General features: G+C 41.0%; 7 protein-coding genes across 16 annotated transcripts in view; 6 read left to right on the forward strand and 1 right to left on the reverse strand.

Annotated features, from left to right (window-relative positions):
- The first annotated feature begins 2184 nt into the window (after positions 1-2184).
- Positions 2185-16463, forward strand: LOC306887722 (tripartite motif-containing protein 16-like). The gene is made up of 6 exons (XM_079445709.1): positions 2185-2838; positions 7456-7551; positions 7632-7868; positions 13471-13630; positions 13771-13818; positions 14040-16463. The coding sequence occupies exons 1-6, from the start codon at positions 2194-2196 to the stop codon at positions 14579-14581; spliced, it is 1728 nt and encodes a 575-aa protein (XP_079301835.1). The 5' UTR covers positions 2185-2193; the 3' UTR covers positions 14582-16463.
- Positions 16464-17970: 1507 nt separating this feature from the next.
- LOC306887858 (uncharacterized protein) lies at positions 17971-19546 on the forward strand (the record flags this gene model as incomplete). Its single annotated transcript, XM_079445859.1, has 3 exons — positions 17971-18030; positions 18479-18712; positions 19301-19546. The coding sequence occupies 3 exons, from the start codon at positions 17971-17973 to the stop codon at positions 19544-19546; spliced, it is 540 nt and encodes a 179-aa protein (XP_079301985.1).
- A 199-nt stretch (positions 19547-19745) lies between these two features.
- On the forward strand, positions 19746-20423 carry LOC306887859 (stonustoxin subunit beta-like; the record flags this gene model as incomplete). Its single annotated transcript, XM_079445860.1, has 2 exons — positions 19746-19773; positions 19873-20423. 2 exons carry the CDS (start codon positions 19746-19748, stop codon positions 20421-20423), a joined length of 579 nt encoding a protein of 192 aa, XP_079301986.1.
- A 6408-nt stretch (positions 20424-26831) lies between these two features.
- On the forward strand, positions 26832-30264 carry LOC306887733 (tripartite motif-containing protein 16-like). The gene is made up of 6 exons (XM_079445724.1): positions 26832-27413; positions 27743-27838; positions 27919-28152; positions 29051-29210; positions 29351-29398; positions 29598-30264. Exons 1-6 carry the CDS (start codon positions 26841-26843, stop codon positions 30137-30139), a joined length of 1653 nt encoding a protein of 550 aa, XP_079301850.1. The 5' UTR covers positions 26832-26840; the 3' UTR covers positions 30140-30264.
- Positions 30265-48966: 18702 nt separating this feature from the next.
- Positions 48967-63204, forward strand: LOC306887720 (tripartite motif-containing protein 16-like). 7 transcript variants are annotated; one of them, XM_079445707.1, is made up of 8 exons: positions 48978-49615; positions 51540-51635; positions 58113-58570; positions 58891-58986; positions 59067-59300; positions 60174-60333; positions 61845-61892; positions 62106-63196. In XM_079445707.1, the coding sequence occupies exons 3-8, from the start codon at positions 58136-58138 to the stop codon at positions 62627-62629; spliced, it is 1497 nt and encodes a 498-aa protein (XP_079301833.1). In that variant the 5' UTR covers positions 48978-49615; positions 51540-51635; positions 58113-58135; the 3' UTR covers positions 62630-63196. The 7 variants fall into 7 exon arrangements, with proteins under 7 accessions (XP_079301827.1, XP_079301833.1, XP_079301828.1 ...); XM_079445703.1 differs by having other exon boundaries at positions 49027-50220; XM_079445706.1 differs by lacking the exon at positions 48978-49615 and adding an exon at positions 50180-50220 and having other exon boundaries at positions 57991-58570.
- Positions 63205-79473: 16269 nt separating this feature from the next.
- Positions 79474-107239, forward strand: LOC306887724 (tripartite motif-containing protein 16-like). 3 transcript variants are annotated; one of them, XM_079445711.1, is made up of 6 exons: positions 79474-80136; positions 81083-81178; positions 81259-81492; positions 92478-92637; positions 92778-92825; positions 98174-101144. In XM_079445711.1, exons 1-6 carry the CDS (start codon positions 79564-79566, stop codon positions 98692-98694), a joined length of 1632 nt encoding a protein of 543 aa, XP_079301837.1. In that variant the 5' UTR covers positions 79474-79563; the 3' UTR covers positions 98695-101144. The 3 variants fall into 3 exon arrangements, with proteins under 3 accessions (XP_079301837.1, XP_079301838.1, XP_079301839.1); XM_079445712.1 differs by lacking the exon at positions 98174-101144 and adding an exon at positions 104848-107239 and having other exon boundaries at positions 79493-80136; XM_079445713.1 differs by lacking the exon at positions 98174-101144 and adding an exon at positions 104878-107239 and having other exon boundaries at positions 79506-80136.
- Positions 107240-127705: 20466 nt separating this feature from the next.
- LOC306887712 (DENN domain-containing protein 4B-like) overlaps positions 127706-144179 on the reverse strand; it is a 45120-nt gene continuing 28646 nt past the window's right edge. For both annotated transcript variants that reach the window (XM_079445683.1, XM_079445684.1), the window contains exons 17-28: positions 144176-144179; positions 143026-143170; positions 142803-142946; positions 141739-141949; positions 140111-140387; positions 138632-138736; positions 137185-137360; positions 136040-136427; positions 135586-135685; positions 133559-133724; positions 133419-133477; positions 127706-130096 (exon numbers count right to left, since the gene is read on the reverse strand). The exon at positions 144176-144179 is cut by the window's right edge and continues 125 nt beyond it. In XM_079445683.1, coding sequence (XP_079301809.1) covers positions 129951-130096; positions 133419-133477; positions 133559-133724; positions 135586-135685; positions 136040-136427; positions 137185-137360; positions 138632-138736; positions 140111-140387; positions 141739-141949; positions 142803-142946; positions 143026-143170; positions 144176-144179 — 1921 coding nt within the window. In that variant the 3' untranslated portion in view covers positions 127706-129950. The remainder of the gene's footprint in view (positions 130097-133418; positions 133478-133558; positions 133725-135585; positions 135686-136039; positions 136428-137184; positions 137361-138631; positions 138737-140110; positions 140388-141738; positions 141950-142802; positions 142947-143025; positions 143171-144175) is intronic.

Below are 144179 nucleotides of genomic sequence, written 5' to 3' on the forward strand. Positions count from 1 at the left end.
CTGTCCATCATCACCACCCCGTCCCGTATTCGCCGCCCTTCACCAGGCTCCCGACGGGAGTGGGTGTGTGAGAGAGGAGGGGCGCTGAACACGCAGGGCTGGCGGCGTGTGATGAGGCGCACCTGACGTGAATAGAGCCTCATCACCGCCGCCGTTTAAACACCAAGCGCGCCTCTCCTCGGGAGACCGGTCTCTTCCCCGTGCATGCACGCTGGTGTCCTCGTGGGTCCAGGAAGGGAGCGTCGAGGAGGACTGCCGCACCCGTTAGGCGGCTGACGGGCCAGGATGCCGGGTCGAGTCCCCCAGAAGCGCCGGGAACCAAGGAGTAGGAAGGAGCCGCGCACGAGACGCCGCCGCCACTCGCTCCTGGCCCCGAGAGGGGAGCGCGTGCGGCCACCGGACTCCACCCCTTCCCTGGACCCTTCCCTGATGAACACTACCCTCCTTCACTAGCCCCGCGGCACAACGAGGACACCAGATTCCCCGTTTATTTGGACACTTTTTCCCCTTTGGACACGTTATTTTACCCCTTATTGTTTAATAAAAAACCTCTCCGAGGCTTGACGCCACGCCCACTGTGTCTGTCGTTGGCTCCTCCCGCCACAGTACGCACTCTTTTACTGGAGTGAACGAAATAGGGAAGCAAACAGAATGATTTTAAAGTCTGTTTTACATTTGACATACATATTTAGATTAAATATGACACTCTCAGTAATGAAGTTAAGCATTGAAATTTCATGAAATTATTATCCAGAAATTACAACAGTTTTTTTATGAATTCAAACTGAAATATTTGCAGTGGATGTGCTGCTTTCAAAGTATTTTTCTGTGGTATGTGATTTAATGTTTTAATCACAGCGAGCATTGCTTGGTACATGACAATTCAGCTTTAAATTGTGTTCTAAATAGCAAAACTCATGTTCTGAGAAAATATTTTAGCGCGTCAAATAATGATCATTGATGTGAACCTGACTTCGTCTGATGGCTTTGGAACATAGATAGTAATAACAGACATAAGGACGCGCTCGTTGATCAGTCAGCCCATTGGCTGGTTTGAATATGTTTGATGACAGTACTGTAGAGCCTCTGTTCACAAGTGTCGTGCACAGACAGTAGCCTAATGATAACCCCTTTCATGCTCTTTCCAATATTGTGACAAAACCCATATTTAAAAGATAGAATTTGAAGGAAACTCTAAGATATGCACGTTTTATTTTCAAAATGTTTTGTTGAGTCAGTTATTTACACTGCAAAATAAAATATAATAAGGCCTATCTCTTTCCATTAAAATATAGGCTATAAACTTTCTAAAATATATTTTTACCTTACAGGCAAAATTGCATAAATTTGAATAGCAATGTGATATCTCAAAAAGCACTTATAGTCCATATCTCATATTTTCCTAATCTTGTACCATTAACTGCGTTAAACATGGTGCCACGTGGATGGGAATATGCATGGAAATTATATGCAGATGAGTTATGCATAGTAAAACTAGTGCAGTGATGTATCCCCAAAAGGGGCATTTACTGAGTGACAATATTGAACGTGGTGTAGGTGCTCCAAGGTGCCAGAGAGACAGAACATCAGCCGTGAGGAGTGTAGAAGTGAAGGTGTAGGAACCTGTCAGAACCTTGTGGTGTGGTCTCTTAGTAATTACTGGAGCCTACGGGAGAAAAGAACCAGAGACAATGTTAGCCTGGTCTTGGGACATCTCGACTCCCCAATGCTTGTTTCTGCTCTGTTTATATCCCCTTCGCCTGATGGCTCTCAGGTGGCTCCTGTTCACCGACTCCGCCTCCTGGCAATTAGATCCTCTCCCTCTCCATGACAATACTAATGAGTACATGGGTAGCTCGCCACTGTACGCAAAATCTAGCTTTTGTGTGTACGCATACATTTAGGCAGAAATCTACGTAACATTTTATACATGAGGCCCCAGATAATAATACTATGATATTTCCTGTTGTAAATGGGTGTTTCTTCATCTTTAAATCATCTTCAGCTTTTTTTGTTTTTTTATTAAATAGGTTAGTTTTCCACATTTTCCTTTTATAATATAAAACATAAGAAAAAAGTGGAAACCACTAAATAATCATAAAGTCTGCATATATATAATGAGGAACAGGATCCTGCTTTACAGATTTATTTTACACACGTCACTCAAACACAGAACCAGGAAACAGGAAACACATGTTCAGGGAAAGAGAAACTGAAGTGCAGGTGAGCTGTTGTGCATTTGTGTCTCCGTATTCATGCAGTAAAATGGCAAGAGCCAGAATTTTTCAGGATGAGTTCATGTGTCCAGTATGTCAGGATCTTCTGAAGGATCCAGTGACCATCCAGTGTGGACACAGTTACTGTAAAAGCTGTATTACAGTCTGCTGGGATCAGGAGGATCAGATGAGAGTCTACAGCTGCCCTCAGTGCAGACAGACCTTCAGTACAAGACCTGCTTTAGCTGGAAACACCATGCTGGCTGAAGTGGTGGAGAAACTGAAGAAGAGGAAACGTCCTGCTGACTGTGATGCTAGAGATGAAGATGTGCAGTGTGACGTCTGTACTGGAAGAAAATACAAAGCCGCCAAGTCCTGTCTGATGTGTCTGAACTCTTACTGTCAGAATCACCTTGAACAACATGAGAGTTGGTTTAAAGGAAAGAGACACAGTTTGACTGATGCCACTGGACGACTGCAGGAGATGATCTGCCAGAAACATGAGAAGCTTCTTGAGGTTTTCTGTTGCACTGATCAGAAATGTATATGTGTGCTGTGTACGATGGATGAACATAAAAACCACGACACTGTATCAGCTGCAGCACAGAGGACAGAGAAACAGGTATTTAAAACTAGCGATCAAGTTAATACACAGAGCAGTGTTCCAATAGTCCACATTTGTCAAACTCAAGGCCCGTGGGCCTTTTTCAGCCCACTGCATCATTTTATGTGGCTCACGAGAGCATATGATTGTCTTAAAATAAAAATATATGCTGCTTTATATCGTAAATTATGAAAGTGCTTATCAATACCACAAGTTTCTGTTTCTATTTAGCGTGCTATTTATACGCAATGGTTAGGATTAGGGGTGTGGAGTAGGTGCATGTAAGCCAAAACTGCATTTCATATGCACACCAAGACATTGCGCACAGTGCATGAAGAGGGATGGTATGCAGTTCTTCTATATTTTAGTCTTTAGTGTACCGGCACTTTTTCATGTGTACTGGCACTTCTGACATGTTACCAGTCCTTGCATTCAAAGCGTCAGTGTCTGTGTCTGAGTGATTAGAAATGACACCATATTAACCACACTACCCAGGAGGGGGGGGGGGGGGGGGCACCGGGAATTACCTCTCATCTCGACAAATCACATCAATGAATGCAAGCGGAGTCGGTCTACCAGGGGTTTTCAAAGTGGGGACCACGAGAGCATGTCAGGGGGCGTGTTTTCTCTGCATTAGAGCTGTTTTTATCTTACTGTTCGAATGCGTTCGCTTACTGGAATGCCTGCAGAGTAGAAAAATAATAATTAATTACCGATTTGAATCAGAAAAGTTTGACGAAATCAATACCTTATAAAAATGAAAAGAAGCAGATTTTTGTAATCAGATCAACCGGTAAATTCCTGGAAAGTACAAGGATCCAGTAAACAAATGCATTCAAACAAAGCTAATGCAGAGAAACACAGCTGATTTCAACAGAGATGGCGGAGATAATAGTATTCACATACAGATGTCAGTAAATTATTATTTTCAGTATGTAGCAATTTGGCTTAAAAGTGCGAGTGTTTTATACTGGATGCTGGCTGAAGATGCTTTAGACTACACAGCAGTCAGTGATTCAGTGATTCTGCATGGATCAGTCAGGTCAAGGTAGCTCGTTTAGTGGTCTTCTGAAATCTCCCTGTGGTCCTGTTTATTATTGCAGCTTGACTTGTGAAAATTGTTTTATTAAAAGTGCTGTAAACTACAAAACGTAATGTAGAAACATTCATTTGAAGCTGCTTTGCAACAATGTGTATCATTAAAAGGGCTATACAAATAAATGTGAATTGAATTGCAAACAATTATATATTTATTGCAATACTATATACATTCATTGCTTTTTTAGTACTTTAGTTTGTTTTTATTTATTTATTTATTTTATTTTTTTTGGGTGGGAGAGTGGGTACAACCACTTCCAGTACTGATTGCGTATCATATGCACACCAAACACGTGCGTATCATATACATGCCAAAGTCAAGAACAAATTGCATGTCAAATACAAACAGAAAATCATGCTATTGATACGCTTTTTCAGGAGACCGGGCTCATTTGTTTTTTTTTAATGGCATATCTATCACACGTTATTAGCAGATCACACTTTTTTGTTGTACCATAGTTCTGCCCCTCTCAAATGTAACAAAAACGTTTTTAACAAAGTTAATGTAGTGAATTGTGGTTGATGATGTTTGTCTTTATTTACTTTGTGTTTTTTTTAACATAGATTATTTTAATTTATCAGGTTAAGAAATCCACAATACTCCGTAAATCAGAGCAATAACATATATTTTTTACATCTATGCAAATGCATATACAATATTTGTAACTTAAAATAGAAATAATAAAATAAAGAGACAGCTATTTAACAATATTTTAAAGAGAAGTAACACTGTCTTACAGTTACATCCGGCCAGGGGTGTGAAGTAGCACCTTACTTTTACTTGAGCACATTTTAAGTGATGTGCTCGGTACTTTGACTCTGCTATTTTCCTCCGTTTGTGGTCCTTACATGCTTATTTAAATTTTATTTTTATCCATCAATGTGATTGGACAGAGAGAAAGTAATCAGTCTCGTGACGTTCATCAAATCAAATTGTGCATAGAAAACTTTAACCCGCCAACTGCTGTTTATCGTGGCTGCTGGAAGTGCATTCTTCAAGCATCAATTCAGTCGACTTATCAGCATCTTCCTCTAAAATGATGAGGTAAATTTCAGATTTCTGCTTACTAAATGTGATCTGTATATATGCTTGCCTACTGTATGTACAGGGCTTGAAATTTGGTGTGAGGTTGCGGGTATTGCGTACAATGTTAATAACTCCCACAAGTGCCACGTTCATAATGCTGTAAATTCCCACTCACTTAAGTACATGAGACGTGCGATCTGCACTGCAGTGTCTCTCCCTTGCGTGCATTCTGCAGCAGTCACTTGGAGAGTTGTTGCTTGACTCTTTATGAGTTTGAGCGCGTAATGCGCGCTGTGAAAAAGTGTGTTGGGAACACTGTAAAATGCTTGAAAATAATATACTGAAAATGAGAACTAATATGCACCTTATTTATGACTCGTAGCGTTAAAATACTGTATGTGTCAGCGCATGATGTAATAAAACTGCAGCTCATAAATAAACGTTTTTTTTTTTTTTATCCATTTTATACAATCCGCCTTAATTTAGCAAGTGCACTCGCACATAAACAATTTTCAAGTTCAACACTTTTGTTCCATTCAGTTGTGGATGCTGCTGATTCACATAGACCGCCGCTGTAACGGAGGAGCAGTCGTGACGACGTGCAAGCTTTATTTCAGAGAATGTAGTCAAAACAGGCAGGGTCAAACACCAGCAAACAGTATAATCCAAGGCACAGGCAAAAGAGTAATCCACAAGACAGGCAATGGTCAGGGCAGACAGCAGTGAATCAAAAACAAGATAACAGTCCAAGAATCAAAACACGAAGGCAAGGAAACATGGAAGAGCTAAACATTCAATCACCAGTAAAGTGTTCAAGTGTGTGTGCATCTTTTAAAGTCCTTCTAATGTGAGATGGCTGTGAACTGATGATGAGATCTGATGAGAGACAGGTGATGTAATTGATGAGTCCGTGCAAAGGATTATGGGAAATGGAGTCCTGGGTAAAGTTGCAAGAGTCTGGAGTGGAGTGTCCTCTAGCAAAGCTCACGGGCACTCCAGCTAGAGATCGTGACAGCTGTGGTTCAGCAAAGAGATATGTGTTTGCGTGTGTATTTTCTTTTGAAAAAGTTTCCCCAGAAATACTTCCCTATTCAATGCATTTTTTTCTTACAAATTTTATTATCAGCATAACAATTTGAGCAAATGTGTAAAAGGTAGGGCATGATGCCATCCTTCTAGAACATTGTGCATTTATGTTAAAATTGTAACATAAATTATCATGTTTAGTTATTCTCATTTCTTTATTGCAAAACACTAAAACTGGCACCGTTTTGAAGAGAAATGTACGGTGGCTGAGAAAGCTCAACACGCTGCAACTTCAGAAAACACATGCAAATAGAAAAAGCACCAGCAAATCAAGAAAACATCATCAGTTTGACAGCAGGTGGTGGTGCAAATGCTCACAACACAAACAAGTAAAGAAGCACACTGCAAATGCTCACAATACAACCAAATAAATTTTATTTGCAGTGCATTTCTTTGTTTGGTTGTGTTGTGAGCATTTGCAGTGTGTATGTTGTAAAATTGAGGAAATTGTTTTCTTATTTTGCAGGTGTTTTTTCTATTTGCAGCGTGTTGAGCTCTCTCGGCCACCATAGGAAATTGGCTCTTTTTAATTTCTCATGTTAACCCATCTCACGGTGTTTAGTGGATTTTGTATTCTATGCACTATTCTAATGAATATTTTATTCATATTTTGTGCGCAACAACAGCATGCTGTCTTAGTGACCTTACACATGATTTTAAATCAATTTTTTCAAACTTTGATTTAAATGGAGATAATTTTACTGAGAATAACTTTAATCTTTTCTTCAACTGAATACAGTTTCCGTGCTGTTTTGATGTATTTTAAAGAGTTGGCAGTCAAAATTAAAACTGCTGGATAATAGATATCCTTCATTCTTTCTGACAAGATAATGTGAGTTACAGAATGCACAATGTTTTTTACATGTATAAATTACAGTGTACAGTGTTTATTCTAAGGGGGTAGAATGCACAGCTCAGTACTCACTACTCAATAATCATGAGTACTTTTAAATAGGCCAATCTTTTACGTTTTTTGGACAAGTACTTTCACTCTACTCACACTACAATTTTTTTGTAAGGTAATGGCACTTTTACTTGAGTATAATTTTTCAGTACTCTTTCCAGCACTGCAACTGGCCCTTTGAGGGTAGCCATAATGTTGAAGTGGCCCTCAGTGAAAATGAGTTTGACACCCCTGCAATAGTCTGTTTATTTTCTGAGTAGAGCTGCAGCTTAATTACACAGAAACACTGTCAGTGTGAAGCTCTATGTCTGTGTGAGTTTCACTTTCATGAAACTTGCACTTGCAGTGAAACAGGCCTTAATATTCATCAATAATTAATGTTTGATGATTGTAACCGATCATCAATTCTGGAGTTTGAACCTACAGCCAATGGTTTATTAGCTCCACTTTTCCTGGATTCATTGATGATTTAGTGCCAGTAATTTTCTGTGAGATTCACTATCATCTGTTTGTGCTGCAGAATCAGCTGAAGGAGACGCAGAAGACGTTCCAGCAGAGAATCCAGCAGAGAGAGAAAGATCTTCAGCAGCTGAGAGAGAAGGTGGAGTCTCATAAGGTGAGTCTGGAGAAGAAGAGAAGTTTGTCTCAGTCTCAGTTCAGACTCACTGAATCCTGAATAACTGTGTGTCCTAACAGCGCTCTGCACCGACAGCAGTGGAGGACAGTGAGAGGATCTTTACTGAGCTCATCCGCTCATCCATTGAGAGAAGCTGCTCTGAGCTGATACGGCTGATCAGAGATCAGGAAAAGCAAGCAGTGAGTCGAGCTGAAGGACGACTGGAGCGACTGGAGCAGGAGATCAATGATCTGAGGAGGAGAGACACTGAGCTGGAGCAGCTTTCACACACACAGGATCACATCCAGTTCCTGCAGGTAACACAGATCTAGAAGAACAGGATCATAGAGGACTTGAGCAAATCCTGCTGTGACAGGAGACTCACAGAGAAACATTTCATGAGTGTCTTATTATATAATCATCAGTCAGACTCTCATTTGATCATCTTCATTTGAAAGTGTTGTCGCTTACAAATGGCTATAAAAATCTCTTAGGAATCATTTTTCTGAGCTCTTTCTTCTGGAAGATATACACTGCTCAAAAAATTAAAGGAAGACTTTTTAATCAGAGTATAGCATCAAGTCAATTAGGCCCCGCCCACACAGAGATGCGTTTAGCTTTATACGCATACATTTTGTATCGTATAGGCGTTTTGTCCAGACAGATCCGGTGTTTTATTATTTATAAAAAATATTTTTTTCCAACCGGGTCCCAGAGTGGATAAATCTGAAAACGCCACCCTTGCGTTTTCATGTGGACAGCGAATCCGTATATTTTGTCAAATGATGATGTCGTCAGACACAGCTACGTCACGTAACAGCAACAAAAACATGAACGAACACTAATTGATTGTCTTTTTATTAACTAACATTAACACAGATTAATAAATGTATTGTTCCATGTTCGTTTGTGTACCACGTGCAAGGTTTATGCAAATAGTCCTAGTCGTCTTCTCCGGTTTTAGTGTATCTTTGTGGCAGAATTTCAGCGCCACATGCTGGTCTGGCATGTATACTACATCGTTTTGTGTCGGTTTCGTGGTTTTGTGTGGATGCAGATATTTCTTGAGGGGAAAAAAAAGATTGGATAAGGAAAGCTGGCTTCGTGTGGACGTAGCCTTAAACACCTGGGATATTGATCTGGTCAGTTAATTAGCAGAGGGGGTTGTTCAATTTCATCTCCTTTGGTTTTAATGGAATTAACAACAGGTACACTAGATGGGCAACAATGAGACGACCCCCAAAACAGGAATGGTGGAGGCCACTTACATTTTTTTTTCCTACTCATCTTTTCTGATGGTTTTTCACTAGTTTTGCATTTGGCTGGGGTCAGTGTCATTACTGGTAGCATGAGGCAATACCTGGACCCTACAGAGGTTGCACAGGCTGTCCAACTCCTCCAGGATGGCACATCAATACGTGCCATTGCCAGAAGGTTTGTTGTGTCTCCCAGCACAGTCTCAAGAGCATGGAGGAGATTCCAGGCAGTTACTCTGGGAGAGCTGGACAGGGCTGTAGAAGGTCCTTAACCCATCAGCAGGACCGGTATCTGCTCCTTTGTGCAAGGAGGAACAGGATGAGCACCGCCAGAGCCCTACAAAATTACCTCCAGCAGGCCACTGGTGTGAATGTCTCTGACCAAACAATCAGATACAGACTTCATGAGGGTGGCCTGAGGGCCGTACGTCCTCTAGTGGGCCCTGTGGTCACTGCCTGGCACCGTGGAGCTTGATTGCCATTTGCCATTGAACACCAGAATTGGCAGGCCCACTGCTGGCACCCTGTGCTTTTCACAGATGAGAGCAGATTCACCCTGAGCACATGTGACAGACGTGAAATGGTCTGGAGAAGCTGTGGAGAACGTTATGCTGCCTGTAACATCGTTCAGCATGACCGGTTTGGTGGTGGGTCAGTGAAGGGGACGCACAGACGCACAGATCTCTACATGCTAGACAATGGCACCCTAACTGCCATTAGGTATCGGGATGAAATCCTTGGATCCATTGTCAGACCCTACGCTGGTGCAGTGAGTGCTGAGTTCCTCCTGGTGCACGGCAATGCCCAGCCTCATGTGGCGAGAGAATGCAGGTAGTTCCTGGAGGATGAAGGAATTGATACCATTGAATGGCCCCCATGCTCGGCTCACCTAAGTGCAATAGAACACTTCTGGCACATTATGTTGCGGTCCATCCGACGCTGCCAGGTTTCACCTCAGACTGTCCAGGAGCTCAGTGATGCCCTGGTCCAGATCTGGGAGGAAATACCCCAGGAAATTTGTACAAATTTTTGCTTATGATTCATTATATTACAGTGAAATCAGTGAACGTAATAGTACTAATTCTGAGTAACGTTCATCAAAATCTTAAAATGAGGGGGTCGCTCTATATTACATGTAGGCTATAATGTCAATATTAAATGTGCTTGTTTCCAAGTGTTTGTGCAGCGTGTGGAAGCTGAATAGCAGCGGGCTTATTTTGCATGACAGTTAAAGCCTGGTTTATACTCATGTCGGCACAAGCACGCGGCTCAATTTACTGCCAAAGGAATACTCAAACTGATTTTATTTTATTTTTAATATTATTTTGTTTATTTTTTCATTATATTTATTGTGATTAACCGCCCCTTCTTGTTCACAGTATAATGACATTCAATCATTGCACGCAATCACGGAGAATATAACTCAATTAAGATGATCAAACTTATTTTTAATTATCGTCTATGGGCTGGAAATAGGCTATTTATTTATTTAAATAATAAAGTCAGTGCATGAAAAATGTGAGCATTATATTTAATACAACAAGTTTGCCCTAAACCTTTAGTTAAATCCTTCTATACAGCCTTCAGTCGTAAATAATGTTTTAAGCTTTGGCTAATTGTAATACTTTTTAATGTGATATGTTGTTTGTATAGTTTTCTCGCTGTTCTGTAATGAAATAAGGTGATCAGACAGTGAAGAATACACATACAGTATGGTTCGCACGCTTCTGTTTAAGTTACGAAATACGCATCGGGATACCTTGACAAATGTTCCTTGGTTTCATAATACTCAATTAATTGGTGAGATTGGTGTCTTTAGAAGACTTATCTGTGCTGAATTCTACATTAATAATCCACAACAATGCCTTGCTATGGGCACAGCCATAGATAGAGTCTGCAGCGGAAGTTCTTTTCGCATCTTTTGCGCTCTCAAGTCTGTTATTTCAAATGAACACACGGCAGTAAGTAAAAGTAAAAAGAAAGAAGGGGTCATGTGACAAGAACTAACCAATCAGCTTCATCCTTTCCCCTAACAACATTGAAAGCTCAGCCGAGATGGAGGAACAGCTGATCATAGCTGTACAGGGATAGACATTTTCAATTAATTTAGTAGCAGAGCGAGTAGTTATTGTTGCAGTCTGGAAACCTGCAAGTGGGAGGAGTTTTTGCCGCAAGTAGACGGGATTTCATCTTAGTTTAAAAAAATATATATAAATAACACATTTTCATAGTATTTTAAATTGAAATTTATACAGTTGTCATTATTGTGTATACAATATCATTCACTGTAAACATTAAAATCACATCTTTACAACTTGCCATTGTCTTGATGGTGTCATTTTAAATCCTTTAACTGTAATGCAATTCAAGCATATTATTACATACCTTCCCCAGTCTAGGGATGGGAAGGAGCAATAAAGAAAATGGTGGAGGAATGGAGGGAGTTTTTGCCTTCTACTGACTCACACGCAACACCATAATTGATACAAAACAATATAAGATATATTCAACACAAGGAAGCAAACAAAACTTCAGGAGGGGTCAAGGCCAACATAACAAACAGAACATACTAACTCTCAAAAGAAACTTACCTAATCTAACAAACAAAAAAAGTACCAAATGCTACCCTACCTCCCTTACTATCCTTAAACAGGAGAAAAAAAATATAAACAAAATAAATGGCAACCACCTCCCTACAGCTTCCCACAAAGAAAAAAAAAAAAGAAACAAAACAAATCTTGGTCTTAATAAAAGTACAATACTCACATGTTTGGGCTAAATGAAACCTCCCACAAGAGGATTAAAAAGCTTTCAATACTTTTATCAACAATACATTAACCACAAAAGAAACCGCCAGCAAAAGGGACTCTTGCTCCAAGCCTCCACACATCTCAGCCTTTTATCTCCCAAACATTTCCTCTGACAGACAGAGAGAGACAGACAGAGAGAGACAGACACAGAGAGAGAGAGACAGACAGACAGACAGACAGACAGACAGACAGACAGAGAGAGAGAGAGAGAGAGAGAGAGAGAGAGAGAGAGAGAGAAAAGAGCAAAACAAACAGAGCACATACACAAAAAGGGACACTCCCACTTATACAAGTCCTGGGATGTCACAATGTTTTTGGATATTACATTTTAGTTCTACATTTCTTCTACAGTAGCCTACCAAGGAACATATTAAAGTGAGATGCAGTTGCACACGGGAGGTAAATGCGTGATAAAGAAAGCTGTTACCATCCACTGGACTGCACTTTTTTTTTTGCATAGTTTTTTAAATCAAATTACAGCAAATGACAGACTAATGTTCTTCAGAACATGTTACACAAATCCATAAATTAATTTGAAATCTCAGGGTGGGTAAATGATTTTATTTCTGATTAATCAAATTATGTACAAACATTCATTCAGCACAATAGACTTGCATGCAGTGGTAAATTCCATGCAGCTCACGTCGCTTGTCCTTCCCGACATAACCTGGAGTGCACAAGAAGCACAATGAGCATTAGGGTTGACCCAAATTTAAAACTCTCTTCCCATTCCATCCAAGATATGCATAACTTTATTTCCCTTGTTGAACATGTACAAACATTTCAAGGATAATTCCTCAGCTCTGTAGGTCTATGTTATGCAAGTAAATGGTGTCCAGAACATTTAAGCCCCAAGGGATGACATGAGGCCAAGTAAATTAGACTTTATTACTATTTTTAGACAAAGTATTTCTTTTGAAAACCACAACTAGACAAAAAAGTGATCCTATAACATATTTCATATTTATTCATATTCATATATATATATATTATTTAAACTATGTTTGAATTATGTTACATTGTGAATTAGGAGGTTTTAGGAGATATGAATGTGTTCTAATACTTTTGAAAATGTAAACAACTGCCCTTATTCTTTAGAAAACTATTTACAAACGTTTAAGACATTTACACTTTATAAATAAGTGCAGTCAAAAACGTTAAAAATTACATTACCTGCTTATGGTCTCTGGTATCCATAACCTGCAGAGCAAATTGTAGTTGTTTGTAGAAAAAATTATATTGTCAGGCACATTGTAAGCTGTGTGTAACAGTACTAAGAAAATGTTGTACAAAACAAACAAAAAAATTACAACACACTTACCTTTTCCACTCATCTACCATTATGCTGAAAGTCGTCTTCTTAATTTTTTTGACGGATCACATCAAAAGTCGCCCACTACTGCCACCAGGAGCATGAACCGATACTACAACCCAAATGACATTAAACAAACCAATCAAATTCTGTTGGTTTGTACAGCCCACTTGCAGCTTATGTCCCACCCATTTGAAGCTGGCTCCGACCCCCGTTTATACCCATCTCTCATGGAGAGCACGGGTCTTGGTTGCTTAGCACAAGCTACAGAGCACTTTGAAAGAAGGAGAAAGCGATGCACCTAGCGTTTTCCACGCGTTTTTAGGCGCAACATGTGAACGGCCCCGCGCTACTATTTGAATCTTCCGCTTTTCGAACGCGGAAGTGTGATAAAGGCTTAAAAGGTTTTTTAGGCCATCAGAAATCTGAGGGTTAGGGTTAACCCCTCGGGGCTATGCCACTGTACTAGAGATCAGTCAAATCTGATGTTGGTGCAGGTTATTGGGTGAAGCTGATGAGTTTTGATTTCTGTTTTCTGTAGAGTTTCCAGTCTCTCTCAGCACCTCCTGAAACTACAGATGGAAATGACAATCCCTTCAGTTCTCTCTTCTCTTCTGATGATCTGAGAGAATCTGTCTGTCAGCTGAGAGACAAACTAGAGGATTTCTTCAAAGAGGAGCTCAAGAAGATCTCAGACAGAGGTAAAGTCCTGGAGATTCATCTGCTCTCAGAAACCAGTCCATCATCATCTCATATCATGGAGAACATCATATTAGAAATGTCTTAGGAATGAATGCAGGATCATGAGAATCACACTGTTCATGTCTGTTCATTTCCACAGTCACATTCACCAACATTGTTCCCAGGACCAGGAACGACTTCCTACAATGTAAGTCAGTAAGAAAACAAGCAGAAAAACTCACTGAGTGTGTTCATGTTCTTCTGTAGAGGAGGAAAGAAGAGTTATATAATTAATGATGTAGATGATGATTTGCACAGGATATCTGGTCATCTGTACTGAGACACTGATGTGAACATGAAGAGTTCAGCTACATGAAAAGATCAAACAGATTCATAATTCCTGATTCTGATGTGTTTTATCTCCATCAGATTCCTATCAGTTCACTCTGGATCTGAACACAGCGCATAAATACCTCCGTCTGTCTGAGAGCAACAGAGTGATTACTGAGGCTAAAACAGTCCAGTCGTATCCTGATCATCCAGACAGATTTGATGTGTTTCGTCAAGTGTTGTGTAGAGAAAGTGTGTGTGAACGCTGTTACTGGGAGCTGCAGTGGAGTGGAAATAAAGGTGTGCGTATATCAGTGTCATATGAGAGCATTGGCAGGAAGGGACGGGGTAATGAGTGTAGGTTTGGATCTAATGATCAGTCCTGGAGTTTGTTCTGCTCTCCTTCCAGATGCACATTCTGGCACAATAAGATACGGACTGTTCTCTCTGTAGAGTCCATCAGCAGGAGAATAGGAGTGTTTGTGGATCACAGAGCAGGAACTCTGTCCTTCTACAGCGTCTCTGACACAATGAGCCTCATCCACACAGTCCAGACCACATTCACTCAGACCCTCTATCCTGGGTTTAATGTTCATGAAGGATCATCAGTGAAACTCATCAGTTTTGATGAATCAGAATAGACTGATGAGATATTCCACCCAAAATACTTGAGCTGCATGATAAATCAGTAACAGTGAGATGTTATGAATGAATATCTTTATTGTCATTGTACAAGTACAATGAAATTGAATGCAATCCTTTATGTGCATAGTGTAATAAAATAAAATCTAATAAATAAGCAAACAAATGACAATCAGAAACACAACATTACACACAGAAGACGTCTCACATTGAACAGTTGGTTACACAACTCATATTCAACAGTACACAAGATGTTCAGTTAAGTTGTTGCTGTATTCAAAACCAAATAGTTTAAGGAGCACTATTATGCAAAATCCACTTTTACATGGTGTTTGGACATAAATGTGTGTTGGCAGTGTGTGAACACAACCACTTACAATGATAAAAATCCACCCACTCCTCATTTTTTAATCCCCTTTAAACCAAATCAGTCTCACTAGGCCTGCCGTTTTGATTCTCACGCAGTGTGACGTCATATTGTTTAGGGCCGGGCCACCGGGTTTGATTGACAGCCCTGCATTGCTATAGTTTCCACCCTCAGTGGTTGTATGCTGTGCTCTAATTTTCTCTGCGCTCGAGCAGCCGTAATGTCAACAATGTCTCATAAGCAATCCCAATGTCTGTTAGAGAGAGACTGGAAAACTGGGTCGGGCTTTCTGGAATGGCACTCAAATGGTTTAGGTCATACTTAGAAGGGAGAGGTTATTATGTGAGTATAGGAGAGCATAAGTCTAAGTGGACGGCCATGACATGTGGAGTCCCACAAGGCTCAATTCTTGCACCGCTCTTGTTTAACCTGTATATGCTCCCACTAAGTCAGATAATGAGGAAGAACCAAATTGCCTATCACAGCTATGCTGATGATACCCAGATTTACTTAGCCTTATCTCCAAATGACTACAGCCCCATTGACTCCCTCTGCCAATGCATTGATGAAATTAACAGTTGGATGTGCCAGAACTTTCTTCAGTTAAACAAGGAGAAAACTGAAGTCATTGCATTTGGAAACAAAGATGAAGTTCTCAAGGTGAATGCATACCTTGACTCTAGGGGTCAAACAACTAAACATCAAGTCAGAAATTTTGGGGTTATTCTGGAGACAGACCTTAGTTTCAGTAGTCATGTCAAACCAGTAACTAAATCAGCATACTATCATCTCAAAAACATTGCAAGAATTAGATATTTTGTTTCCAGTCAAGACTTGGAGAAACTGGTTCATGCCTTTATCACCAGCAGGGTGGATTACTGTAATGGTCTCCTCACCGGCCTTCCCAAGAAGACCATTAGACAGCTGCAGCTCATCCAGAACGCTGCTGCCAGGATTCTGACTAGAACCAGAAAATCTGAGCATATCACACCAGTCCTCATGTCCTTACACTGGCTTCCAGTTACATTTAGGATTGATTTTAAAGTACTTTTACTCGTTTATAAGTCACTCAATGGCCTAGGACCTAAATATATTGCTGATATGCTCACTGAATATAAACCGAACAGACCACTCAGATCATTAGGATCGAGTCAGTTAGAAACACCAAGGGTTCACACAAAACAAGGGGAGTCTGCTTTTAGCCATTATGCGGCCCGCAGTTGGAACCAGCTTCCAGAAGAGATCAGATGTGCTAAAACATTAGCCACATTTAAATCAAGACTCAAAACCCATCTGTTTAGCTGTGCATTTGTTGAATGAGCACTGTGCTATATGTCCGAACTGACTGCAATGAATTTTATGTATAATCATTTTCTATATCATTTTAAAATTCCTTGTTTTTATTTCCATGTTTTTATTGATTTTTAATGTCTATTTCACTTTCTTTTATGTAAAGCACTTTGAATTACCACTGTATGAAATGTGCTATATAAATAAACTTGCCTTGCCTAGTGAGACGTGGGTATCAATACAAAGATACACTTTATTATAAGAGCGTCAATAAAATCCTCTCTCCCAAGAAACGCGCCACAAGATTATTAAAGTAATGCTCCAGTGCCAGGCTTAGCGGGAACAGGGCAGGCCGGCTGCAGCTCGGGAGGTCATCTGAACCCACCTAAATTCACACCACAAACACCTCACACACACACACACACACACACACACTGTAAAGGAGATCGTACCAACACACACGGCACCCTGTGACACACGCCACCAAATGAAAGCGGCTAGCCTCCTCTGCTCCACACAGAGTCCTCACTGGCTCTTGGAAAAAGAAATAAGAAGCGCATCAACCAAAAGTAACAAAAGAAAATTACAATGAATAATAAAGAATGATCCGACTAAGTTTACAGACAGACACTAGATGAAGTGATTCCAGTACTAAGGTCTCCTAACAGCACAAGATGCAGCAGAAGCGGATAGCAGTGCCTGAATGGCACCAGAATAACAAAGCAGTAAAATTCTCTTGACAATAGCACATAGTAGATTACACAAAACAAAGACGAACGAAGACCAACACAAAGCTATATGGCTATTCCAACAAGTGATTACTTCAACAAGTGTCATAACTCAATGTACCGGATAGCACTCACGCACCCGCTTTTGGTCGCCATTACTGCGAGCAACACACAATAAATACCACCACCACAAACAATTGAAAATTTTAATACAATCACCAAGCATACCTGTAAGCAAACTCCACCACAAACTTGCCACAATGCCGACGACACCAGCCCCACTCTAATCAGACTATAAATAGCATAGATTAGCTTCAAGCCATTCACAGACAATGGAGTCTTCGCCTACCTGAACAGAACAGAGAACTCCAGGAAGAGGAGAACCCAGAATCAACAGGACACCAGCACACCCCTCAAAATAAGAGTCCTTAAATAATATGGCTGCTTACACCTCATTGGTTCACCAATCACATCCCAACCGGGGCCAAAAGCAGATAGAATACTTGCCTTGCCACACACACATACCTCCAGTGTTGGTAACGTTACTTTGGAAATGTACTAGATTACATATTGCAAGTTACCCTATAAGTACTGTAACTATTTCAATTGCTCTATTAAAGTAATGTAACTGATTACATTGATTACTTTTAGATTACTTCTAAATTTGTAATGTTTTCAACTGTTAATCTTTTACAAACCTTTAAACCGTAGTCCATATGTGGGTGTGTTTGTGTGTGTGAAAAAAATCTGATGTAACCCCATTAGTAATCGTTAACATTTTCATAAGTAACTGTAATTTATTTACACATTTTTTCTTAGTAACTGTAACTAATTACAATTACATTTATTTTGTATTTAAATTATGTAATTCTGTTACATGTAACTAACTACTCTCCAACACTGAGTACCTCAAACACAGAACCAGAAAACAGGAAACACATGTGTTCAGTGATCCTTGAGGTTTTCTGTTGCACTGACCAAATGTATATGTGTGCTGTGTATGATGGATGAACATAAAAACCACGACACTGTATCAGTTGCAACACAGAGGACAGAGAAACAGGTACTTAACACTAGCGATCAAGTTTAATTACACAGTAACACTGTCAATGTAAAGTTCTATGTCTGTTTCAATTTCAGTTTTATGATACTTGCTTGCAGTGTAAAACAGTCCTTAATATTCATTAAAATTCATGTTAGATGATTGTAAATGATCATCACTTCTGGAGCTTGGACCTACAGCCATTAGCTATCAGTTCTACTTTTCTTTTATTCATTAGTGATTTAGTTCCAGTTGTTTTATGTGAGATTTGCTATCATCTGTTTGTCCTGCAGAATCAGCTGAATGAGACACAGAAGACATTCCAGCAGAGAATCCAGCAGAGAGAGAAAGATCTCCAGCAGCTGAGAGAGGCTGTGGAGTCTCAGAAGGTGAGTCTGGAGAAGAAGAGAAGTTTATCTCAGTCTCAGTTCAGACTCACTGAATCCTGAATCACTGTGTGTTCTAACAGCGCTCTGCACAGACAGCAGTGGAGGACAGTGAGAGGATCTTTACTGAGCTCATGCGCTCCATTATGAGAAGCCACTCTGAGCTGATACGGCTGATCAGAGATCAGGAAAAGCAAGCAGTGAGTCCAGCTAAAGGACGACTGGAGCGACTGGAGCAGGAGATCAATGATCTGAGGAGGAGAGACGCTGAGCTGGAGCAGCTTTCACACACACAGGATCACATCCAGTTCCTGCAGGTAACACAGATCTAGAAGAACAGCATCATAGTGGACTTGAGCAGATCCTGTTGTGACACGACACTCACAGAGAAACATTTTATGAGTGTCTTTTATTATATAATTATCAGTCAGACTCTCATCTGATCGTCTTCTCTTGAAAGAGACACCGCTTACAAATGGCTTTCAGCTCTGGAAATCTCTTAGGAATCATTTCTCTGAGCTCTTTCTTCTGGAACATATATTTAGCTGTCAAACAACACTAGCGCCACCAACAGTTCAAAACTTTTTTCCACATTTTTTCTTCTGATTCATTACATTATGGTGAAAACAGTGAATTCGATAGTACTGATTCTGAGTAACGTTCATCAAAATTGAATCAGGTGATCTTCAAACCTGATAATATAATGTAAGTGGCAAATACTAGAATCTGTAGCTCTAATGTTATGTAATGCATATGAGAAGAATGAAGCAAATGCTGTGAAAGTGTTGGATTGAGGTCAGTTACTAAAGATCAGTGAAGCCAACAAGAGCCGCACAAATCTGATGTTGGTGCAGGTTATTGGGTGAAGTGTGGAGCTGATGAGTTTTGATTTCTGTTTTCTGTAGAGTTTCCAGTCTCTCTCAGCACCTCCTGAATCTACAGACATAAATGAAGATCCCTTCAGTTCTCTCTTCTCTTCTGATGATCTGAGAGAATCTGTCCATCAGCTGAGAGACAAACTGGAAGATTTCTATAAAGAGGAGCTCAAGAAGTTCCCAGACAGAGGTAAAGTCCTGGAGATTAATCTGCTCTCAGAAACGAGTCCATCATCATCTCATATCATGGAGAACATCATATTAGAAATGTCTTAGGAATGAATGCAGGATCATGAGAATCACACTGTTCATGTCTGTTGATTTCCACAGTCACATTCACCAACATTTTTCTCTGGACCAGGACCGACTTCCTACAATGTAAGTCAGTAAGAAAACAAGCAGAAAAACTCACTGAGTGTGTTCATGTTCTTCTGTAGAAGGTGAAAGAAGAGTTTCATAATTGCTGATGTAGATGATGATTTGCACAGGATATCTGGTCATCTGTACTGAGACACTGATGATACACTGAACATGAAGATTTCAGCTACATAAAAAGATCAAATAGGATCATAATTCCTGATTCTGTGTTTTATCTTCATCAGATTCCCATCAGTTCACTCTGGATCTGAACACAGCACATAAACGCCTCCGTCTGTCTGAGAGCAACAGAGTGATTACTCAAACTGGAAAAAAGCAGCAGTATCCTGATCATCCAGACAGATTTGATTATTGGCGTCAGGTGTTGTGTAGAGAGAGTGTGTGTGGACGCTGTTACTGGGAGCTGGAGTGGAGTGGAGATAAAGGTGTGCGTATATCAGTGTCATATAAGAGCATCAGCAGGAAGGGACGGGGTAAAGAGTGTATGTTTGGATATAATGATCAGTCCTGGAGTTTGTTCTGCACTCCCTCCAGTAACTCATTCATACACAATAATAGAAAGACTGATCTCCCTGTAAATTCCATCAGCAGTAGAACAGTAGAGTATGTGGATCACAGGAGAATAGGAGTGTTTGTGGATCACAGTGCAGGAACTCTGTCCTTCTACAGCGTCTCTGACACAACGAGCCTCATCCACACAGTCCAGACCACATTCACTCAGACCCTCTATCCTGGGTTTGGATTTGGATCTGGATCATCAGTGAAACTGTGTTGATGAATCAGATGAATGAAACGAGAGATTCTACCCATAATGCTTTGAGCTGCATGATGAATCAGTAACAGTGAGCTGTTATAGAGTCTCTTCTTTTCTCTTCATGACATTAATACTGCTGCTGAACTTCTGCAAGTGAAATGACATTTCAGAATAAATGTGTGTAATAAAACCTCATATAGACAGTAAGATCAGTGTGTGTGTATGTGTGTTTGTGTGAGTCTTGAGTGACCATGTGTTTCTGTGCTTTTATCAACCTCTGTGTTGATTTAGTTTTTAATGTAGTGTCACATCCAGTGTCACATCCACTTAATTTGTGCTGGAACAAGCTTGGATCCGGATCCGGCATCTCATTTTGGTGTATCCCCCTCCTCACATGCCAATGAAATACATTCGTGGTGACCTATAACATGCATATGTTTCAAGAAAATTTTCTATTATGAGCATTCTTGCCGCACATGTACATTTGAAATAAAGAAGTTGAGCATGCAAAATACATAACATGTGAACGGCCCCTTATGCTGCTCTCACGAGACCAAATGCACAGATTCAATACTAATACACGTGTTTTCTTTCTCAACTGTCTACATTTACTAAAACCGACTGTGCTTACAAGGATACTCGCCATGATGGCCATTTGGACATCATTTTGTGGGTATTTGGCCAGTTAAGCTCAACAACAAACTATGAAAAATAACTCAATATGATACTAGTGTGGCGGCTTTGGATGTGACTGTGAGCGCTCAGCCTCTGAAGCGAGCGATTACAAATTGGCTTAAAAAGACGTACAAATTAGGCAAGTGATAGTTTTGTCAACTGTCCGAAATGCGAGGGAAAGTCTTGGATCAGCATGCAGCAGCTTGCTTGTAGTGCAAATGAGATGCGCTAATGTGAAACAGCTTTGAGAGAGTGAAAGAGAGAAGACTCTGAACAGCTAAACTCATGCTGTTTTCAAATGACTGATTTAATCTGATAGTTTGTGAGGATTTATTTACTCATCTAACCTACATGCTGTATCGAATAAATGTTTGCAGGAATTTCCCTTATTATAAACTTGAAAGCGGTGGGGATGAAATTCAGGACATGATTAAAAATAACTCTATTATACAGAGATTTGTGAAATAAAATTCCATGAATTTTCCAAAACCTTCACAGGCCTGGAAACTGCTGTCACAATTTCAAGCCTTTTCCAGGTTTTTCATGACCGTACAGACCCTAATAAAAGCAATTTATGCACACTGTTAATCACTTAAGCTGGTCCACCAATGTGTTTGCGCGAATGCTCCGTTACCTCCCGTCCTCTAATCACATGGCGGATCAGTTACCCCAGTTTGTTCCAGGACCTCAAAATTTACAAATTAAGCGCTGGTCACATCAATCATTTTATTATTACTATCATAATTACCTTTCAATTCAAATGATCACAGTCAATAAATCATTTTCCTTATTCAACTTATGGCGCTCCGGCCCTTTCCAGTGTTTTGTGTTCTTGTGTCTTCCGGTGTCACAAGTCGCTGTTTTTATTACCACACATTTAATTATTAACTGTGGAATTTGTTGTCATTTTTAGGTTACAGCTTGTTAATAATGTATTCTATTATAGAACAGAGATTAAAACTTTATATATATATATATAGTTTATATAATGTATAAAATACATTTCTGACATTGTGTAGTATTAAAAATAGTAAATGATGTTAATCTGAAAGTGTAAGAATGCAAACAGGTTTTCTGTAAGGGGTAGGTTTAGGGTTATGGTTGGGTTAGGGGATAGAAAATATCTATCGTCGTTTGGTAAGTGTAAAAACAATAGAAGTCTTTGGAAAGTCCCCACAACTCACAAAAACAAACATTAGAGTGTGTGTGTGTGTGTTTTTGTTTTTATATACCGGTGGGGACTTAAACCTGAATGCACACAGACTCATGGGGACTTGTGTCACGGTGGTGAAGTTTTTTGAAAATCTAAAAATGCAAAAAGTCTCCTGTGAGGGCTAAGTTTAGGTGTAGGGTTGGTGTAGGGCAATAGAATATACGGTCTGCACAGTAGAAAAACCATTACGCCTATGGAAATCCCCACAAGGATAGTGAAACAAGTGTATGTGTACTTGTTTATGCTACATTGTGGGTAAATGATGTGTATCTGAAAGTGTAACAATGCGAACAGGTTTTCTGTAAGGGGTAGGTTCAGGGTTAGGGGAGAGAAAATGTCGTTTATTCAGTATAAAAACAATATAAGTCTATGGAAAGTCCCCACAATTTACAGTGTGTGATAGAGTGTGTTCTTGTTTATGTTACATTGTGGAGACCAAATGCCCCCAAAAAGGAAAATTTTTTGAGGGGAAAAAAATATAAAAAATTCTAAATGATGTCTATGGAAAGTCCCCACAATTCACAGAAACAAACGTGTGTGTGTGTATCTGTGTGTCTGTGTGTATATATATATATATATTGTGACGAGTCGGCTGCCTCCCCCCTAATATCATCACCACCCCGTCCTTTATTCGCCGCCCTTCACCAGGCTCCCGACAGGAGTGGGTGTTTGAGAGAGGAGGGGCGCTGAAGATGGACAGGTTTGGCGGCGTGTGATGAGGCACACCTGAATCGAATAGGGCCTCATCACCGCCGCCGTTTAAATGCCGAGCGCGCCTCTCCTCGGGAGACTGGTCTCTTCCCCGTGCATGCACGCTGGTATCCTCGTGGGTCCAGGAAGGGAGCGTTGAGGGATTCCCGGACCACCGGAGACGTGAGCTGCCGGATCCGCAGTCCGGTTGATTCTGCACCCGTGGTACGGCCATCGGGCCAGGATGCCGGGCCGTGGAATACCATCGAGCTTCCGAGGATTAGGAGGTAGACGCAGCCGCTAGAGAAGCCGCCGTCCCCCGCGCCCCGGACCTCCAGACGGGAGCGCGTGCGGCCACCGGACTCCACCCCTTTCCTGGACCCTTCCTTCTCGAACACTGCCCCTCCTTCACGATCCCCGCACGAGGACACCAGATTCCCCGTTTATTTTGGACACTTTTTCCCCTTGGACACTTTTGATATTTTTGTTTAATAAAAGCCTCTCCGAGGCCTGACGCCACACCCACTGTGTCTGTCGTTTGCTCCTCCCGCCACTATATATATATATATATATTTATATATATATGAATGAGTGTGTGTGTGTGTGTGTGTGTGTGTCTGTGTGTGTGTGTGTGTGTGTCTGTGTGTATATGAGTGCGTGTTACTGTGAATCCTCCAGAGCATGTAGAGCTGCTTGTATCAGGGGTCAGTGTGTTCCACAGCAGCTTCACGCGCACCGCAGCGACTCTGAATCATTCAGCCAATAGAGAATGATTCTGTATTCAAAGACAATGTTTGTATTTTATAATTGAAATAATAAAGAAATTATATATAAATCAGTACTGCAGCAACTAATACATAAATATCAATAAAGGAAAATTGATAATGAAAAATATACAGTGGATATAAAAAGTCTACACACCCCTGTTAAAATGCTAGGTTTCTGTGGTGTAAAAAAAATGAGACCAAGATAAATAATTTCAGAACTTTTTCCACCTTTAATGTTAACTATAACCTGCACAACTCAATTAAAAACAAACAGGAAAGGGGGAGTAAAAATAAAAAACTAAAATAATGTGGTTGCATAAGTGTGCACACCCTCTTATAACTAAGGATGTGGCTGTGTTCAGAATTAAGCAATCACAGTCAAACTCATGTTAAATAGGAATCAGTACACACCTGCCATCATTTAAAGTGCCTCTGATTAAACCCAAATAAAGTATAGCTGTTCTAGTAGGCTTTTCCTGACATTTTCTTAGTCGCATCTTACAGCGAAAGCCATGGTCCGCAGAGAGCTTCCAAAGCATCAGAGATATCTCATTGTTAAAAGTTATCAGTCAGGAGAAGGCGTACAAAAGAATTTCCAAGGCATTAGATATACCATGGAACACAGTGAAGAAAGTCATCATCAAGTGGAGAAAATATGGCACAACAGTGATATTACCAAGCACTGGATGTCCCTCCTAAATTGATGATAAAATGAGAAAAAAACTGGTCAGGGAGGCTGCCAAGAGGCCTACAGCAACATTAAAGGAGCTGCAGGAATTTCTGGCAAGTACTGGCTGTGTAGTATATGTGACAACAATCTCCCATGGTTCTGAGGCCCCCAACTGCATTGGCACATCAAGTTCCTCGAGTTGCTGGCAGTACATCTTGCTTTGGGCTGCCTGAAAGCGCAGCTATGTGGCAAGCACGTACTGATCCGTATGGAAAACACTGTGACCATTGCTTACATTAACCAGCAAGGTGGTCTATGCTTCCGTCGCATGTCGCAACTCACCCGCAATCTCCTCTGGAGTCGAAAGCATCTGACGTTGCTTCGTACCATTCATATTCTGGGTTTGCTTAACTGTGCACGACACACACTTACACAGTGAAGTGGATTCTGTTCTTTGAGTCGTGTTTTTCTCACCGAGAGGACCCCCGAAGGTGCTCAATCAGAGCCGTGCGTTCCTTTCTGCAGCAGGGGTTGGATTGAAGGCTGTCTCCCTCCACCCTTTAAGTATACGTTGCTGCTATATCCGCAAACCACAACCCCGCAGATGGTAAGACAGTAGGGACGCATGACTTGGTCAACAGTTTCCTTAGGGGGCTCACTTTTGCTTCCATCATGAGGGTAGGGGACCTGCAGGCATTTTCAGTCAATAAATTGTGCCTAGAGTTTGGGCCAGCTGACTCCCATGTAACTCTGACACCTCCGCCTGGCTACATGCCCCAAGTTCCTACCCCACCCTTCAGCAGTCAGGTGGTGAACCTGCAAGCACTGCCCCTGAAGGAGGCAGACCCAGCCCTAGCTTTGCTCTGTCCCATCCATGTTTTAAGATTGTACATGAACCGGACTCAAAGCTTCAGGACCTCAGAGCAGCTCTTTGTCTGTTACGGAGGTCGGCAGAAGAGGAAAGCCATTTCCAAGCAGAGGATGGCCCACTGGATAGTGGATGCTGTCACTTTGGCTTATCAAGCACAAAGCGTGTCATACCCGCTCAGGTTCTGAGCTCACTCCACCAGGAGTCTTGTATCCCCCTGGGGGCTGGCGCATGGTGCCTCGCTGACAGATATTGGTAGAGCTGTAGGCTGGGTGACTCCCAAGACATTCGCTAGATTCTATAGCTTTCGTCCAGTGTTCTCACCTCAGACAGGTAAAGACACTGAGAGGCCACGGTCTAGTGTCGGCTTGCTATGTCACAAATTCTGGTATTTTGCTACAGAAAATGTATTTGTTGGGCAAACCCTATCGAGTTCCTCAATCACCCTCTATCAAGCCAGGTCTGAACTCAATGTATTCTTGAAAACTGTGGGTAGGCTGGGTGCCCATATGCAGTGACCCTGATGGGATAACATATGTGTATTCTTCCATGGGATAGCTTTAAGTCCTGCGAGCGCTGCGAGCATAAATGGGAAGCTGGATGCAATTATAATATGCCAATATGCATTGGCTCGTTTAGTTACACTGTTAAGTAGATTGGTCTCTCTGGCAAGATTCCCAATTCATCAGTCACCTCCACTGTTGGGAAAGTAATGTTGGAAATGCAATAGGTTACATATTAAAAGTTAACCTGTTTAAAATTGAACAAGTAGTGTAACTATTTCAACTGCTTTATAAATGTAACTCATTACATTTGATTACTTTTTGATTATCTAAATTTTCAATATTTTCACCTGTCAATCATTTTCAAACATTTAAACCAGAGAGGGTTAACCTTACAGCAGTACTCAACAGAGTACTGTCAGACTGTCAAAAGCCTTCATCACTTCAATTAAGATGATACAAATTTTAAGGCACAGCCACCAAAAAAATCAGACTTTATCACTTCTTTTCACTTTGAGATCATTCTGAGGTTAAGATTTAAAATCATAACAAGAAATAGTTTAATAGCTATGATACTGTTTTTGAAATCAAATCTTCGCATATCTATGATAGAAAACACTGATATGAAATATGATAAAACCAGATAGGAAATAAAACAGTTATTGAATAAGCGTGTCCTATTCTGTGTCCTAAACTCCTGAAACACCGGTGTCTCATATTTTTAGAGCAGTCAATGAAGTTTATAATACAAATTAAATCTGTATAGGGGTGTGTATGTGAAAATAATCAGATGTAACCCACTTTGTAATAGTTAACATTTTCATAAGTAACTGTAATTTAATGACACATTGTTTTCTCAGTAACTGTAAGTAATTACAATTAAACTTATTTTGTAATTAAATTACATAATTCCGTTACATGTAACTAGTTACTCCCCAACACTGTGTACCTCAAACACAGAACCAGGAAAAAGGAAACACGTGTTCAGAGAAAGAGAAACTAAAGTGCAGTTGAGCTGTTGTGTGTTTGTGTCTCCGTATTCAAGCAGTAAAATGGCAGAATCCAGAGTTTTTCAGGATGAGTTCATGTGTCCAGTGTGTCAGGATCACCTGAAGGATCCAGTGACCATCCAGTGTGGACACAGTTACTGTAAGAGCTGTATTACAGTCTGCTGGGATCAGGAGGATCAGATGAGAGTCTACAGCTGCCCTCAGTGCAGACAGACCTTCAGTCCAAGACCTGCTTTAGCTGGAAACACCATGCTGACTGAAGTGTTGGAGAAACTGAAGAAGAGGAAACGTCCTGCTGACTGTGAAGCTGGAGATGGAGAAGTGCAGTGTGACGTCTGTACTGGAAGAAAATATAAAGCCATCAAGTCCTGTCTGATGTGTCTGAACTCTTACTGTCAGCATCACCTTGAACAACATGAGAGTTGGTTTAAAGGAAAGAGACACAATTTGACTGATGCCACTGGACGACTGCAGGAGATGATCTGCCAGAAACATGAGAAGCTCCTTGAGGTTTTCTGTTGCACTGATCAGAAATGTATATGTGTGCTGTGTACGATGGATGAACATAAAAACCACGACACTGTATCAGCTGCAGCACAGAGGACAGAGAAACAGGTATTTTTAAACTAGCGATCAAGTTAATACTCAGTGTAGTGATCCAATAATCTGTTTATTTTCTGTGTAGAGCTGCAGCTTAATTATACAGAAACACTGTCAGTGTGAAGCTCTACGTCTGTGTCACTTTTACTTTCATGATACCCTTGCAGTGTGAAACAGGTCTTAATATCATATCTCAATATTATAATTTGCGTTAGATTATTGTAACGATCATCATTTCTGGAGTTTGAACCTACAGCCATTAGTTATCAGCTCCACTTTTACTGGATTAATCTGTTCACATGGTAGTTTTCTGTGGGATTCACTATCATCTGTTTGTCCTGCAGAAGCAGCTGAAGGAGACGCAGGAGACGCTCCAGCAGAGAATCCAGCAGAGAGAGAAAGATCTCCAGCAGCTGAGAGAGGCTGTGGAGTCTCAGAAGGTGAGTCTGGAGAAGAAGAGAAGTTTATCTCAGTCTCAGTTCAGACTCACTGAATCCTGAATCACTGTGTGTCCTAACAGCGCTCTGCACAGACAGCAGTGGAGGACAGTGAGAGGATCTTTACTGAGCTCATCCGCTCATCCATTGAGAGAAGCTGCTCTGAGCTGATACGGCTGATCAGAGATCAGGAAAAGCAAGCAGTGAGTCAAGCTGAAGGACTGGAGCGACTGGAGCAGGAGATCAATGATCTGAGGAGGAGAGACACTGAGCTGGAGCAGCTTTCACACACACAGGATCACATCCAGTTCCTGCAGGTAACACAGATCTAGAAGAACAGCATCATAGTGGACTTGAGCAGATCCTGCTGTGACAGGAGACTCACAGAGAAACATTTCATGAGAGTCTTATTATATAATCATCAGTCAGACTCTCATCTGATCGTCTTCTTTTAAAAGAGATGCCGCTTACAAATGGCTATCAGCTCTGGAAATTTCTCAGGAATAATTTCTCTCAGCTTTTTCTTCTAGAAAATATATTTAGCTGTCAAACACCACTAGCGCCACCAGCAGTTCAAAATTTCACTAACATTTCAACTTTTTACCACATTTTTCTTCCGATTCATCACGTCACAATGAAATCGGTGAACTCGATAGTACAGATTCTGAGTAACAATAAATATTGGATCAGATGATCCTCAAACCTGATATTTATTGATTTTTATTGGTCTGTAACACATTGTTGAATTTGATCATGAAGACCCCAAACATGAAGTGATGCTGTATATTAGCAATGTTTCAGCGTATAGAAACCAAACCAAACCTGAGTGTGTCTTGGAGGTTCTTGTGAAGTTTCAGTGTCTCTTACCACTCTAAAGTTATAAATAATGGTCAGTCTAATCGTAGCATTTGAGCTGCTTTTCCTGAGCAAATGAGACTCCATTGATGTGCTTGAGCTGTTGGATGGATGTTTAAATTCTTAGCAGATGTTTTATCATTAAAATTATTTCCTAGAAAGTTCACATATTGTGTAAGTGGCAAATACTATAATCTGTAGCTCTAATGTGATATAATGAATATGAGAAGAATAAAGCTGATGCTGTGAAAGTCCTGGATTGAGGTCAGTTACTAAAGATCAGTCAAGTAAAATCTGACGTTGATGCAGGTTATTGGGTGAAGAGTGGAGCTGATGAGTTTTGATTTCTGTATTCTGTAGAGTTTCCAGTCTCTCTCAGCACCTCCTGAATCTACAGATGGAAATGATGATCTCTTCATTTCTCTCTTCTCTTCTGATGATCTGAGAGAATCTGTCCATCAGCTGAGAGACAAACTGGAGGATTTCTGCAAAGAGGAGCTCAAGAAGATCTCAGACAGAGGTAAAGTCCTGGAGATTCATCTGCTCTCAGAAACGAGTCCATCATCATCTCATATCATGGAGAACATCATATTAGAAATGTGTTAGGAATGAATGCAGGATCATGAGAATCACACTGTTCATGTCTGTTCATTTCCACAGTCACATTCACCAACACTGTTCCCAGGACCAGGAACCACTTCCTACAATGTAAGTCAGTAAGAAAACAAGCAGAAAAACTCACTGAGTGTGTTCATGTTCTTCCTGTAGAAGGTGAAAGAAGAGTTATAATTGATGATGTAGATGATGATTTGCACAGGATATCTGGTCTGAGACAATGATGATACACTAAATGAAGAGTTCAGCTTCATAAAAAGATCAAACAGATTCTGTGTTTTATCTCCATCAGATTCCCATCAGTTCACTCTGGATCCGAACACAGCTCATAAATACCTCCGTCTGTCTGAGAACAACAGAGAGATTACTGTCGCTGGCAAAGATCAGCCGTATCCTGATCATCCAGACAGATTTAATTATCGGCGTCAGGTGTTGTGTAGAGAGAGTGTGTGTGGACGCTGTTACTGGGAGCTGGAGTGGAGTGGAAATAGAGGTGTGGTTATATCAGTGTCATATAAGAGCATCAGCAGGAAGGGACGGGGTAAAGAGTGTCGGTTTGGATATAATGATCAGTCCTGGAGTTTATTCTGCTCTCCCTCCAGTTACTCATTCAGACACAATAACATACGGACTGATCTCTCTGTAGAGTCCATCATCAGTAGAATAGGAGTGTTTGTGGATCACAGAGCAGGAACTCTGTCCTTCTACAGCGTCTCTGACACAATGAGCCTCATCCACACAGTCCAGACCACATTCACTCAGCCGCTCTATCCTGGGTTTACTGTTCATGAAGGATCACCAGTGAAACTCATCAGTTTTGATGAATCAGAATAGATTGATGAGAGATTCTACCCATAATGCTTTAAGCTGCATGATAAATCCGTTACAGTGAGATATTATAGTCTCTTCATGACATTAATACTGCAGCTCAACTTCAGACAGTGAAATAGCATGTCAGCATAAATGTGTGTAATACATCCTCATATAGACATTAAGATCAGTGTGTGAGAGTCCTGAGCAGAGGTGGGTAGTAACGAGTTACAATTACTTCGTTACATTTACTTGAGTAAATTTTTGGGGTAACTAATACTTTTAGAGTATATTTAAAAATGGGTGCTTTTACTCTTACTCAAGTATATTTTTAGTGAAAAAACTGTACTTTTACTTCTTTACTGTGGGCGACGCTCCTCTAGTTACTCATTTATTCCAAAAGCGCGTCTACTTTTCTCTGGGTAATGAGCGATGCCCATTCGCGAATGATTCATTCTTTTGAGTCAATTCTGTTCGAAGGCTTGATCAAACCAGTGAATCGGTTTGCGAATCAGTTTGAATTCGCTGAGTCGTCTGAAGCGGTTCTCACTCAGAGTTGTAACAGAAAGTTTAAGAACATCAAGAGCGTTGAGCGCAGCGGCTCCTGTTCCAGGAGGAATGCCTTTGCCTTGGCACAATTAATATTGATATTTTCACAATATTTACACTTGCAGAAATATAGGCTACATTTGTTTACATTTTGCAGAACAGACGGAAGAAGATCCGTCAATGTGCGTTTGTTTCGTTATGTTCAGATGTTCAGTAGCGGTCATGTGAGGAGTTTCACTCTTCTCCGTGTCAGAAGTTATATACATATATAATACATAATTAATAGGCCTATACCTTGAAATATAATTTAATTCAGTGATGCAAATCAGAATTTTCGGGTACACTTTATTTCGATAGTCCACTTTAGACACTCTACTAACTGTAAGTATCTTTATAACTACATGTCAACTAATTCTCATTAATTAGGTTTAGGGTTAGTAGAATAAGTTGAAATATCTTTGCAAAGTTTCTCATAGTCAGTATGTTGTATGTTGTGGACCCATCAAAATAAAGTGTTAGAAGATATTAATCAGTCTACTAATACTCTAATGACTGCTAGTTGACAGTTACTCACTGTTAGTAGAATGTCTAAAGTGGACAAAATAAAGTGTTACCGAATTTTCATCAGCTGTTACTCCAGTTTCATGTGATCCATCTAAAATCATTCTATTATATTGATTTATTACCAGTGTTGGAAACAGTTTTGCTGCTTAATATTTTTTGGAACCTGTGACATTATGTTCAGGATTCTTTGATGAATAGAAAGCTAAAAAGAACAGCATTGATAATAAATCAACATACTGGAATGATTTCTGAAGGGTTATGTGACACTGACTGGAGACTCGCGTAAAGGCTGATGAAAATTCTGATATGCATCACTGAAATAAACTACATAAAAAAAAAACATTACAAATCTTTTGAACGACATTGTGTGTGTGTGTATATATATGTATAGATAGATAGCAACTACTTATAGGTACTACTACTATAGGTAGTAACTAACTACTTTTTTATCCGATACTTTTTTACTCTTACTCAAGTAACTATTCAGACTTTTAATTTTACTTGAGTAAATATTTTTAGAAGTACTTTTACTTTTACTTGAGTACAGTGTTTGGGTACTCTTGTTGTTGAAACCTCATCTTAATACATATACAACTAGATCATCAAATTATATTTCCTTGGCTATTCCTAGAAAGAAAACTATTTATGGTCGTTCCGCTTTTGAATTTGCTGCCCCAAATGATTGGAATATGCTACAAATGTTATTGAAATTAGAGACAAATATTCCAGTATGTGCATTTAAAAAATTACTAGTGAGTGCTTTGACCTCGACCTGTAAATGTTTTAAGGTTTTTTTAGTTTTTTGTGAATTATGTATTGTGATATATGTTTGTATATCTCAGGAGATATTAATTATCCTGCCAGGCTGTTATTGTAAATAAAACTTGTTCTTAATTAACTTGTCTGTTTAAATAAAGGTTAAAGAAAAGAAAAAAGAAAATCTCTACTCACCTCTGGTCCTGAGTGACCATGTGTTTCTGTCATTTTCTCAAACTCTGTTTGTGTTGATTTAGTTTTTAATGTAGTGTCAAATCTATCATGTTATTATTACTAATATCACACCTCTGGACTTTTTTGTTATGTTTTCTTCCCTCATGTGCTCTGTGACCTAGTTTTCCCCTGTGTTTGATTATGTCATGATGTTCAGGTGTGTCTTGTCAATTATCTTCTAGTAAAAACACCTTTAAGTTTTTAATGCACCCTGCTATGGCCCTCCCTCTAAGACCATCCGTGCCAGGTGCTTTTATGGGGGTTTACCCTAGCAAGACAACCAGCTATCTCCTCCTCTGTAAGAGTCATGGTGTTCCAAACATGGCTTCACACTTGGTCAGCCCTAACTGCATGTGTGGTTTTGTCAAAGCTACTGTAAAACTGATTTAATTCATTCGCAAATGAACCAATATTTGTGGGTAGGCTATTACTTTGAGAAAAAGCAGCCCCTTTCTCACTTACATATTTCTTCATTTCATGTGAAACCCAAACCTTATTATTAGGGTATATTTTAACAGTTTTTGTTGGTACATTATTCTCACAGAAAATAATATAAGATGTTATTGTTTCTGTTAACTCATTTGCATTTGCAGTTATCAAAGAAACTGTCCCAGTTCGTATCATCAGAGCAGTCTCTCAGTCTCTTTTTACAGACCTCAAACCACAACGTCACTTCTCTCACAGTAGGCTTCTCGTTTAAGTTTAGCTTTTTATGTGGGCAGCAGATGAATAACGTTATGGTCTGACTTACCCAGTGGTGGGTGGTGCACTGTATAAGCATTCGGTATGTTACCATAACACTGATCCAGAGTCCGCGAAAGCCATGTGGGACAGTCTATATATTGCTGTAGCGTTGGTAAATGACTGTAAAGTTCACAGTTATTTAAATCCTCAAGTATGAAGACTGGCTGGTCCACAGAGCATGAGAGTGCGTTGTTAAAACTCTCATGGTCCCGGTAAATAAACCAGAATGATGGTAATCTGTCCAAATTCCCTTGGAAGATAGAACGGTCTAAATGATACAGAAAGCAACTCATACTCGGGGGTGCACTCTTTCTCATGAATGCGCAGTTGTGTTGCCCATTTACTGTCCACAAAGATACACATACCTCCCCCGATCAATTTGTTTGATTGATGTTTGTCCCAGTCAGCTCTTATCGCAATGTACCCAGGAAGCGCAACTTCAGTCTCGTCTTTAAAATGAGTAACCTGATCTGTCTAACAGAGACATGCTTAAAATCATTCTTGACTTTTACCCTGGCCATCAGTTCATCCATTTTATTATAAAGCGACCGCACATTTGACAGCGTTATCATGGGAAGAGGGAATCGCGCACCTCGCTTCCGAAGCCTGGCCCGAATACCCCCTCTTGCACCCCTTTTCTTCAACTTCTTTGCTTTAAAGTTAGGTTTCTGTGCGATTTCGGGGCAATCGTGCGTTAATAATTCAAAATCCACATGTCCTGCATGTCTTTGTAGAGACATCAGGTACTCTCTGGAGTAGGTCACATCTTGCCTTGGCCCAGACAAGGACTTGTTGATGGAAAACAATGAAAATAAGGTGTTCAGAATTAGCCATGTCCTAGTTATCTCCATAATCCAAAGTGCAGGAAGATCAACCACACAATCACAACAAAACAGTAACACATAGCGAGGGAAAAAAAACTATAAACAAACAACGATTAGCGTGGAGATCTGGGTCAGCCGCCGAGCAGCGCCCCAGAAGTATATACATATACAGACATATGACTTCATATTTTGAAGGAGAACAACAGACAATGCACATTCAGTAAAATGCATTTAATCTGATTACAGTTTTTCTTGATTGCTAACACACTATAACTGATTCATTTGGCCCAATTTTCCAAACTATTCATTCAGTTTTTGAAACAGACATGTTTCTGCAAACATGTAACATTTCACCTATTTTCACACACGTTCCAATTTTCTCAGTGTTTTCTACTAAAATATACACAAAAAATGCCCTCATTTTGCACAGGTTTCCCAATTGTCTCATTCAGAAAACACAAACACACAATATAATTACCTGGAGAATCACAACATGAGCTCAAATAGCACACATTTATCCATGTGTGAACATAAGTAGCACATAGCAAAACTGATCAGAATCTCAGGATGATATAAAAAGGAGCCCAGGTGATTATGTGCTTTGGAAAACGAATCCTACTTGTGGGAGACAAAGAAGAAAAGGAGGGAAAAGAAAAATGAAGGGGACGATATTGTTCCTGATGATATACACAGCACTATTGTTGACCATGTTCTTGTGGATGAGGAAAGCTAGCCTACAGGCTCATCTACAGGGTTTTAGTACTACTTACACACAGAATTATTACAATACATAGTAGCAGTACATTAGATAAAAATAACTTTTACTCTTCTATGTAGAGTACAGTAAATACTATAGGTGCGAACTGTAGTTTCTATTTGAGCAAGTGCCCTGCTATAGGCTATTGGCTGTGCTAATTAGCCACAGCTGTTTTCACTTTAGTCTCTTAAGCCCGATTCGGATGGTAATTGTTTCTCATATGGACGTCTGTAAAAAATGAAATTATATATCACCTCAGTGATAAAACTCATGGATTCGGACGGCGATTTATTCACAGTGGAGGAGCGAGTTCTGTGATGCTGTGAACCCGAGAACGCGCTGCTGACATGGCCAGTCGCGTGATTGTGTGCTGTAAATAAAATGAACTTTATTTACAAATTTATTCTTATTATTGTGTAAAATGTATTTTAAAATACTTATGTAAAATATATTCTTATTATTCCAAGCATATTTTATAATGTATAATCCTATTTATTATTTGATTATTTAAATCTCCTGTTTAAAATTAGGAAAATATGTGCTATAGTTGTATATAATTATACGCGATATATATCCATTTATAATGCACATTTTAAAATTGTATTGCATACCTGCTGCTGCCATAATAAAGACCCATTTCGAATATTTACGTGCTTTTCTTCTCTTTGAGCAGTTATGAAGTATTGTTCTTTTAAATACTTTCCAGTATTTCAGAAATAAATATGTATGCAAATTAAACCGAAGTACAACAGTTACCGTACAGCGTTCGGGAGTGTTCAAAAAGGGTTTAAACACTGAATTTTGAATTGATTTCTTCTCGTAAACTCAGAGATGTGGATTCGGACGGAAATTAAATTTCCACATGACCTTGGTGTTCGTCAAAAAACAGTAGGTAATTCGGCCGGGGATTTTCATGGGGGTGGTGAGAGAAAAACACAGACGTCCAGGATTCGGAGGGAAATTAAATCACCAACTACCCCCTGTATATGGTGAAAATCACTTACGTCCCCCTGAGAAACAATTACCATCCGAATCGTGGTTTAGACTGTGTATTTACTGCGTTCAGCCTTCGTGTGAAGACTGAGTGTAAAGACTTGCGACTTTACCTGTGCGACTTCATTGAGCAACGAATCCGGCAACATACTTAAGTACTATTTTTTACTACTATCTTCCCTTCACACACTCTCCTTTTCTGTCCTCTCTTTTTCCCCTCTATCATGTGTTTCCAAAACATTCTGGTTGTCTCTCAACAATGTTCTAACATCCCACGCAGACGGCAACACAATCTTGCTAACCTTCATCCTATCTCTACATCTTCTACTGCACCTCTTTCTTTCTCTGTGGGTCTCTGGAATTGTCAGTTATCTGTTAACAAAGCAGGACTTCATTTCTGCTTTTTCTTTGCAATCCACACTCAGCATTTTGGGCTTGACTGAGACCTGGATTCGTCCAAAAGATTCAGCAAACCCAGCTGCTCTCCCTAACAATTTCTCTTTCTCTCACACACCCCGTCAGGTTGGCCAGGGTGGGGGCACTGGTCTGCTCATCTCAAACAATTGGAAATATTCAACTCACTCTCCCCTATGCAATTATAACTCATTTGAATCTCATGCAAAAACTGTAACAGCTCCTATAAAACTCCAGGTTGTGGTAATTTATCGCCCTCCTGGGCAAATTCTAGGCACCTTCCTAGAGGAGCTGGATGGGCTGCTGTCCTCATTCCCGGAGGATGAACAATGGCAATTTTCACCTGAGATTCAGAGCTAAATTACAGGAGATTAAAAATGACTTCAGAAAGATTCTGTCACGGTGCACACACGAGGGAGGAACCAGGAACACGCAGACGAGGATAGAAACTCAAATAACATACTTTACTGAACATCAAGGCAGGGCAAGGCAAGGCAAGGTAAGACACAGACATCCAACACCGGGGATAACGAGTAGACCAGACGAAATCTAACTGAACTGACAGGACTATAAATACACAGGTAAATCATAGATAATGAGACGAACATGGCTGGACAAGAATTAACTGATGATTACATTTAACAAGGACAGGAAACAAACCAAATATGGACACAAGGGGCAGGAAACACATGACACACACGACAGTTCCCTGACATAACTCCCCCCTCCCAAAAGGCTCGTCCCGAGCCTTAACAGTTCCATCGGGGAGGGGGGGTGGGCGCTCTGGAGGCCTCTCAGGACAGACACGGACCACAGGACGGGGACCTCCAGAGCGGAACAGACAGATAGGACCCATGGCGGAGCAAGGAGCTCAGGAGGCCATGGCAGGTGGTAACTGTGGCCATGGCATCCTTCTTCGGCCCACCCACTTCACCCAGAGCTCTACTACCCCCCCCCCCCAAATTTCCATGGGGAATCCAGGGGGTATCAGGAGCCCTCCGGGGCTAGACAGACAAAACAGTACTTGAGACGACAGGAAACCCTCCAGGGTCAGACAAACACGACAAGACATCCCACAGGAACCAGAAGCCCTCCTGGGCTGGCTAGGAAGCTGAGGCTTCCTCTGGGCATGACGAGGAGTCAGGAGCCCTCACAGGGTCCCTCAGCAACCTCCTCCACTTCTGCGACAGGGGGGGCAAGCGGCTGCGACTGACCACCATGACCACAACTCAAGGAGCCGCCTGCCCCAGACGAGTCTCCATGGACAAGACATGACAAGGTTTTTTTAAAATGTTCCTGTGGGCACAATAAACAAACACGGCTCTCCTGGCCGTGACATGTGGACTTGATCCACGGAGAGGGTATCGGCGGCCGATGGGCATGAGTCAGCGGCAATCCGGCGGGCATTGAGTCAGCGTCAATCCGTCGGGCATTGAGTCAGAGGCTGGCCGGCGGGCATTGAGTCAGAGGCTGGCCGGCAGGCATTGAGTCAGAGGCGGATCGGCGGCGTGCACAGGGAAGCCGCGGACGGCGGCGTGAACAGGGGAGACGCCGACGGTGGGTGGGCTTCCCCCACGGACGGTGACATGATCTCCCGCGAACGGCGGGCTCGGTGTGCCGCGGGTAGAGGCGTGAATAGGGGGAGCCGCCGACGGTGGGTTGGCCTTCCCCACGGACGGCGGACTTGGGTGAACCGCAGGTAGCGGCGTGATCTCCCGCGAATTTTAAGTTTAAGGTTTAGCTAATTTGCTAAGAAATGTGAATCCTCTGGGATACCAAAGAATAACCAGGAGAATTTTAAATGTGCTATTCAAGAAATAGAATTGGATAATCTGCTATTGGGTACCGATAATCAAATTTTAACAAAAAGACTAGAAAATGTTATTAAAGAATATACCTGCAAATTCAGTTATAGAAAGAAAAAAAGCATGGTACCATGGATAAATGTAGATATTATACATTTTATTAAATAAAGGGATCATGCTTTAAGAATCTCATAAAAAGTAAACTAAGTCATGATAAGAAAAAGTAAAGCAGACTTAAGTCTTTCTTCCTTACCATAATAGATGAAGCAAGAGGCAATCCTAGAATTATTTGGAACCAGTTTAAAAAAACTAACAGGACAACATAATGAAGACAGGAAAATTCTAGAACTTAAAGTAAAGGGAGAATCATTAGACAATCCAGCTGAAGTAGCAGAAATTTGTAATCATCATTTTATTGACTCCGTAGATACCATTACATGTTGCTTTTTGCCTGCGTATACTAATGTCTGTCCAGTTACAACAGTGGAGCCCGTTTTTAGTATAAGACCTGTTAGTGATTTGGATGTTATAAGAACAATTAGATCTCTTAAACCATAAGACCTGTTAGTGATTTGGATGTTATAAGAACAATTAGATCTCTTAAACCATAAAGAGCAAAATACAAATATGGTATGGATTTTATTATGCTCAAAGAGTCTAGCTGGACACTAATCAAACCTATTACTGGAATTATTAACCTTTCAGTTTCTCGGGGTAAATTTCCAAGTGTTTGGAAGTCGGTTGTTATTGTTCCAATATTTAAAGATGGAGATCCCTTTTCTATTGACAAGTATAGGCCAATCAGTATCTTACCCACTGTTTCTAAGGTTATGGAGAAACTAGTTGCAGAGCAAATTAGTCATCACTTGAGTAGTAGTTTCTTTTCCTTGCATCAAATGCAGTTTGGTTTTAGAGCAAAGTATTCAACAGAGACAGCTAATTTTTTTTTATATAGAAAATATTAAAACTCTTTTTAAAAGGTGGTGTAGTTTGAGTCGTGTTCCTTGATCTGAAGAAAGCATTAGACATAAGAATTCTATAATTAACAGTGTCAAAGTTATCTAGTTTAATTTTTTCTTTGCATACACTCAATTGGATAGAATCATATCTGTCAGATCGACTTCAGTGTGTTAGAGTACAAAATCACCAATCAACTGATATAGGTACTTCTACTGGGGTTCCTCAAGGATCTATTTTGGGTCCACTGTTCTTTGCTCTATATATAAATGATCTTCATTTGGCATGTCCTGGCATTAATCTGTTTTAATCATTCTCGGGGACTTTAATAAAGCAAATCTCTCACGCGAACTGCCAAAATACAGACAGCACATCACATGTCCCACCAGAGACAGTAATATATTAGATCACTGTTATACAACAATAAAGGACGCATATCACTCGGTTCCACGAGCAGCTTTAGGACTCTCTGATCACTGTTTGGTTCATCTTATTCCGACCTACAGGCAGAAACTTAAATCTGCAAAGCCTGTATTAAGATCTATTAAAAGATGGACTAATGAAACAGAGCGGGATCTACAAGCCTGTTTCTGATTGGTCTGTTTTTGAAGCCGCTGCCATTGATCTGGACGAGCTCACAGAAACTGTAACATCTTATATCAGTTTCTGTGAGGATATGTGCATTCCTAACATGACTCATCTAATCTACAACAAAGACAAACCATGGTTCACTGCAAAACTCAGACAGCTCCGTCAGACCAAAGAAGATGCTTACAGAAAAGGGCATAAAGTCTTGTACAAACAGGTCAAATACACACTGGAAAAGGAGATCAGAGTGGCAAAGAGGAATTATTCTGACAAGCTAAGAAAAAAAATTCTCCTCCAGTGATCCTGCTTCAGTGTGGAAAGGAATGAAGGATATCACCAGTTACAAGACACCATCCCCCAGCACTCTGAAGAATCAACACCTGGCAGGCGACTTGAACGAGGTTTATTGTCGTTTTGAAAAATCAACCCACACCCGCCCTGAACACCTCTCCACACACCCATTAACACCTCCAGCAACCCTCCTCTCCCCCACACCTACAATTCAAATCAGCGAAGTAGTTGTGTGCCAGGTCTTCAGGAAGAACAAAAGAAGGAAAGCACGAGGCCCAGATGGTGTGTCACCAGCCTGTCTGAAAATCTGTGCTGAACAGCTGGTCCCCATCTTCACACAGATCTTCAACAGATCACTGGAGCTGTATGAAGTCCCCTCATGCTTCAAACGCTCCACCATCATCCCCGTCCCAAAGAAACACAAAATTACTGGACTTAATGACTACAGACCTGTGGCCCTAATGTCTGTAGCCATGAAATCATTTGAAAGACTGATTTTGGCTTATCTGAAGGACATCACTGGACCCTTACTGGACCCCCTGCAGTTTGCCTACAGAACAAACAGGTCTGTGGATGATGCAGTCAACATGGGACTGCACTTCATCCTGCAGCATCTGGACAGACCAGGGACTTATGTGAGGATCCTGTTTGTGGACTTCAGCTCCGCTTTTAACACCATCATCACGGAAACGCTTCAGAATAAACTAACCAGCTCTCCGTCCCCGCCTCTGTCTGTCAGTGGATCAACAGCTTCCTGACAGACAGACAGCAGTTAGTAAAGCTTGGTAAATTCACATCCAGCACTCGTACCATCAGCACTGGAGCTTCTCAGGGCTGTGTACTCTCCCCACTGCTCTTCTCCCTCTACACCAACGACTGCACATCAAAACACCTCTCTGTCAAGCTCCTGAAGTTTGCAGATGACACCACACCGATCGGCCTCATCCAGGACGGTGACGAGTCTGCTTACAGACAGGAGGTTAAGGAGCTGGCTGTCTGGTGCAGTCTTAACAACCTGGAGCTTAACTCGCTCAAAACTGTGGAGATGATTGTGGACTTCAGGAGAAACCCCCCTGCTTTCCCCGCACTCACCATCATGAACAGCACTGTGACTGCAGTGGAGTCATCCAGATTCCTGGGCACCACCATCTCCCAGGACCTGAAGTGGGATATTCACATAGACTCCATTGTCAGAAAGGCCCAGCAGAGGTTGTACTTTCTTCGTCAGCTGAGGAAGTTCAACCTGCCACAGGAGCTGCTGAAACAGTTCTACTCCGCCATCATTGAATCCATCCTCTGCACTTCAATAACAGTCTGGTTCAGCTCAGCTACCAAATCTGACCTCAGAAGACTACGGAGAGTACTCCGGACTGCTGAGCAAATCATTGGTACAACCCCCCCCCCACTCTCCAAGAACTGTACTTATCCAGAGTGAGCAAAAGGGCTGGTAAAATCACTCTGGACCCCTCACATCCAGCACACTCCCTCTTTGAACTGTTACCGGCTGGTCGACGTTACAGAGCTCTGAGCACCAGAACAACCAGACACAGGAACAGTTTCTTCCCTCAGGCAATACATCTCATGAACACTCAACAATAAATGTGGAACACACAACAATAATACATTATCCATTCACCACACTCACTTATTTTATTTTTATTTTCTCATTTCTAATTTGCACATACTTGACCTGTACATACATAGTTGTCTATATTATATATTGTGTTTGTGCTGCTTTGTACATTGCCTATTTTGGATATTTGTATATTATTCTTTTATTATCTGTGTCCTGTCCTGTTACTGTCTTTCTGTTGCACTGTGGAGCTTCTGTCACTACAAAAATTCCTTGTATGTGTAAACATACTTGGCCAATAAAGCTCATTCTGATTCTGATTCTAATATACAAGTGTATGCGGATGATACTGAAATCTATTTACATGGTAATAGTTTCACACAAGTTGCAAATTATCTTACAATTTCCATGGTTAATGTGTCGACATGGCTAAAAGAGAATTCCTGGCAACTAAATGTTTCCAAAACAGTATGTATGTTTTTTCTAAGTCAAACAGTTTTACTAAAGAGCCGGATGTTTACGTGTCAGGGCTGAGGCTGCAGGTAGTGTCCCAATATACCTTGGAATACTGATTGATTCTAAACTTACATTGAAAGCTCAGGTTAAAAAGGTTTGTAAGCAGGTTAAGGTCAATAAAGTTATTCCTCACATGACTTACTGTTCAACGACTTGGTCTCAGGCAAGTTTAATGACTCTAAAACCATTAGAGTCCTTATATAAACGTACACTTAAAGTTCTTGACCAGAAACCAGTACATTTTCATCAGTTCAATATTGAAAAACTATAATCTGCTGAGTTGGGAAAACATGATTAAGTATGCAAATGCATGCTTGATGTATAAGATCATTCATGGTTTAACTTCTCCCCCTCTTAATCAGTTAGTCAATGTTAGAACAACTGTTAATCGTTCTACAAGAGGTGCATTGAAAGAAGACTGTATTCTAGCACTTAGACGGAGTAAGTTTAGTCAGTCCGCATTTTCTGTTAAAGCTGCATGAGAATGGAACACTATTCCGACAACCATAAGAGATCTAGATACATAAGGTATTCAGGGTTCAGTTAAAGAAATGGTTAATTAGTACTCAGTTATGTAAACATTAGAATTATATATTGCTGGCTGTCCTTTTCTCTTTTTTGATTGTGTTTATGTTATTGTTTGTATTATTACATTCCATTGATTGTTTTTATTAATATCGTTACGTTGCCATTCCCCAGTCTACGGTTGGGAGTGGGAGTAACAGGTTAACAAATTTATGAAAGAAGAAATGAATAAAATAAGGAATCACCCCAGTCCTCTGCCCCAGAAATGCAACAACCATTTAACTTGATGAACTTAATTTAGAAAAGCAAGAATCATGGAAACATTATATTTCTTCAGGAGAGGGCCTGGCCAAAACAACAAACAAAACAGCAGTTAACTAACAGGAGGAGTACTAAATAACCTATCCAGGTAAAAAAAAGAAGTCAACAACAAAAGCTTTCCTCAACTGCCTCACTAACCAAAAACAGGGATAAACAGGAGTACAAAATAAAATGGCACCCTATCCCTACAGCTTCCAATCTAACAATAAAGCAAATAAACAAAATAAATTACAATACCTTTTAATATCTTTAACAAAGTAAATTAAAGTGGTCACTTGTAGCTTCAGCACACACTGCTGGTCAACAGGAATCAAAAATTAATACAATTTACACTCAGAAGTTATCATTCAACAGATAACCGCAGAATAAACACCCAACAAATCTGGAGCTGGGGAGAAGTGAACCTCTCCAAGCAGTGTTCACTCTGCTCTTTTGTAGCACATCGTCTGCAGCACACTCTCTGATGAGCACCACCTGTGGGCAATTTGCACTTGCCAAGCAAGTAGAGAGTGAGAGAGGGAGAGGGAGAGAGAGGAAGAGAGAGAGAGAGAGAGAGAGAGAGAGAGAGGGATAGAGAGAGAGAGGGAGAGGGAGGGAGAGAGAGAGAGAGAGAGAGAGAAAGAGAGAGAGAGAGAGAGAGAGAGAGAGAAAGAGCGAGAGAGAGCACACACACATACACGGGGGAAACATAACCACACCCAAAGGGCGGGAAAACACACCAACAATGCATTTTAATACAACAAACATCCTAGGGATGTAACAATATATTATTTTATGGATTGTGCTATGTAATTGTTAAATGTTAAATTGTCAATTGTTATGTATTCTAATCACATCTTTTTAGGGTGACTTGTAACATCTGTCCAGGGACTACAGATGGAAAATAGCCTTTAGCTAATTCTGGTACTTTTACAGAAATTTTTTATTAATGTACAATGTCCCTGTTAACTAAACAAATAAAATAAAAATAAAATAAGAAAAAAATAAGTTGAGGGACATTATCTTTCTCTCAGTAGTCTATTCATAAGATTCTATATTTGAATCAGTTTCAGGGATATTTGGAAGAAGCGATTTTGTTCATTTTAACAGCTTCTGAAGCTACCAAGAGTTCAAACACACAATATTGTAACATGTGTGAATCAAACCTCAAATATTTAAGGTCTCTCACACTTCAAATAATTAACACTGGGTAATTCTAAACCCCAGGTAAATGGAATCCTGAGTAATCTTATTTTACATTTTATGTTCATACTTTACCTAGAGTTAACAATTAATCCTGATTATTACACTGTACATTCCTAAACCCTGGGTTACTGTTGTTATTTGCATTGTCCACAGTGATGACTAGATAAACACAAAACCACATTTGGTGTGAAAATGGGTAGGATCCACAATTTGGAGATGGCACTGCACCAAGATGTATGATTAAAACATACAGGGCCTTAAATACAAATTCCTCATTCCTAGTTTCAACATTACTTATTCTGCAGACATTCTGCTTTAAATAAACTAAGTGACCAACAATATTTCTGGGACTGAACAATGTAGGGCCTTGACAAGATTCCAAAAGAAAAGTTTATTGAGATCTAGAATGTAAAATCATATTGCAATATCTTCAATATTCCTTGAGTTATAGGCATGCAAACTTTGGCAAAAGAATATTTATGGCACTCAGACAGGTATGTTCAATGCAGTTGTTTTGATAGAGGGAAACAAGATACATCTCTAGTTTCAACATTATCTAGTTTCTGACATGTCTCTTTTAAAGAAAAAAAGTATCACATGTTTGCAAATTGACCCACATTTGGTGTTTGACCACTGAAAATATATACATTTGAACAATTTACTCCTAAAGCCATATTAAAATTCCAATATCTCTGGAACCAAACTATATAGGGCCTTAAACTTTCCTTTAAGCATCTTCATTTTTAAGACCCTATATCTAAAAGGGCATCGATATATATTTTATACTTCTTGAGTTACAAGCATGCAAACTTTTGAGAAAAAATTTGAAAAGTGCTGTTTCCCCATTTGTGAACTGTCACCATTGGCTCATAATGAAATGAAGATTGCTAAAGTCAACATTTTACTAACAGGCCTACCAATCTCTGTAAAAAAACTAACATTATGATTTATTAATTTAGCTGACGCTTTTATCCAAAGCGATAGCAATGATGTTGCTATCTTTCTGACGCCATTTTACCCCCTTTTAATTTGGCTGTGAATCTCAGGTGAAAACTTCCACTTTGACACCCTCTACAAAATAATGGATTACTCAGTAAATATTCATCCATGACCAGTGTTGGGGAAAGTTACTTTTAAAAGTATTGCATTACAATATTGTTTTACTCCCTAAAAAAGTAACTAATTATGTTACTTAGCTACTTTTTATAGAATGATACCACCTTCTCTCTTGCAGTTGCTCTGTCCACTGAAACAAGGAGATGTCACCCTGCAGTCTCGTCCTCTTCTGAGAAAATCCAAGGGTCTTCTGAGCAAGCCTCTGTAACCTATATTTTTTTTATTATATTGCCTGTGGTGGCTTTTGCAAGCATTTGCTTCTCTCTCTCTCTCTTCTTGTGTTCTTGTATTTGTTCTTTAGTTCTTCAATGATAGAAGCTTGTAACAGAAGTTTTCTGGGTGTGATAGGATGAAGAGAATTCGTCAAAATTTTGGAAAGTTGTGCACGAGGGGATTGGCCATCACCATTTGTCTTTATCTGACTCTTTTGCCACCTCTTCTTGTATTTCTCTTTTTTTGCTTTTTCTTTAGCAAGGGCCACTTTAAGCTTTTCAATTTTCTTTGGAATCTTTTTTTATTTCTATTTTTCTTGACCTTGACATTGACCTTGCTGTCTTTGCCTAAAATACAACAAATACAACATAATATGTAATTAATATGTTTTGTGCATGAAACAATGGAACTTACTGTAAATTTTTACTACATAACTCCATCCTATACAGATTTCCTGACCTTGAGTACTTTGCTACTGATTTCAATTCAGGAGGTAAAGTAGGTATTGCTGGGGGAGAGCATATAGTTGCCCTGGCCTTTTCTCTGGCTTTCACCTCTCTTTTTCTTTCTCTCCATTTTTTTCGTTGGGCACGCTTTTCACGCTCACTGAGGTCTGGCACTCGTTTCTTTTTCCCTGTCTCGTTGCCATTTCTCTCTCTCTTTCTGCAGATACTTTTCTCTCCTCTCAGAGTCTGCATCTCCCTTTGCCCTGTAGCGACGCTGCAGCTGGAGTACATGGTGGTGCCATTTCCTAAACTAATTAATCGTGATTAAAAACATTGGAGTTTTTCTATATTTTTATAGTGTACTAATTTCATAGTTACTCTCCAAATTAATATAGAAACAAAGACAGTATATTTTAAATATTTGTAATTGCATCATTTTATGAATGAAGGCCAGTATCACTGGTCCTAACAGTGTTGGGGGTAACGCATTACAAGTAACACAAGTTACATATTACTTTTTAGTGACGTAACACATTACATTTTAATTTACAAGAAAATATCTGTGTTACTTGTTTTTCCCCATTTATTGACTGACAGTGTACTGTGTGAACATGCTGTTACTGTAGTCCTATACTAAGCGTGCATGTGCATTAATTCATCCCACTCGCAAAAATACAGATTTAGTATTCATCAAAATGAGTTTCAACAGTGAAATACAAACTCAGAATATGACGCAAACCTGCAATAATTAAATATGTTAAACAACACAAATGTATCTAATCCCATTTTATTAACCGATGTCTTTGCTGCTGACCTTTGATGATCCAGTTTAACCATACTAATAAGCAAAAATGACTTTAGATAAACTAACAATTGTGCTTCATTGTTTTTTTATTGCTGAAGAGTGTTGAACTTCTTCTCCTGGGTTCTACTTTACAGATGTGAATTTACTTTTCCTTCAGCCTGAGGTTTATTCATTACACTTTTTGGTGTGAAAGGGCTTTTACATTTGCTATAATTAGAACTTCCTGTATTAAAAACGATCAAGCCCTGCTCATATTTAAAAAGTAACGGAAGGGTAACGTAAAGCATTACTTTCCATAAAAAGTAGCTAAGTAACGTAATTAGTTACTTTTTCAGGGAGTAATGCAATATTGTAATGCATTACTTTTAAAAGTAACTTTCCCCAACACTGCTCTTCAGCAAGCTTAAGCTTCAGGAATCGTTGTGGAGCTATTCTTTGTCATTGAGAACTGTGTGGAGGCAAAGGTGAAGGAAATGCTGCTGGTAAGTGGTTTTACCACTGTAATTTTGTTTTTAATTTCAACTGTTAAAAGTGCTCTATACTCATCTCAATATAAATGAAAAATTTACCAGAAAAATCACCTGAAAAAAACAAAAAAACAATGAGGAAATCTGAGAAAACGTACCAGGTTACGTATGTAACGTCTTAGGTTACTTTTGTAACCCCAGTTCCTCGAGGGAACGAGACGCTGCGCCAACGACGCTTTGGGGACGCCTACAGCGTAACCGGCTCTGAATACCAATCAAATCTGTACAGAAATGGGAAGGGACGTCATGGGCGAGGTGACGTAATGACCAGCTGCTATAAAAGCACGTGCGGTGAAACCGGCATCAGCTTCTAGAATGAAGCAAGCGCTGGCAGGGATGCCGGAAGTGTGGCCCCGTGACGCAGGAACTGGGGTTACAAAAGTAACCTAAGACGTTCCTCTTCAGGAACTCGATTATAAATTTAAAAAAAATAAATTCTTATGTCTGTCCTCTCTAATTTTGTATTATTTCTCTAGACACCTAAGCAGAGATTAGTTTTGCCACTTGCCATCATGATTGATTGTGATAAGGAACCACATAGCTATTTTTTGTCGCTACCCCAAAGGAAATCTGGATTTCATTTTTTTGTATTGTTTTGAAACAATATTATGTAGGTGCAGTTCCACACATTACAGATGGCAAACCATGTAGGACAATGACAGAAAGCTCATTTGCTGTTAGAACCTGTTAACACTAGTGTTCCACCCTGTTATACTCCGTTCCACCCTGTTAGACAAGTAATTTTAAATAAAAATTTGAAAGCAACATTAAATGTTTGGCCTACCTTTGTCTTATTTTGTGAGGTGAGGAGCATCACCAGCATTTTATATGTTTTTATATTATTTACCATCCTGTTGGCAAAAATGGGCACAAAAAAGTACCCGTTCTTAATAACCAAGACATATTCTATTCATTAATAATTGTTTTGTTTTTGTTTCAAGAAAAAAAATACCATTATGGCATAAGGAACATTTACTATCTTATTATTGCTCATTATTGTTCAACATTTACATTATTAAAATTTTGTGATAACTATGTATCTGTCCCTAACAGGGTGGAATATATTCACAGCAAGTGTCTGAACAATATCCCCATAATTATTATTTTTTAAGTAACTGAGCTTGACTAGTATGAGTTCCATATAGTTAAATATGTCACTATTTTGGTAGAATGCTAAAAACATGTAAAAAAAAAAAAAAAATCCAAAAATTATGAAGCCAAAATGTTACCGGATACCAGGAATGACCCATATATAATGAGGAAGAGGAACTCACAGAAACAGCTGTTACACAGGTACCTCCAGTATTGGGAAGGTTTCAATTGCTTTACTTACATGTTAATTACTTTTCAAAATTGCTAATGTTTTCAACTGTTAATCATTTTCAAACATTTAAAGCAGGCTGGGTTATATTACAGTAGCACTCAACACTGATTACTGTCAAAATTCTTCATCTCTTCAATTAATATTATAATAATTTAATTTAAAGCACAGACACCCCAAAATCAGACTTTAGCACATCTATTTACTTTGAGATCCTTCTGAGTTTAAATACAGATTTAAAATCATAACAAGAAATAGTTTAATAGCTATGAGACTGTTTTTAAAATGTTTGCATAGCTATGACAGGAGACACTGATATCTAACAATGCCTTGGTGTAACGAACAGTCCACTGAATGGCAAGTTGAAGAAGCCAAGTGCAGTTTATTAAAGCAAAGCAGAATCCAAAATCCAAACAAATACAAAACATTACACTTGGGGGGAAAAAACAAAAAAAACAGTTAATCTTAAAAAATAAAGCAAAGGCTATGCATAAACCCAAATAGGAAATAAAACAGTTATCAAATAAGCATGCGTCTTATTCTGTGTCCTAATTTCCTGAAACATTGGTGTCTCATATTTTAGAACAATCACTGCAATTTATGAAAGAAGTCAATTAAATCTTTATATGGGTGTGTAGGTGAAAAAATCAGATGTAACCCCTTTTGCAACCGTTAACATTTTCATAAGTAATTTAAATTTAATAAAAAAACATTCTCAGTAACTGTAACATATTACAGTTACGTTTATTTTTATTAAATTATGAATTCTGTTTCAAGTAACTAGTTACTCCCCAACACTGTGTACCTCAAACACAGAACCAGGAAACAGGAAACACGTGTTCAGAGAAAGAGAAACTGAAGTGCAGTTGAGCTGTGTTTGTGTCTCTGTATTCAAGCAGTAAAATGGCAGAAGCCAGAATTTTTCAGGATGAGTTCTTGTGTCCAGTATGTCAGGATCTTCTGAAGGATCCAGTGACCATCCAGTGTGGACACAGTTACTGTAAGAGCTGTATTACAGTCTGCTGGGATCAGGAGGATCAGATGAGAGTCTACAGCTGCCCTCAGTGCAGACAGACCTTCAGTACAAGACCTGCTTTAGCTGGAAACACCATGCTGGCTGAAGTGGTGGAGAAACTGAAGAAGAGGAAACGTCCTGCTGACTGTGATGCTGGAGATGGAGAAGTGCAGTGTGACGTCTGTACTGGAAGAAAATACAAAGCCGCCAAGTCCTGTCTGGTGTGTCTGAACTCTTACTGTCAGAATCACCTCGAACAACATGAGAGTTGGTTTAAAGGAAAGAGACACAGTTTGACTGATGCCACTGGACGACTGCAGGAGATGATCTGCCAGAAACATGAGAAGCTCCTTGAGGTTTTCTGTTGCACTGATCAGAAATGTATATGTGTGCTGTGTACGATAGATGGACATAAAAACCACGACACTGTATCAGCTGCAGCACAGAGGACAGAGAAGAAGGTATTAAAAACTAGACACTGATGAAATATTGCTGACACTCATATGTTTCATATGTGTTTTTATCGGCACCATATTAACAGCTTACAGCGTTCACACTGCACACAGCAGCGGAAATAACCAGCAGCTGCACCATAAAACCTTAATCAACACAATCTTTCATTTAATAGACTTTGATTAAACAACATGAAATAACAGAGTGAACTATTCACCCGTTCTTTTACTAAAAATATACTTTCATTAGTCAAAATACAAGCTCTTCAACACAGCAGAGACACTGACAGTGTGAAGCTCTATGTCTGTGTCAATTTCACTTTTAGAATACTTACAATTTTAGTTTGAATCACTCTTTAATCTAATCATAATATGTGTTTGATGGTGGTAAATGATAAATAATCTTTTCTGAAGTTTGAACCTACAGCCATTAGTTATCAGTCCTACGTTTACTGGATTCATCTGTTCACATGATGATTTAGTGCCAGTAGTTCTCTTTCATCATCTCATGTTCGAGATCAACCTATGGGAAGGGGATCCGTACTTAACCTCTGCAAAAACATTCAATTTCATCAAGTCTGGCTTGAGAGACAGAAGTGCGCAGCCAATGCTTGGTAAGTCCCACCCTCTTACCAGAGAGCATATATCGCTCCCCCAAGCTGGTCTTGCCCAACAAAATGGATCACTTTTCCGCCTCAGTTCACCAGGCCTTACAAGTCCTCTGCCTTGGCTGTCAGGGCCCTTAATGTTTCCTCCCTCCTCTCTGATTTTGGGATGATTTAGGGCTTATACATTGCAAAAATTGTAGTCAGTAATGTAATCCGTTACATTACACATTTTAGGTAATATAATAATAATAATTTAGATTACTTTTGATTTAACTCATTTATCACACTGGTTTAAATAGCATTATCTTGTACCATAATGATGTAAAAAATGCAAAGCGTAAGAAAACTTGTTCCATTCATTGTAATTTACAACATGAAGTGCATTAAACATTATATTACATCAAGATTTCCCAAACTAGGCTTCGTAAAGGAACTGCAGGGGGGTTGTGAGTTTAATGAAAAGCTGACAATTAATTAAATCATAAAAAAAAGAATTAAATGAAAATAAACCATTTTAAAACAAACTCCCTTTCGAGGAAAGTCTCTTCATTCGGCAGCCATATTTTCAACACCTCCGGGCAGCTGGTACAAGACCTATCTTAATGAATGTGGGAATCCTGAACTCTCAAAAACAGGTCACTGAACTCACAACTAAATTACATATATCAAATCAACAACAAAAATCTGAAATTAATTGCCCCATGAATGTTGTTTCTTATGCTTAAATAGCGTTTAAAAAGATTATTTTTCAGGCTAGACCAGCCAATGCGCATGCGGAGTCCTAACGTACATGTGCATGTGCATTGGCAGGTCTAGTCAGGTTTCTATGGGAAATTTGACTCTTTCATTTAGAAGGTGGGACTATTCCTCCATATTGTACATCGTAGTTTCTCCCATTCATAAGTACAGGAGTGAACCATCTTTGTATTTCTATAGTCTTTGTTTTAAATAAAACACTTACTAAAAAAAAGATTAAATATTTTTATTTACCTGGATGTCATGTGATCATTAATCAACATCATAGAAACCTAATGAACATGTAAATGTGACACTTAATTATTTAAATATTTATTTTAAAATCTCAGGGGTACTTAAGGAGGATTTTACCATTGCATCAACTACTGATGAACACATTCATTTTTATTTGAATTATTACTCTCTAGATTTTTTAACCATGTATTATTAATTATAACTAATTAAAATGCACATATTCACATTATTTCTGAGTTACATGTAATCTTTCCACTCAATGTTTCAGAGAACCGGGGTTATGACAGTAGCCTATTGTTTTCTGTGAAATTCATTATCATCTGTTTGTCCTGCAGAATCAGCTGAAGGAGACGCAGAAGACGCTCCAGCAGAGAATCCAGCAGAGAGAGAAAGATCTTCAGCAGCTGAGAGAGACTGTGGAGTCTCAGAAGGTGAGTCTGGAGAAGAAGAGAAGTTTGTCTCAGTCTCAGTTCAGACTCACTGAAGCCTGAATCAAATGCAAAGCAGCTGTTGGTAATGAATATAGGATTTAATTTGCTTATATCAAGAAAGCACTCTCCTAGCCTTCAGTTAAATCAGAAGATCCAAAAGCTTTACAGACCGTCGCATTGTTTCTTAGAAGCTGCTGAAGTGGTACAGAAGACTTGGAGTTCATGCAGAACTGGTCACAGTCACCAATATGAGAGTCAAGCAACCGAAGCGGATTATATTCTGTCTTATAAAGTTGATCTTTTCCTGTGTGGCTGCTTCTCAAACTGCAAGCATGAAATCAATTAATGTCCATTGTTACAGTAGGGGCATGATGGTGGTGGTGAACCCTTACTCAGCATTACTGGAAGAAAGACTAACATTCTTCTTCAAATGATGAGCCAGGATAAGCCAGTAAAAATTGTAGCAGGATCAGGCCCTTGAATGATACTAGATGAAGATGAGTCTCTGCTTGTTCTAGTTGTATGAGAGATTTGTGCAGATGATTTGAAATCAGTATTCACAGTGGTGGGTTGTTGAACTGCATTACTCTTCTGAGGATACGTGTTACGGGGCTGACGAGACGTGAGACGTGCGGATCTATATGCAAGGCTTTATTACTAAAACATGGTCAGAAAACAGGCAGGGTTAGACAGGGGCAAACAGGTATGGCAAGGGCAAGACAGAGCAATCCGTGGAGCAAGCGTGGGTCAACGATCGGCGAACATTATCCAAAGGGGCAAGGCAGAGAGATAATCCAGAGTCAAGAGCAATAATCCAAACAGGGAGCGAACAGAGTCCAAACGGCAAGGCAAAGGGGTAAATCCAGGAAACAAAGGCAGGGTCAGACACGGGCAAGAAAACAAGGCAAGACTAAGGCTAAGACAGTGGCTCTGTAAAGTGCTATCGCTAGGTGAGTGATAAACGCAACAATTACAGGAACAAAACAGAAACACGGAATGGCACGGTAAAGCAGCTAGCGCTAGGAGAGCACTATACGCAGGTCAATACTCGGCCCTGAGCAAGAGCAAGTCCCAGGCTTATATGGTGTGTTGGTGATTGTGAAATGGTGATCAGGTGTGGGCGAAATAGTGAACAGCTGTGCAAGTCGTCAGTGCAATGGATTGTGGGAAATTGAGTCCAGTGTGCTGTGTAGTGTAAAAGTCCATGTAGTGAGCGGGTGACCCCTGGTGGCGAGTTAATGGAAGAGCATGGCCAGGATTCGTGACATAGCCCCCCCCCAAGGAGTGGCTTCCAGACGCTCTTATATAGTCCAGGAGGGCGGTGGAGCGGAGGCGGAACAGGGGGAGGGACGGAGGGCCAGGTCCATGAGGAAGTGGGAAGACCGGGGACTGAGGCAGAACCGGCAGAGCAGGACACCCAGGCGGAGCAGACGGACCAGGAGCCCACCAGGGCGGAGTAGATGACCACCAGACCCGAGCAGAAGACCCCCACGGCGGAGCAGACGACCACCAGACCCGAGCAAGAGCCCACCATGGCGGAGTAGACAGACCAGGAGCCCACCAGACCGGAGTAGAAGACCACCACGGCGGAGCAGACGACCACCAGACCCGAGCAGAAGACCACCATGGCGGGGCAGAGGACCACCAGACCTGAGCAGAAGACCCTCGCCAGGAAGCAGACTGGGCAGGAAACCATGGCAGAGTCTGAGATCTGGGGGAAACAGAGACAGACAACACAGGGAGAGCAGAGACAGACAATACAGGGAGAGCATTCATGATCTCAGGGGGCGTGGCAGGGCAGGACGAGGATTCATAGACTGCGTTTTTGGCCGTGACAGGACAAGGCGTGAGCTCACAGACGGCATCTTTAGCCGTGACAAGACAGGGCGAGAGCTCACAGACGGCCTCTTTAGCCGTGACAGGACAGGGCGAGAGCTCACAGACGGCCTCTTTAGCCGTGACAGGACAGGGCGAGAGCTCACAGACGGCCTCTTCGGCTGTGACAGGACAGACAGTGAGTTCAGGGGCGGCCTTCATGACCGTGACAGGGCAGACAGTGAGTTCAGAAACGGTCTCCATGGCCGTGACAGGGCAGACAGTGAGTTCAGGAACGGCCTCCATGGCCGTGACAGGGCAGACAGTGAGTTCAGGAACTGCCTCCATGGCCGTGACGGGGCAGACAGTGAGTTCAGGAACGGCCTCCATGGCCGTGACGGGGCAGACAGTGAGTTCAAGAACGGCCTCCGTGGCCGTGACAGGGCAGACCGTTAGTTCAGGAACGGCCTCCATGGCCATGACAGGGCAGACCATGAGGTCAGGAACGGCTTCCGTGGCCGTGACAAGGCAGACAGTGAGTACAGGAACGGCCTCCGTGGCCGTGACAGGGCAAACAGCGAGTTCAGGAACGGGTGCCACCACTTCGGGAGGTTCTGCAGCGGAAGCCGCCACCTCTGGAGGCACTGGAGCAGACTCGTGGACAGGAGAGGCCTCAGGAGCACAGTGTGCAGCCCACACACTCAAAATGGCAACCGCCATAACGGGAAGTACCGAGGTCAGGGGAACAGTCTCTGTAACAGACAGGGTTGAGGCCCTGGGAATGCCAGCTACTCGCACTGACATCAGTGGTGGGTCCATCACACTGGATATCAGAACTCGAAGGACTGACATTGAATCTGTGGTAACAGCCTCTGGCAGTTTGGCGGAGGCGTGAAGAGACTCTGGCTGAGGAGCTGAGGCGTGACGTGACTCTGGCTGGAGCACTGAGACGTGGTGTGACTCTGGCTGGGCAGGCATGACGTGAGCAGACTCTGGCTTGACAGCGGAGACGTGAGCAGACTCTGGCTTGACAGCGGAGACGTGAGCAGACTCTGGCTTGACAGCGGAGACGTGAGCAGACTCTGGCTTGACAGCGGAGACGTGAGCAGACTCTGGCTTGACAGCGGAGACGTGAGCAGACTCTGGCTTGACAGCGGAGACGTGAGCAGACTCTGGCTTGACAGCGGAGACGTGAAGGGGTGCTGTTGCTGCCGCCATTTTGTGAGTGAGTGCGGTGTCGCGTTCCTCCGCGACACCCACAGTGAAAGAAGAGCCCACACACAGCAAAGCATAGTCCATATACTGAGCGAGTGACGTACGGGGACCCTCACGGATTAAACGTGACTTGAGAGGCTGATTAATGCCCTCACAGAAGAAGTCTATGAGTGCACAGTCCGGCAGATCAGAAAAATAGGCGAGGTCTTAGTACTCTTGTACATATACCTCGAGCGGTCGCGAGCCCTGCTCGAGGGTTAATAGCATCCGTGCAATGTCCCTACCTGGCCAATGTCCTCTGGAAAAGCCGCTGAATCCTTGTGTGGCCGAGTATTCTGTTACGGGGCTGACGAGACGTGAGACGTGCGGATCCATATGCAAGGCTTTATTACTAAAACATGGTCAGAAAACAGGCAGGGTTAGACAGGGGCAAACAGGTATGGCAAGGGCAAGACAGAGCAATCCGTGGAGCAAGCGTGGGTCAACGATCGGCGAACATTATCCAAAGGGGCAAGGCAGAGAGATAATCCAGAGTCAAGAGCAATAATCCAAACAGGGAGCGAACAGAGTCCAAACGGCAAGGCAAAGGGGTAAATCCAGGAAACAAAGGCAGGGTCAGACACGGGCAAGAAAACAAGGCAAGACTAAGGCTAAGACAGTGGCTCTGTAAAGTGCTATCGCTAGGTGAGTGATAAACGCAACAATTACAGGAACAAAACAGAAACACGGAATGGCACGGTAAAGCAGCTAGCGCTAGGAGAGCACTATACGCAGGTCAATACTCGGCCCTGAGCAAGAGCAAGTCCCAGGCTTATATGGTGTGTTGGTGATTGTGAAATGGTGATCAGGTGTGGGCGAAATAGTGAACAGCTGTGCAAGTCGTCAGTGCAATGGATTGTGGGAAATTGAGTCCAGTCTACTGTGTAGTGTAAAAGTCCATGTAGTGAGCGGGTGACCCCTGGTGGCGAGTTAATGGAAGAGCATGGCCAGGATTCGTGACAATACGAATGTCTTGCAGTCACTTCTTTCTGTAGACAGGGGTGCACAAACAGTTTCTTTTGGCCTCACTTCATATGTGTTTGTAGCAAATGATGGGGTTTTATTCAACATCTCCTCACAACACAAATTCATGGAATCTTTTGTGACCACTTTGCCATTTGTTACAGAGTTTTCAGCATTCTTCAGATACTCAATTTTAGCTGTGGTGGCTGCAGTTTCTGTGTGAACTTCCCATACCTCATTCATTTTTCTAAGTTCTTCTTTTTCCTTCTCTATGGCATGTATTCGTTGTAGTGCATTGGCTTCTGCAAGCAATGCTGCTGTATGTGCCTCTGCAGAGATACATTCTGAAGTTGAAGTTCTTGAACTTGATCTGCTGGACCTGCCAGATCTAATACTATGCACAGATAAAACCACTGAGGCATTATCTTAATCATTTAGTGGATCAGTCACTTTTATAGCAGAAGACACTTGAGTACTGGCTTGAGAGTCAGGTTCTTTAACAGCAGCCATCCATTCTTCAACAGTAGAAACCAACTTATCAACTTGCTTCATTCTAGGTTTATACCAGGTTTTTAAGTCCTCAGCTTTATCCTCTTCACTTAACACTTGAACATAGGATTCTTGATTAGACTTGAATTCATCAAGCTGTTCACTGAACTTGTGCCATCTTGCCTGCTCTGGAGGCTTTCAAAGGAGCAGCAACCTCATTAAATTGCTTCTGAGCTGAGCTAGGGGACATCCTCCATTTTGCCTCAAACAAGCAAATATCCTCTTTATAAAAGACAAAAAACTTCTTCAACTCTCATTTGATTCTTCTTTAAAAATGACACATATCAAGATCTTTTAATTCTTCCATCAAATTAATTCTTTCATCCATGGTTTGCAGCATCAAACTTGAAAGTCTTTCCAATAACATTCAAATTTAACTCAGCAAATTGAATCCTCAAGCACCTACCTCGTCGAGAAGTTACCTTTGTTTGCTACCTCCAATTCCATGCAGTCTTAATGCCATGTGGTCCCAAACAGTCTATCCTTTCCATTCAAGTACAAAAATAATCCTATTCTCAAACATATTCCATTTTCAAAGCAGAGTCTTTTGACGTTTTGTAGTGGTAAAACAAGCTTCAAATTTCCAATTTTGTCCCTTGTTTCATTGCTACAGCAAAGTAGCATGAATAGACCCAGAAAGGTGTGTTGATGTTCCAAACATTAACTGAAGTTCATTAAACCAAAATGAAAATGAACTGCAAAATGAAACAAACAAACAACTTTAAGGCTGCTTGCAAGCTTGTTGCACCATGCCATCTTAGCTTCACGAGCCCAGTTAAAAGACTGTTTGCTCTCGCACCTGCGCCCCCCTGTCAGGGGTGGCGTATCCTTTTAAACATTTTTTCCCTTCACACCTATAGAGGGCACACACTCCGATAAATAAACAACATTAACAATATAGCAACAAACTGATATTTAAATGAACCTGTAAAACAAAATTAATAAAGTGGTAAGAATTGCTCCTACAAAAGTAATGTAATTGATTACATTTGATTACATTTCTAATGTTTTCAATGATTAATCATTTTCAAGCATTTAAACCAGGCGGGGTTAACCTTACAGTAGTACTCCAGACTGATTACTGTCAGACTTTCAAAAGTCTTCATCACTTGAATTAAGACTATTTATGATAATTATTTAGATAATTTAATTTAAAGCACAGCCACCACAAAATCAGACTTTAACACCTCTATTTACTTTGAGATCATTCTGGGGTTAAATACATATTTAAAATCATAACAAGAAATAGTTCAGTAACTATGATACTGTTTTTGATATCAAATCTTTGCATATCTCTGACAGGAAACACTGATATCTATCAATGCCTTGGAAAAAAAGTTAATCTTAAAAAATAAAGCATATACATCAACCCAGATAGGATATAAAACAGTTATAGAATAAACGTGTCTTATTCTGTGTCCTAAACTCCTGAAACACTGGTGTCTCATATTTTAGAGCAGTCAATGCAATTTATGAAAGTAGCCCATATGTGGGTGTGTGTGGAAAACAATTCAGAAATAAGCCCATTTGTAATCTTTAACATTTTCATAAGTAACTACAATTTAATTAAACTTTTCTTCTTTTTTTTTGTCAGTAATCACAATTACACAATTACACTTATTTTGTAATTAAATTACGTAATTTCATTTCATGTAACTAGTTACTACCCAACACTGCGTACTTCAAACACAGAACCAGGAAACAGGAAACACGTGTGTTCAGAGGAAGACAAACTGAAGTGTGGTTGAGCTGTGTTTGTGTCTCTGTAATCAAGCAGTAAAATGGCAGGAGCCAGAGTTTTTCAGGATGAGTTCAAGTGTGCAGTATGTCTGGATCTCCTGAAGGATCCAGTGACCATTCCCTGTGGACACAGTTACTGTAAGAGCTGTATTACAGTCTGCTGGGATCAGGAGGATCAGATGAGAGTCTACAGCTGCCCTCAGTGCAGACAGACCTTCAGTCCAAGACCTGCTTTAGCTACAAACACCATGCTGGCTGAAGTGGTGGAGAAACTGAAGAAGAGGAAACGTCATGCTGACTGTGATGCTGGAGCTGGAGATGTGCAGTGTGACGTCTGTACTGGAAGAAAAAATAAAGCCGTTAATTCCTGTCTGATGTGTCTGAACTCTTACTGTCAGAATCACCTCGAACAACATGAGAATTTGTTCAAAGGAAAGAGACACAAAGTGACTGATGCCACTGGACGACTGCAGGAGATGATCTGCCAGAAACATGAGAAGCTCCTTGAGGTTTTCTGTTGCACTGATCAGAAATGTATATGTGTGCTGTGTATGATGGATGAACATAAAAACCACGACACTGTATCAGCTGCAGCACAGAGGACAGAGAAACAGGTATTAAAATCTAGTGATAAATACTCAGTGTTTTGATCCAATAATCTATTTATTTTCTGTGTAGAGCTGCAGCTTAATTACACAGAAACACTGTCCGTGTGAAGCTCTGTGTCTGTTTCAGTTTCACTTTCATGATACTTAAGCTTGCAGTGTGAAATAGGCCTTAATATTCATCATAATTCATTTTTCGATGATTGCAACCAATCATCCCTTCTGGAGTTTGAACCTACAACCATTTGTTATCAGCTCCACTTTTACTGGATTAATCTGTTCACATGATAGTTTTTTGTGAGATTCACTATCATCTGTTTGTCCTGCAGAAGCAGCTGAAGGAGACACAGGAGACGCTCCAGCAGAGAATCCAGCAGAGAGAGAAAGATCTTCAGCAGCTGAGAGAGGCTGTGGAGTCTCATAAGGTGAGTCTGGAGAAGAAGAGAAGTTTGTCTCAGTCTCAGTTCAGACTCACTGAATCCTGAATCACTGTGTGTCCTAACAGCCCTCTGCACAGACAGCAGTGGAGGACAGTGAGAGGATCTTAACTAAGCTCTTCCGCTCCATTAAGAGAAGCTGCTCTGAGCTGATACGGCTGATCAGAGATCAGGAAAAGCAAGCAGTGAGTCGAGCTGAAGGACGACTGGAGCGACTGGAGCAGGAGATCAATGATCTGAGGAGGAGAGACACTGAGCTGGAGCAGCTTTCACACACACAGGATCACATCCAGTTCCTGCAGGTAACACAGATCTAGAAGAACAGGATCATAGTGGACTTGAGCCGATCCTGCTGTGACAGGAGACTCACAGAGAAACATTTCATGAGTGTCTTATTATATAATCATCAGTCAGACTGACTGAGAGATGCCGCTTACAAATGGTTCTGGAAATCTCTTAGAAATAATTTCTCTGAGCTCTTTCTTCTGGAAGATATATTTAGCTGTCAAACACCACTAGCGCAACCAACAGTTCAAAACTTCTCTAACATTTCAACTTTTACCTAATTTTTCCCTCTGATTTATTATGTCATGGTGAAATCTGTGAACTTGATAGTGCCAATTCTGAGTAATGTTCATCAAAATTCAGGTGATCCTCAAACCTGATTAAATTTATTTATATTTTACTGAATTTGACCATGAAGAGCCCAAATATGAGGCTGTATATTAGAAATGCTGCAGTTTATTTAAACCAAACCAAATCTGATTGTGTCTTAAGGGTCAGTGTAAGGTAAGTTTCAGTGTCTTTAACTGCTCCAAAATAATGGAGCAATAAATAATGGTCAATCTAATAGCCTTTGAGCTGCTTTTCCTGAGCAAATCTACTCAACTCTACAATGAGACTCCATTGATGTGCTTGAGCTGTTAGATAGACATTTATGTTCTTAGCAGATGTTTTATTATCCAAGCTATTTTGTGGAAAGTTCTCATATAGTGTAAGTGGCAAATATTAAAATCTGTAGCTCTAATGTGATATAATGAATATGAGAAGAATGAAGCTGATGCTGTGAAAGTCCTGGATTGAGGTGAGTTACTAAAGATCAGTCAAATCTAATATTGGTGCAGGTTATTGGGCGAAGTGTGGAGCTGATGAGTTTTGATTTCTGTTTTCTGTAGAGTTTCCAGTCTCTCTCAGCACCTCCTGAATCTACAGATGGAAATGATGATCTCTTCAGCTCTCTCTTCTCTTTTGATGGCCTGAGAGAATCTGTCCTTCAGCTGAGAGACAAATTGGAGGGTTTCTGCAAAGAGGAGCTCAAGAAGATCTCAGACAGAGGTAAAGTCCTGGGCCCGTATTCCTAAAGATTCTAAGAATCTTTTTAGAGAGCTCCTAATATAGCTTAAAAATGTCTAACTTCGTAAAAGTGATTCAGGATCAATCTGAGATTAACTCTGAGTGAGGAAAAGACAAAAACTTTTATCTTAGTGAGGAATGAATGAATGAATGATGCATTTATATAGCGCATTTATTGTGTATTGCCGTACACCCAAAGCGCTTTACAATCATGTGGGGGGGGGGTCTCTCCTCAACCACCACCAGTGTGCAGCATCCACTTGGATGATGCGACGGCAGCCACAGGACAACGGCGCCAGTGCGCTCACCACACACCAGCTACAGGTGGAGAGGAGAGTGTGATAGAGCCAATCAAGTGGATGGGGATTACTAGGAGGCCATGATTGATAAGGGCTAGTGGAGGGAATTTGGCCAGGACACCGGGGTTACACCAGGAGGCGCGGCTGACCCCGTTGCTAGCTATGACACAGTCTTTTGAAGACTGTGATTGGTTGGTTGTCCAAGAAGGAAATAAAAGAGCACTTGTAAGAGTAGGGTTTATTATAAGCCGTCACTTTGAAATTACAGGTGTCATTTTTCCTGTTTTACCGTACTCTCTCTCTCTCTCTCTCTCTCTCACACACACACTCACACATTATATATGTATATATATTCTTTATTTTTTCCTGAGCTTTCCTGTAGCTCAAATAGTAGAGCATGGTGCTAGCAACGCCAAGGTCATGGTTCGATTCCCAGGGAAAGCAAAAGCTGATAAAATGTAAAAACTGTAACTTGAATGCAATGTAAGTCGCTTTGGATAAAAGCGTCTGCTAAATGTAAATGTAATTTTTTTATTTACCATGCTGTCATACTTAACGTATTTTATTGGAAATGAACAGCGACATTATAAGTGCTGTAACAGACCCAAATCATCACTGCTGCATAATTGCATTTTTCCAGTTGCCAAATATGTTAATGTAGTGATTACGTCCATTTCTGGCGCTATGGCATTTCAGCGCGGTGTCGGAGATGTTAGCATGTCTTTAATAAGATCGGTCACAAACATGATCCCTGCACGATCTAATGTGTAGCGTCTTATTAACTCACTGTCATGCATTGTGTGCAACCCATTTCTTCTCCCTCTTCATGTTTCGTCCATTTTCTCCGCTGCTAAATAAACTCTTAAGCCCCTTAAAAGTCCTCGTCCGTACTCCTAACAGTTTTGGACCTTAAGACCTCTTTTAAGGGTTAAGATGCTTTGTGAATTACTTTTTTCTTTACTAGGATCTTTTCTTCAATTTTAAGAGGAAACACCCACATTTCTAAGAATTTTCTTTGAATTTTGTTATTTGGAGCAACTCTTAGCACTTTAGATTTTTCATGAATATGGACCTCTGCTCTCAGAAACGAGTCCATCATCATCTCATATCATGGAGAACGTCATATTAGAAATGTGTTAGGAATGGATGCAGGATCATGAGAATCACACTGTTCATGTCTGTTGATTTCCACAGTCACATTCACCAACATTGTTCCCAGAACCAGGACCGACTTCCTACAATGCAAGTCAGTAAGAAAACAAGTACAAAAACTCACTGAGTGTTCATGTTCTTCTGTAGAAGATGAAAGAAGAGTTTTATAATTGACTATGTAAACAGGATATCTGGTCATCTGTACTGAGACACTGATGATACACTGAACATGAAGAGTTCAGCTACATGAAAAGATCAAACAGATTCATAATTCCTGATTCTGATGTGTTTTATCTCCATCAGATTCCCATCAGCTCACTCTGGATCTGAACACAGCGCATAAATACCTCCGTCTGTCTGAGAGCAACATAATGATTACTAAGACTGACACAGATCATCTGTATCCTGATCATCCAGACAGATTTGATCATTGGTGGCAGGTGTTGTGTAGAGAGAGTGTGTGTGGACGCTGTTACTGGGAGCTGGAGTGGAGTGGGACTCGTGTCTTTATATCAGTGTCATATGAAAGCATCAGAAGGAAGGGACGGGGTGTTGAGTGTGTGTTTGGAAATAATGATCAGTCCTGGAGTTTGTTCTGCACTCCCTCCAGATACTCATTCAGACACAATAACATAGAGACTGCTCTCACTGTGAAGTCCATCAGCAGGAGAATAGGAGTGTTTGTGGATCACAGTGCAGGAACTCTGTCCTTCTACAGCGTCTCTGACTCAATGAGCCTCATCCACACAGTCCAGACCACATTCACTCAGCCGCTCTATCCTGGGTTTAATGTTGTTCATAAAGGATCATCAGTGAAACTGTGTTGATGAATCAGAATAGACTGACGACAGATTCTACACATAATGCTTTGATCTGTATGATGAATCAGAAACAGTGAGATGTTATAGGGTCTCTTTTCTCTTCATGACATTATTACTGCAGCTAAACTAATAAATGTGTGTAATAAATCCTCATATGGACAGTAAGATCTGTATGTCTGTCTGTCTGTCTGTCTGTGTGCGTGCGTGCGTGCGTGCGTGCGTGCGTGCGTGCGTGCGTGCGTGTGTGTGTGTGTGTGTGTGTGAGAGAGAGAGCCCTGCCGAGTGACCATGTGTTTCTGTGCTTTTCTGTTTGTGTTAATTGAAATCGGTCATTTAGTTTTTAATGAAGTGTCACATCAATCATTTTTATTATTATTTTATCATTATATCCTACACAGTCATTCTCATTATTCACCTTATGTTGCTCCGGCCCTTTTCAGTGTTTTGTATTCTTTTGTCACAAGTTGCTTTTTTTATTGTCATGCATTTAATTGTTAACTGTGAAATTTGTTTTCATTTTCATTAAAGATTAGATCAGTGGTTAAAACTTGTAAATTAAATTTTAAACTGTTGAAATAGTGTGTGTGTGTTTGTTTTTATATACCGGTGGGGACTTAAACCTGAATACACACAGACTCATGGTCTAAATTGAGGTCCCCACGGGTAAACAAGCTTAGAAATCACACAAATGAAGTTTTTTTGAAAATCTAAAAATGCAAAAGGTCTCCTGTGAGGGCTAAGTTTAGGTGTAGGGTTGGTATAGGGCAATAGAATATACGGTCTGTACAGTACAAAATCCATTACGCCTATGGAAGTCCCCACAAGGATAGTGAAACAAGTGTGTGTTTGTGTGTGTGTGTGTGTGTGTGTGTGTGCGCGCACGTGTATACGTATATGTGTGTGAAGATTGAACTCCACTCCTTTTAGAAAACTGATCCATCAGTGTGATCATGAATGAACTGTAAATCTGGACAGTTTTTTTGTCTTGTTCAGATTGTCAGTCCTAATCTGATTTTTGTGAATCTGACTGGAGTCTGAATTAAATGACTGACTTTCCACACTGTACATCACAACTGTTCAGGGCTGCGTTTCCCGATAACTGTGTCTCTTAGCGCGCTACGAAGACTCTAAAGGTATACCTTTCCTAGGTGTGTTCCCCGAACTATACCTTAGGACTCAAGGTAAACCTTCTTACGTGCAATGTTAGCAGGTGCTGTCCATGGCGGTGGTGCTGAATAGGTTGATATCGATGGTTCGAGAATCGATTGTTCACTATATACAGGAGCTGCTAGCATTATAGAGTGTGTAAAGTATTGAGAAAGCGATGTTCATTATAAAGAAGCACTTTAGAAATAGTAGAAATTGCATTTATTGGGGCTCACTGCATTAATAAAATAATCCAAATTGTAAACTAAATGCAACCTTGGATATCATATATATATGCTATTGTAATGAGGGGTCAGAAGCATGTGGATCCATTTGCAGATATCTTTAATAATCAAAGTCAGGGTCAAACAGGCAGTGTTCAAAACAGTGGCAGGAATATCAGAGGCAGAACAGGGACATAAACGATACCGGGCTTGAGTCAGGGCAGGCAGCAAAGCAGTCAGAGTTCCAGAAAGCAAGATCACAAGGGCAGGCAAACAATCCAAAGTCATACACAGAAGGGTCACAGAATCACAAGGAAAAGTAAAAATTCAAATTCAAAGAAAGGCAAACGCTTAGAAATGTCAGCCGGGGCAAAACAAGACTTCGCAATGAGAGTGAGAGTGGATGCTGTTTAAGTAGTGTGTGGATAATGGGGAACACCTGTGTAGTTGATTAGTCTCTGAACGGGGTGTATGGGAAATGGAGTGCGGGAAAGTCAATACTCAGGAGAGGGTGCCCTCCGGTGGCCATCGGAGAGAGCCACAGAGGTCTGATTCATGACAGAGCCCCTCCCCTGCGAGGTCTTCCACGAGCACGTTGTGCAGGTTTGTCTGGATGAGCTTGGTGAAATTCCGTGGTAAGTGTGGGATCCAAGATGTCATGGGCGTTGACCCAGGATCTTTCCTCTGGGCCATATCCCTCCCAATCTATCAAATATTGCAGTACTTGCCCACGGCGTCGAGAATCCAGAATCTCTCTGACCCGGTAAGCCTCCTCACCGTCCACGATGATGGGAGGGGTCCTCTCGTCAGCAACCTCTTCCTGGTGCCTCTCTCCTCTGGGACCACTGGCGGGCTTAAGCAGGGAGACATGAAAGGTGGGTGAGATACGATAATTGGCAGGTAAAGCTAAACGATATGAAACTGGAGTGATTTGTCTGAGTATTTTGAATGGACCTACGTACCTGGGACTTAATTTCTTGCTGGGCAGTCGGAGTCGTAGGTCTCTAGTGGAGGGCATATTCTGGTCCCTCCCTTCTCTGGCGATCAGCTTGTTCCCTAGTTCGCCGTACAACTCGTTGTAGATGCACATAGGCTGCGTCCCAAGTGTTCTCGCTCCTTGTAAGCCAGTCCTTGACTGCAGGGAGTTCAGAGGGTTCTCCTGACCAGGGAAACAGAGGCGGCTGGAAGCCGAGAACACACTGGAATGGGGTGAGTCCGGTTGAGGGTTTGCGGAGCGAATTCTGGGCGTACTCGGCCCAGATCAGGAACCGGCTCCAATCATTCTGGTTTTGATGGCAGTAGGATCTTAGAAATTGGGTTATTTCTTGATTGAGTCTTTCTACCTGACCGTTGGATTGTGGATGGTAACCTGAAGTGAGACTGACGTTGATGTTGAGTTGTTGAAAGAAGGATTTCCAAACTTGTGACGTAAATTGTGGACCCCGGTCTGAAACAATGTCCTCGGGGAGTCCATAGAATCAGAAGACCTGCTCTAATAGTACCTCTGCTGTCTCAAAGGCTGTGGGTAGTTTTGGTAAGGGTATGAGTCGGCATGCCTTGGAGAATCGATCGATTACTGTCAGAATGGTTGTGTGATTTCTGGAGTTGGGAAGGTCAGTAATAAAGTCTATGGCAATATGAGACCATGGGCGTTGAGGAACGGGCAGAGGCTGTAACAACCCAGCTACAGGCGGGGTTGATGTGACAATTTGGACATATTACAAGTTGGGCATTGTTGGACGAATGTGATGGTGTCAGCCTGTAGTGATGGCCACCAGAAGCGTTCTGACATCAGTTGAAGTGACGCTGTAATTCCGGGGTGACCAGAGCTGGGTGAGTCGTGTACCAGATGTAGTACCCGTTGTCAGAGGTTCTGAGGAACATAGGTTTGGTCATTGGGGAAATTCGGTGGAGTGGGATCATTGGTTTGAGCCTCGGTGATCTCAGTGAGAATATCCCATTGGACCAGAGCTACGATGAGGGTAGATGGAATGACGGTCTCAGGGATATTTCCCAGAGGTGCTGAAGAGTCGTGTAGTCGTGACAGTTGCAGTTCTTGGACCCGGGTCTGTAGGTGACCTTGGAGTCAAAGCGTGAGAAGAATAGTGACCATCTTGCCTGCCGGGGATTGAGTCTTCTGGCTGAGCGGATATATTCCAGATTGCGGTGATCGGTGAGAACAGTGAAGGGAATTTTGACTCCCTCTAGCCAATGTCGCCACTCCTCAAAAGCTGCCTTTATTGCCAGCAACTCCCGATCTCCAACGTCGTAGTTTCTTTCAGCGGAATTCAATTTGCGTGAATAATAGGCACATGGGAATAGTTTAGGAGGACTGCCCTGACGTTGAGATAGGATGGCTCCAATGCCCGTGTTAAAAGCATCAACTTCTACTATGAATTCTTGCTCTGGATCTGGGTGATGAAGGATAGGAGCAGTGGTGAAGCGATCCTTGAGTTGTTGGAACGCGATCTGAGCTGATGGTGACCAGTTTAAGCGTTGCCTCCCTCCCCTGAGAAGCGGAGCTGCTATGGTGCTGAAGTTACGAATGAACCGCCTGTAGAAGTTGGCAAAGCCCAGGAATCATTGTAACTCCTTCACGGTTGTCGGTTGAGGCCAGTTCAGCACTGATTGAACCTTGTTGTTGTCCATAGCAACCCCGTCGGCACTGATGATGTAACCCAGGAATGACACTCGAGTTTGATGAAACTCACATTTCTCTTTCTTGGCGTACAGCGACGTTTGAGAACTGCCCGGATGTGATGAGTATGTCGTCGATGTAAACTATAACCCAGCGACTGAGCATGTCCCAGAACATCATTGATGTACGCTTGAAAGACGGATGGACTATTGGAGAGGCCGAACGGCATAACGAGATATTCATAGTGCCCAGTGGTCATTGAGAAAGCAGTCTTCCACTCGTCTCCGTTCTGGATACGGATTAGGTTATAGGCGCTGCGGAGGTCAAGCTTGGTAAAGTACTTGGCAGCACGAAGTTGTTCCAGGGTGGCTGGGACCAGAGGCAGTGGGTAACGGAATTTAACAGTTATATCGTTGAGACTTCGGTAATCAATGCATGGTCTGAGACCCCCATCCTTCTTCTTGACAAAGAAGAATCCAGCTGAAGCAGGAGAGGTAGAGGGTCTAATGAAGCCCTTAACCAGTTCTTCCTCAATGTATGCTTCCATTGTTTCAGACTCAGGTTGTGATAGGGGAAATACCTTTGATTTACTGAACGCCTCAGAGAGAGCTTGATATTCTGCGGGAAGGTCTGTTATGATTGGAGTTTCTGATGACGAAGGAGATTCGGAGATGGTGGCATGAAGTTGAAATTGCAGGCATTCCTTTTGACAGGGTTCTGACCATTGTTGAATCTGTTTAGTGGTCCAGGGAATGCGAGGGTTGAGTTTCTCTAGCCAGGGTAAGCCAAGAATTACCGGACTTTGTGGTGAATCAATAGCGAAGAGACGAATGAGTTCGGTGTGGAAGGATCCAACTTTAAGAATGAGGTCTGGGTAGTGAATTTGACAGTCCTGTGCCTAAAGGGCAACCGTCTAGCGCCGCCACTGCCAAGCGGGATGCTCATGGAAGGAGAGAAAGTTTGTGAGAATTAGCAAAGTTGATATCAATGAAGTATGCCCCAGAGTCAATTAAAGCCATCGTCTCAACCGTAACATTCATGTGGGCCATCGGAGAGAGCCACAGAGGTCTGATTCATGACAGCTATGTATGTATAATTTTGCAAGTGTGCGAACCCGCAACCTCCCGGCCAAAAGTAAGCCATTCTGCCTTAACCAGCTACATTAACTGGCTGTTTGGCTTCGCTTGCTTTTGAAAGGGTCATTTATATTATCTTGTTCTTGTGTATTATGAAGGCCTGGTCGAGAGCTGATGGGGTGGCGATGGGGACAAATGTCCCGTCCACAAGGCCAATTACTCGCGGGACACCCACAATGGTATGGAAGCCTTGATGTGCCTCCATCACTTCGTGCCTGGCTAAAGGCATACATATATAAACGGTGGCGTGACGGAGCAGGATGTTTGTGACAGAATGAACACACCACCACACCGAGGTCTTACTCAGCCTATATCCATCCCCAACCACCTCCAGAAAACTCCCAACAGCATAGAAATGGAGAGACGCCAGCAGCTGAATTTCGGGGCTTAGGGGGTAGCTCCGTCAAGTTTGTCTTGACAAAGTTGTACCAACAAGATGCAAAAGCTGCTGAATTTGCTCCCGTGGCAGGCGAATTTTAGTAGCATTTTATCTTCTGATATGGAAGCCAGAGGACTAAAGTTTTCTTTTATGAAATATTGCACATACACTTACTGGCTCCGCGGACGCAGCCGTCTTTAATTTAGGACAACTATTCGCTGTCTCGCTGCCATATAGTTTGACGAAACTCCCCAACGCATTCATTCCCTTTAAATAGACTCCTAATTATGTGCTTCCTAATGGTTTGCCAGCCGATGTGCCTTTGTATATTATAATGGAAAAAAAACAACAACCATCAGTATAATGACATTTTTATTTTTTGCATAAAAACACTTCAATTAATTGAACACTGGGTGTATTACAACTTTAGATTTGTAATATTTATGTGGTTCTGCACTTTGTCTTGCTACAGAATTACAATTGTATCGACTGAAATGTAAAGAAGCTTTTTGCACAGTGGTGGCCACTAGCGGAGTGAACTGTGAACAGCGCTAAGGTATAGCTAAGAGTGGTCCAGACCAACCTTACGAAAGAATGATTTACAGAAGATGATTAGACCAGTTCATTTTACACGTATTAACGATAAGGTACAGCTTAAGGTACAACTTAAGAGCGACGTAGCGTTAAGAAGGTTTCGGGAAATGCAGCCCAGATCTGATTTGTGTGCCATCATGCTCTTTCATTATACTAACCAATATTTCTGTCATGATAACTCTCATTGAGGGATTGGCATTAGGGATGCGCGGCATACTGGTACTGGGAAAATACCGGTATTTATTATGTTTCAAACGGTACGATATAATTTTGCTCAATTCAGTATTTCATATGCTGCAGTTGCTTCCCAAATTGCTGCGCAACCGGTAAATGTCACAACAGAACAACGCGATGGATCAAGCACATGAGACTCTATCAACGCACCTGAAATTAATAAAGAGAACAGTAGAAATAAAATATGGCATTACTTTGCATACAAATCAGATGACAAAGGTGAAGGAACTGACTTTACTGCACCTGAATGCAAGTGTTGCTATAAGTCACCACAGGAGGCAACACATCAAACCGTTTTAAGCATTTGTCGCTTGCTCATCCTGATCTTTTTAGAGAATTAAGAGATCGACAGGTGAGTGTATCATTCATAAATTCAGATTTAATTTTTATTTACAACTGATCAACGCACATACAGATGTGATACAGTAAGCTCAAACATGCATGTGTGACACTCTAGAATAGAACCAGTGAAGTTTTGGTCACGTAATATATGCACTTGCATTTCATACAATCTAATATTAATTGAATTTGAATGAAGCAAGATTTTTGCTATATTAATTTTAGTATCAATAATATGAAGGGAATGTTTCTGCTAATATAAAGCAGCCGAGAGAGCGAGATTTATATTTAATGTTTTTTCTTTGGAGTCTGAAAACAATATGAAAAAGAGAGAGAGAAAAATAATAACTTGATTTTGAATGTTATTACTTTGTTAGGATAACACTTTACAATTAAGCAACATTTGTTGCATTAATTGCGTTACTTCAAGTCAAGTCACCTTTATTTATATAGTGCTTTTAACAATACAAATTGTGTCAAAGCAACTGCACAATATCAAAATAGGATGATGTATAATGACAATGTATAATGACAAGATTTAACACTCAATTTTCAGTTAAAGGCATTTCATTATGGAGTTCAGTGATGGCATCGTCCAGCTCAGTTCAGTTTAAATAGTATCTTTGCAATCATGCAGGCGATGCGCTGGAAATGAAGTGTCCCCAACTATACAGGCCAGAGGCGACAGCGGCAAGGAACCAAAACTCCATCGGTGATAGAATGGAGAAAAAAAACCTTGTGAGAAACCAGGCTCAGTCAGGGGGCCAGTTCTCCTCTGACCAAACGAACCAGCAGTTTGTTCCAACTGCAGCAAAGTTAGATTGTAAGGGCTCAACTGGTTCCTGTGGTCTTGTCCCGATGGCTGTCTAGGTGGCGGGGTCCTCACTGGGGATCTGTATCTGGAGCTCATCTAGGTGTCCTGGTCTCCGCTGACGTTCAGGGCTGTAGAGGTCACCTCTAGGTGCGGATTCACCATCTGATCTGGACACGGACTGCCGTATAAGGTTAAACACTCAATTTTCAGTTAAAGGCATTTCAATATTGAATTCAGAGATATCATTGTCTAGCTCAGTTTAGTTTAAATAGTATCTGTGAAATCAAATTGACGATAATCACTAGAAATCAAGTGTCCCCAACTGAGCAAGCCAGAGGCAACAGCGGCAAGGAACCAAAACTCCCTCTGTGACAGAATGAAGAAAAAAACCTTGGGAAAAACCAGGCTCAGTCGGGGAGCCAGTTCTCCTCTGGCCAGGATATTGTTGTTTATTTATTGTTTACTTGTTTTAATTATGTTACGTTCCCCTCTATAGTCTAGGGGTTTCAGAGCGGAAGTAAAAGTCAGAAGATGTGATTAAATAAGTGAACGACATCTCCTTTTCCTCTATCCCAGCTCTTACCACTTTCACCATTAACACTTCCAATAAAGGTTCACACAAAACCCTATATTAAACTTCATGATACAAAAAAATATCAAATGTCGGAAATAGACATAAATGTTTTATTAAGAGCTTAACAAACCAAAAAGAATGCATATTGAAAATATACAATATCAAAGTAGATAACCAACTTAAATAACCAAGTCGTCAGGAGAGAGCAAATGCCAAAATAACAAACAAAACAGTCTTCTTAAAGGTTATAACAAAATAACTTCCCTAACAAAATAAAAGACAATAATCTTACCTCTCTCCCTGACTAAAGAAAAACAGGAGAAAAGTTTGGAAGAGGATAAACCCAAATAAATCGGCGCCCAACTCCCTACACGGTATCACAAAACTAGACTCACAGAGTCTCAACAGTAACGTTGTTGTAACCACACTTTAAGTTTACAAATCACAGATTGCTCAAGAGCAACTAACCAAACAACGTCTCTGGGATAGCGGATAAGGGACTCCTCCCAAGATGTGTCTCTCTGCTCCTTTATATCCGTTGCACACTGTGTAAAAGGGAAACCACGTTGCCGCTAACTGCAATCAGCTGTGGATGATTTGGAGAGCTGCTTAGCAGAGAGATAGAGAGAAAGAGGGAGGAGAGAAAAACATGTGACCATCTCCCAACATACACAACATTTACGTCATGGGACGTAACAATTAAAATTTTAAATGTATAAATGTATTATATGTTTATCTATGTTTATATTGTTGCAATTTCTAACAATAATAGTATTATGTAGTTAGGTATTTTATTATATTTTTAGTTATTTTCTTTAATTTTTAGTTTCATTTTATTTTTAGTCGAGGTCTTCACTGAGGATATGTCCCTGGGGCTCATTCAGGTGTCTGGCCTCCGCCGACGATCAAGTAGGGCTGTAGTCAAGTCCACCTTTGTCGAGTCCAAGACAAGTCCAAGACCAGGACTATCGAGTCCGAGTCCAAAGAGGTTCGAGTCCAAGTCAAGTCCAAGTCCAAGAGGTTCGAGTCCAAGTCAAGTCCAAGTCCAAATGAGAGTCAAAACAGAGAAAGAAAATAAAAGCATCTTCTTCAAAACCACATACTTAACTATTGATAATTTATGTGACGAGAGACAGCATATCTTCTATTCTAAGATAATCATTTTGCATTATTATTTGTAATGATCTAAAAGTGTCTTGCTCAGGGACACATTGGTGTCTCACACTGGATTCGAACCCGGGTCTCTCACACCAAAGGCATGTGTCTTATCCACTGCGCCATCACCACCCACTAAAGTCACATAAACACATAAACATTTTTATTAAAGTGTAACAATCACATTCTGGGCTGCCAATGGAAAATATTACAAAGAACAAGCAACATAAGTCTAAAAAATAAATCAACATGTTCCCATTCTTGAACTTGTTACTTGTACTAAAGCAGGGTGTCCAAACTCAGTCCTGGAGGGCCGGTGTCCTGCAGAGTTTAGCTCCAACTCAAAACACCTGCCTGAAAGTTTCTAGTATGCTTAGTGTCACGAGTCCGGGTCCTGCACTTCTCCCTGGCGCCACAGGAGGCCGCCATCTCCCGTTCTCCCGGACTCCTCTCCCATATAACACACACCTGCCGCATCATCACACTCCGTACACCCACAGCTGTTCCCCATTAGCCACTGACTATTTAGTCTCCCCTCTCCCACCACTCTGGTGTGGGTTCATTACTTGTCTTGCCATTTTGTGATCTGTCGTGCTTAAGTGTTTGTTGTGCCGTGTTGGCCTTTGTTTGTTTCATTAAAAGCCTTACCTGCATTTGGACCCTGACCTCGTCTTTCCACTCCATTCCTGGGGGCGTACCGTGACAGAATGAACCCACCCCACATGGGTCCAGCAGGGAGGCTCCTCAACATTCGCCAGGGAGTCCGGAGCACGGAGGAGTACGCCAGGGAGTTTTTCGATTTGGCTCGGCGATCGGAGAGGGAGAAGACCTGTCTTATGGTCTTTTTCAGGGGTGGCCTAGCCGAGCCCTTCAAGTCCCTGACGCCATTCTGGGACCCTGAGGAGTCGCTGGAGGAGTACATCAACCTGGTTCTATGGATGAGCGGCTCAACCTTCAGGGTGGAGTTAGCGGCGGTGCCCGCTCACAAGGCTTCCGAGACAGCTGTGATCACTCACGTTCCTCCCGAGACAGCTGTGATCACTTACGTTCCTCCTGAGAGCGCGGCGTTCACTCACGAAGCTCCCGAGACAGCTGTGGTCACTCACGAAGCTCCCGAGACAGCTGTGGTCACTCACGAAGCTCCCGAGACCGCTGTGGTCACTCACGAAGCTCCCGAGACAGCTGTGATCACTCACGTTCCTCCTGAGAGCGCGGCGTTCGCTCACGAAGCTCCCGAGACCGCTGTGGTCACTCACGTTCCTCCTGAGAGCGCGGCGTTCGCTCACGAAGCTCCCGAGACAGCTGTGCTCACTCACGTTCCTCCTGAGAGCGCGGCGTTCGCTCACGAAGCTCCCGAGACAGCTGTGGTCACTCACGAAGCTCCCGAGACAGCTGTGGTCACTCACGAAGCTCCCGAGACCGCTGTGGTCACTCACGAAGCTCCCGAGACAGCTGTGATCACTCACGTTCCTCCTGAGAGCGCGGCGTTCGCTCACGAAGCTCCCGAGACCGCTGTGGTCACTCACGTTCCTCCTGAGAGCGCGGCGTTCGCTCACGAAGCTCCCGAGACAGCTGTGCTCACTCACGAAGCTCCCGAGACAGCTGTGCTCACTCACGTTCCTCCTGAGAGCGCGGCGTTCGCTCACGAAGCTCCCGAGACAGCTGTGGTCACTCACGAAGCTCCCGAGACCGCTGTGGTCACTCACGAAGCTCCCGAGACAGCTGTGATCACTCACGTTCCTCCTGAGAGCGCGGCGTTCGCTCACGAAGCTCCCGAGACAGCTGTGGTCACTCACGTTCCTCCTGAGAGCGCGGCGTTCGCTCACGAAGCTCCCGAGACAGCTGTGATCACTCACGTTCCTCCTGAGAGCGCGGCGTTCGCTCACGAAGCTCCCGAGGTGGCAATGCCCGCTCTCAAGGCTTCCGAAGCGGCGGTACCCGCTCACAGCACTCCCGAGGCGGCGGTGCCCGCCTGGTTTGTCCCTCCGGTCCCACCCTGGCCGTTCGCTGGGGTTCCTGTTCGGCTGGAGTCTCCCTGGTCCAACCCTCCGAATCCGCCCCGGTCTCCTGCTTGGTCTCTGTCTCCAGGCCCTCTGCCTTCACATGGACCTGGCCCGCCATCCCTCCCCCTGTTTCACCATCCCCTGGTTCCACCTCCCTCCAGACTTTTGCGCTTGGTGGAACGTCTGGAAGCCGTTCCTTTAGGGAGGGGTAGTGTCACGAGTCCGGGTCCTGCACTTCTCCCTGGCGCCACAGGAGGCCGCCATCTCCCGTTCTCCCGGACTCCTCTCCCATATAACACACACCTGCCGCATCATCACACTCCGTACACCCACAGCTGTTCCCCATTAGCCACTGACTATTTAGTCTCCCCTCTCCCACCACTCTGGTGTGGGTTCATTACTTGTCTTGCCATTTTGTGATCTGTCGTGCTTAAGTGTTTGTTGTGCCGTGTTGGCCTTTGTTTGTTTCATTAAAAGCCTTACCTGCATTTGGACCCTGACCTCGTCTTTCCACTCCATTCCTGGGGGCGTACCGTGACACTTAGATTAGCTGTTTCAGGTGTGTTTGATAAGGGTTGGAGCTGAATTCTGCAGGACACCAGCCCTCCAGGACCAAGTTTTAAGACCCCTGTCCTAAAGAAACCATAGTTCAATGTAACCCTCCCAAGCAAGGCTGTGTAGCATGTAAACACCTTCAGCTCTGTGTGTCTGTGTGTGGCCGCGCATGCGTTTGTTTGCTGTTTACCTTAGGCCATATAATATAGGTGCAATATATATCCCCCGGGGATAGGGGATATAGACAGAATTACAGGTGTTAAGCTGAGGCCATTTTTAATAGTAGAAATAAAAATAATTTAGTTCAGTTAGAGAACAGACAATTAAAGATTGAAAAATTAAAGAAATTAAAAATTGGAAGGTTTTTTATTTGTTTCTAGGCTGGACCATGTGGCAAAAAAATAAAAAAATGAATTGATTTTCATAGAATATTTGACCAATTCTCGATTTTGTACAATTTTAACTAGTCAACTTAAAATATAACTACAACATGATTCAAGCAACTTTTTTTTATTAAACCTCTAGTTAAAGAAAATTATATTCTAAGTACACCACACACATGAAGTTGTCATCATGACGTAAATGTTAAACAAATCACTAAATATCTTGTACAAACTTTTCTTATGCATATTATATGTTCAGAAATAATACAAGAAAAATGCTTAAAAAATTCTCAAGTAATTCAAATTCAAAATGACTGAAGGTATAACACCTAGAGTGCTATTATTAACTATAAATGCTCTGTAAAAACAATGAACAGTAGTTTTCAGCCTGTCACCCTGATGCAATAGACATACAGTAGTAGTTCTTCACAGGTTTTTTATTTAATTACGCTGCTTTTCCATGTTTTTTTCTGTGTAAACATGGATGCGTTTGACTGTTGTGCTCGAGTCTCTTGCAGTGTCTCGTGCATGAAACAGCTTTCTAAAAACGCGGCGCTCTAGTTATTAAAAGATGTTTAACTCCAATCTTCTTGCATTTTTTCCTATTCCACTGCCCGCATCGCATCTTTGTCAACACAAAAGCACATTCTGTGTGAATGGCATAGAGAGCATCACAAGAGAGCGATGTGCGCTGATATGCGGTGAAAGTAAATTGCGCACAGGCATTTATAGGCTATATAAAAGCAAAGGAAAGTCAGGTGGAAGAGAGGGAAAACTCCAACGAACTTTGTAAAACCAAACTGTATTATGCAACTCGCCGACATTGTGTCTGTTGCCAAAATAAAAATTAAATAAAAATTAAATAAAAATAAAAATTATGCCTCTGCGCAGCGCGTACACTTGGAGCCAGGCATATGACGCAGCCGTGCATTTACCAGGCGACCAATGGCAATGCCCGTTCTAGATGGATTGTAAATTAAACCAATTACATTACCCATTTTCCGAACAAGCGAGCCAGATTAATGGTTTCGTTTTGAAAGAGAAAAAAAAGCATATATAGCTGGACTCGGTCGAGACCAACTACAACATTTGGCGAGTCCAATGACCAAGTCCGAGTCCAAATACCAACGAGTCCAAGACAAGTCCGAGACGACAGAAAAACGTCCAGGCCCCCATGCTCACGTCCCACTTACCCTGTGTGTGTCTGATATACATATATGTGCATATTTGTTTTCCCCGTTTTTTTTTCTTTTTCCTTCTCCCTCCTTCCCTTTTTCCCCTTCCTTTCTTACCTCTTCCCTTGCTTGTTTTATAATAGATGTATGTATATTGTCTAGTGATGTATTAAAAAAAGCAAGGCATGTAGTGATGAACCTGCCAGAGGCAAGAAAACCAGGCCAAAGCTGGGACAGGTTGGAGGTAAAAGGTCCTCGGCCCCACAGCACACCCACCAACCACTAAACCGAGCCAACCGAGGCCCAGAGGCGTGAAAAGAGAAAAGAAAAGAGAGTGAGAGAGAGAGAGAGAGAGGGGAAAAACAACATAAAAAAACACGATGAAAGTGGAGAGAACAGAAAGAAAGGATAGAGAAATTAAAAAAAATAAAAAATTAAACAAGTTTAATCTTTAATTTAAGTTTTAATTTAGTTTCATATTAGCCATTGTTGCTACCTCTTCCTAACCCCCCTCCCCAAATCTTGTGTAGATATTGATGAATGGTGTGTCGTTGAGGATGGCTCCAGACAAGGGGAAGTCGTGGCCTAATGGTTAGAGAGTCGGACTCGTAATCCAAAGGTTGTGGGTTCGAGTCTCGGGCCGGCAGGGATTGTAGGTGGGGGAGTGAATGTCCAGCGCTCTCTCCACCCTCAATACCACGACTGAGGTGCCCTTGAGCAAGACACCGAACCCCCAACTGCTCCCCGGGCGCCACAGCATGGCTGCCCACTGCTCCGGGTGTGTGTTCACGGTGTGTGTGTGTTCACTGCTGTGTGTGTGCACGTTGGATGGGTTAAATGCAGAGCACGAATTCTGAGTATGGGTCACCATACTTGGCGGTATGTCACTTCACTTCAGAGAAAGAGGGTCAACGGATTCATGATTGATGGAAGTTTACTTTTCCATGAAGATGTAGTCTACTAGTAAGTTTTTCCAAGATGTAATATGTATGGTGTTCCTTGATTTCCAATTCATGATGATAGTTTTCTTGGCGATAGTTAGAGCCGAGTAATTTACTATCTGTATCGTTTAAGTTGATAATGGATTTGTCACCTAATATACAGAGGGAGGGAGACAATGGGATGTGACATCCCACAAGGTTGGAGAGGGACTCAGTAACAAATTGTTTAACTGGGGTGCAATGCCACATGGCATGAAGGTGATTTTTATTTCTCTCTGAATTGGCTATGTTTGTGTATCTTGAGTTCAACTGGTGAGATAAGGAAACGCCTCCCCGCTTATAATGTGCATTTGAAAAAACAACACACCCTAAACATCTTCAGATGTTATGATGCGTAATGAGAAGAGTTTCTAAACCTGTTGTCCAGCAAAAGAGAACATTATAACATACTCCACAGCATCAGTTGAAAGTTTGAAATAACATCCTTTTGTGATCTGATGTTGATTAGCAAAGGATTGTAAATATACTTAATCATTCAAGTCATGTTTCCTTGTTCAAAGTGTTTCTATCTTATTTTTATTTAGTTACAGAGATAAAATCGCATTTTAAATCGCAAAAAAATACTCTGATGTGCCAAGCAATCAAAACCAAACCAAAAGCCACGGATAAGAAAATCTAGGTATTTATTGAACCATGGGCTAACTCTATTGTTGCATCCCTACTGTTTACTTTAAAATACTGTATAACAGGAATAACACAAAGGTGTGTATGACTGAGTGCAGACCCTGAGTACTGACCTTTGGAAAATATAGAACATTAAATCTTGCATTTTGTACATTGTGCAATTTTTACATTATCCATCAAACTCCCCAGCCCTGTGTCCCTTCCCGTGACACTGATGGTACTCAACAAATGTTTCCAAGGTTGGCAGGTCCATAAATGGATGTTTCTTCATCTTTGAGTTTATTTTTATTTCTTATTAAATAGGTTGATTTTCCACCTTTTCGTTTTTTAATACAAGATATAAAGAAAAAGTGGAAACCACTAATAATTATAATGTCTGCATAAACAAAGTCTCCAAGACAAAACTGTTTTACACACGTACCTCCAGTATTGGGAAAGTTACTTTGGAAATGTAATAGGTTACAGCTTACAAACATTACCCTGTAATAAGTGTAACTATTTAAATTGCTTTATTAAAGTAATGTAACTGATTACATTTGATTACATTTTGATTACTTTTCTAAATTTCTTATGTTTTCAGCTATTAACCATTTTCAAACATTTAAACCAGGCAGGGTTAACCTTACAGTATTACTCAACACTGATTACTATCAGATTTTAAAAAGCCTTCATCACTTGACTTAAGATTATAATAATTTAATTTAAAGTACGGCCACCACAAAATTAGAATTTAGCACCTCTATTCACTATGAGATCATTCTGAGGTTAAATACAGATATAAAATCATAAGAAATTGTTAAATAGCTATGATACTGTTTTTAAAATCAAATCTTTGCATATCTATAACAGGAAACACTGATATCTAACAATGCCGTGGGAAAAAAAACAGTTAATCTTAAAAAATAAAGCATATAAATCAACCCAAATAGGAAATAAAACGGTTATCGAAAAAAACATGTGTCCTAAACTCCTGAAACATTGGTGTCTCATATTTTAGAGCAGTCAATGCAATATATGAAAGAAGTCTGTATGTGTATGTGTATGAGAATTCAGATGAAACCCCATTTGTAATTGTTAACATTTTAAGTAAAATAATAATAATTCATTACATTTATATAACACTTTTCTACTCAAAGCCCTTTACATGAAAGGGGGGAATCTCCTCAACCACCACCAGTGTGCAGCATCCACCTGGATGACGCGACGGCAGCCATATTGCACCAGAACGCCCACCACACACCAGCTTACTGGTGGAGAGGAGACTCTGTCTCTGTCTGATGAAGCCAATCGGTGTATGGGGATGATTAGGAGGCCATGATGGTCTGACGCCAATGAGGAAATTTGGCCAGGATGCCAGGGTTACACCCCTACTCTTTTTCGAAGGACATCCTTGGATTTTTAATGATCATAGAGTGTCAGGACCTCGGTTTTACATCTCATCCGAAGGGCGGTGCTTGTTGACAGTATAGTGTCTCCATCACTATACTGGAGCATTAGGACCCACACAGACTGCAGGGTGAGCATCCCCTGCTGGCCTCACTAACACCTCCTCCAGCAGCAACCTAGTTTTCCGAGGAGGTCTCCCATCCAGGTACTGACCAGGCTCAACCCTGCTTAGCTTCAGTGGGCAACCAGTCTTGGGCTACAGGGAGATATGGCTGCTGGCAAAGTAACTTTAATTTAACTACACAATTTTTCTCAATAACTGTAACTTATTACAAATACATTTATTTTGTAATTAAATGACGTAATTCCGTTTCATGTAACTAGTTACTCCCCAGCACTGTGTACACAGTGCACAGAACCAGGAAACAGGAAACACTGCGTACTTCAAGCACAGAACCAGGAAACAGGAAACACTGCGTACTTCAAGCACAGAACCAGGAAACAGGAAACACGTGTGTTCAGGCAAAGAGAAACTGAAGTGCAGTTAAGCTGTTGTGTGTTTCTGTATTCAAGCACTAAAATGGCAGAAGCAAGAGTTTTTTATGATGAGTTCTTGTGTGCAGTGTGTCTGGATCTCCTGAAGGATCCAGTGACCATTACCTGTGGACACAGTTACTGTAAGAGCTGTATTGCAGGCTGCTGGGATCAGGAGGATCAGATGAGAGTCTACAGCTGCCCTCAGTGCAAACAGACCTTCAGTCCAAGACCTGCTTTAGCTAGAAACACCATGCTGACTGAAGTGGTGGAGAAACTGAAGAAGAGGAAACGTCCTGCTGACTGTGATGCTGGAGCTGGAGATGTGCAGTGTGACGCCTGTACTGGAAGAAAATACAAAGCTGTCAAGTCTTGTCTGATGTGCCTGTACTCTTACTGTCAGAATCACCTTGAACAACATGAGAGTTTGTTTGAAGGAAAGAGACACAAAGTGATCGATGCCACTGGACGACTGCAGGAGATGATCTGCCAGAAACATGACAAGATCCTTGAGGTTTTCTGTCTAACTGACCAGAAATGTATATGTGTGCTGTGTATGATGGATGAACATAAAAACCACGACACTGTATCAGCTGCAGCACAGAGGACAGAGAAACAGGTATTTAAAACTAAACATGTTTCATATGTGTTTATATCGGCACCATATTAACAGCTTACAGCATTCACACTGCACATGGCAGCAGAAATAACCAGCAGCTGAAAGAAACGTTTCACTGTTTGCTAAATATTACAATATTGCGTTACTCCCTAAAAAAGTAACTAATTACGTTACTTAGCTATTTTTTATGGAAAGTAATGCGTTACGTTACTTTTGCGTTACTTTTTAAATATGAGCAAGGCTTGATTGTTTTTAATACAAGAAGTTCTAATTATAGCAAATGTAAAAGCCCTTTCACACCAAAAAGTGTAATGAATAAACCTCAGGCTGAAGGAAAAGTGAATTCACGTCTGTAAAGTAGAACCCAGGAGAAGAAGGTTCAACACTCTTCAGCAATAAAAAAAACAATGAAGCACAATTGTTAGTTTATCTAAAGTCATTTTTGCTTATTAGTATGGTTGAACTGGGTCATCAAAGGTCAGCAGCAAAGACATTGGTTAATAAAATGGGATTAGATACATTTGTGTTGTTTAACATATTTAATTATTGTAGTTTGCGTCATATTCTGAGTTTGTATTTCCCTGTTTTAACTCATTTTTGATGAATACTAAATCTGTTTTTTGCGAGTGGGATGAATTAATACACAATCACATTTAGTCTAGAACTACAGTAACAGCATTTTCACACAGTGCACTGTCAGTCAATAAATGGGAAAAAAGTAACTCAGTTATTTTATTGTTAATTAAAAAGTAATGCGTTACTTTACTAGTTACTTGAAAAAAGTAATATTATTACGTAACTTGCGTTACTTGTAATGCGTTACCCCCAACACTGGTTATCAGTTCTTGTTTTGCTGGATTCATCTCTTGACATGATGAGTTAGTGCCAGTAGTTTTCTGTGAGATGCACTCTGTTACACTCTGTACATCATCTGTTTGTCCTGCAGAAGCAGCTGAAGGAGACGCAGGAGATGCTCCAGCAGAGAATCCAGCAGAGAGAGAAAGATCTTCAGCAGCTGAGAGAGGCTGTGGAGTCTCATAAGGTGAGTCTGGAGAAGAAGAGAAGTTTGTCTCAGTCTCAGTTCAGACTCACTGAAGCCTGAATCACTGTGTGTCCTAACAGCGCTCTGCACAGACAGCAGTGGAGAAGAGTGAGAGGATCTTTACTGAGCTCATCCGCTCCATTGAGAGACGCCGCTCTGAGCTGACACGGCTGATCAGAGATCAGGAAAAGCAAGCAGTGAGTCCAGCTGAAGGACGACTGGAGAGACTGCAGCAGGAGATCAATGATCTGAGGAGGAGAGACGCTGAGCTGGAGCAGCTTTCACACACACAGGATCACATCCAGTTCCTGCAGGTAACACAGATCTAGAAGAACAGCATCATAGTGGACTTGAGCCGATCCTGCTGTGACAGGAGACTCACAGAGAAACATTTCATGAGTGTCTTATTATATAATCATCAGTCAGACACTTATCTGATAATCTTCTTTTAAAAGAGACATCGCTTACAATTGGCTTTCAGCTCTGATTTATTATGTCATGGTGAAATCAGTGAACCTGATAGTACCGGTTTTGAGTAACGTTCATCAAAATTCGATCAGGTGATCCTCAAACCTGATAAAATTAATTTTATTTGGCTGAATTTGACCATGAAGACACCAAACATAAGCCTTTATATTAGCAATGCTTCAGTGTATGGAAACCAAACTGAACCTGATTGTGTCTTAAGCCAAGTTCACACTACACGACTTTACGCGTTGGCAGATCGCTGTGCTGTTCAGACTACGTGACTTGATTGTCTGTCTTTAAGTCGTTGTGGTGTTCACACTACATGTGTTATGAATAATCAAGAGAAGGATTCAATTGTGGATAAACAACAGTTTATTGAGAGAACAAACAAAGTCACTAGAATGGCGGAGCTCATGCACAGCATGGATGGAATCGGACGCAGGGACGCAATGGGCAGTCACAACCAGCCGAGGAATCCTCCGAAGACAGGGCAGAGACCAGAAGACAGATCGGGAAGCAGAAACAGGAACACCGAGAAACTCTGAGGATCTGACAATGAGAGGAGCGTGAGTAGATCTTAAATAGACCCAGTAATGATCCACAGCTGTGACAGATCAGCCCGTGATAACGAGCTATGACACACCCACTCACGCCACACACACAACAGACAAGCAAGGATGAGACAGTGATTCTATGAACCGTGACAGTACCCCTCCCCCAGCCAGTCTTACCCGTAGATTGTAATCATCAATAAGGGAGTGATCCAGAATGTCCCTGTCAGGAACCCAACTTCTCTCCTCCGGACCGTAACTTTCCCAGTCCACCAAATACTGGAATCCGCGTCCCCTCCGCCTCGAGTCCAGAATACGATTAACCGAATACGTTGGTTCCCCATCTACGAGACGCGGCGGTGGAGGAATCGGGGTAGGCGGATTAAGGGGTTAACGAAATACGGGTTTTATTTTAGAAACATGAAACACGGGGTGAACTCTCCTGTACGCTGGAAGAAGTTTGAGGCGAACTGCCACCGGACTAAGAACTTTGGTGACAGGAAACGGGCCAATGAATTTAGGAGCAAGTTTATTACAGACGGAGCGGAGTGGAATGTTCTTAGAAGAAAGCCACACTTTTTGACCAACGACGTATACAGGAGGCTATGAATGCGAAAGACGTGATCAACGACAGTAACAGCTGTCTCCTTAGCAGACGGTAATTTGGGTAAGGGGATGAAATGAGCCATCTTCAAGAACCGGTCCACCACGGTCAAAACGACCATCTTGCCCAGGGAGGGCGGGAGGGCTGTGACGAAATCTAACGCAATGAGGGACCAGGGTCTCGAAGGGACAGACAGCGGTTGAAGTAACCCCTCTGGGGTTCGATTGGAAGTCTTACCACGAGCACAGACTGAGCAGGCCAAAACAAAATCCTGAATGTTGCGAGCCATGGCGGGCCACCAGAACCGTTGTTTAACTAGAAACCTAGTGCGTCCAATTCCTGGATGGCAAGCCACATTGGAACCATGACCCCACCGAATAACGTCGGACCGTAACCCCTCCGGCCCGAATAACCGATTCGGTGGGCACCCAGGCGGAGGCATTATCCCCTCTAAGGCTGTGCGAACCTTCGACTCGATCTCCCAAGTGAGCGTAGAGACAAAGAGTCTCTCAGGTAATATGCACTCGGGAGACGACGGGCGTTCGGAACGATCAAAAATACGAGACAGCGCATCGGGCTTGATGTTCTTGGAGCCCGGGCGGTACGACAGTGAAAAATCAAAATGACCGAAAAAAAGTGCCCACCGAGCCTGCCTGGAGTTGAGGCGTTTAGCGGATCTGATGTAATCCAAGTTTTTATGATCGGTCCAGATGACAAAAGGTACCCCCGACCCTTCTAACCAGTGACGCCATTCCTCCAATGCTAACTTAACCGCCAACAACTCTCTGTTGTCAATGTCGTAGTTACACTCGGGAGAAGACAATCGATGGGAGAAAAACGCGCAGGGATGCACTTTATCGTCTGAGGGAGCTCGCTGTGACAACACCGCGCCTACTCCCACCTCTGACGCATCGACCTCCACCACAAACTGATGTGTGGGATCAGGAGCGATAAGAATGGGCGCCGAAACGAAGCAGCGTTTCAGTTTGGCAAATGCAGCCTCAGCTGCACTGGACCACCTGAACGTCGTCTTGGGGGAGGTCAAGGTCGTCAGAGGAGCGGCTAGTTGGCTGAAATTACGAATGAAACGTCGGTAGAAATTGGCGAACCCCAGAAACCTCTGCAGGGCCTTACGGGAATCAGGGGATGGCCAATCCACCACAGCCTTAACCTTATCGGGATCCATGCGAATTCCCTCAACAGAGACAATGTATCCTAAAAAGGGAACTGACTGTGCATGAAACGCACACTTCTCCGCATTGGCAAAAAGCCCATTCTCAAGCAGCCTCTGGAGCACTCGCCTGACGTGCTGCACGTTCCTGGAGAGACGAAGAAAAAATCAATATGTCATCCAGGTAAACGTATATGAACTGATCTACCATGTCTCTCAGCACGTCATTGAAGAGTGCTTGGAAAACTGCGGGACAGTTGGATAACCCAAACGGCATGACCCGATACTCAAAGTGCCCCCTGGGGGTATTAAAGGCAGTTTTCCACTCATCTCCCTCCCTTATGCGAACCAAATGATAGGCGTTACGTAAATCTAATTTGGTGAAGACAGATGCTCCCTGCAACCTCTCGAACGCAGAAGACATCAACGGTCAAGGATAAGTATTCTTTACCATGATGTTGTACACACCCACTCACACACGCCACACACACAACAGACAAGCAAGGATGAGACAGTGATTCTATGAACCGTGACAACATGACTCTATGTAAATGATCCGCAACCAGGGGTTACACACTACACGAGCTGACAACAATTCTGTCACCCAACGACTCGATTCGTTCCCTAAACCACGTTTTGTCATGAAAACACACGAGAATTGACCATTCGCAAAGAGCTTGATTGACATGCGATCTGACCAATCAGAACGCGAATATTATGTGCCGTCGCTGCTATCCGCCATCTTGCCCGACAGCTACAGCCAGTCTTAATAGAAATACATGTTAAAATGGGGTAAAAAAGATTGACTGAATTTTGAACTTTGTGCACTCATCTGTTTTCAGTGCAGGTTAACCGCGACGCTTTATGTCATCTCATTAAACCACTCATTAAACTATGACAGGTCCTTTACTGCAAAAAGACGGTCACTGCGACTCTGTAAAGTGATGAAACTACGACGCCATGTGCTTTTTAAAACTAAAAACGTTGGCTCAGAAAATATATATGAAAATATATAAATGCGCATATGCCTAGTAGCCGCAGTTGCAGCCGTATCTGTAAAGTACAGGAAAGGATTCCAAGGAGAAGATTTCTTATTTTCTTGATAATCATTTATTTCCTTCTAATTTTACATATTTTAAATTGCGCAGGGAAATGGGATTGGGAACAAAGGCAGCATGGAGTCTCTGTTGTGCGCATTCACGCTGCACGTCCGTGTTTGCTTTATCCTGGGGAACCTCCATGGGCCACGCCCACTTCGACAAGATAAGTCCATATATGGAAACGTGCATCACACGGGACGTCACCAGGGGTAAGGCTAAATCTGCAATGACAATTGTTAATGACGTGCAATATAGCCACAACATACTCCGGCCCGATGAACTTATCAGTCAATGTTCATCCACTTCCAGGGGGTAGAGTAATTGTACAGGTCTTCTAAACACAACTCCAGACGGCAATCGGACAGCACATGATCTGACTTTACGTCTCTTCCCATGAATGTATCGTCAATCCGTCCCATCTTCCACATATGCTTAGGTTGCTTATAATCATGGATCAATACAACGTCTCCAATTTTGAATGGTATAGATTGATTTAATGTGTTACTCACATGGTGTGCAGAATGAAGTTCCATCAAATACTCCTTCTTCCATCGATTCCAGAAATGAGTACTCAACCTCTGCCGATACTGTAGTCTCTTGTTGAGCTGGATGGCAGCCGTTTTACCCAAACTGGAATCTTGCAACGGATAGGAGGGAAGGGTAGTAATCCTCTGTCCGGTCAGGAAATGAGCAGGTGTGAGGGGTGAAGGTTCACTGCTGTCTGTATGCAGGTAGGAAAGAGGGCGGGAATTGATCACAGCCTCCACTTCACAGATCAAAGTTTGAAGTTCCTCAAAGTCGAGATAAGACCTGCCCAATACCTTCCGTAAGCACGTCTTAACTGATCTCACCAAACGCTCCCACATGCCACCCCACCAAGCGGCTCGCTCAACGATATACTTCCATGAAATCCTCTTGTCGACAAACAATTCCTGCACTTTCTTTCCGTTCATCAATGTCCACAGAAATTTCAAATCCTTTTCAGCTCTTTTAAAGGTCTTTGCATTATCAGAATAAATGACACTGCAAATGCCGCGTCTGGCAATAAACCTCTTAAAGGCAAGCAGGAATGCGTCAGTGGTCAAATCAGAAACAAGTTCTAAATGTACAGCTCGTGTTACGGCGCATGTGAATAAAGCAATATACGCCTTCTTTTTTTCTGGTTTCACATAAACTGGACCAGCAAAGTCAACTCCAGTAATTTCAAATGCTTGGGCCTCGTTAATGCGCTCTTTTGGTAATGGTGCACTGACCTGTTGGCCTGCTTTTACGCGTGCGCGTCTGCAGATCAAACAACGCTTGACACAACTTTTGGTCATCTGTCTCGATTTCAGTATCCAATACGTTTCTCGCAATTGGTTCAGCGTGGCTTGTAGGCCTGAATGCATCACATCCTCATGTGCCTTTCTGATCAAAAGTTCTGAAAATGCATCATTACCTGGCAAGATGTAAGGATGCTTCTGGGTAAAGGACCTTCTTGCTTCTGGGTTTGCGTTTTTCCTGTGCCCGTGCATTATGTACAAACCGCTGTATCCATGCTGTGACTCTCAAAACTCTGTTGAGTCCGCTGTACTTATTCAAGTCAAACAGCGGTGACACTATACAGTTTGGGTCAATCATTTTATTCTGAACGACATACTCCATCACATCATAATTTTTGTTTATTACCTGAGGTTCAGTTCCGTGTGTCTGTGCGCCGTCTTCCAGCCACTCCGGCCCGTGCCACCAGAGCACCTCCCCCTGGAGCGCTTGGGCACTTATTCCGCGCGTCCCGCAGTCAGCTGGGTTCTCCTTTCCAGAGCAGTGTTTCCAGTTTTCCGGTGATGTCAGACTCTGTATTTCACTTACTCGATTCTCCACGAACGGTTTCCACTGTTTGGAACTACTCCTAATCCAATGGAAAGTTATCATCGAGTCAGTCCAGAAATACATTTCATTGTCACTCACATTCAGATTGTTCGATATGAATTTTCCAAGTCTTGCGCCAATAAGCGCTCCCATTAACTCTAATCTGGGGATTGTCATTTTCTTTAATGGAGCGACTTTAGTTTTGGAAGCGATCAAACTGGTTATACACTCTCCGTTTAATTTTATGCACCTCAGATAAGCTGCGGTGCAGTAGGCCTTCTCACTGGCATCTGTAAATACATGAATCTCACGCTCAACTGTTGCCTTTACACTCGTTTCATCACATTTAATTTCGATATCATTATCATAACGACATGGAATAGTTATCCTTTTCAAGTAGGGTATCTCTGAGCACCATTGATGCCAGATCTGCGCGATATCAAAGGGAAGATCTTCATCCCATGATATTCCTCTCTCCCACATTTCCTGAAATAGACATTTGACTCGAATGGTAAACGGAGACAAAAATCCAATTGGATCGAAAATGCGCGCAGCTGCCTGTAAGACCCCTCGTTTCGTGTCTCTTTTGTTCCGCAGAAATTCAATCAATTCGTTGGTTTCAAACATAAATTCATCAGTGTCTCTATTCCATGTTAGACCAAGTACTTTGAGTGGATTTGGCCCTTTAAATTCCACTATTTCCTCCGTATTACGTTGTTTCCATTCGTTTTGCAACTCCGATGAATTTGTGTTCCATTTGCATAGTTTCATACTTGCACTTGACATTATTTCTTTGGCTCTCTGAGACAATTTGAGTGCAATTTTTACATTATCTGCCCCTGCTATTAAATCGTCCACATAGAGACATTCATCCAACACTTTGACTTCTTCAGAATATTTATCTTTGTATTTCTTAAGGTGGTGCCTAATAGTTGCAGCCAATAGAAAGGGACTTGGTGATGCACCAAATGGCACACGCGTCATTCTCATGATCGCCACTTTAAGATCCTCATTAGGGACGGGTCTCTCTTTGAACCACAAGAATCTAAGCACATCTCTATCTTTCTCATTCAGGCCAATTTGCAGAAAGGCTTTCGTTATGTCTGCCATCATAGCAACTCTGTGCTGCCTGAATTTGATTAAAATACTTAGCATGTCAGGGTTCAGATTCGGTCCCGTAAAGAGACATTCATTGAGTGATCGGCTTTCTCGCTCATGGGATGACGCATCAAACACAATTCGCAACTTTGTTGTAATCCTACTTTCTTTAATTATGGGATGATGGGGCATATAATACACTGGGTTTTCTGTCTCAACATTAGTCACATCCTCGATAATTCCCTCAGCCAGATATTCTTGAATTACTTGATCATATTGTTCATACAACTCATCATTATAATGAAAACGCTTTACTAAGCCATTTAAACGATTTCTAGCATTACAGTAATTAGTAGCCAAATTAATATTCTCTTCTTGCCAAGGCAAACTAACTTCATATCTACCTTGTTGGTACTTTACTGTCTGCTCGAACTTCCACAGCACGTCTGTCTCTGGGTTCTGTTTGATGTTCGTGATCCCCAACGACTCAGTCTCCCAGAAACTGCGCAGTTGGTCTGTCAGCACTTGCTCCTCGCCGACACTGAGATGCAGAGCATTTACGTCCACTGTTTCAGTTGTCACGCTCATTACAGGGATGGACACAGTTCCTTGTATCAACCATCCGAATTTGCTCTCTACAGCCACAAGTCCATTATCCAGTCTCTCTGTGTGTCCTGACACAATGCTCCAATAGTAGTCTCCTCCGATAAGAAGTCCAAGGCCTTCCTGTTCCATGCCTCTCACAGGATGATCCGCTACTTGGAGACCCTTTGCTTCAAGAGAGCGTCTGATTTCTTCACTGGCCATTTTAATATCAGATGAACATACACTTGGGGTTTCTAGTAATTCAACTTCAACAGATACATTTGTTTTCAGATTTCTCAAACTAGCCTTAACCCTTCTGACTGTCATTCGTTTGGCATTTACAGAACCAAATACGTGCAGCTTAATGATTTCTGTACCCGCTACTGGCATCTACTGGCAGCTTTAGAAATATCTTCACGGATAAAGCTGCGTTGACTACCCCCATCTAATAAGCATTTGGCAATTTGGCTTTGTCGTGGCGTATCTACCCAAATGGTTGCCGTTTGTAATAGCACTGCTTTACCATTACGATCACCTGGCGAAACTGAGCATTGAGCTTGAGCAGTGTCTATCTCTGATTTAATCGTGGTCTCTCTTGACTGCTGGTTGCAGATTGTTTTGTAATGCCTTTTGCCACACTGGGCACATTCAATTCCATGCGCCCGGCAGTTTCGCGCAATGTGTCTGTGCCCTAGACATACAAAACATCTGCCTAATCGTTTTAACTTTTCTCTCCTGATATCAACTGTGGCCTCAGTACAATCAGGAGATTTGTGATCAGGCTTACCACAAAACAAACAGTCACTGTCATTCGAACTCCACATATGGAATGCCACGGCTGAGGAGGCCATATTTCCGGAGTTGGGCCTTCTCGTCCTTCGCTCTGGCGTGCGTTCTTTGTCAATGCCGGCGCTCCTCCATTCATTCTGAGACACTTCTTTCTTCTGAGTGAGATTCACGGTTCTTTCTCTACTCTCCACCTCTAATTTCATAAAGTCCATCAACTCTTTTGCTTTGAGAACATTATCTGCTTCTGATTTAGTAAATTCGAGTGCAATGTCCTCTGGGATCATTTTCAACAAGATTGGACATAATAAACTTCCATAGGTGTCCGCTACAACACCTAGTGCGTCAAGACTACGCACCTGTATCTCACAGTCGTCATATAATTTGTGCAAAGCGCTCACATCAGTCGCTCTTTTTACAGGAGTCATATTCAGTAACTTATTCATATGGGCATTAATCACTAAATCTTTACGGCCAAATCGTTTTTTGAGCAAATCAATGGCGGTATCATAATTAATATCAGACAAAGCGAGGCCTGCTACTGCACTCGCTGCGGTGCCAGATAGAAATGATTTCAAATAACTAAATTTGTCAGTCTTGCTCAAACTTTCGTTATCATGAATAGTTGTTTCGTACTGACTCCAAAATCCTTGCCACTCACAAATCTCCCCAGAAAACTTCTGAATGACCAATTTAGGAAGGTTGACTGTGTTCATTCTATAAGACCTAGGTGCAGGCCCATGTGCACTCTGTTCGGACTGGTTGTCTTCAACTTCCGTGCGCAACGCGCGTCTCAATCTTGTTCTCCGCACACTAATTGCATCCATATACTCCAATACTGTAGTCATCTCAGCTTCCAAATCATTTTCTTCCGTTTCTGCTTCAACATCTTTATCATATTCTCTAAGAATCTGTTCTTTATCCTGAATCTGTTCGTGCAATTCCTCCAATCTCTCAAAACATAATTCTTCTTTCTCCAACTCACCATCAATCTTCTGGGTGAGTTTTGTTGTTGCAGTCCGGACCACTCCCCGCTTTATCTTTAGTCGCTTTAAATCCATGACTTAGATTCAATTTTTCAAATTTCCCCCGTAGCTTCTTTCAAACAATTTTCAATCCAGCTCAATCTTCTCCCGTTATTCTTCATGGATTAAATCCAGTCTCCCGGGTTTCGGCACCAGTTTGTAAAGTACAGGAAAGGATTCCAAGGAGAAGATTTCTTATTTTCTTGATAATCATTTATTTCCTTCTAATTTTACATATTTTAAATTGCGCGGGGAAATTGGATTGGGAACAAAGGCAGCATGGAGTCTCTGTTGTGCGCATTCACGCTGCACGTCCGTGTTTGCTTTATCCTGGGGAACCTCCATGGGCCACGCCCACTTCGACAAGATAAGTCCATATATGGAAACGTGCATCACACGGGACGTCACCAGGGGTAAGGCTAAATCTGCAATGACAATTGTTAATGACGTGCAATATAGCCACAACAGTATCCCTTCTAGCCTTTAACCACAAATCAGACAGAAGAGCAGATTAACTTTGGTGGACTTAAATTTGAAAAATGGTGTTTCGCGGTTGAAATAAAACTCTTTCTGATGTTTATTCATGTTCATTTCGTGCATTAAGTACATTTGAAAATCCAATCGGTTCACGTGTTTGAACTGAGGCAATACAGTGATCTGTCACGACACATTGAAGAGCCACAAAACGGTATTTGTTTGAATTTCTTTATAAATAACTTTTTAGTTTAAAAGCTGAGTGTCATGAATCAGACCTCTGTGGCTCTCTCCGATGGCCACCGGAGGGCACCCTGTCCTGAGTATTGACTTTCCCGAACTCCATTTCCCATACACCCCGTTCAGAGACTAATCACCTGCACAGGTGTTCTCCATTATCCACACAACTTAAACAACATTCACTCTCACTCGCATTGTGAAGTCTTGTTTTGCCCCGGCTGACATTTCTAAGCGGTTACCTTGTAATTCTGTGACCCTTCTGTGTATGACTTTGGATTGTTTGACTACTGTTAATTCTCTGCCGCCTGCCCTTGTGATCTTGCTTTCTGGAACTCTGACTGCTTTGCTGCCTGCCCTGACTCAAGCCTGGTATCGTTTATGTCTCTGCTCTGCCTCTGATATTCCTGCCACTGTTGTTTTGAACACTGCCTGTTTGACCCTGACTTTTTGATTATTAAAGATATCTGCAAATGGATCCACACGCTTCTGACCCCTCATTACACTGAGAGTCCTGAGATCTTGTTTCATATCAGCAGTAACCTGCTCTGTCTTCTCTGTCAATGTGTTGTCAGTTTCCTCTTTGCTCTGCGATTTGTCTTTTTCACTGCGTGAGAACGTGTGTATTGTGAGAGCATCATTGTTTGTCGGTCATGGCAACAGTAACTAGGATGGACGGGTTTTGCAAACGGTCAATTGGAACGGTCTGCCTTGCTCTTTCATTGGCTGTAGCTCGACACAACACCTGACACCACGTGATGTCGAGTCGGCCAACTGGTCCAGATATTTGACATGCTAGATATTTGTTTGGTCAGCAAGCCTCTTTGACGCATTGTTGTGTAGTTCACACAAAGATTGCGGAGCGCCCACTGATTTTCCCAACATTACAGCCCGACCTGTCAGCGAGCTCATTAATTTGCCAATTGGGCTTAAAATCCTGTAGTCTGAACTAGCCTTTAAGTGTTCTTGTGAAGTTTCAATGTCTCTAACCGCTCTAAAGTTATAAATAATGGTCAGTCTAATCGTAGCCTTCGAGCTGCTTTCCCTTTAGCAAATCTACTCAACTCTACAATGAGACTCCATTGATTGTACTTGAGCTATTAGATGGACATTTATGTTCTTAGCAGATGTTTTATCCAAACTATTTCCTAGAAAGTTCACATACAGTGTAAGTGGAAAATACTAGAATCTTTAGCTCTAATGTGATAATGAATATGAGGAGAATGAAGCTGATGCTGTAAAAGTGCTGGATTGAGTTGAGTTACTAAAGATTAGTCAAGTCAAATCTGATGTTGGTGCAGGTTATTGGGTGAAGTGTGGAGCTGATGAGTTTTGATTTCTGTTTTCTGTAGAGTTTCCAGTCTCTCTCAGCACCTCCTGAATATACAGACATAAATGAAGATCCCTTCAGTTCTCTCTTCTCTTTTGATGATCTGAGAGAATCTGTCTGTCAGCTGAGAGACAAACTGGAGGATTTCTGCAAAGAGGAGCTCAAGAAGATCTCAGACAGAGGTAAAGTCCTGGAGATTCATCTCCTCTCAGAAACCAGTCCATCATCATCTCATATCATGGAGAACGTCATATTAGAAATGTGTTAGGAATGGATGCAGGATCATGAGAATCACACTGTTCATGTCTGTTGATTTCCACAGTCACCTTCACCAACATTGTTCCCAGAACCAGGACCGACTTCCTACAATGTAAGTCATTAAGAAAACAAGCAGAAAAACTCACTGTGTGTTCATATTCTTCTGTAGAAGATTCACTATCATCCGTTTTATAATTAATGATGTAAATGATGATTTTCACAAGATATTTTGTCAGCTACTGAGACACTGATGATACACTGAAAATGAAGAGTTCAGCTACAGTTGGGCAAAAAAGTATTTAGTCAGCAACTGTGCAAGTTCTCCCACTTAAAAAGATGAGAGAGGACAGTAATTTTCATCATAGGTACAGTTCAACTATGAGAGACAGAATGGGGGGAAAGAATCCAGGAAATCACATTGTAGGATTTTTAATGAATTAATTGGTCAATTCCTCTGTAAAATAAGTATTTGGTCACCTACAAACAAGCAAGATTTCTGGCTCTCACAGACCTGTAACTTCTTCTTTAAGAGGCTCCTCTGTCCTCCACTCGTTACCTGTATTAATGGCACCTGTTTGAACTCGTTATCAGTATAAAAGACACCTGTCCACAACCTCAAACAGTCACACTCCAAACTCCACTATGGCCAAGCAGGGCTTGAAAACGAAAAAAAAATGTCAATCAGTTCACTCCAAGCAGAATCGATATTTTAACGTTTCCGTTCCTGCGTTCCTCTGTATTATTACCGTTCCGAAACCGGTTTGAGTAGAAAAAATAACGGTTAATACCGTTATTTTTAAAATTGTCTTTGCCTATAATAATAATAATAAAGTACTGTGTTTTCTTTACACAAAAAGAAAAATAAATAAAAATAAAATACAGAAAGAGATGGTATCTTAACCCGCTGCGCTAATAGGCTATACAGCATCATCTTTTCTAGATTTTTACATTTCTAAATGTAGGCTACTAAACAAAATAAAAAAATCTATTAATGCTTTAAAGACATTAAAGAATTTTTTAAAAATGTTTGCTGCAAATTGTAAAAAAAAACAAAAAAACGCTACTTGTATAAAATGTTTTGAGGGGGAAAAAAACAAAGGCTAAGCCTGCATTTTATTAGCCTATTATTCAGAAATGATGTAGGCTAAAATGCCGGTAAATCAAAAATGTTTACAAACATTATAAACACTAGGGATGTGCGCTACGACTAATTTGACTGTCGTTTAAACGAAAGTTTTGTATCCGACTAGTCGACTAGTCTAAAAGCTAGAAACCCCCAAAAAATGGCAAAAAAAAGTGCGTGTCTATATAACAGCCTACACTTGAAATACTTAAATCTTTGAATCACACTGTCAAATCCCTCAATTAATTCTGCTAAAAATAGGTCATGATTATGCTTGCCTCGCGTTATCATCATTTAATATTAGGCGGTCGTTAAACAGAAAAAAAATAAAGAGCATACACTCAACAGAGCCCTGCACGGTCCTCAAATTTAGGCCCTAGCCCGGCCCTGGCCCGAGACGCTCAGGCTAGGCCCGGCCCACGTCCGACAGCTTATCAGAATTTCCGACCCGAGCCCTTTTTTTTCCCCCTTCTCCTAAAACAGTTTATACTGTTTCGGCTATTAAAATAGTTCTGTTTTGTGTGTAATGGCAAAATTATTATATTTCGTTTTGTTTTTTTATTAAGTTAATTTAGAAAAACGTTGGGAGCATTTTTGTTCATTAAATAGCCTATACGTTTTTTTTTTTTTTTTAAAGTAACGACCAAGCGGCCAGCGGCATGAGCTGATCATAGCCTATGTTTGATCAATTTAGCCTTCTCATATCATCACGACTTGCCTAAAATAAAATCTATAGATATACTAAAACAGTTCAAGTATATAACAATGTTTAAACGTTAAACCGGCTATAATAATAATGTGCGCTAGCCTATATGTAAGTTTGTGCGGAGAGTGGAAGCTAAAGCGCGCTCTGCAGGACATGGAGGCACCAGCAAACACTTGGATTGCTTTCAGTGGAAACAAATTAAAATAGCCTACACCGTAATTTTTTGTTTGTTTGTTTGTTTGTTTGTTTGATAAAGGTAAGAATAATACATCATTCCGACCTGTAAAGGGTCTACTTGTATTTGTGCGCCAACAAAAGGTAGTTCTTTTATAAAACAAAGAAAACAAACATTATGTGCTTTCTGCCGTCTCGTCTTGAACAGGAGCGCTTCATAAAAATTAACCGAAGCTGAGCGAATACATGCCTCACAGACATGATAAATATATCTATAGAAAGCTTTAAATGATCACTTAACGAAATAAAAAATTGAAAACAAAAACTCTTTTATTATAATCTTAATCATAATCAATAAAGATGCATTTCTCTCTAAAGGCGCGTCTAATGAGGAGACGGTGAGTCAGGATCAGCAACTTCATCCTTGCGACACGGACTCAGAAAACATTAGTTTATTAGTAAATAGTTCAAATATCTCCTTACTATTTCCCGCAGACACATTCATGGTTATGTTTGCTGGGGTTTTGCAGCAAGCTTTAGCCTATTGCGTGCATTTGAACACAGAACTATTCCGCTGCGCTGAAGTCACCTGCTGCTGCTGTGGGACACTAAACACCATCGAGCTGCTCTCAGTCGTGTGGTCTCCTATTGTTTCCACCAGCGCGGTGATTTTTTCATCACTAATCCATAGATGTCTACAATATAAAAATAATTTTGCAGGGCTCTAACACTCAACATAAACCGGTGCATAGCTTATTTATTCAGATCGGCTGGAGCAATGCAGAAATGGAAAATCAATCAATAGACTGACAGAATTCTTCATTTTCATATAAAGTTAGCCAACATATAAAAACAAAAGTAAAAAAAAAATAGGAACGTTTATCAAGGAATAGCATTAAAATGGCTTTAAAAAATGTACTTCATGTTGGCTATATTGTCTAAAAACAAAAGAATGCTAGTTTTACTTACTCCATGCACATCTGTAACGTGGAAAGACTGGACTTGACGATTCTGCACTTGAAAACAAACAAAACAAAAACTGGCTCGGCAGGAACTGAAGTCACAGGCACGCAGAGAGTTTCGAAAAGAGCCTGGAAATCCCGCAGCACCACCGAAGTGGGTCTTCGTTTAGAAGAATAGATCGCGTGCATGGGATCACGGACCGCAGCGACGTATGAAAGATTGACATTGCTGGCTTTGGCTAGCCTCCAAGCTAACGCATAGGTCTTTCGTGTGGTCATTCTAAGCTCGCCGCAACTGACCTGAAGACAAGGCATGAGAGGTCTGAGGTAAAAATTTAGTTTCTGCCCAGATATGCTTTTAAAAATATTTAAATATTTTGATATGTATTCTTTTTCAAAAGTTTTATTTTAACTTATTTAAAATGTTTTAAAATGTAACGTTAAAATGATGGTAATTTGAATGATAAAATGTTTTTTTGGGGGGGTTATTTTCTCTCGTGTAATCGACTATTGTTTTCAATGTCGACTAGTAGGAGCTGTACCGTTTAGTCGACTAGTCGACTAGACCCGCACATCCCTAATAAACACAGTAATTAGTTTCTCTCCACAACAAATCCTCTAAACTTAAGGATAGCCTATAGGCTATAAAAACGTCATTCCAAAAACAAATTAAAGGTGAAACTGATGCCTACCTCTCTCACTCGGCACGAATCCAAATGTTTCCATATTCTCGACGTATAGCCTACTAAAATATTATTTATTGGCTTTTACTTTCATCGAAGCACCGCTGGTGTGTAAGATCTGTTGAATCCATCTCACACTGACGTTGGATAAACGCTAACGCCGGTGTTCTTACGATTTTTGCTACCCTGTCAGATTTTCCATTAAAACAGATGGTAGCAGAATTCATTGCCATTGCGACTAGGGTTCACAGCTGAGCGCGGGCGGGCATTTCACTCGCTGGATGCGTCAGCATCACATTTGTATAGTCTGTACTACTTGAAGTCGTGATTGGTTGACAGCAAATTTAAAATATTAAATAGAACGATAAAATAACGCTATTAACCGGTTAATGTCCATTTCAAATTTTCGATTCTGTTCGTAACTATAAAATTTGATTTAGTTTCTGTTTCCGGTTCTGTTCCAGTCAAAATTTAGTTCGTTTCCGGTTTTCGTTTACGTTCCTTGAACCGGTTCAGAGCCCTGGCCAAGACCAAAGAGCTGTCGAAGGACACCAGAAACAAAATTGTAGATCTGCACCAGGCTGGGAAGACTGAATCTGCAATAGGCAAGCAGCTTGGTGTGAAGAAATCAACTGTGGGAGCAATTATTAGAAAATGGAAGACATACAAGACCACTGATAATCTCCCTCGATCTGGGGCTCCACGCAAGATCTCACCCCGTGGGGTCAAAATGATCACAAGAACGGTGAGCAAAAATCCCAGAACCACACGGGGGACCTAGTGAATGAGAGCTGGGACCAAAGTAACAAAGGCTACCATCAGTAACGCACTACGCCACCAGGGACTCAAATCCTGCAGTGCCAGACGTGTCCCCCTGCTTAAGCCAGTACATGTCCGGGCCCGTCTGAAGTTTGCTAGAGAGCATTTGGATGATCCAGAAGAGGATTGGGAGAATGTCATATGGTCAGATGAAACCAAAATATAACTTTTTGGTAAAAACTCAACTCGTCGTGTTTGGAGGAGAAAGAATGCGAAGTTGCATCCAAAGAACACCATACCTACTGTGAAGCATGGGGTTGGAAACATCATGCTTTGGGGCTGTTTTTCTGCAAAGGGACCAGGACGACTGATCCGTGTAAAGGAAAGAATGAATGGGGCCATGTATCGTGAGATTTTGAGGGAAAACCTCCTTCCATCAGCAAGGGCATTGAAGATGAAACGTGGCTGGGTCTTTCAGCATGACAATGATCCCAAACACACCGCCCGGGCAACGAAGGAGTGGCTTCGTAAGAAGCATTTCAAGGTCCTGGAGTGGCCTAGCCAGTCTCCAGATCTCAACCCCATAGAAAATCTTTGGAGGGAGTTGAAAGTCCGTGTTGCCCAGCGACAGCCCCAAAACATCACTGATCTAAAGGAGAACTGCATGGAGGAATGGGCCAAAATACCAGTAACAGTGTGTGAAAACCTTGTGAAGACTTACAGAAAACGTTTGACCTCTGTCATTGCCAACAAAGGGTATATAACAAAGTATTGAGATGAACTTTTGTTATTGACCAAATACTTATTTTCCACCATAATTTGCAAATAAATTCTTTAAAAATCTTACAATGTGATTTCCTGGATTCTTTCCCCCCATTCTGTCTCTCATAGTTGAAGTGTACCTATGATGAAAATTACAGGCCTCTCTCATCTTTTTAAGTGGGAGAACTTGCACAATTGGTGGCTGACTAAATACTTTTTTGCCCAACTGTACATGAAAAGCTGAAAAACAGATTCATAATTCCTGATTCTGAAGTGGTTTATCTCCATCAGATTCCCATCAGTTCACTCTGGATCCAGACACAATGAATAAATGGCTCTGTCTGTCTGAGAGCAACAGAGAGATTACTTACACTGGCAGCGATCAGCCGTATCCTGATCATCCAGACAGATTTGATTATTGGCTTCAGGTGTTGTGTAGAGAGAGTTTGTGTGGACACTGTTACTGGGAGCTGGAGTACAGTGGACGTGTGTTTATATCAGTGTCATATAAGAACATCAGCAGGAAGGGACGGGGTGATGAGTGTGGGTTTGGAAATAATGATCAGTCCTGGAGTTTGATCAGCTTTCCCTCCAGATACTCATTCAGACACAATAACATAGAGTATCGTCTCCCTGTGAAGCCCATCAGCAGTAGAATTGGGGTGTTTGTGGATCACAGTGCAGGAACTCTGTCCTTCTACAGTGTCTCTGACACAATGAGCCTCATCCACACAGTCCAGACCACATTCACTCAGCCGCTCTATCCTGGGTTCAATGTTCTTAATGTAAGATCATCAGTGAAACTGTGTTGATGAATCAGAATAGACTGTAGAGAGATTCTAGCCATAATGCTTTGATCTGCATGATGAATCAGTTACAGTGAGATGTTATTGAGTCTCTTCTTTTCTCTTCATGACATTAATACTGCAGCTGAACTTTTGTCAGTGAAATAACATGTCAGAATAAATGTTTGTAATAAATCCTCATATAGCCAGTAAGATCAGTGTGTGTGTGAGTCCTGCTGAGTGATCATGTGTTTCTGTGCTTTTCTCTGTTTGTGTTGATTGAAATCACTCATTTAGTTTTTAATGTAATCTCACATCAATCATTTCTATTATTACTATTAAAAGGACCTTTCAATTCAAATGATCACACACAGTCAATAAATCATTTTCATTATTCACCTCATGTAGCACCAGCCCTTTCCTGTGTTTTTGTCTTGCGGTGTCACAAGTTTTTATAGTCATGCAATTATTATCTATGGAATCTGGTTTCATTTTCAAGTTATAGCTTGTTTATAATTTAAATCTATTAAAGATCAATGTGTGTGTGCGCGTGCGTTTTTGTGACAAACGAGGACATAAATTTGTATAATAACACAGGTATTACAAGGTGAAGGTGACTTTTCAGGACATTGACCCATGTCCCCACTTTTCAAAACGCTTAGAAATCATACAGAGTGAGGTTTTGGGGGAAAGTAGAAATGCACAGTCTCCTGTGAGGGCTAAGTTTAGGTGTAGGGTAGGTGTAGGGCAATAGCACACACAGTTTGTTTTCTGCCACCCCAATGCGCCTTGCATACGTTGACAGACAGATAACTCCTCTACCAATCACCACACTGAAGCAGATACTCAGTTCACTTCGTTTAATGGATGACTGGAAGTAGGGTAAAACTGAAAAGAACAAATTAAATTTAAGTACATTGAAAAGGAATATTTTGAATATGCATCACTAGTGTAACATAAGCACGTATGAAATAACAGTGCATAAGTTTGCATTCATGTATATGAAATAAAGTACTGTAACACCTGAAATCTTCCACATTCCAAACTGTATACTGACTGAATTGCATCACCAAAGTAAATGATTAATGATACGTAACTGCTACATAGGTCACACATGGGAGTATAACACAAATAACATGGTGACTGTCACGGTGCACACAGCAGGGAGGGACGAGGACGTAAACTCAAATAACATATATTACTGGACATCAGGACAAGGCAAGACTTACAAACAGGAACACCGGGGAGTAACGAGTAGACCAGACAAAATAACATTGCACAGACAGGACTATAAATACACAGGTAAATTAACGGACACGGCTAGACATGAATAAACGAATGATTACATCAGACAAGGACAGGAAACACACCAAATAAGGGCACAAGTGGCAGGAACACATGACACACACCTGTATAAAGATTCACATGAAAGTTGCACTTAACAGAAAATACTATCAAATATAGTTGAATTACTCTTTAACATAAACTTACATACCGACGATACTTCCGAAAGACAAGAAATGTAGCAGATGACTTAAGATGCAAGGAACCACAATAACAGGCTGCTCCCTTCCATGCAATAGACTGAAGCTGGTCCTATATTGATGACATCATCATAATTCTTAAAGGAGCCAGCACCTTTTACACCAATGTCACACATGACAACACAGTTTGTACAGTATAAAAACCATTACGCCTATGGGATGTCCCCACTTTTCACAAAAACAAACGTGTGTGTGTGTATGCACTTGGATGGGTTAAATTCAGAGCACAAATTCCAAGTACAGGTTACCATACTTTGCTGAAACATACAAATATTGAATTGCAAATGCTGTAATGATTTATAGTTTTATCTTTAGCTCTTATTTATCATTTTGGGGAATCGATTATTAAGGTTCAATATTGATTTGATTAAATCGATCCGATTCAAATAATTTACACCTTATCAACTTTGACGTCCAGTGTCGTAGTCGAACTTAGTGTCTTATCAATTTGTTTTACTTATTTGTAAGCCCTTCATTTAGGCAAGGGGAGAAGCGACAGGGGTGGTGACCGTAATGTCTGCCTTACGTCTCATTAGGGAAAGGGACAAACACCTGTGCTGCATTTCTAATGGAATCGATAAAGGTATGAGGTCTGTTGTGTTTGGCAGGGATTTTGTATGTGAGTGCTGCTGAGCTTCTTGCCGAGTCTGCCGTGCCAGGACGTGGGTTGGATGTTTTTCTGCGACGTGTGCAAACCGATTAGGAGGGATAGTTTGTAGTTTTGGGTTCCCTAGCTAAATTTGGCGGCCGCCGCTTGTCTTCCCGAACGCTGTACCCCATGTCCGGTAGCGGGTAAGAGGGCCAGCAGCCCATTATCTGCCTTTATGGTTTATTGAATTGGGTGTATATGTGAAATGTTTTATTCACCGGGGCGTCCTGGTTTAATATTGGTTGTATTATTGTATAAGAATAAAAGTGCCATATTCATTTATTAATGTTGTGTGCTTGAGTCTCCTTTGTTATTGATGCCCAAATAAATTATCTGGTCCAGTCAGGAACCTTTTGGTCTCTTCATCTACTCATTTGACTTTATTTTGGAGTGTTACAATTTGGCGTAGTTTGGCAGTCTGAACACTGGGCAATAGCAAGGAAGATGTCGACTACACAATCGGTGCAGTTACCCTCTACATCCAGTAAGAAGCAGCAGGGATTGGATAGTTCTCCTAACATATCTCAGAGTCAAGCAACAAATGCAAACATGGTTATGTTTCCTTTTATGATGGGAACACTGTGGTGTCAAAAGTTTAATGGGGAACAGGGGATTCAGGCAAATAACTTTCAGGATTGGTATGATACGCAGATATCAATGTTTAATATATATCCTTTCTCTGAGGCGCAGAAAGTTTCAGCTTTAGTAAATAATCTGGATGGAGAAGCAAAGAGGGAAGTGTTAGCTTTGCCAGCAGCACAGCGTGCAACATCCGAACATATATTGACATTTTTGAAAGGTATTTATGGAGACATAGCTCCCCTTGCTACCCTTCGTTCCCAGTTCTTTACCCGTAAACAAAGGACGGATGAGAACGTTAGACAGTATGCTCTGGCATTTCAGGAATTGAGTACTCGGTTGGAGAATAGGGGGGATGGTACCACTAGGGGTAACATCTTACGGGATCAATTTATTTTAGGACTTTTGGATGTAGGATTGCGTAGGGAACTTCGGGGTATGGTTAGAGCAGTACCAGATAGTTCTTTTGCAAAGGTCAAACAGGAAGCCATTCTACGAGCAGATGAGTTTGGGGAGGTGAGGCAGGCCGTAGCTGCAACAGTACAGTTAAAACCAGCCCCAGATAAAGCAAAATTGGTTGAGGAAATTAAACGGGAGGTTTTCTTGCAGTTAAAAGGAGAAATAAAGGAAATGGTGGCTGGAATGAATAATGAACTTTGTGAAGGAGTACAGAATTTATTGCCTAACAGTGAAAGTGCCAGATCTAGATATGAGTCCAGGGGAGGACGAAAAAGTTCAGACCAATTTGACCATCAGGGTAGACCTATTTGCTGGCACTGTAAACAAGTTGGGCATATTGAAAGAAGTTGTAGGTTGGTGGAAGGAGCACAAGGGCCTTTAAACTTGTAGAACCCACTGTGCAGGCTCAAATAGTGGGTATGTTAGGTAGAGGCCAACCAGAAAAGAAAGATCATTTAATAAGACAATGCCCAGTGGTGGACGTGGTGAAACAAGGGGTTAAAACACCTTTTTTTGATTGATACAGGTTCACAAGTGACTACATTGACAAAGTTATTTTAAGAAACATTTTGAGACTGTTGGGCCAACAATGTATCCACCTATTCAAAGGTTTAATTTGGTAGCTGCGAATGGATTAGTTATTCCATATATTGGGTATATTTAATTATATGTGAAGTGAAGTGAAGTGAAGTGACATTCAGCCAAGTATGGTGACCCATACTCGGAATTCATGCTCTGCATTTAACCCATCCAACGTGCACACACACAGCAGTGAACACACACACGCAGTGAACACACACACACCGTGAACATACACCCGGAGCAGTGGGCAGCCATTTTATGCTGCAGCGCCCGGGGAGCAGTTGGGGGTTCGGTGCCTTGCTCAAGGGCACCTCAGTCGTGGTATTGAGGGTGGAGAGAGCACTGTACATTCACTCCCCCCACCTACAATCCCTGCCGGCCGGAGACTCGAACCCACAACCTTTGGATTACAAGTTCGAATCTCTAACCATTAGGCCACGACTTCCCCCAGTCTCATGGGGGGGATATTTATATGCCGGCAAAGTAATACCAAAAAGGGGAGTGCTTAGTGTCAAATACTCGAATGGGTCATCATATCCAGGATTGATTGGAATGAACATAATTAAAGAGTGTAGGAAAATTTTGATGACACAGTCTGGATATGGTTGTTTAGGGGTAGAAAGTGAAGTACAAGTTAAGGTGTGGAATCAAATGTTTCCTGTGTGTGAAGACTTGCTAAACTTTGTTGATGAGTCAGGACAGATAAGCGCTATTTACTGGCCACAGGGAAAACAAAAATAATACCAGCACAGTCAGAGGTGGTAATCAAGGCATGCGCACATGTTCGGCCTTATAGAAAGGATTATGTGGGCTTGGTAGAATCATGTCAAGATGATGTATTGCCGGGCCAGTTATTGGTAGCCCGATCATTGAGCGTAGTTTCAAATGGTAGAGTTATGGTCAGAATCTTAAACCTTTCTCCAGTGCCGGTGACACTTTTTCAGCGTTGTCGGTTAGGTCAGATTTGTGATGTTGAGTTGTGTCCATCAAGGTTGCAGGGAAACGTAGAATTAAGACCATTGGATAATGAGACTGTGGAGGTGGGAGTGAGGCATAAGAGTGTGCAGGATGTAAGACAAGAACAGATGCCCTGGCCAGTGGCAGTTTCTTTAGATCCACTGCAATTTAGTACCAAACAACAAGAAATAATTTCTGATTTGTTATCCAAGCATCAGAAGGTTTTCTCAGAACATGATGAGGATTATAGGCATACTGATAGGGTTTTACATGTAATATCAACTGCTGATGCAGCCCCAATTAGGGATCATTATAATAGGATTCCACCAAAATCGTATCAAGAAGTAAGGGGACTTTTAAAATACATGCTTGAAAATGGTATTATTAAGGAGAGCTATAGTCCTTGGGCAGCACCTGTGGTGCTTGTCAGAAAGAAGGACGTCACCCTTCATTTCTGTGTGGACTACAGGCAGCTGAACAGTGTTACTCATAATGATTCATACCCTTTGCCTAGAATTGAGGAGTCATTGGCCTCACTGAAAAAATCTAGAGTGTTTTCAACGTTAGATCTAGCACATGGGTATTGGCAGGTGGGGGTGCACCCAGCTGACAAAGAGAAAACCGCTTTTGGGACGCCGATGGCTATATGAATTTAACCGGATGCCGATGGGGTTATGCAATGCCCCAGGAACTTTTCAGAGACTGGTCGAGAGCTGCTTGGGGGACCAAAATTGGATGATATAATTGCTTTTTCCCCTTCCTTTGAGGCCCACATTGTCCATCTAGATTTAGTCTTCAGTCATTTGGGAGACTTCGGCCTAAAGGTCAAACTCAGTAAGTGTTCCCTTTTCCAGAATCAAGTTCATTATCTGGGCCATGTGATTGCAGAAGGAGGGGTGTCACCAGACTCAGAGAAGTTGCGAGCAGTGGAGGCCTGGGTAACCCCTCAAAATATTACTCAGTTGTGTGCTTTTTTGGTATTATAGACATTTTATAAAAGACTTTGTCCAGATTGCAGCACCACTGAATTCAATGTTGTGGAGGACATCAAAGCAGTGTACTCGATCGGCCACAGGAAAAAGAGATGGCAGAGCATGGGGAGAGGCACAGGACATTGCATTTAAGGAATTGAAGGAGAGTCTCCTACAAGCACCCATATTGGCATATGCTGATTTTGAATTGCCATTTTTGTTGTACACTGATGCCAGCCAGACAGGATTGGGAGCAGTATTGGCCCAGGTCCAAGAGGGGAAGGAGAGAGTAATTTCTTACGCAAATAGAAGTCTCCGACCAACGGAAAGGAATTATAAAAATTACAGCTCATTCAAACTGGAACTTCTGGCTTTAAAATAGGCAATAGTGAAAAAGTTTAGGGAATATCTTGCTGTCTCCCCTTTACTGTTTTCACAGATAATAATCCTTTGGCTCATCTGAATACAGCAAATCTGGTTGCAGTGGAGCAACGATGGGCGGCCCAGCTCGCAGGATTCCAGTTTGAGGTGTGTTATAGACTGGGGCGGACAAATGGAAATGCTGATGCCCTCTCCAGGTGGCCTGTGAGTGAGACTTCTGCCAGGCCCCCAGAGGATGGGGCAGTCCCATGTGGTGAGGTCGGATATGTCGAATGTGAAGTTGTCCGTGCCTGTGTCCATGCCTTTGTTCCCGTTACCGAGGACTTGGAGGAGGGTCACAAGTTCGAGACGGTGGCACATACAGATCAAGGAGACATAGTTGGCCCCAGCCTGTTGGTCGAGTGGAGGAGGGCGCAGCGGACTGATCCAGCGGTATCACGACTGTGAATCTATATGGACAGAGGGAGAGAGCCCTCTCCAAGAGAGCGAGCAGCGGAAGATAAGTCTACCCAAGTGTTGTTGCGACAGTGGGCCCGCCTCTGCGTGGATCAGGGACTGCTATGCAGGGAGGTATGTGATCCAAAGACATTTGACAAATGGAAGCAAATAGTGGTGCCTCAGTGTCTGCAGACGCAAGTCCTGGAATGGGTGCATGACCATGCAGGACACCTGGGCCCGCTAACGTTTCTTTTGGCCAGGGTTGGCACGAGGAGTGGAGAAGTGGTGCCTTCAGTGTGTCCGATGCAACCTGCATAAGACTCCTGTAAATAAAGTGAGTGCCCCTCTTGTATATATACAATCAGAATACACGCTTCAGATTGTTTCTGTTGATTTTTTGTCACTGAAGACTGCACGCAGCGGGATGTGTAATATCTTAGTTATGATGGACCACTTCGCTCGTTATGCAGTTGCAGTGCCTACTGCGGACCAGACTGCTGTGACTACTGCAAGGGTGTTGTGGAAACATTTTATACAGTCATTTGGGGGGTTTGATCAGCTGCACTCTGACCAGGTCCCAAATTTAAGATCATTAAAGATCTATGCTCATTGTATAATATCAGTAAGTCTCATACGACTCCCTATCACCCAGCTGGAAATGGACAATGTGAACGTTTTAATCGGACACTATTGAGTATGCTGGGCACTTTAAAGGATGATCAGAAAGAGGATTGGGACCAGCATGTGGCAGAATTGGTACAGGCCTACAATAACACCCCTCATCCTTCTACAGGCTATACCCCATATTTTTTAATGTTTGGCCGTCAGGCAAAATTGCCCATTAATGTTATGCTGGGCCGGGGAGATGGCTTTTTGGGCACAGTTGACAGCTGGGTGCATCACCATCATAAAAGATTGGTGACTGCCTATAATCAAGCCCGAAAACAAGTGCAGAAGGCTCAATTTCATCAAAAGAAGGGGTTTGATCTTAAAGTTAAGGGGGATCCTTTGTTGATGGGGCAGAGAGTCATGGTCCTAAATAAGCGGGCTAGGGGACAGGGTAAATTGGATTATAAATGGGAACGGAATGTGTATGTTGTCATGTCACAACCTAATCTTGATATACCTGTTTATGTTGTTAAGAAGGAAGGGGATGATGGTGAGGAGAGGGTTTTGCATCGCAATATGTTAAGCCCATGTAAATTTGATATAGCCTTGCCCTTAGAAGGGAAAAGTGTTGAGGTTTCACCTTCTGATTCTAATGTTAATCCTGTGAACAGTAATTGCTGTATGTATCCTTGGGTGGGGGGCTGTCTTACAGGGCCACCAGCACCCATACAGAGGGATGGAGGAGCGACCTCTAATACGGACATTGTTGAAGAGACATTACAGACTGCATTGAGGGAAGGTCACTCTAACCCATATGTTTCACAGACTGAGTATTTGAGGAGGTCTACGCGGGCCACAAAGTGCCTGTTGCCTCTACGTTACAGAATGTGAGGTATCTGGGAATGTGTGGACACATTTGGAGTAGGGGGGTGGATGTAAGCCCTTCATTTAGGCAAGGGGAGGGGCGACAGTGGTGGCGCCCGTAATGTCTGCCTTATGTCTCATTGGGGAAAGGGACAAACACCTGTGCTGCATTTCTAATGGAATCGATAAAGGTATGAGGTCTGTTGTGTTTGGCAGGGATTTTGTATGTGAGTGCTGCTGAGCTTCTTGCCGAGGCTGCCGTGCCAGGACGTGGGTTGGATGTTTTTCTGTGACGTGTGCGAAGTGATTGGGAGGGATAGTTTGTAGTTTTGGGTAGCTAAAATTCGGCGGCCGCCGCTTGTCTCCCCGAACGCTGTACCCCATGTCCGGTAGAGGGTAAGAGGGCCAGCAGCCCATTATCTGCCTTTATGGTTTATTGAATTGGGTGTATATATGAAGTGTTTTATTCGCCGGGGCATCCTGGTTTAATATTGGTTGTATTATTGTATAAGAATAAAAGTGCCATATTCATTTATTAATGTTGTGTGCTTGAGTCTCCTTTGCTATTGATGCCAAAATAAATTATCTGGTCCAGTCAGGAAACTTTTGGTCTCTTCATCTACTCCTTTATGTGTGTGTTATGTGTTACATATTCGTGGCCAATGATATTTTCAAACAAATTGATCATTTTACCATGAGCAAGGTAAACGAGATCTTTGGCAGATGTTTAGACTTGAAAATTACACAACACAAGACAAGGATTCTTTATGAATGGAACAAAATTTATTTGCTAACTGTTATTCTACGATGCATGAAATAATAAGCCTATCTAAACACACACACAGTTCAGGAATTATTGCATTTGCATGAAAGTTTAAGTCTAGCACTCTTTTGCTATTTCGTAAATTCGACCGGAGGAAGTCACAAGCAGAGAATTTTACTATCTCTACTTTTAAAGATTAATTCAACCAGCTCAGAAAAAATTGATATTTGTTTGTTTACTTGCGTTCAAGTTGAGGTAATCGCGGATCTGCTGTTTTCCTCAGGTGGTTGAGGGAACCCAGGCGGCTGATTGGCTGCTGCGCTGTCTTTGGGTGACGTCACTGAGGAAAGCCCTCCTGTGATTGGTTGGTTTCTTTGTGACGTGATGACGCTCTGGAAGTTCTTTAGAGTTTCTTGCGGCTTCAGGTTTTAACAGTTTCTTCAGTGAGAAGTTTGACAAAGTGTTTGAGTTCTTTAGATGATCAGCCGGATGTTAAGTCTGTGAGCGCTTCGCAGCGCGATCAGTGAGACGAAGCTAAAGTTTGAGTGAGCAGGCAATGAGCAAAGAACAGAGCTTTGCGTCCCGTTTTTAGCAGGCTGATTTCAGTCCATCTCACTCGATGCTCTTCCAATTAAATTGTCCCTGTAGGGCGGAGCCCCGCCCCGCACAGCTTCTTTTCCGTGCATACATTATATGCTTGTCGATTTATCACATGAAGAAACTATCCTAGGCAGCAGATTTCTATAAGTGTTGTCATCATGTGTATGATGCTAAAGGTCAAGTTTGAATTTCTTTGTCTGCCAAAGAAGAGAAAAATGCGCGTTCTTTTGGAATGCAGGAGAATGTCCGGAGGTCAGGAAGTCAATTTGGGTGTGTATCTGCAGAACTTCAGCTCTGACATTTCCTTGTAAGTCCATCTTCTTTTGTTGATCTGATTATAAATGTATGTGTTTAACTGGCCAGGGGTTCCAGGAGTGTCTGTCGCTGGAACATTTCCAGATACAATGTTCTTTGTTCTGTGTTAGTTGAATTAGGTTTAAGGGATAAGGAACCAGGCAATCAACGTTAGGTTTGATCATTAACTAGTTTTACAACTTGCAGATGGTGGAGAGGAGACTCCTTAACTTCTGCTAAGGAATGTGCTGTTCTGCAGGTCCTACAATGCATTATTGCATATAATCTTAATTTTTCATGTGTGGTTGGCCTGGTAAATATGCAATTTAAAATATTAAATTTGGTCGCACTGTTATTACTTGGTATGCCATGCATTAGATATCGGGCCAAAACATAATGCAAAAGTTTTCTAGATTTTTTGATGCACTCTAATATAATATATATAGCCTACTCTGTTGGTGACCTGTCTCAGACAGAATCATCTCCGCACGGCTGCAAGGCACGCATGTGAAGCTGACCACGAGTGGGTCAATCAAAAATGGACCTAGGCACAAGAAGCCGCAAATCGAAGCGATATGTGCATTCGTTTGAGAAGAACCTGAAGAATATCAGGGATGCAGGCCTGGATGAGATCCTGCCTGAACTACTCAAATCTGGCGACCATCTTGTTGACGCCCTGATGGACCTTCTGAATGTTTATTTAGGTCTGAGCTTAACTGGGCCATTTCAAAACGTGAATTTTATGTCTTCAAAGCCATTCTGTGGTAGATTTACTCCAATGTTTAGGGTTATTATCCTGCTGCAATCCCTTGCTTTTTCTGAGCTTCAGCTTGCAGACAGCCACTTTGAGATTATCCTGTAGGATATCCTGATAAACTGGAGAATTATTTTTCCCCTCCACAATGGCAAGCACTCCAGGTCCAGAGGCAGCAAAGCAGCCCCATATCATGATGTTCCCTCCACCTTACTTCACTGTTGGGATGATATTTTCATGTTGGTGCGCTGTTTTCTTTTTACACCATACATAGCACTTCATGTTCAAATCAAATCAAATAAAAATGATTATAAAGCTCCTTAAAAACACACACATTGTACCAAAGTGTTGTACAATTACATAAAATACAACAAAATACAAAGATAAAGATAAATATTGCTGCAACCAGCAATTATGGGGCCAAGCACTCCAGCAGTAAAATGAGGAGCTAAGCATAGCATGGAGCATCAGACCAAGTGCAAGAATGAGTACTAAAAGCAATTTTAGGATGATTTCAATTGAAATGGCTGAAAAATCATAAATATAACCTCAAGTAATGTGATTAAATGGCTTATCACTTTTGAACAGGTGGCACCATTATGAATGCGATGTGGTGTGTTCTGTGTTAGGTGACAATGGCACACACAAAGTTTGATGTCAATATGCAAAAGCATTGCAGAGATACAGCCTCAAGTGTCATTTTGGCATCATGCCTCAAATTCGTTGCTGTGGTATGCAAAAACGGTTTTGTCTATCAACAAAAAATCCATACATTTTTGTCAGCATGGTCTGAAGATGATACGATTCGATTTTGGTGAAAATCGGACCAACAGTCTAGGAGGAGTTAAAATCAAAATGACGGACAGAAAATTTGGCTGACTATGGCAACATTGGTATCACTGTTCTCAGCATGACCCAAGGAATCTAATAATACCAGTCACATTACAATAGGCAAAATTCACAGAAAGCTATTAGCATTTCTTTGAAATTTCATTGTAACTTTTGACCATAAGGTGGCACTGTCTCAAAACTATTTGACTACTTTCAGTTCATGGTCTCGATGGTATGTACAAAGTTTCGTAATAGTACACCAATGCATTCGTAAAATATAGCATTTTATATTATAATACTCCATTGTAGTCAATGGCAATTTCATGTTTTGTTAAATTATAGGGGCACCAAGAAGCACAATCCCACCAAATTTTTTGATGTGTCCTTAGAGTGTGCCCATACATATGTGTGTCAAATTTGGTGAAAATATCTCATTTTGTTTTGGAGTTATAGACATATTTGTATATGAGTAGATGAAAAATGACTGACTGTTGACTTTGCACTTTTGTGCCACTTACTATCAAAACTTTGGCAATTGGGCATTAGCACATAGACGGCACGCTATGTTTTTAAATTTCCTACGGTGGTTTTGTGTCGATCGGAGTAACGGTTTCTAAGATATTGGCAAATGTTTTTTTTGTTTTTTTCAAGTCAAGTCTGCTTTATTGTCAATTCTTCCACATGTACAGCACATACATACAGAGAATTGAAATTGCGTTACTCTCAGAGCCTTGGTGCATACAGTTAACATTAAACACTGACAGTAGACGTTCAAATACAGATAAATACAGTTTAAACATATGTACATACAACTATACAGATATACTGTAAAGTTGTATGTACAACTATACATACAACTATAATTATACATACAACTATAGTTGTATGTTCAATTTTTTAAGCGCTAAAATGCAACATAGCACAGAGTCTAAAAAGGTGACTCCCGTGAAAATAAGTCGACCACACCCAAAGTCATAAGCATGTGAATATTTGATTTTACCACTAGGTGGCGCTGACTTGAAGCATTTCAGACTCCTTCAGGGCATCGTGTTGATGACCCATACCAAGTTTCGTAACGACATGTCAATGCGTTCATAAAATATAGCACTTTACTACAAAATTAAAAATGGCCGATGCCCAAAATGGCTGAAATGGGAAACTTGGTTATGGTTCGACTCGCCATGATGCACCGAATCCAAAGAGACCACTTTTATGATTTTTGGCCAAACCATTTACAAGTTATAAGCAAAATTATGCATTTTTCATATCTCCTGACCATTAGGTGGAACACTGCAGGTAGCCTCAGGTCATGCTTGTTATAACACACACGAAGTTTGGTCTCAATACACCAAACCCTTGCGGAGATATAGCCTCAGATCCATTTTTGCGTGCTTTTTGGAGAATTCGTTCTCGCGTTATTCGAGAAAGGCTAAGCGAATCAACTTGAATTCCATAACTTTTTGCCAGCATGGTCTGTAGATGATCTGACCCAATTTTGGTGACGTCTAGGACGAGTTCGAAAAAGTAGGTTTAAATAGCGAAAAAACTAAACCTTACGATTTTTGAATTTTGGACTTCATTCGACTCGGCTTTAGCCAAGGATTCAGAGGAAAAAAATCATTTTAAATTTGTGGCTTACAGTTCAAAAGTTATTAGCATAAACATGAGTGAAACTTTGGACAAGTGGTGGCGCTAGAGAGTTTGAGACAGAGACTCCAAATTTGCTGTGGTTAGTATCGAGACAGTCCTCTCAGTGTGCCAAATTTTACAACTTTTCCGCAAACGGTTCTATGGGCTGCCATAGACTCAAGAGCGGAAGAAGAAGAATAATAACGCCAACAAAAACAATAGGTGCCTAAGCACCTTCGGTGCTTGGCCCCTAATAAAAAATACAAGAGCAAATAAAATACAATAAAATAATCTAATATCAATGCATCTAATCTGAACCAATAGTCCTCACAAAGCAGCAAAGGCCTCATCAAACAAATGTCTTAAGGCGGGTTTTAAACATGTTTACAGAAGTAGTTGATCTGACAGGTATTGGTAGACCAGTCCACAACTTTGGGGCAGCCACTGAAAAAGCACGATCACCTTTGGTTTTTAGACGTGACCGAGGTATTTCAAGGAGTAGCTGGCCCTGAGATCTCAGAGATCTCTGTGAACAATGAAACTTAACAAGCTCAGAAATAGCATTAAAATAATTAAGATGTGAAGAAATAAAAGCATGAATTACTTTCTCCACGTCACTGAAAGAGAGTTTAGTGATATAGTCGATATTCTCGAGTTTAGTGATATTTTGCAGTTGAAAGAAACTATTCTTCACAGCTGAATTAATTTGTCTGTCAAACTTTAACTCTGTGTCAAAAATAAAACCCAAATTATTAACAAAAGTATGCAAATTGGATGAAGGACCTAGACCTTGTGGCTGTAGTTTTTGCATAGTTACTGGGGCCAAATATAATAATTTGTCTTTTTCTCATTTAACTGACGAAAGTTAGTATTCTTCCAGCAAAGAGTGATTTAACACATGTATCATCTCCAGTGTTACGTCCAGTGATGTATTCACTGCACTGTGTATTGGGGTATGTTTTCTTGTTGTTGTTTCTCTCTCTGCCTCCTGCTTCTCTGGCTCCTCCCACTCTTTCCACTCTGGCAGGTAGCTGATTGCCCTTTCCAGCTGCACTTGCTTACCAGCTGAGAAAGCAGTAGCATAAAAGCCAAGAAGAACCCTCAGAAGAGGAGAACTTCTCTCCAGAGCATGTCTTGTGTCCAGCCCAGCTCAATTTTTTGAAGCCTTTTTGGAGTTCTGTATGGTTGTAATCTTTACTAATCTAAAGAATTGTTGACTAACTCTGTGGTTAGCTAGAAGCTAGCCAATCTTTGTGCCCTTTGCTAAGCAAGATATATACAGGTCCTTTTCAAAAAATTAGCATATTGTGATAAAGTTCATTATTTTCTGTAATGTAATGTAATTTTCTGTAATAAAAACGTACCTGTTTAATTTGCATTTTGGATAATGTGGCTTTATTTTGTATATGTTTGTATTGTCTTTTGGGTATGTAAATGTTTTGTATAGCTCTATGTAAAGCGACCTTGAGCAATGGAAAGGCGCTATATAAATAAAACTTCTTCTTCTTCTTAATGTACTGATAAACATTAGACTTTCATATATTTTAGATTCATTACAACACAACTGAAGTAGTTCAAGCCTTTTATTGTTTTAATATTGATGATTTTGGCATACAGCTCATGAAAACCCAAAATTCCTATCTCAAAAAATTAGCATATCATGAAAAGGTTCTCTAAACCAGCTATTAACCTAATCATATGAATCAACTAATTAACTCTAAACACCTGCAAAAGATTCCTGAGGCTTTTAAAAACTCCCAGCCTGGTTCATTACTCAAAACCGCAATCATGGGTAAGACTGCCGACCTGACTGCTGTCCAGAAGGCCATCATTGACACCCTCAAGCAAGAGGGTAAGACACAGAAAGACATTTCTGAACGAATAGGCTGTTCCCAGAGTGCTGTATCAAGGCACCTCAGTGGGAAGTCTGTGGGAAGGAAAAAGTGTGGCAGAAAACGCAGCACAACGAGAAGAGATGACCGGACCCTGAGGAAGATTGTGGAGAAGGACCGATTCCAGACCTTGGGGGACCTGCGGAAGCAGTGGACTGAGTCTGGAGTAGAAACATCCAGAGCCACCGTGTACAGGCGTGTGCAGGAAATGGGCTACAGGTGCCGCATTCCCCAGGTCAAGCCACTTTTGAACCAGAAACAGCGGCAGAAGCGCCTGACCTGGGCTACAGAGAAGCAGCACTGGACTGTTGCTCAGTGGTCCAAAGTACTTTTTTCGGATGAAAGCAAATTTTGCATGTCATTCGGAAATCAAGGTGCCAGAGTCTGGAGGAAGACTGGGGAGAGGGAAATGCCAAAATGCCTGAAGTCCAGTGTCAAGTACCCACAGTCAGTGATGCTGGTGTTGGTCCACTGTGTTTTATCAAGGGCAGGGTCAATGCAGCTAGCTATATCAGGAGATTTTGGAGCACTTCATGCTTCCATCTGCTGAAAAGCTTTATGGAGATGATTTCATTTTTCAGCACGACCTGGCACCTGCTCACAGTGCCAAAACCACTGGTAAATGGTTTACTGACCATGGTATTACTGTGCTCAATTGGCCTGCCAACTCTCCTGACCTGAACCCCATAGAGAATCTGTGGGATATTGTGAAGAGAAAGTTGAGAGACGCAAGACCCAACACTCTGGATGAGCTTAAGGCCGCTATCGAAGCATCCTGGGCCTCCATAACACCTCAGCAGTGCCACAGGCTGATTGCCTCCATGCCACGCCGCATTGAAGCAGTCATTTCTGCAAAAGGATTCCCGACCAAGTATTGAGTGCATAACTGAACATAATTATTTGAAGGTTGACTTTTTTTGTATTAAAAACACTTTTCTTTTATTGGTCGGATGAAATATGCTAATTTTTTGAGATAGGAATTTTGGGTTTTCATGAGCTGTATGCCAAAATCATCAATATTAAAACAACAAAAGGCTTGAACTACTTCAGTTGTGTTGTAATGAATCTAAAATATATGAAAGTCTAATATTTATCAGTACATTACAGAAAATAATGAACTTTATCACAATATGCTAATTTTTTGAAAAGGACCTGTAGCTTACGGTTTTGCTGTTTAACCTTTGTTTTGTTTTTCCCTGCTACCAACAGCTGTACTCTCCTGATTGACTGTTACCCTTTTGGAAGCTGTAGGGAGGCGGGCGCCTTTTTTTTTTGACTGTACCCATTTTCTCCTGGTTTGAGGATCAGATAGGGAGAGAGAGTATAATTTTGTTGTTGATTTCCTTTTATTTGACAGGTATAGAAAGAATTTAACCCCAGAATAGAAATGATTTTGTTTGTTATTTTGGCGCTCCACCCCCTACTGAAGGTTTTGCTTCCCTTTTAATTTTGGCTTCTTTCTTTGGAAGATATTGTATACTTTCTGAGCTGTGAATAAAACCTGTTAAAGGGATCTGGTTGTAGTTGTTGTTGTTATGCTGTGGTAGGGGCTCGGCCAAATGCTCTTCTTAAACCCTTAATATTGTTACGTTATCTTTAAACCCCTAGACACCTAAGACGTAACACCAGACTTTATAGGCAAATACATCTGGGTGTCATCCACATAAAAGTGGTATGAAATTCTATATTTCTTAAAAATAGAACTAAGAGGAAGCATATATAATGAAAATGGCACTGGTCCTAAAATAGAACCTTCAGGGAACCCACAGGTAATAGACACTTTTGATGATGAAAAGCTTCCAGTTTTAAAAGAAAAGGTCCTATTTTGAAGATGAGAGGCAAGCCAACTTAGGGAAGTTCCTTGGATACCCACATGACACTGTAAACATTCAATCAGTATAGTCCAGGGGTAGGCAACATCGGTCTTGGAGTGCCGATGTCCTGCAGAGTTTAGCGCCAACCCTGAAATAAACCTCACCTGCCTGTAGCCCTAGTAATTCTGAAGACCTTGATTAGCTTATTCAGGTGTGTTTGATTAGGGTTGGAGTTAAACTCTACAGGATAGCGGCACTCCAGGACCGACGTTGCCTACCCCTGGTATAGTCAATCATATTAAATGCTGAGCTAATATCCAGCAGAACTAAATCAACAGTGCTACCAGTCAGTGTTTGATAAAAGCCAATTAACTACCCTAAGAAGGGGTGATTCTGTGCTATGGTCTGATCTAAAACCAGATTGAAATTTGTCAAAGACCCAATTTATTGTTAAAAATTAAGTAAGCAGATTAAGTTTTTTTTTTTTTAAATAAAAAAAAACATTTCACATGTGTTATGGATCGGGGCCAACGCTGTACTCCGGTTTTATTGCAGCATTTATGGTTTAAAAAAAACCTGTGGACTGTGGGCATTTTGTGCAATTATCCCTGAAAAATATTCTGCTCTTGATGTTTTCACTGCTTTTTCATATTTACTTAGACACTCTCTCAGGACCTCATAAGATACCTTCTTAAGATCCTTCTACCATTTCCGTTCCGCTCTCCTGCACTCCCATCTGAGCAACCGAGTATTTTCATTAAGCGAAGGCTGGGTATTAGTTTTAATTTTCATCAATTAGTATGGAGCAACGTCATCAAGGATATCAGAATAAGCATTATTAAACAGATTAAACAGTTCTTCTGGACCCATTAAGATATTCAACAGTGTCAATCAATCAATGAGCATAGAATACAGATGAAAAATTACTAACTATTAGAATTAATCGTACGAATGTAATAAGCAGTAGGTTTTTGTTTTGGGGGACTACATAAAAGGGTAATATTAAAAACAATAAGGTTTTGGTCAGAAAAATAATGATTAAAGATATGTATATTACACACAGGCATTCCCATAAAAAGAACCAGATCAAGAGTGTGACTATGCTGATGAGTGGAGTAAGTTATATACTGTGAAAACAAGTCAATAATATTGAAAGACTCTCTGGCTAAAGGCTTTGATGGACAGCAAATATGAATGTTAAAATCACCAAGAAGTATACTTTTGTGAAAAGAAGTTACAATCACAGACAAAAAATCTGAAAACTCCTGTATAAAACCTGTGTTATGTTTGGGAGGTCTGTATACAAGAACACATAATACAGGACTTGGCAAAGCAATTAAAAATGATTGCATCTCAAAACTCTGGGAACTCTTGGCAGAGATTAATCAGCATTATCACTTATTTTTTAAAAATGTACGCTAAAAATTGAGCTGCAGTTCTCAGGGTGTTTAAAAAGTTGCGGTGCATAGGTAAAAGTTCAGAGCAAAGGGCTCATATCTCCGACACTAAGCAATGTTTCAGTAACAAATAAAAAATCTAATCTTCATTATACAAAGAAATCATTTAAAATAGATGTTTTGTTTGCAACAGATCTGGGGCCGTTTCTGAAAGGAGGTTAAGTGAAAGCTGAGAATGTTAACCCTGAAATGAGGGAAACTCTGGGTTTTCCGCTTCAAAATGGGAGGTTTGTCAAACCCGAGAAAGCAGGGTAAGTCAAGCCCGTTTCTGAAAGAAAGGTAACTTATACTCAGAGTCAGTTACCGTGATAACTTACTCTGTGAACCTAACCGGGGGCCTGTTCTTCGTACGTCGCTAACTCAGTTAGCTGGATTTGATTGTTGATGATTTGGCATGACCTTGGATTGGTTGGTTCTTCGAAGCTGATCCCGGAGTTACTGTCATAGCAACATGTCCAGTAGCAGGTTTATTTCATGTAAACAGGATTAGATTGCATCTTTTTAGGTGGAATTGATACTTAAAATCTAGCGCAGCTACGGCTACCTTATTACAAGAGTACACTACTGATCCAGGGACAATAATTTAAAATAATAATAATTTTGTGTAGTCTATAATACAACCAGTTTTACTCATTGAAAGATTTTTTCATGATAAAATAATTACTTTATAATTGTATTGGAGTCTTACATTCTTTTCAGTTAATCTTAGTCATGCATTAATTTGAGTGGTGACAGCGAGTATGGGAGTGGCTTGATGGAGCGCAGGAGATGCAGAGTAACTTCACCTTGACCCTTAAGAAACTTTAATTAATGCGGTCACGTAACAAATCTGCTTCAAAGATAAAATTAAATTAATTGCTAATTACAACATTGAAACAAAATGTAAAGCCTGTACAAATAGTAGAAATCATGAATATAAATAAATAAATAAAATATAAATAAAATAAAATAAAAACAGTGTGCATTTCATTTATCTATTATAACAGTTATGTTGTTTTGTTCGCTTGGCTGTTTCCTTATAAAGGTCTAGAAATGTGTCAAGTTTTTCGTCAGGTGTCTTTTTTTAATTATATGATGTCATTACGTTGCTGTCTTGCCGCCAGCCAATCGCTGCATTTCTTTTGTCTTTTTCCTTTTTTTTGCCATGGGATACCATTAAAATTAACATTAGTTCAATAATTTACAGTTTTCACCTCTTATATTATAACAGTAATTCTTAACTTAATAAAAGTTGCGCAGTGACTCAGAAGTACGCAGATGTCTTTTTGTCAGGTGCTGTTGCCATGGTGAATCGTAATTAAAGAGCTCCACTGATCATGACTTTTCATAGTCGTGGTGCTGCACGCACAAAACTCCGTCAACCTACTCAAAGTTGAATGAACTAACACAATCCAGTCATTCTGAAACCAAAAACTCTGAGTTTTCCATCTCACGGTAAGTCAACGCACCTATTATTGTTCTTTTTTCTCGCTCCGTTTTTCACGAGTTCATCAAACAACAGTGGTAAGTGGTAAGTTAAATTGGTATCATTCATCAGTCACGGTGAGTAATGGTTTCTTCTCCTGCTATTGTTGTTTGCACTTCATGTCACATGTATAGTTTATCTCTCTCTGTCGGCGATGAGGGATTCACATGTGATAAATGCAGGGAAATAGTTAGGCTGACAGAGAAGGTTTCAGAATTACTTTACTTTACTTACTTACTTTTGTCATTTAGCAGACGCTTTTGTCCAAAGCGACTTACAAATAAGAAAAAGTAACTAAAACTAAAAAGTTACAACTCTATAAATACTATCTACCCACATATTTAAGAAAATAAAGAAATTAAATAAAATTAACACATGCATATAACAACAACATTTCAATAATAAACATATCAATGAAAAAATTTAATAAAAAGCTACTACTATCCCTTGCCGGTGTCCCTGCCCGGTGGAGTCGCACGGTAGAGTCGATGGTCTTTACACTCTTTACTTTTTTACTTTTGTCATTTAGCAGACGCTTTTGTCCAAAGCGACTTACAAATAAGAAAAAGTAACTAAAACTAAAAAGTTACAACTCTATAAATACTATCTACCCACATATTTAAGAAAATAAAGAAATTAAATAAAATTAACACATGCATATAACAACAACATTTCAATAATAAACATATCAATGAAAAAATTAAATAAAAAGCTACTACTATCCCTTGCCGGTGTCCCTGCCCGGTGGAGTCGCACGGTAGAGTCGATGGTCTTTACACTCTTTGGTCTTCACACTAGGAGGGCTTCACACGACGACTGCCGCGACCGCTGCCGCGGTATAATAACCTTTATTATACCAATCTAACAAATGATCATTTCAATTCAGCTGGACCCACTTTCCTGTTTATCAACTACAAATGGCCAAGCAAGTGCACACACTGACAAGATACACGATACAGTACGAGACCAAACGCCATTTCAGCAACTCTCATCCTAGTAAACAAAATAAGCGTTTCCTAGCAACGGCAAATGCGCTAAACACTGAGACAAGTAAATACACTTACGAGCTGATTTTAAACTTCCGCTGATAGACTTAGAATTCTATCTTAGAATTAGAGACACGCATCCAAACTTTAGTTGAGGACAGTAAGAATGTGAGGGCTGTAGATACTGCTTTGGATGTGACTAGCTCAGGGAGTCCTGTACATTGTTCGGTTCCAGTTGAGCCCGTGCAGCAGGGCAACTGGGTGACTGTGAGGCGGCCTTGTCTCGGATCAAAACACCGCTCTTCTGTTCTGATCAAAACATCAAGCAGGTTCTCCCCACTCAGTGATGCATCCACTGAGAAACCTGATGAAAGTGCTCTAGTAATTGGTGATTCTATTGTATGGAATGTGAAAATAGAGACACCAGCCACCATAGTCCAATATTTACCGGAAGCCAGAGCGCCTGACACCTGGCTAATGCTAAATGTAAATTCAGTAAGATTGCTATTCACGTCGGTGCTAATGATGTTTGACTTCGCCAGTCAGAGATCACTAAAAATAATGTTAAAGAGGTGTGTGAAGTTGCAAGTACGATGTCAGACAGTATAATATGCTCTGGTCCCCTCCCTGCTTACCGGGGTGACGAGATTCATTGCAGACTGCTGTCACTCAACAGCTGGATGTCTAAGTGGTGCCCGCAGAATAACATAGACTTTATAGACAATTGGACAAGTTTTTGGGGCAGACCTGACCTGTTGAAAAGAGATGGTCTTCATCCCTCCTGGGGTGGTGCCGCTCTTCTCTCTAGAAATATGGCACATAGTCTTAGAGTTCGTACTTGACTAACTGGGGCGCAGGTCAGGAAGCAGAGAGACTGGCTAAACCGACCGTCTGCTGGCCGCCTCACGTCACAGAAGTCAGTTAATTCTCAGCACATAGAGACTCTTTCACCTAGATATCACACTATAGAGACTGTGCCTGTTCCCCGAACTATAAAATACAGAAAACATCCAAACCAAATTAAGAGTAACAATCTAATTTATGTTCAACAAATAAAAAAACAGATATAATACAGATGTATAAATGATAAGGCTTGACTTATTGAATATTAGATCCCTTTCTACAAAAGCACTTTTTGTAAATGATATGATCACTGACCATAAACTAGATGTGCTTTGTTTGACAGACACCTGGCTAAAACCAGATGACTGCGTCCAAAAGGTAAAGGGGGAGGTGTTGCTACAAGTTATAGCAATATTTTCAGTATTTTTCAGAGGTCGGGTTTCAAGTATAATTCGTTCTAATTAATGGTGCTTCATATAACTTTATCCAAAGAAACAAGTGTTAATGATAAATCCCCTGTGATGTTTGTACTGGCTACTGTATACAGGTCACCAGGGCACCATACAGAATTTGCTGATTTTCTATCTAAGTTAGTACTGGCTGCAGATAAAGTCCTAATTGTTGGTGATTTTAATATCCATGTTGATAATGAAAGAGATTCGTTAGGATCAGCATTTATAGATATTCTAAACTCTATCTGGGTTAGATCAGGACCTGCTCATTTTCGAAATCATACTCTATATTTAATACTGTCATATGGAATTGATGTCAGCGGCATTGAAATATTGCAGCAGAGCGATGATATCTCAGATCATTATCTAATTGCGTGTATATTCCATATAGCTAAAGCTGTAAAGCCAACTCCTTGTTTCAAATATGGTAGAACCATCACTTCTACTTTATAAATAACCTTCCTGATTTATCTCAATTCCTCAGCATATCCAATAGCTCAGAACAACTTGATGATGTAACAGAAACTATGGACTCTCTCGTCTCTAGCACTTTAGATACGATTGCTCCTTTACGCTTAAGGAAGATTAAGGAAAAGAGTCCAACACTGTGGTATAATGAGCACACTTGGGCCCTAAAGAGAGCAGCCCGGAAAATGGAGCGCAACTGGAGAAAAACTAAATTAGAGGTATTTCGTATTGCTTGGCAGGAAAGTACCCTATCCTACAGAAAAGCATTAAAAACTGCTAGATCTGCATACTTTACATCTCTTTTAGAAGAAAACAAACCCAGCAGCACAGTAGTAATGACTTTGTGAACTACTTTACTTCCAAGATTGAAACTATTAGAGATAAAATTGTAACCATGCAGCTGTCAGCCACAGTATCGCATCAGCACTATAGATCCCCCGAGGAACAATTCCACTCATTCTCTTCTATAGGAAATGAAGAATTGTATAAACTTGTTAAAAAGAGGAGCTTCCAGAAGTAGATCCTCTTCTAAATATTATTAACTCATTATTGTAATTAGGATATGTCCCAAAAACCTTCAAACTGGCTGTTATTAAGTCTCTCATTAAAAAAAACACAACTTGACCCCAAAGAATTAATTAATTACAGACCGATCTCGAATCTCCCTTTTCTGTCAAAGATACGGGTGGAGTGGCGCAGTGGATAAGACACATGCCTTTGGTGTGAGAGACCTGGGTTCGAATCCACTGTGAGACACCAATGTGTCCCTGAGCAAGACACTTAACCCCTAGTTGCTCCAGAGGCGTGCGACCTCTGACATATATAGCAATTGTAAGTCGCTTTGGATAAAAGCGTCAGCTTAATGAATGAATGAATGGAATGAATATTAGAAAATGTAGTATCATCACAACTATGTTCCTTCTTAGAGAAAAATTATATCAAGTCAAGTTGAGCTTTATTGTCATTCCGGTACATGTGGGGACATACAGTATAACGAAATGTCGTGCCTCGCAGGACCACGGTGCTACATAAATACACGAACTATACGAAATGCTATACGAATGCTTCACATAAATATTTACCCTATACAAACTAAAAAATAAAAGCTAAAAAATACAAACTATACGAATGCTTCCCAAATACTGTACATGTGCAAAGAGGAACATTTTGAGTAAAGCAGCTGGTTGGGGAACAGTGCAGGATGATTTGTAGTGCATGAGCATGTAAACATACATATATTGCTGAGTCTTTTGTGGGATTGTGTACACGCAGCAGTGTGTGTAAAGTGTCTAGTGCACATAGAGGAGAGTGTGTTACTACAGGTGGTTTGTACAGGCCCACTCACCTGTGTGTAGCACACTATGAATTGTACATAAATAGTTCTATACAGTTTTTTCTTTGGTGTGGTAAGTTGGGGGGGGGGGGGTCTATGTTTCAGGAGGGTTTGCATGGGGTTTCAGAGGGGGGTGGCGAGGTGATTTGAGTTCAGGGCTCTCACAGCCTGGGAGAAAAAGCTGTTGAGCAGTCTGGCGGAGCGGGCTCTGATGCTCCGGTACCGTCTTCCTGATGGTAGGAGCTGGAAGAGACTGTGGGAGGGATGGGTAGAGTGCTGTTGGTTTTGCTGGAGCATCGTGTAAGGAAAATGTCCAGGATGGAGGGGAGAGGGGCGATGATCTTTGCAGCTGTGTTCACTGTCCGCTGGAGGGTCTTGCGGTCAGCAGCACTGCAGTTCCCGTACCAGACAGTGATGCAGCTGGTCAGCACACTCTCAATGGTGCCTCTGTAGAATGTGGTGAGGATGGGTGGAGGGAGACTTGCTCTTTTCAGCCGGCGGAGAAAGTGTAGGACCTGTTGTGCCTTTTTGGAGAGTGACATGGTGTTGGTGGTCCAGGTGAGATCCTCTGTGATGTGCACCCCCAGGAATTTAGTGCTGCTGACTCTCTCCACAGTCGAGCTGTCGATGGTCAGTGGGGGGTGGTCAACGGAGTTTCTCCTGAAGTCCATCACAACCTCCTTTGTCTTCTCCACATTGAGGGACAGATTGTTAGTGCCGCACCATTCAGCCAGTTGTGCCACTTCCTCTCTGTAGTGCGTTTCATCGTTGTTGCTGATGAGACCTACCACTGTTGTGTCATCAGCAAACTTGATGATGTGGTTGGAGCTGAAATTGGCAGTGCAGTCGTGAGTCAGCAGCGTGAAGAGCAGCAGGCTGAGCACACAGCCTTGTGGGGCACCTGTGCTCAGTGTGGTAGTGCTCGAGGTGTTGTGGCCGACACGGACTGACTGAGGTCTTCCGGTTAGAAAGTCCAGGATCCAATTACAAAGGGCATTGTTAAGGCCCAGCAGGTTTAGTTTATTTATGATTGCATGGTCTGTAGAGCGGTTTGGACGGTATGCAAACTGGAGCGGGTCGAGTGTGTTGGGGAGGCTGGTTTTGATGTTGTGCATGACTAGCCTCTCAAAGCACTTCATCATGATTGGAGTCAGTGCTATGGGACGGTAGTCATTTAGACAGGACACAGGTGATTTCTTTGGTACCGGTATGATTGTTGTGGATTTGAGACATGTGGGGACGACTGCCTGGCTCAGCGAGGTGTTGAAGATATCTGTAAGCACATCTGTCAGCTGTGCAGCACAGTCTCTCAGAACATGGCCAGGTATGTTGTCAGGACCCGCAGCCTTGTGTGGGTTAATCCTAGATAGGGTCTTCCTTACGTTGGCTGGAGACAGACAGAGTGCCCGGTCGTTGGGAGGTGTGGGCAGTTTTTGTGCAGGTTTGTCATTCTGCATTTCAAACCGTGAATAAAAGTGGTTGAGTGCATCGGGGAGGGATGTGTCCTCATCACAGGCCTGTGGCGGGGGCTTGTAGTCAGTGATGGTCTGAATGGCTTGCCACAGGCTCCATGTGTCTCTGCTGTCTGTGAAGTGATTGTTGATTTTTGAGCATATGACCGTTTTGCATTTTTGATGCCAAAGGACAGATTGGCTCTTGCTGTTTTTAGGGCTGCTTTATCTCCTGATCTGAATGCTTCATCTCTGGTCTTTAGCAGCCCACTAACCTCTGCTGTCATCCATGGCTTCTGGTTTGCACGTGTGGTGATAGTCTTGATAATAGTCAAATCATCAGTGCACTTTTTGATGTAAGCAGTCACAGTTTCAGTGTACTCATGCAGGTCTGTGTGGTTGTTGTAGGTGGCTGCCTCTTTAAACATGTTCCAGTCTGTGCACTGAAAGCAGTCCTGTAGTGTTGAGGTGGCATTGTCTGGCCATACTGTGATCTGTTTTTGAACCGGTTTGGCTAGTTTGAGAAGTGGTCTGTATGCTGGGATTAGCATAACAGTGATGTGGTCTGAGTAACCGAGGTGGGGGCAGGGTACAGCCTTGTAAGCGTTCTTTACTGTTGTGTAAACAAAGTCCAGTGTGTTGTTTCCCCTTGTTGCAAAGTTCACATGTTGGTAGAACTTTGGTAAAACTGTCTTTAGCTTTGTGTGGTTGAAGTCACCGGCTATGATGAAAAAGCCGTCAGGGTTATTTGTTTGTTGTTCACTGATGGCGCTATACAGTTCACGAAGCACATCCTCAGCGTTTGCACATGGGGGGGATGTAAACCGCGACGATAACAATGACCGTGAACTCCCGCGGCAGATAGAATGGTCGACACTTCACAACCATAAACTCCACCAGTGATGAACAGTGTTTTGATAATACCAATGCATTGTTACACCAGTCTTTGTTGATATACACACACAAGCCACCTCCGCGGGTCTTGCCAGATAGTGATGAATCTCTATCCGCTCGGAAGCTGGTTAGCCCGTGCTGCTGAATGGCGGAGTCCGGGATGTTGTCGTTTAGCCATGTTTCGGTGAAAACAAACACACAACAATCCCTTACCTCATGCTGTGTAGACCGACTGAGTTGAATTAAGTCCAGTTTGTTTTACAGAGAGCGAACGTTTGAGAGCATGTGTTGGAAGAGCCATTCTTGTGGGGTTAGCTCTTAGCCTAGCTCATATACCTCCGCGCTTACCGCGCTTCCGTCCTCTGTCACACCGCTTGCGACGCTGCCTTGTGTGGGTAGCGTCAGTAGGCGAGGCCGCGGTCTCGAGGTCCGGCTTCAGCAGTAAACAAAGGCCTCGTAGCTTCTCAGTAGCTGCCGGCAAGAGTTGGTGTTTGTATGCGTTGCCAATATCCAAAAGACTTTGGCGATCATAGATGAGTTTTAGGGTGATTTCCTTATGAGTTAGCGGTAAACTGACACTATTTGGAGACGAACAGACGACATTAAAAGACATAAAAGCACCGTCTTTGGGACCCGGAGTAGCCGCTGCATCTGATCGCGCCGCCATCTTGGATCTATATTATATGTGAGGAATATATGTGAGGAATTCCAATATATGTGAGGAATTCCAGTCAGGTTTTAGTTAAAAAATTACCTGCTTTTATCATCTGATCGTGGTTGTATCTCTCTATTAGTGCTACTGGATCTTAGCGCCACGTTTGACACTATTGACCACAACATTCTTTTAAATAGACTAGAAAATTATTTTGGCATTAGAGGAAGTGCACTAGCATGGTTCAAATTGTATTTATCTGACTGCCATCAATTTGTGGCAGTAAATGAAGAGGTATCATACCAGTCACAAGTACAGTATGGAGTACCTCAAGGTTCTGTACTTGGCCCCTTACTTTTCACGCTTTTCCTATTACCCTTGGGAGATATCATTAGGAAAAATTGTGTTAGCTTTCACTGTTATGCTGATGATACCCAGCTCTATATTTCTTCGCGACCTGATGAAACTTACCAATTTGCAAAACTAACAGAATGTATTGTTGATATCAAAAACTGGATGACTTGCAATTTCTTAATGCTAAATTCTGAAAAAACAGAGGTGTTAATTATTGGACCAAAAACTTTTGCATGTAATAACTTAGATCACTGTCTAATACTTGATGGCTGCTCTGTCAATTATTCGTCATCAGCTAAGAACCTAGGCGTACTTTTTGATAGCAAGCTTTCCTTTGAAAAACATGTTTCTAGCATTTGTAATGCTGCATTTTTCCATCTTAAAAATATTTAGTGTGAGAAGAACCAGGAAGTATGACCATATTAGCCCGGTTCTGTCAACACTGCACTGGCTCCCTATCAAACATTGTATACGTTTTAAGATCTTGCTAATTACCTATAAGGCCCTGAATGGTTTGGCACCTCAGTATTTGAGTGAGCTCTTATCACATTATAGTCCTTCACGTCCGTTGCGATCTCAAAGCCATTTGATAATACCTAGAATATCAAAATCAACTGCGGGCGGGAGATCATTTTTCTGTTTAGCACCCAAACTCTGGAACAATCTACCTAACACTGTTCGGGAAGCAGACACACTCTGTCAGTTTAAATCTAGATTAAAGACCCATCTCTTTAACCTGGCTTACACATAATACACTATCACATTTCTAATATTAAATCCGTTAAAGGATTGTTAGGCTGCATTAATTAGGTCAACCGGAACTGGGAACACTTCCCAAAACACCTGATGTACTTGTTACATTGTTTGAAGAATGGCATCTACACTAATATTAGTCTGTTTCTTTCTTTTTCTGAGGTCACTGTAGCCACCCAGATCCAGACTGTATCCAGATCAGATGGTGGATCAGCACCTAGAGATGACATCTACAGCCAGGACACCTAGATGACCCCAGAGACTGATCCCTGTGAAGACCCTGTCTCCAAGACGGCCATCAGGACAAGACCACAGGAACCAGATGAATCCTTTGCACAATCTGATTCTGCTTTAGCCTAGATTTAAACTGATGATTTTGTCTGGCCAGAGGAGAATGACACTATTTCGACACTATTTCCCCGTCTAAATACTGTAAAGCTGATATAAAGCCACCCAGCTTTATATCAAGCCGATGTAAAGCAGCTTTGACACCATTTGCATTGTTAAAAGCACTATACAAATAATATTCAATGTTTTATGTATGGTTGACTCATGAACGGAGAAGTTAACCAGCTTCAATTAATCCTTCAAGTGTTTAGCTGTTACTCTAGGGTTTTTTTCTCCTCTTTGATCTTTTTGCGTTGCGCTTTTAAAGAGATCTTGGCTGGCCCACCTCTATGGAAAGTAGCCACAGTACTAAATTGACTCCATTTTATAGACAGTTTGTCTAACTGTGGACTGAGGAATATCTAAAGTCTTTGAGGTTACTCTGTAACCCTTTCCAGTTACATACATGAACCCCCCCTTTTTTTTTTTTTTTTGTGAGGCATGGCTCACATCAGCTAATGCTGCTTGTGAATAGCACACTGACACTGTTTAGGTGTTTATATGAGCTCTAAAGCACACCTTTATTCTCGTTTCGTTGATTGGACTCCTGGTTTGCTAACATCTGACTCCAATTGGCATTTAGTGACACCAGAAGCTTAGTTTCTCTTACTTTTTCCATCCCTTTGTGTGTTTAACGAGTGTGCTCATTAAAGACATGAAAGATGATGATTGTTTGTATTTTATCAGCTTAGAAATACTGTTTGTTGATATTTGTGACTTTGGTGAAAATCAAAATCAAATTTAATGAGCAATTTATGCAGATAACTGGAAAATTGAAAATAGTTTACTTTTTCTTGCAACTGTGTGTGTATGTATATATATATATATATATATATATATATATATATATATATACTGTACACACACATATTAAATGTTTTTGTTTTCCTTATACTTGTGCTAATTATATTCTTTGATTCTTTTGTTTTATTTCACTAAATATTTTTTCACACACACATGTATAATCAAAGGTCTCGTGCTAATTATTTATAACAAACTCACATGGCAGTGATCTGAAGAAACACACAGAATGTTGGTTCTTAAAACTCTTTTCTTAAAAAAGAAAAAACAAAACAACATTCACGTCAAAGGTCACATCAATATAAATTAGCACAGCAAACACATGGAAACTTAAACAGCTTTATAATCTCTGTTCTCTTGATAAATGCAGACGTTTATGCTGCAGTGAAGCTCAGCTGCTCCGCGGTTATTGCAGTGAATGAGAGCACAAACTACAGCTTCCTCTGACATCACTTCCTCTAATGCCACTGAAACTCTTTTAGCAGCTTCATACTCCTCCTTAATAAAATTAAGACTAATGAATGTGGCGTCAGTCCTACAGTCACGAGTGTTTCCTCTGTAACGGTGATTAAACACACAGATCACAGCCGTTTCACTCGAGGAGAAGAAACTCACAGACAAACACAAAAAACTCAAGAAACACGATCAGAAGAGCAAACGAGAGAGATGCTTCCTGACACAACAGAACAAGAGAGGATGAAATGCAGCAGATCACACTCCACAAAACCAACAGAACCACATGTTTGATTAGAGAAAAATCACACTTAACAACACTTTACAGTAAGCTTTCAATTGTTAACATTCATTCACTGCATCAGTTAACATCAAATAACAATGAAAATACTTCTACAACATTTATTCATCTTATATAATGGAAATTTGAACATTTACCAATATATATTATTAAAATCAAAAGTATTTGTTAACATTAGTTAATGCACTGCTAACTAACATGAACAATGCATTTTAAAAATTGCATTATTAACAAACATAAAAAAAATGCTGTAAATGTATATATTGCTTATTATTAGTTCATTTTAACTAATGCATTAACAAATGAAATCTTACTGTAAAGCATTTTTTCCATAGTTAAAAAAATAAAACACATTTATCTCCAAAATACTCCTTAATGAAACACACAAAACTGTAAAACACTAACAAAAATGCTCATTGGTGTCATCGCAAATTATTGTTGTAAACTAAACTTTGTAACTGTAACTTTGTTTAGTTCTGTTGTTATTAAAAATTTGTTGTGAAATGTACAGGAACTCAGCTGGATTGCATGTATCTAGTTCCTTTTTTAATTTTGTATTATGTCCTGGACTCCTACTGTATATAGAAAAATAAAATTAAATAAAAAAATATTATCAGACATGATTGAAAACAGCATAAATAAAATCTACAAATTCAGCCATGATGTTACATTTAATGAAGCAGTTCAGCCAAAAATCATCCTTCTGTCATCATTTACCCCTCATGCTGTTCAAACCCGATGACTGTTTCTTTTGATGTTTTGAAAATGGATAATTTGATAAATGAATAAAAGTAACTGTATTTTGAAAAATCAGTAGAGCATCACTGGACTCTACTGATTTACACTGGTTCATTTCTCAGAATCTCTTCCCACAGGTCTGAATGAGAGGAAATGATGACAGAACGATGAATGATCTGTTTTTCACACGAGTGAGAGTTTGGAGGTGAATGTGTTTGATGGTCAGAACAATCAGAGCGTCACAGGAAGATATGATTCTCCAGGATCCTTCTACAGTCACACCGCATCACATGACAACTTTAAAATGATTGAATAAAACCTGTTTGTGTTTGTAGATCAACAGCAGCGCTGTTTTCTCTCTCTCTCTCACACACACACACACACACACACACACACGGTTCAGAGGAACTAACTAGTCCTGACCAGACTAGTTTAACTGCTGTCCAGAACAGAGACGATGGATCTGCTGGTCAGGAAACATCTCACACAAACAAAGAAGCTCAAAGCGTCACTTCAGTGCAAAATCATCTCAACAAACTCCCAAGATGCCTTCCGGCGTATACTCCCGTATCTTCATCTATGAGTTCCATGAAATCAAACCAACAGAAATAAACTAGGTAAATTCAGACACCCCATCAAGATCCTATGAAATCGTCCGAGGGGCGGCCTGGTGTCAGTTTGCTCGGCATTGTGGGATACAGAAGCAGTTTTGGTGAAAGGGTCACACGTTCCCATAATGCACAGCGGCGTCTGCAGTAAGCGTACCAGCAGAAGCGCTCAGACTGTATGTCACGTTTCCTCCTCAAGCAGCGTGAAGACGACGGCGAGACGAGCGGAGTGTGTGTTTGTGTATGTATGTGTGTGTGTGTGTATATGAGTGTGTGATCAGCACTCCAGCGGCAGCAGGAAGCAGCGTCTGCAGTCGACGGCTTTAGGACTGGGCGGCTGGACTCTCTTCCTCTTCAGCTCCTCTCGGCCCAGAGAACTGCTCAAGCGCTGGTACGCCGCCTTATAACGCTTATCAAACGAAGCTGCGGACACGCAACATAATAAAACATAAATATCTTTACCGTTAAAGCAATAGTTCACCAAATAATCAACATTCGCTGTTAATTTACTCACTCTCAGGCCATGCGAGATGTAGGTGACTTTTTTTTATTCATTAAAGTAGATTTTTGGCTGAAACCATGTCCTTGGTAAATTCATAAAATGCAAGTCAATGGCTACCATCACTTTTAGAGTCAAAAAAGCATTTCAGACAACACTAAATTAATCCCCATGACTCCTGATTGAGGTCTTATGAAGGGAAACGATTGATCTGTGCAAGAAACTGAACATTATTCACAGCATTATTACCTGCAATCCAGAGCCTTTTGAACCGGTTCTTTTTAGTGAACTTGTTGAACCAGTTCATCAAATCAGATTGAAGCATCTGAATCAGTTCGTGGCTCGAGGAGCACAGATCTAGAAGTTACTTAATCAAAACTCAGATGTCTGACAGTTACTGCGACTGGAAATGAGCCGTATATCTGATCCTGTGATGAATTAACTGATTCAGCTCCTCCAACAGTCACTGAACTGAGGAAACAGTTCGACTCCAGCCGAAGACAGATGAGCCGCTGATATGAGCATGTGTGAACCAAGCACTTGAATGAACATTTAGTCATTTGGCAGACGCTTTTATCCAAAGCGACTTACAATTGGGGAATACAAAAAGCGATTCATCTTGAAGAGGCAGTCAGACAGAGGAAGTGCTCGTAACACCAAGCCTCAGTCATTGTTCAAATAAGTACAAGCTAGTAAGGGAGGGAGAGAAAGATAGAGAGAAAGAGAGTTTTTTTTAGTTTAGGATGAAGTCAAGTACTGCCAAAAGAGATGAGTTTTCAGTTGTTGCTTGAAGATTGCCAGGGATCCGGCGTTCCGGATAGGGGTGGGAAGATCATTCCACCAGCCAGGAATGGTGAACGAGAATGTTCTGGAGAGTGATTTTGAGCCTCTCTGTGATGGTACCACAAGGCGTCGCTCACTAGCAGATCTCAGACTTCTGGAGGGGATGTAGGTTCGTAATAGTGAGTGGAAGTAGGAGGGTGCAGAGCCTGTGGTAGATCTGTATGCAAGCATCAGTGTCTTGAACTGGATGCGAGCTGCCACTGGTAGCCAGTGCAAGGAGATGAAGAGAGGTGTAACATGCGCTCTTTTGGGCTCGTTGAAGATCAGTCGTGCCGCTGCATTCTGAATCAAATGAAGGGGTGAAATAAATGGTTTCTCTTTGTTTATGCAAAAAGGTGAGCTGATGAAGACTAGTTTGTTCACTTTATATGCTTTAGACATGAAAAACATCCACGCTTCACATCATTATTGGGTGATTTAATAATATAATTGTATATACATTACATCATTGCATGATTGCGTAAATGAACTAGTGAATTGAACCAGTTCATTGAAACAAACGTGGCCTAATGGTTAGAGAGTCGGACTTGTAATCCGAAGGTTGCGGGTTCGAGTCTCCGGCCGGCAGGAATTGTAGGTGGGGTAGTGAATGTACAGCGCTCTCTCCACCCTCAATACCACGACTGAGGTGCCCTTGAGCAAGACACCGAACCCCCAACTGCTCCCCGTGCGCTGCAGCATAAAATGGCTGCCCACTGCTCCGGGTGTATGTTCACGGTGTGTGTGTGTGTTCACTGCTGTGTGTGTGCATGTTGGATGGGTTAAATGCAGAGCACGAAATCCGAGTATGGGTCACCATACTTGGCTGAATGTCACTTCACTTTCACTTTCAAACTGTTTGAAAGAATCCCTGGGTGAGTGCTTGGAGCCTGTGCAGATTAGCTGGCTGAGGTCTTCACAAACATTTTCAACTTGGACAGTAACAACACATACGTCAGGATGCTATTCATTGATTTCAGTTCTGCCTTCAATACTGTGATCCCATCCAAACTGATCTCCAAGCTCACTGATCTAGGCATCTGTCCTTCCCTCTGTAACTGGAGCCTGGACTTTCTCACCAACAGACTACAGTCTATTAGAATCAGTAACCACACTTCCTCCAACACTGGTGTACCACAGGGTTCTGTGCTGAGCCCAATCCTCTTCTCCCTTTTCACCCACAACTGCATACCTGTGTATGGCACTAACTCCATAATCAAGTTTGCAGATGACACCACGGTGGTTCAGGCGGGACGCAAGTGTTTTTTGCTAGTTTCAGCCCAATAGCAAATGCATTTGCGTCCATTTGTGCGCTCATGGGTGTGCTGGTCTAAAAAAGAGGTGTGTTCAGGTGCATTATTGGTACATTGCTATTTTGAGGCAAATTAAGTAGACTGTGCCTTTGACCAACTAAAACCTGGTCTAAAGTCAATGGCGCAGTATTTTTTTGGGTAATATGAGCCTATAGGTGGGTCCACAATGTGCGAACACTCTGCTTATTACACACACAGGGACTCGCAGCAGCACACAAACATGCCAAATATTAAAAATGAAAGGATTACAATGTAAAAGATTATTATTGTGTAGGCTACATAAATATATAAATGCCTACATATCATAATGGATAGTCATTACATGTATCAGAATTAGGCTACCTCTCGCACAAGCAGCTCCGTTTTCTCTCTGGAGACTCGTTCAGTGTTTGCTCTTGCAAATTCCGCCGACCGTTTTTCCCGTCATTAAACTAGCAAAAGTGGATTCGGACACACCCTAAGTGCACATGTGCCTTGCGCTTTAGACCATGCACTTAGATCGTTAAAATAGGGCCTGTATATTGCACCTTCTGTGTTACACTTGTTCATTTGCACCTTATGTTATATATTTACAGTAATTTGCATTGAGTTTGTCTCTGTTTCTCTACCTCATTACTTGCACTCTGTTCAATGAAGTATACATATGCATACTACACACACACGTATATACATACATTAATCTAATCTAATATTTTCCTGTTTGTCTGAGGCGCTGGATGACAGGAAATAATGCTGTAAATAATGTTCAGTTTCTTGCACAGACTGATTGTTTCGCTTCATAAGACCTTAATATATATTGTCAGGAGTAAAGTTTTAATTTTGTGTTGCCTGTATATGCGTTTTTGTCTCTCAAAGTGCCGGTAGCCATTGACTTGCATTTTATGAATCGCCAAGGATCATGGTTTCAGATAAAAATCTTCTTTACTGTTCTACTGAAGAAAAAAAAATTCTCCTACATCTTGGATGGCCTGAGAGTAAAAAAATAATAGCAAATGTCGATCTTTTTTGTTGAACTATTACTTTAAGTTTTCTTTCTAAAACAGAAATAAAAATAAATGTAAAAATAAATGCAGTTTTTTTTATTGGAGTTTGCTGGTTTTGCGCGACTCACCGATGTGATCTTTGCCCATGGCGGCCAGCGTGAGGAAGAGCATCTCTCTGTACAGACTCCTGCAGATCCACACAAACACACGTCAGAGTCTGCGAGCTTCAGACTCACCTGAGCATCACCTGAGAATCACCACACCTCACCTCTGTATCCGCGGAGTGCCGGGCTGCTTAGCAACCGCATCCAGGAAGAGCGTGATGGCCTTGTGTACCTCGTTCATGCCGATCCAGCGCAGCACTTCCTCCAGGAAGTTGAGGCTGAAGGGATGGTTGTGATGCCGCCAGCTGTAGCTGCGCTTGGGGACACCACCTGCAGGACGGGAGGGGAATCACATCAATCAATAACGGGAATCAGCAGATTATTAATAATGTAGGCGATTACATATACTTGCCAGTGCTGATTTTTACTTGCATTTGACACTTGCCGAGTGTTACCCTCATTCATGTCTGTTTTGACCCGGAATAGTTACATTAAAATGCCCCTATTATGGGTTATGAAAGGTTCATATTTTGGTTTTGGGAGTCCCCAACAACAGGTTGACATGCATGCAAGATCAAAAAATGAACACTTTTCTTGTCTTAAAATATGCATTTATTTTTACCTTACATGCTCAACGACTCCCAAACGATTCGCTCAACGATTCATTTTTCCAAACCTCTCCTTTGCGTGATGCTAATCTGCGATGATTGGTTGATTTCATTTCCATTTCATAAAGCAGTGTTTGTAAGCGCAGTGCTGCTTTGTGTACAGCCGTTACCGGGGAAACAGCTATTTTTACTAGGTATGCACGATATTATCGGACCGATATCGAAAACAGCCGATAATAGCTTTAAATGTATATAATCGCCTGATATGAAGAATTATGCCAATATGTCTTGCCGATAAGAGGAATACGTTAATTCACATGTGCTCAGGGTGTGCTAGTGATTAGATCACATCAGCAGTGTGGCTCATTCTTGAAGCAAAGTTTTGCCTGAATCTGATTAGATTCAGTCTTTTGGATCACTGCATTTAATCTGTGAAAGCACCTACAGAATGATGCGTTCGGTTTGTGATTGCGTAAACAGTAATAGGACGTGCAGCGGCAGCCTCCCCCGGGTCCTAATGCCCGTTCGGTAAGGAGTTTTAATTCCGTAGGGGGTGCTGTTGGCCTACTTTTAATAAAATGAAAGTAAAATACACAAAAAACATTTAGACTGTTTCTGATTAAATAAAGCAGTTAATTGGTGTCATAAAATCATGTTTCCATTTAAAGGTCAGAAGCTATAGCTTACATGAATAAAAAAAATAAATCGCAAATATGACACTTCTAAATTAAATAATTTATATATACTGATTTATTCATAAATGTGTAATAAAACAATGATTGTGGAATGTTAAAGTAGTACAGATTTGAATGTGTTATGAGCGTTAAGCCGGGCTCACACTACAGGAGTTTTAAAATCCTAACCGATTATGAAATCTGGCTGCAGCACACACACATAAGGAGAATCTTCACAGATTTTCTTCCCTCAAATCTTAAACATGCACACACTACAATATTTGAATATCGTGGTGCATCACGCACTACAAGATATTATTAAGATTATCATGCCAGACGGAGCGCCTCACGTGATCTCGCACAGCAGCTCATCAGCAATGTTTACATATGTTAGCTAGCGTTCTAGCAGCTTTACGGTAACGTTACGTTCAAAAATGAAGCGTTTTCACCCCAGTGATTCTCTTTCTCCTACAGTTGTGATACGTTTTCGATACATTATACAGACAGTGTTACTACAAAATTTCAAGAAGCCATTTCCTCCGTCTCTACTATCCAACGGACCTGTGCAGCAGCTGTATTTGCGGTTGCGCTTTGGCTATTGTGAAAGTACATGACGCAATCAGCCGTCATCATCCCGATTTAAATCCTAAATATCAAACATGTTTGATATGATCGGGGCGGCCCCGATTTGTGTGCAAGCAGATCGGGAGGTGCAAGGTTCGATCTGTGAACACCTCACATTACCAGATAATCCGGCCGAACATCGGGACCGATCGAGGTGCTCGACAAGATTTTTCCTCCGATTCTCGGGAGGGGGAAATCAGGGATAATCGGGCTAAAACTCCTGTAGTGTGAGCCAGGCTTTATGCCCTGTGTGTGTGTGTGTGTGTGCGCGTGTGTGTGTCTTACTGTGAATCCTCCAGAGCATGTAGAGCGGCGGCCACTGCTCCGAATCCGGGGTCAGTGTGTCCCACAGCAGCCTCACACGCACCGCGGTGCCCTCTGACCCCTGACACACAAACACAGTCAGCTGAGCTCCTCTGTGTGTGTGTGTGTGTGTGTGTTTGTGTGCGAGTGGGTGTGTCTGTGTGTGTGTGTGTGAGTTAGAGAGTTTATGTGTCTGTGTGTGAGTTTGTGTGTATATTTGAATATTATATATTTTGAATGTGTGCGTGCATGTGTGTGCGTGTATAGTGTTTGTGTGTGTGTGTCTGTTTGTGTATGTGTGTGTGTGTGTGTGTCTGTGTGTGTGTGTGTGTGTGTGTGTGTGCCTGTATGTGTGCGTGTGCCTGTGTATGTGTGTGTGTGCGTGTATATGATTGTGTGTGTATGTGTGCATGTGCGTGTAGTGTGTGTGTGAGACCTGTGTGAGGCGTGCGGTCAGCGGAGACGTCCGCAGCAGCTGCAGCAGGTTACTGGGCAGGCCGAGGCGAGTGAAGTACCAAACCAGATTCCAGAAGAGGATGGAGTGACTGTCGAGCAACTGGACCTGAGAGAGAACAGCCTCGCCCTCGTTCTCCAGCAGACTCTCCATCTCCTTGCGCAGCACCAGCGGGCTCAGGTACGCCACCGTCACCTGCGGGGCTCCGCCCACCGACAGCACGCTGCTCTCTGATTGGCTGCTGGTCTCGGAGCTGGAGTCATTCTCTCTGACACCGTTACACAGATGTGGCAGAGATTCGTCCGGAGCGGAGGGAGGACGCACGATGTTCTCCAGCTCATCCTCCGTGCTCAGGTTACTGCGATCCACGCTGCACACACACACACACACACACACACACACAGATCCTGTGATTCTATATGACACTTCATTCATACTTCAGATCCTTCTATTGATATTTTATATGTATTCAGAAGTTCATGAAGCTGCAGATCATGTAAATAACACTCCACATTTTGGGAAACCTTAGCTTAGATTTTTATATTAATATTCCTTGTGCATTTATAAAATAGTTTTAGAGACGCTGTACTGGACAAAAGCAAATTATTTAAATAATGTGTTGCAGAAACAATTACAAACTTTATATATTTGTTTAGAATTTTTTTAAATATATGTTTGAGTTTGGAAAAACAGTTATTTGTTGTGACAGCAGTATTTCAGACAGTGATTCTTTCATTGTTCTTTCACTGATCACAGAATTATCAAATGTACTGAAAATGTGATTTTTTTTGTGAAGTAGAAATGCGAGGTAGAATTTCCCTTAATAATAATTTTTTATTATTAAAAATTAAAATTTCAAAGAAATTATTATAATCTACTTTTTAAATAAAATAAAAAACTTTAATAAATAATGTTTCAAAATAGTTGTAATCTTTTTAATGTCTATATAGTTTTTTAAATTAATTTTTATTTCAGTTTTAGTTATTTTAGTTAAAAAAAATGTATTAGATTAAATGAAAATGAGAAATGATGCTTTTTTAAATAAATGTAATTTTATTTCAGTTAATGTTTATTTTATTTGAACTAGCAATGTTAAATCTGGTGTTAGTTGTAGTAGTCTGCGTTACCTGCAGACAGGCCCCAGGTCACAGATCTCTGCGTTTAGCAGCGGCACGAATGGTGCGGAGCAGAACGGACAGGTGGTGTTGAGATTAGAGTCATCAGACGACCAGCCGGCCATGATCTCCTCATCATACACCAGAGAATTACAGCTGCGGCACAGCGAGCAGCTCGACATCTGCACCTGACACGCAGACACAGAGATAAACATAAACACATTCACAGAGAAGGATTCACGTCAGCATGATGACAGTCTGATCACTGCCAAGTCAAGTCGCCTTTATTTCTATAGCGCTTTATTCCATGGTCTGCCTGAATACTTGATTCTGATTGGCTGGCAGGCATGCATTAAAACTCTTAATGCACAGGTAGTTTCTGTCAGTTTAATCACAGTTTTATATTAATGCGCTGCTTTAATTGATGCACACAAACGTACACAAATCACTCGCACACACACAATATTCTTTTGAATAGACTAGAAAACTTTGTTGGCATTAGTTGGCATGGTTCAAATCGTACTTCTTTGACTGCCATCAATTCGTAGCAGTGAATGAAAAGGTATCATATCGATCACAAGTGCAGTATGGAGTACCTCAAGGCTCAGTACTAGGGCCGTTACTTTTCTCAGATAATTAGGGGCTCATCTAGTTGTCCAGGTCTCCGCAATAGTGTTTACTATTGTCCTTTTGCATTATTGACGATACTGTAAAGCTGCTTTGACACAATCTGTATTGTTAAAAGCGCTGTATAAATAAAGGTGACTTGACTTGACATACACAGAGAGAGAGATAGAGAGAGAGAGAGAGAGAGAGAGAGAGAGAGAGAGAGAGATAGAGAGAGAGAGAGTCGGAGATCGCAGACACACACACACACACACAAACACAAACGCTTCCCAGCGACTTTTATTAATAAACTACCCTAGATACTAGATCACTACATTATATTCCTCAGCAACGAGGTGTAAAATTGCTGTTTTTGAAGTAACACAGCTTCATTGTTTGTAGAGAGACGCACAGACAAAGATAACGCACACACAACTGTCATCTCTCTCTCTCTCGATCGATAATTAATTCAAATAAATGTGATCTTGCTGCACTATTTCTGCTATGAGTCTGGTTTGAAGCGGGCAGAATGCTAACGAGCCATAACTGAAGAAAATAACCGTAATTGTTACCGTTCCAGTCAAATATTGTGCTACGAAACATCATTAACAACTTTAACTTGTAAATGCTGGCAAATGACCAAGGTATAAGCGGGATAATGCATGGCTGGCTGTGCATTATCCTTTACTTATACTACACAGATTGTGTCAAAGCAACATTAGAGTTTTAAACAGGAAAACACTGTCGATAATGTAAGCAAAAACAGTAACAATAGTAAACAGTCAATATTTCATTCTTCTAATAGTGTCTGTGCAATCAAGTAAATAATATTGCCAAGAAAGTGTCGTCAAACCTCAATGCCCGCCCCTTCCTGTGCAGAATCCCACGACTTCCTGAGAGGAACCGCCAGCGTCTGGATGTCCATCATGTCAATGTCACTCCCTACAGACAGAGAACTCTACAGACATAGAGATACTCACAATTATTATTAGGGCTGTCGATGGAATCTAATTAATATTGTTAAATTAATCTAAATAATCGCAAATTAATCGCAGATCAGTTTGGGCTGAGAAATTACCCATCAAAAGATGATTTAAACTTATTATTGTGCATTGAATAAACATTAAAGAATAGCTTTAAAAAATATATATTTGATTCAACATTGCATAAATAAATGATAATAAATAGGTATTAGGCTTTTATTCACCCCCCGGAGCCGTTTGAGGCACGTTTTATTATGGATGGATGCTTCTTGAACTTTATTTGACTACTTTTGGACTGTTGAACAAAAACGGCCACCCACTGCCATTATAAAGCTTGGAAGAGCCAGGATAATTTTTAATATAACTCCGAATGGATTCGTCTGGAATAAGAAAGTCATATACAGCTAGGATGCCTTGAGGGTGAGTAAATCATGGGCTAGTTTTCATTTTTGGGTGAACTAACTTTTTAATGTTTTTTTAAATGAATATTGAAATATAAAATAATTTTAAAAAAATGAAATGATCCTCTCAATACGAAACTAATAGCACCAGTAGGTGGCGGTGTGTCACTTTCTTCATGAGTAAATCATTTAATTATTCATTCACCCGATTCATTCATTCACTGAATCACTGACTCACTCGATTCATTCAAAACCATGAATCCATTCAGTAATGAATCACTGCTGTGTGTTGATCAGAGATGCTCAACAGTTCTTCTCATCAGAACTATATTCATTTGTGAAATTGAGCAACAACAGACAACTTTGTAGGGCTGTCAAAAAAAAAATCAAATAAAAATCCACATTCGAATGCAAAAATGTTTCATGTTTTATAAATGAAAAAAGTGCTCTTTGTGATTGGTTTTCGGTCCTTTGTATTAAACTATACATACATACATACATGACGCTGTTTTGTTTCTAATTGTTTAAGCAACTTTATTAATTACGTATGGTTTATAAACATTATTTTAAACATTATGCACTTTTTTTTTCAAAGATAGTCGTGTTATTTTATAGCTTTGAAGAGACGTGCATTAGTAATATTTTGCTCGAACGCTTTTTTTCCCCCTAACTGAAATTATGCCTTTTAAATTCAAATATAATTTGAATATTGATAATATTTAAACACAAAATTTGAATTTAGTTTTTCAGCCATTTTGACAGCCCTACAACTTTGCGTTTAAAATGTAGCACACAATATTAACTTGTGTATCGAACTGTTGTATGAACTCATAAATGAATATGAGGGTGGTTTTTTGCGCTCATATCGTGAATTTTCGTCGTTGTCCTGCATTACGTTCATCAGCAATGGTTTTGAATCAATTTGACGTCAGCCCTAGTTGTAGTCACCTCAGACGTGGCGTTGTACAGCCGCTCCTTGGCCTTCAGCAGACTCTCGGTCATCTGGCTCTTGCGGGACGGTTTCTGCTCGTAGGTGTGGCGTGAGTGTCCGTTCGCTCCCGGCCGCCGGTTGTCTACGCTAGCGGCTCGTCGCACCGATGAACGGTTCCTCGTTGGCGTCAGCAGCTGCTGCAGTTTCCCGGCCAGACCACGGCTCGGAGACAAAACGTTGTTGTAGTTTTCATCGACTGACTTCCTGTTCAGAGTCTCCCTCACTTCCACCGACCTGCAGAGCGCGAGTGAAACGACACGAAACCATAAACCTGTTAACCTGCCACCAATAACAATCACACAGAACAAGCTCCTTTCTGAATTCATACGATTTTCATGTTTCTTTTTGAAAATAGTTTATAAATATATTTGTCAGAAAATCAGTGCCAAAGTAAAAACTGATCAACTTTCATTCTTCATCCATCTGTTTGTGAACTCCACTCCATGTAAAGACACTCTAATCAACACATCTATTCAGTGTCTAGTCCAGCGGCTCTCAAGGCTTCTCCCTCATGATCCATAACAATATCAGCTGTAATTATTTTGCAGTTAATGTAATTGCAATTCTTTTTTTTTGTACATTACATTTCAGGTTTCTTGCTCTCTAAACCAATTAATCTGTGTGACAGTCATTCATGATTCACTGTTACAGGTTTAAAAGATTGAAAAATAAAAAAATTAGTCATAACTTTTATTTATTTTAATTTTACATTTATTTAATTTTTTGTTTTTAAATTATTTATCTTAATGTTACATTTTTGATTGAATTCATTTTAATTTTTTGTTTTTAAATTATCTTAATTTTACTTTTTTGATTTAATATTTTTTTTTCATATTTTTTAAATTTATTTGTCCTTTTTTGAAAATTTTTAAGTAAATTTAGTAAATTTTTGTTGTTTTAAGGTACCTGTTTATTTAAATTTGTACATTTTTATGATTTAATTTATAGCGTTTAGTGGGTTTTTTTGTTATTTCTTTTTAATCAGATGGGGTGAATTAAAACAATAATGTTTTTATTTTTATTTGTTTAAACATATTTTCTGTACTTTACAGCATGTTTTTATAATATCTGAACTGATTTTAAGTCATCTTGAGGTCCTGGAACCCTGGTTGAGAGCCGCTGGTCTAGTGGACATCACATTAAATCAATCTAATTAGAGCTTATTATAATGAAGATCCACTAGTTATTCACCTTTGAAAACAAGCATTTATGCACTTCCTTTGCTCAAGCTGCAAGAGATTAGTTACTGTTTAAGAGCAGTAACACACTAATAAACATGTTTTGTCTTGATTGTTTTTAAATTATTTTGATTTTACAATTTTAATTTCATTAATTTGTTAATAAATAGAAAATAAAATATAATTTAATTATTATTTTTTTTTGTATGGTTTCCATGATTTAATTAATTTGTTAAAATTGAATAAAAATAAAATAAAATGCAAAAATAATTGTTATGATTTCTGATTAATTTGTTAAGATAAAAAAAATTCAATAATAATTTAAATTTTTTTAATCAGATAGTTGTTGAAGGGGTGAATAAATATATTTTTTTACTCATTTATGCTTGTTTAATCTGTCTGTGTACCTGCTGTCCCTCCCCGGCTGACACCTGCAGTCTGCGTCTGCGTCCTCTGCGCAGTCTCTGTAGAAGGTGGATAGGCAGACGTCGCTGCGGCGCACAAGCACAGGTGCTGGAGGACTCAGTGTTTCGCGACGGCCGGCGGGAGGCTTGCGTGAGGCTGCGGATGCACCGTCTGCGGCCGTCTGCGCAGCTGCTTTCTTTGACAGCTTCAGCTCTGATAAACAGACAAAGACTGAAATGAGACCCTGGAGCACAAAACCAGTCATAAGGGTCAATTTGTTTGAAACTGACGTTTATACATCATCTGAAAGCTGAATAAATCATATTTCCATTGATGTATGGTTTGTTATGATAGGACAATATTTGTCTGAGATACAACTATTAGAAAATCTGGAATCTGAGGGAGCAAAAAAATCTAAATATTGAGAAAATCTCCTTTAAAGTTGTTCAAATTAAGTTCTTAGCAATTAATCAAAAATGAAGTTTTGGTATATTTATGGTATAAATATCTTCATGGAACATGATCTTTACTTGCAGTTTTTTTTCAACTGTTTACACACATTTTCAAAACTTTGCCTCTTTTTTTAATAACTTTACACACAAACCAAGAATTGCACACAAAATGCAAAACGCCTCACATCTCTTGCAAAATGAAGCAATGCATTCAACATATCACAAACATCTCAAAAGCAAACATTTGCAAACACCTTTGCCATAATATTAATTCCTGTTAGATTTGTGTTACATGGAGAACTGTGTTGTGTTTTGCAAAAAGTGTTTTATGAAACTGAAAACTGAGTCAAAGGCTGAGAATTAGTGTCTGGTTTTGCAGATTTGGTGTGTGCTTCTGTTTGAGTGACAGCTTTCAGAAACTGTGTAACAAGGAAAGATTTTGTGTGTAAGCAGATGAAAAACACTGTAATATCCTAATGATTTCTGTCAAAATGGATAATTTTGACCCATACAATGTATTGTTGGCTATCGCTGCAAACATACTCTGCTACTTAAGACAGGTTTTGTGCTCCAGAAACAGGAAGATCAGACGTGAGTTATTATCAGTCACTCACTGCATCCTGACGGCTGAACGCTGCTCAGACTGCTGCTCTTGGCCAGACTCATCAGTGATTCGTGGCTCGAGCTCTCACTCAACCCGCTCCAGCTGGACTGACGAATCAGAGCCGAGTAGGGGCGGGGCTTGGACAGTGCGTCTCCTGTAGACAGGAGCAGAATGTGAGTATGTGACGCTGCTGACGTCTGTCAATCACACGCCGGAGGCGGGGCCTCTCTGACCTGCGGGGGTGCTGAATGATGCGCTCCTCTGCTGCTGTTTGATTGGCTGCCTGAAGTGAGCCACGGCCAATACCACGTTACGCAGCTTCGCCCAGCGAAGACGCCCTCCCTGATTGGTGGATGGCCATTTGCTCTCTAGCACCGCCTACAGACGGCAGAATAAAACACACACTTGCATGAGTGAAGAGAAGACTTTCATCTGTACGTTGTATCAGGGATTCCCAAACTCTTTCTGAAGCACCTGCAGTATTTAATTCTAGAACCAGGCCTGGATAAAACTATGTTTTATGTGGCAGTAGGCTATGCTTCAAAGTCAGAAAAATTAGCAGGATATATTCTCCATGAAAATCTCTATACAGTTAGAGTAAACATTAATGCACACGGGCTTCATCCAATACTTCTTGCATCTGTTGATTTCATCTTTTGTGGATTATTTAATTTTATCTAGTGCAAATCTACAGTCTGATATGTAGTAATAAAGAATATGAAATGCAGCCAGCCATTAATTATCTTTTAATCAAAACATAAAACAATATTTACCCTGTTTGTATCTGCGAGGCATGTGTTATCATCAGAGGGATATTCATGGCTGTTTAACTACTACACCCCTACATTATATGACTTATAAAAAATTTAAAAAGAAAAGCCACCAAAATATTTTCTAAATTTTTTTATATTTATGATTTCATTTTTGAAAGTGTTTTTTATTGCTTTTAATTTTAAACTATTTATTTGTTTTAACCTTACAATTTTATGATTTAACTAATTTTAGTAAATGGTGTTTTATTATTAAAATCAATTATTTTAATATAACTTTCATATGATTACATTTTTGTTTTTAATTTAAATTTATTTATCATAATTTGACATTTTTATGATAAAAAACGTAAATGTTTTGGGTCATTTTTATTTTTTAATTATGTATTTATTTGTATATGTATACATTTTCATTATTTAATTTTTAGTAATTGTTTTTGATCATTTTTCTTTTTAAATTATTTATTTATTGTAATTTGACATATTTATGATTTAATTAATTATCTGATTGTTTTTGTTTTAAAATGACTTCTTTTCATTGCGCATTTTTATCATTTAATGAAACCCGGGTTTGGGAAGCCCTGTGTGAGCTCATTAATATGAAACACGTCACTTTA

The sequence above is a fragment of the Barbus barbus genome (genome assembly GCF_936440315.1).
Source record: "Barbus barbus genome assembly, chromosome: 21".
NCBI lineage: Eukaryota > Metazoa > Chordata > Actinopteri > Cypriniformes > Cyprinidae > Barbus > Barbus barbus.

Excerpts from the sequence above, each read along its gene's own strand:
- LOC306887722 (XM_079445709.1), top strand. The coding sequence starts at position 2,194 with ATGTTCAGGGAAAGAGAAACTGAAGTGCAGGTGAGCTGTTGTGCATTT. Across the intron at positions 7,552-7,631 it reads AGAAGGTGGAGTCTCATAAG|CGCTCTGCACCGACAGCAGT; the intron begins GTGAGTCTGGAG and ends GTGTCCTAACAG. Across the intron at positions 13,819-14,039 it reads CAGGAACGACTTCCTACAAT|ATTCCTATCAGTTCACTCTG; the intron begins GTAAGTCAGTAA and ends TATCTCCATCAG.
- LOC306887720 (XM_079445701.1), top strand. The coding sequence starts at position 49,043 with ATGGCAGAAGCCAGAATTTTTCAGGATGAGTTCTTGTGTCCAGTATGT. Across the intron at positions 59,301-60,173 it reads ATCACATCCAGTTCCTGCAG|AGTTTCCAGTCTCTCTCAGC; the intron begins GTAACACAGATC and ends TGTTTTCTGTAG. Across the intron at positions 61,893-62,105 it reads CAGGACCGACTTCCTACAAT|ATTCCCATCAGCTCACTCTG; the intron begins GCAAGTCAGTAA and ends TATCTCCATCAG.
- LOC306887724 (XM_079445711.1), top strand. The coding sequence starts at position 79,564 with ATGGCAGAAGCAAGAGTTTTTTATGATGAGTTCTTGTGTGCAGTGTGT. Across the intron at positions 80,137-81,082 it reads CACAGAGGACAGAGAAACAG|AAGCAGCTGAAGGAGACGCA; the intron begins GTATTTAAAACT and ends TTTGTCCTGCAG. Across the intron at positions 92,638-92,777 it reads CAAGAAGATCTCAGACAGAG|TCACCTTCACCAACATTGTT; the intron begins GTAAAGTCCTGG and ends TGATTTCCACAG.
- LOC306887733 (XM_079445724.1), top strand. The coding sequence starts at position 26,841 with ATGGCAGAATCCAGAGTTTTTCAGGATGAGTTCATGTGTCCAGTGTGT. Across the intron at positions 27,839-27,918 it reads AGGCTGTGGAGTCTCAGAAG|CGCTCTGCACAGACAGCAGT; the intron begins GTGAGTCTGGAG and ends GTGTCCTAACAG. Across the intron at positions 29,211-29,350 it reads CAAGAAGATCTCAGACAGAG|TCACATTCACCAACACTGTT; the intron begins GTAAAGTCCTGG and ends TCATTTCCACAG.